This window comes from Calliphora vicina, chromosome 1 (assembly GCF_958450345.1).
Source record: "Calliphora vicina chromosome 1, idCalVici1.1, whole genome shotgun sequence".
Taxonomy (NCBI): domain Eukaryota; kingdom Metazoa; phylum Arthropoda; class Insecta; order Diptera; family Calliphoridae; genus Calliphora; species Calliphora vicina.
This window is the reverse complement of record NC_088780.1, coordinates 21,045,376-21,189,554: the sequence shown is the minus strand read 5'-3', so window position 1 is coordinate 21,189,554 and position 144,179 is coordinate 21,045,376. Positions and strand designations below refer to the sequence as shown.

The 144,179-nt window shown below is 29.9% G+C and overlaps 1 protein-coding gene across 1 annotated transcript; it reads left to right on the top strand.

Moving 5' to 3' along the window:
* Positions 1-33,320: 33,320 nt before the first annotated feature.
* 5-HT2A (5-hydroxytryptamine receptor 2A) lies at positions 33,321-121,016 on the top strand. The gene is made up of 7 exons (XM_065516231.1): positions 33,321-35,267; positions 88,484-88,708; positions 89,060-89,258; positions 93,529-94,173; positions 115,645-116,112; positions 119,571-119,867; positions 120,415-121,016. The coding sequence occupies exons 1-7, from the start codon at positions 33,500-33,502 to the stop codon at positions 120,617-120,619; spliced, it is 3,807 nt and encodes a 1,268-aa protein (XP_065372303.1). The 5' UTR covers positions 33,321-33,499; the 3' UTR covers positions 120,620-121,016.
* The last annotated feature ends 23,163 nt before the right edge of the window (positions 121,017-144,179 follow it).

Genomic DNA, 144,179 nt, shown 5'->3' with positions numbered 1-144,179 from the left:
TAGTGGCTTAGACGCTTTTCGAATAAACATCAACTGAGTGCTGTGTTTTTCAAGTGAATTCGTGTACATTATAAAGTGTGTCTGTATTTCTTCGAATTTATAAAACATTGAGTGACTATTTAATTCTCTTGTTGTACATTTTAAATAAATAAAGAGTTGTTACAATTTTTAAACTACTAAACGGCTTTTATTTGCAATCAAAAGTATCCGGTTTATTTAAAGGAAATAAACCAACGTTTTGAAAAGGTTAAAACGTAACAATATCATAGGCCGAGAGTAACATAATATGGTAAGTCCTTCAACATAAAAATGGTTGTCACAAACATATACTTGTTTAGTTCTCTAGAGGACAACTTCCCCTCCTAAGTGAAAACGTTATGTGCTTACTTTTGATTTTATTTACTTATATTCTTCAATTTCCTATCCACGTCTCTACATGCCTGAGATAATTATCTAGGTTTCTAGATGCTACATTTAAGTCCACATGAGAACTAAAAATTACAGTGTCCTCTGCAAAGGTGGAAATGGTTAATTCTTCGGACTCTGGCAAATCACTGTACAATAGGTACAAGCGATCCGATAGGTAAGACTCTAGTATTTTGTGTGTAATAGAAGGCAGCAGGCATTTAATCTAATACCAAACCTTGTCAAAACCTGGGAAACATCTAGAAATATTGCCGAGAATATCTCCCGTTAGGCGGTGAACTTACTCAATTGCTCCCTGATGCTCACGGAATCCGAATTGGATCGTTATAGATAGCGAACTCGATATAGCCATGTCCGTCTGTATGTTGAAATCAACTTTTCGTAGCCCCCAAATAACATTACATACATGATTCATACATCAATATATCTGGAATTCTTCCGGCTCGGTTGCTATTTAAAATGGACAAAATCGGCAGAGATATAATCGGGATGACTTCGATCTTTGGCCTATTTTTGATCTATATCTAGATTACTAAGTCATTAATATAGACAATATGGATATAAGGATTTTAAAATGGATAAAATCGGCAGAGATATAAGGAAAAAACCGGGATAACTTCGATCTTTGGCCTATTTTTGATCTATATCTAGATTACTGAGTCATTAATATAGACAATATGGATATCCAATGATAGATATTTCAAAGTCCATTACAACAATTTATATAAAAAAAAAATTTTTCATAAATTTTTTTTTTTCAATAAATTAAAAAAAATTGTAATTAAAAAAAAAATTGGAAAAAACTTTTTTAAATAAATTAAAAAAACAATTTCGAAAATAAAATAAAATTTTAAAAACAATTTTGTAAAAAAAAAAAAATTAAATTTTTAAATATTTAAAAACTTTATTTTAAAGTATAATTTGGTGAAGGGTATATAAGATTCGGCACAGCCAAATATAGCTCTCTTACTTGTTTTAGTTTGAGATTGTCTTTTATGATTTTCCGAACATCTAACAGGTACCAACAGATTTTCTTATAGGACTTTGATCCTCTACCGGTGGCTTAATATTCTTAGCTGCCTAACAAAGGGAGAAGTTTGATCCTCTTCCGAATGAAGGACTCTTTTTAGTTTCAGTTATCAGTCTCTACTTAGAAGCAGTAGATCTATTGTATTGCCAATCTCTTCTACATCTCCTCTTTTCGAGGAGATGTAGAAGAGATTTCCAAAAAATTTCAAAACAAAAAGCTTATTTTATAATAATAAAACAACATTGTAAATTATATTTGAAATTTGTTTTATGGTACGAAATTTAAAATAATAGTCAACTTTATGGACTTAAAATCCACTTTAAGGCTTATGTGGTTAGGCTGAAAGTAATTTGTTTAATTCCAATTTAATATGAAGGGTATTTAATATTCATCACAACCGAATACTGGTTACTTGTACACTTGCACAAATTCAAAATTATGCCCCCTCATGCCCTTATTCACCTCACAAAACATCAACTTAATCTCATAACTAAAAGTAACAACCAAATAGACAATAAACATTTGTTTTCCTTCCTCCATTTATTCATTTACTTATTTATTAATGCACATTAATACCGTTGAAGATTTTGTAATAATTAAATCAGTCATGTGTAATAGAATTTGTGGTTTTGTCAGTCATTGTTATTATTGTTGTTTATTAATGTTGCATAATTATTAAGTTACAATTTATTAAATTACAATTGCAATTGATTACAAAAGCTACCATTATTGGCAAAAGTCTACAAAGATAAATTGATTATAATCTATTTTTCTAGCAAATGTAACGGAATTATGATGATAAATAAACTGGAAGAGAATTGACAGGACAGGAAAATTGCTTATTATAAATTTGTTATAATAATTTATTATTGCAAGTTAAAAAGTTAATAATTTCAACACATATTTGTGGTGGCTAACAACTGGCGCTATGTTGGCTCATAGACATGTTCATGTATTTATCATTTCTAATCAATAAATCTCTGGACATTTGACTTTAAATTATATTGTGCAACACAATTAAGAATCACAATTAGAGTTTGGGGTTCGGGAATTCCCGTCCGAGAATTCCCGGGATTTCCCGGGAAATATTTATCGGGAATTCCCGGGAAATTTTTTAACGATTCCCGGGAAAAACGGGAATTTTTTAATTAACGTATATTTGTTCACTCTTTTGAAAAAAACAGCTTTTTTAATTTTTTTACGATTTAAAACAGAATAATATTAAAACGTTGCGATTTCATAATTTGTCAGCGATTTTAGCCATTGGAAGAATTGGCAATACTGTTTTCACGTAACTTTTTACGAATGTCATCAAAACAAACAATGAAATAAATCAGTTGATGGCGCCTTGTTTTTTATTTTGTAAATAATATAAATTAATGTAAATTTTGGAACAAAATAAATTCAAGTGCACGTAAGTACATACTTACATATACAATAAAATTATTTAATTAATTAATTTAATATTAAATCTATTATTAAAAAGAATGTCGGGAGTATGGAAACATTTCTCAAAAGTCGACCAAGGTGCACAGTGCAATATTTGTCCCAAGAAACTAAAAATTAATGGAGGCAGCACAAGTGGGCTTATCCGACACCTGTCGATGGTTCACAAGTTAAAAATTGACAGCCAAATAACTGCTGAAGATAACATAACACCAAAATCAAGTCAAATTACTTTACCACACCGTGAACCATTGAAAATGACAAATTTCTTTGAAACTCAAACACTGCCGGCACTGGTTTCAAAATTGGCAGCCTTAGATGGTCTATCTATACGTGCGATAACTAGAAGCTCATTCATCCGAGATAGTTTTTCTAGACTAAACATGCCATTACCGAAAAATGAAACTGATGTCAAAAATCTAATTTTAAAATATTATAAAAAAGTGGCAGACAACAGCACAAAAGAAATTTCAATTGAAATTTCAAAAAATGAAAGATTTTCACTTGTATTAGACGAATGGACAAACGTATCGCAGCGAAGATATCTAAATATATGTTTACATGGTAAAAGATCATTTTATAATTTGGGATTAGTGCATATAATAGGAAGCTGTACCGCTAATGATATAAGAGTAATGGTGGAAAAACGCTTAGAAGATTTCAATTTGTGTTTTGAAAATCACATTGTAGCAACCATATCGGACGGACCCAACGTTATGAAACGGTTCGTGGCAGATAGTCCAGTTGAAGGCATTTTTTGCTGGAATCATGCCATTCATTTAGCCGTATTAGAAGTTCTTTACATGAAATCAAAATGTCTCTTTTCTGAAAGTGAATCCGATTTTAGTGATGATGAGGTCGAAATGGAAATTTATGATATTATTGGTAAGTTTATTTTTTTAACATATTTAGTTTCATAAATAAGAATTGAAGTAGTTCATAATATTAATAAAGGTCCATAAATAAGTCAATAGACTAATAACTCGATTATATTGTAAACTAATCTATAATGTAGTCTGTATGTAGATAAATGAGTCTTTCTTTTTTAATTTTTTTTTTTAATTCATGAATAATTCAAATTTAGATGATTTAAATTCTAACAGCCATATGTATAAACAATTTTTAAATTTATCAAAGGTTTATAAATCAAATTTTGTATGGAAATTTTGTTTTATAAACCTTTGATAAATTTAAAAATTGTTTATGCATATGGGGGTAAATTTATATGTATGTATAAGAAATTAAAAATAATTTAGAAATAAATTAAAAATGAAAGAATAATTATTTTAATAAATTGAATTTTACTCTTCTTTCAGAGAATTATAAAAAACCTATTGACAATATAAGGAAAATAGTTAAAATGTTTAAAAAAAGCCCTTTAAAAAATGCGACTCTTCAAAACTATGTAAAGGAAGAATTCAATAAAGAGTATCACCTAATCTTAGATGTGCGAACTAGGTGGAACAGCATGGTTGATATGATACAATCATTTCTAAAAATTAAAAAGGCAATAAAAAAAACTTTAATAGATTTAAATTTATCATCATTGTTTGTTGAAGATTATGTTCCAATCTTGGAAACATTAGTGTATGTTTTAAATCCCATAAAAGATGCAGTGGAAGCATTAGGGCAACGTGAAACCAATTTGATAATAGGTGATGCTATTATGAATACACTTTATGAACAGTTATTATCTATTGATTCCACACTTTCGGAAAAAATGGTTCATACAATAAAAAGTAAAATAAATGAACGACATAATGACAAATTGATATTATTAATAAAGTATCTAAAAACATCACAACACAATCATAATAACATAACAAAAGTAATGTTAAAAGCCTATGCGGAGCAAATTTATAAACGCCTATTTCAAAGTACTGAAATAACATCGGTAGAAAGTGATAACGATGTTTCTGTTATACCCGTGGATCAATGTTTTAAAGAAAAATTACAAAACGCCATTAATGGAGCAAAAGAAAAAGCAAGAAATCCGAAATTAAAAACCGGCAATTTATTTAAAAAAGAATTAGCTTTATTTGAAGCAACTACAAACAGAACCAAAAATTTAGACATCCTTTTTAATGCATTGTTAACGGTAAAACCTACATCTGTGGAAAGCGAACGGGTTTTCTCGGTAGCTGGAAAATTTTCCACAAAATTACGGAATAGAATGTCCGATGAGTTATTAAATGCACTAGTTATTTTAAAAACACATTTTTTAAAAACATAACTTTCTCTTACATTTAATGTATTATTAATTAATTCTAAGTATGAACTGATCTCAATATGTATAGTTTGTTTTTTGTTAATACAGTATGAATTTTCATGTATTGTTTTCTTTTCTGTTAATAAAATAAAATTTTTATATAAATCCTAAGCATTTTACTTGTATTGTAATTCTTTAAAAGATTTCCCGGGATTCCCGGTATTCCCGGGAAATCGAATTTTTTATTCCCGTTTCCCGGGAAATAAAATAATCCGGGAAATCCCAAACTCTAATCACAATGTTCAAAATGTAAATGTACAAATTTAATATCATATCTAAAAACAGTTCATTTTATTGAGCTACCCACCTAACGAATTTACGCTTAAGTTGTTTTTTACAAAAAAAAAGCTAAGAAATCTAAATATTATGGTTATCATGGATATGAGCTCAGCCAAACCCACACAACATCATCCTGTGTCTTATCAACAATCAATAAAATTTGCCATGTCATTATTTCCATCATCAGCATCATCGACATTATTAGCAAAAAATTTTCAATTGGTTTTGCTGCCGTTGTCTGTGTTATATTGTTGCTGTTGTTGTCGTTCTTTTCACCATTCATTTTCTGTCAAATGTTGCTGCTGTCTTCACGTTCATCTCACATTTCAGGTGACTTGCTGGCTTTGTGTTGATGCCACTGCCAAGCAAATAGTTTTGGTATAGGTTGAGAGCAGTATAAAGTGATTTTTTCTTTCATAATGGTTTCATACAATAAAAAAGGCTCTCGAAAGGAGTTACTATTGGACCAGCTGTAAGTCCTCTCCTCAATCATACACTCCTCCATCATATTTTGAAGATCATTAGCCAATGAAAACCTATTCCAATTATCGTATGATATTGAAATTTGACTAATATACTAATTATTATTTTGGCCGCTCCAATGAATATTCTTCTATAAATCGCTTTAGTTTCTTGATAGACTTTATGCCCTAGTAATGCTTGATATTAGGTATCGCAATCACAGCAAGGCTTCCCACAAGAGAAACACTTTTCTCTAAAAGAGTATCTTTGGAAGACACTTCTCTCTACAATAGTGTCTTTGGAAGATACTTTTATCTACAATAGTAGATAAAATTAGTTGACACCTTTCTGTAAAATATTTTCTTCAGGAGACACCTTTCTATAGAATAATGTCTTCCGGAGACTCTTCTCTATAGAATAGTGGCTTTAGGAGACACTTTTCTGTAGAATAGTGACTTTGGAAGATCGATTTAGTTTCTTGATAGACTTTACGCCTATATTGGGTATCACAATCACGGCTGCCCACAAGAGAGACACTTTTATCTAAAAGAGTATCTTTGGAAGACACTTCTCTCTACAATAGTGTCTTTGGAAGACTATTTTATCTACAATAATAGATAAAATTAGTTGACATCTTTCTGTAGAATACTGTCTTTAGGAGACACCTTTCTATAGAATAATGTCTTCTGGAGACTCTTCTCTAAAGAACAGTGTCTTTCGGAGACACTTTTCTATATAGAATAGTGTCTTTCGGAGACACTTTTCTATATAGAATAGTGTCTTTCGGAGACACTTTTCTATATAGAATAGTGTCTTTCGGAGACACTTTTCTATATAGAATAGTGTCTTTCGGAGACACTTTTCTATATAGAATAGTGTCTTTCGGAGACACTTTTCTATATAGAATAGTGTCTTTCGGAGACACTTTTCTATATAGAATAGTGTCTTTCGGAGACACTTTTCTATATAGAATAGTGTCTTTCGGAGACACTTTTCTATATAGAATAGTGTCTTTCGGAGACACTTTTCTATATAGAATAGTGTCTTTCGGAGACACTTTTCTATATAGAATAGTGTCTTTCGGAGACACTTTTCTATATAGAAATATATCATGGTATACAGATTGGGTTCCGGATTAGATCGCATAGCAATAACAGCAAGACAAGCTAGTCTCTGGGAACTTGTTCATGATTGAGGGAAGTGTCTTTGTATCCACAGACCCTCTGTTCTCTCAAAAGCTTTTTTATGTATTTAAGAGATACACAATATCTTGGAGATACTTGGATCATTTCATTTATTTGATAGCTTTCAGATACTATCCAAGTGTGGTGCTCTGAATTCCAGTTCCTTAAGACTTCTGGTTAAAAGTACCAGTTCATTATCCAGAGGGAACATATTCTTTTGAACTAATTCTCTCATTAACTGAATAGAAAAAGCTGCTGATTTATTCCTTTGAACCAATTCTCTCATCAGCTGTCCTGCAATAGCAAAAGCTTCTTTCATAACAACTTTTGTCCAAGAATCCAAATCGAAAGGCTTTACTGATTGCTCTCTTTTAAACAGTTATTCTTTTTTGTTTTGCTGGGATGTCTTTGTATTTGTTGAAGTCTTTTTGTATGTTTTGTTTTTTTCTTTAACAAGACATTTGAGCTTGAAGTATACTACACATTCATTAGACTTATTTGACGATACATCTTTGCTATCTGAGTTTAAAAAATATTGAAAATGAAAAGTGAAAGAAAGGAACTAAGGGAAATAGGTTGAAGAGATTAATAGACAGTGGAACGATAAGGTAATAAATGGAGAATGAAATTACTAAATGGAAAAATTCTTCATTGGTGATTTTAAATTTTTCCAAAAATACAACAATTTCAACAGCACTTACTAAATCACTTACTAAATCAGACTAAATCAGAACATTACTAACTGACAAATCAAATCTTACAATCTTAATTCAATGTGTTTTGAGACAGCCTGAAATGTTGTTAAAATTTGTATCAAATTTATTTTAATTTCTGTCTACTACTCAATAAATAACCAAGTTTAACCCACTGTTGCGTGATGTGTTTTGCAATGAAAACAATTATTTAATATTTTTTCCAACTCCCTGACAAAGTGAAACATTATAACACAGAAACCATGTTAAGTAATGTGATAATGGCAACTATTTGCTGTGAGTTTTCTTTTTAACATCAACTATTTATATATCCTCCAGGCAATAGGTGAATAAGGGTAAATATAAATTGTTCATTCAATGTAAAGCACTTAGAAATATTAATATCAGAGCCACCAAAGACCATGAGTCTTTGGTGGTCTATAGTCTAACGTCTTTAAATAAATAGTGACTTTGCACTTTTCTTTACATTAATCTCTTTGGAAGACCCTTTTTTTCCACAATGGTGGCTTTGGAAGATAGTGGATTTGGAAGGGTAAATATAAATTGTTCATTCCATGTAAAGCACCTAGATATATTTATATCAGAGTCACCAAAGACCATGAGTCGTTGATTGTCTATAGACTAGCGTCTTTAAAAGATAGTGTCTTTACAATAGTCTCTTTGGAAGACACTTTTTTCCACAATAGTGGCTTTGGAAGATATTTTCCTCAATAATTGTTTCTTTGAATGATATTCTTCTCTACAATAATGGCTTTGGAAGACTTCTTCTATACAGAAAATTTACTCTTTCTACAATAGTGTCTTTAGAAGACAACTTTCTCCACAATAGTGTTTTTGGAAGATATTTTGCTCTAGAATAGTGTCTTTGGAAGACATTGTTCTCTAGAATACATAGTTTCTTTCGTATATTCTTTTCTCTATAACAGTCCCTTAGGAAGACACTTTTGTCTACAATAGTATCTTCGAAAGACACTTTCCTCTGCAATAGTTTCATTGGAAAATCTTTTCTCTACAATAGTGTCTTTGGAAGATATTCTTATTTAGACTCGTTTCTTTGAAAGACTCTTTTCCCTACAATATTCACTTTAGATGACTATTTTCTATACAACATTTTCTTTGGAAGACAGTTTTCTCTACAATAGTGTCTTTGGAAGACACTTTTCCCTAAATAGTGTCTTTGGAGGAAACTTTTCTCTACAAAAGTGTCTTTGGAAGATATTTGTCTCTAGAATAGAGTCTTTGGAAGATGTTTTTCTCAAAAATAGTTTCTTTGGTAGACTCTTCTCTCTACAATAGTGTCGTAAGGAGACACTTTTCTCTACAATAGTGTCGTAAGGAGACACTTTTCTATAGAATAGTGTCTTTAGGATTTACGTTTCTATATAATAGTGTCTTCAGGATTCATTTTTCAATAGAATAGTGTCTTTAGGATTCACTTTTCTATGGAATAGTGTCTTAGGATTCACTTTTCTATAGAATATTGTCTTAGGATTCACTTTTCTATGGAATATTGTCTTTAGGAGACTCTTTTCTAAACAATAGTGGGTCTTTCGGAGACACTTTTCTATAGAATAGTGCCTTTAGGAAACACTTTTCTATAGATTACTATCTTTGGAAGACACTTTTCTATAGAATACTGTCTTTGTAAGACACAACAATGTCTTCAGGATTCACTTTTCAATAGAATACTGTTTTTGGAAGACACTTTTCTCTACAACAGTGTCTTTAGAATTCACTTTTCTATAGAATAGAGTTTTTAGCAGACCTAGCGGCTACAAAATAAATTTTTTAAAATTGTATATGGAGGGTATTTACGATTCGACACAGAAAGACTAATGCTTCTAAAAAAAATTGTCTCTTTGATGTAACTATTATCCATGATTATAACACTGAATTTTTCTAGGAAAAACTTAAACTTTTTCAAACAGAAACGCCAGCAAAAAGTGAAGTAAAAAGTTTTTTTATAGTTAATTTAATGTAAGCACAATTTTTTATATGTTGCAGTTTACCTCTGTCCATGTTTTATGGTTGTAGCAGCAGTAAATTATTTATAAAATCTGTTCTTTCCAATTATATGGGGGAAAACCACTAAAACTATAAGAGTTTTCCCCCCTAAGTTTAGACATAATGAATGATATATTTATTATGATGTTTGTGCTATCAACCCCTTCCAGAGTATTCTATCAAGAATCATATAAAAATCAGAAAACGTATGTAAGTGTCAAACCGATTTCTAACTAGTTATTTTTGTAAAACTTGGCTATTATCAGTAAAATAGCTACGTTCTTTAATTTATTATGATCGCTCCTATAAAATCTAAGAAAATTTACTTTTCTTGCTAGTCATTTAGTTCATTTCAATAACTACTCATTAAAAATTCCTGTTTGTTCATGCACCCCAGTCAAACTAACGATCGATTTATTGATTTCAACACCAATTTATTGAAGTGTTTTTATCAGTTTATGTATCAATTTGCTATTATTTTTGTAATTCTCGTTCTTTGTTTTATTTAAACTTAAATTGATTTATCAGACGCTAACGTAACTGCTGGCAGGCATACAAAAATTGTTTGTCTTGTGATTAAATCTTTAGTTGTTATAATAATATGAATTTTTTACACACTTAGGTATATTAGGTTGTTGTGGAATTAATTTATGTAGAATTAATTTATATAATTAACTAACTAACTCACTAACTGACTAAATTTTTTTTCGAAAGATTGTAGAAATAACTATCTAAACTATTTGGGACAAATTTTGCTAAGAACAATTCGTAGGTTTTTGGCCAATATGTCAAATTTAGACCCTCTCTAACTCAGCGTGTTAGACAAATTGTGTCTGAATTACGATCCAATACATTGGTGCAAATTTCATCCCGATCGAAAGATGATTCACTTGACATTTATTCCCCTACATATATCCCATTTTTTGCATTTAGATGGATTAAGATAATTGAATAAAATTTTTACTATCACCGAAAAAACGACTTTTTTCGAAATCAGAAATCTGAAACTGTAACTCTAACTAGTTCCTAGAAACTGTAAAGAAGTTTTTATTGTTTCTTAAGATCAATTATAATATTAGCTTGAGAAGACTTCTATTAACCGAAAACACTTGAAAATATTCAATTACTGCATGGGACATTTCAGGTTCGTTTACCCTCTTGTTTTGTTCATCAGAATTGTTTGGGTTACCATTTGCCCGATGTCCTGTACCATACTTAACTTCATCCTATGAACTTTTTATTGCAATCGAAAAATAGTAAGAAAAATACTATATTTTCTATTTCATAGAAATCTTGAGTAATTTTAGAGACACTCTTTATGTATTATTTTTTTATCTTAAGTGAAGGGTACAGAAAACCAATGTGATGACGCATAGTCAAACTAAACTTATAATAGCTGCAAGTAGTAGTAATAATTTTTCGTTTACTGTTCAGCTTTTTATTAAGAATAAAACTATTTATATTCAATACAATAGGGTGGAAACAAATAAAATTTTTTTCAATAAAATCTTACTAGATTTATGCCCGTAATTTCAGCAAATATCAGTGCTTAGTTATTTATGGAATAAAAATATTTGACAATTTTTCCCCATACACAGAAAAAACTATTTCTTAAACCGTTTCAATTCAAATATTTGTCACATATTGAACTGGTTTCAATTATTTCATAATTAAATCAAGTATTCATTTGCTCAAAAACAAAATTTCTTGATATTTTCTATTGAATTTTGAGTTTTGAATTTGATTATTTTGACAATTGAATATACTATTTTCGTTATTGGTTGAATTTCAAATACAAAAATTATTGAATAGATAATTTTCGTAATTGAAAACATATTTTTGTTATTTTTTGTGTTTCAATTACGAAAATTATCTATTCAATAATTTTTGTATTTGATATTCAACCAATAACGAAAATTTTATATTCAATTATCAAAATAATCAAATTCAAAACTCAAAATTCAATAGAAAATATCAAGAAATTTTGTTTTTGAGCAAATGAATACTTGATTTAATTATGAAATAATTGAAACCAGTTCAATATGGGATAAATGTTTGAAATGAAATATAATTTTTTGTGTGTAGATACTGATTTTAAATTAAGATCAAGCTAAATTTTGGTAAATTATTCCCCTATTGGTAAATTATTCCCCTATTTGTTAAAACTAAGAACATTAAAGATTCCATTTTTCAAAATATTTGGCTTAACCGAAATTTATCGATTTTTTTCTGATTTGTCTCAAGCATATTTGCTGCATTGCATGATTTTGTTAACATGTAAAAGATCGTACCGAACAGTAGCTAAGGCTACAACCCTACTAAACTAACATCTACTACAACCATGCATAAACATTTTAATTTCGTCCTGAGGCTTTTATGATGAAAAGACTGCAGCAATAACTGCAAAAACACTGTCACCATGTTGTTAGGTTCCTCGTTTTTTTTAACATATATCCATTTTGTAATAAAAGTGAAAAATCATAATAACCGTGTACTAAATACAGAAAAAACAGACACCTACACTCCAATAAAAACACATTAAAAGGATATATATACTTACATACACAATAGGGTGGCCCTTATTTGGGATCTTTTAGATTTTCAATGCTCCCAAAAGTCTACAATTGCTATTCATCAGTCAAAAACCAAATGCTGAAAATTTTAGCAATATCGCATAACGTTTAAAGGTTGCTTATTTTATTTAAAGTGTCAAGTTTTGGGTTAAAGTTAGGGTATTCGAATTATTCGATTTTTCTCTTGTTCGAATAAAACGAATAATTCGAATAAGAGATTTTAACTTGTTCGAATAATTCGATCACACATTTAAAATTAATCGAATTATTCGAATAATTTAAATTTTTTATAAAAGTAAAGAATGAAGTTTTGACGTAGGTTTTTTAATATGTTATTGTTAAAGAAAAACAAAAATAACGTTAAGTTAACAACTCAAGTACTGATAATGTTAAAAAACATTCGAAAACACATTATTCCTTTATCCATTATTAAATTTTCAACATAAATATTCTGATCAGATTAACTCCCGAACAATCTACAAAACAATTGACTAGCAAACCCTTTAGTTTCCGTTTTGGAGCTATGCTTTGCAAAATTTGAGATAGTCGGACATGATCCTGAATTCAAATACAATATAAACGTATTAAGAACTTTTTTATGTCGTTCATTAATTCGGGTTTTAAATTGAGTAACCAATTCTTTAGAAAATTAATTATTCACTATTTGTAAATTATTTATAACAAATTGTATTATACATCCAGCTCTATCAACGTTGCCGAATCTTTGCTTAATAAAGTGGTCTTGGGGAATTTCACAATAAAGGGAATCTGTCCAAAGTTTGATATCATTGTCAGTGAACGTGGCTAATTTGAAGTCAGGCAGTGCATGATTGACGCATTTACAAATACGCAAAAAGTTTATTACCATGTTAGACAAAAATCTTCAACGATGTTCAAAATCATGTATAAGACGAACTCCATGCTTTTCTTGCAACAAAACGTTAGTTTACAATATTTGTGTTTATCATTCGATTTATTAAATATTTTGCAACACTTACGTACGCGGTTAATCACTTACATATATGCATATATTTTAAGATCATAGCCTTTATCTATTTCAATGTAATCATTATAAATGTCATCCTCAATATCACTTTCGACGACCGTTTCAAAATCACATTCTCCATCACATTCAACTCCACTTTAATCTAAGTTAAAATTTTGATTATTAATTGCGATTTTTCTAATATTTCGCCAGCTGAATAACAAATATTTTATTCCGTACCTTTTTTTTTCATTGGTTCAAGTCCTAAGTTAAAAATTTTGAAAGATTTGTTTTTAGAATTGTAACTTCTTGCAGTAATATTTATATATTTATAAAAGGAGCTATTGGAAAACTCATCTACAATGATCGAAAGTCCCTTTGTCTTTAGTTATTTGTTAAATTTCAGAAACAATACAATTTCTGTGAGTCATTATTACTTAGTTCAATTTGGAATTATGAAAAATTTTAAGCAATTTAATAAATTTAAATATACATATATGAACATTTATTCGATTATTCTACACAAAATTGTTCGAATTATTCGTTATTCGAAAATGGCCATTTTTAAATTGTTCGAATAATTATTCGAAAGAAATTATTCGATTAATCGAACGATCATTAGTCGAATGAATAACCTAGTTAAAGTAGCAATATGTCCGTCCGTCCGTTTATCTGTCTATTGAAAATACGATAGGGCCCAAACAAAAGGAGATAGCTGTTAAAAATTTTCCACAAATATTCTCTGTTGATAAGGTTTGTTTGGTATTGATGGGAAAATTCGATACTGGTACATGATTTCACCTAGCCCTCATAAAAATGTCCTTCCGGAATACTGTTTGATCAGTCTAACTTTGTTGATTAGACTGATACAATCCCGATACAATTTTGCACAATTTATTTCTAAGTACTCGGTAATTTTACTGTAAAGTATGGCGAAAATCGGGCAACATTTGTCACTAGTCCCCATACAAGGTCCCCCTTACGTTAACTGATTTTGCTCAAATGTTGGCATTTGGTTTTTAATTGTTAGGGCTACCTTAATACACATATACATAAACTGGTATAGAGTATATAAGTATTTATAGCAGAAGGCTAAACAAGAACAGTTAGATACCCAGCAGTTCTCGGAGTCTGTCCAGAACTAGTGATTTCACCTATCACTTAGGATGATAACTAGTTACATAACTAGCTACGTGACTTGTTATTTTAACATGTGTATGTCCCAAGCAGTGGGTCAATTTAACCATATTGGATTAAAATGAGTCTGTCTGATATAGCTGGTCCAAAGTAGACAATACATTGAACTTACTAGCTACCTAACTGGTTACTTGATGAGCTACGTAACTAGTTATTTTAATAACCAATTGCTTTTAAACAAACCTTTCTCCGACAACTCTATAATAGATTACTTCTGGTGGGTAAAATAACCACTTTAACTGCAGTACAAAATAAATATTTAAAGTGACTACACTATTGGTTATTTAGAGACACTTAAGTGACAGTTTACTTCACGTTGGTTACATGGGATGTCAGTATAATTAAGCAAAAATAAAAACAAACTGTATGAGAATTAAATCAATACAATTTGTACAAGTTGGCGCAAAAGTAATCCTCCTATCAGAAAATGCTATAAATTTTGCGATTGGCCCCTAATGTCAGTTCTGTTTTGACATTTGTGTAGTAAACACATGCGAAATACACGTTAATAAACAATGTTACGCTACACTGCTCCAGAACGCGGAATATTGCCATCCTTAATCACCACCAAGAGGAAGATGATTTTTCATCAAAAATAATCATGAGTGATGAGGCCCATTTTCATCTTAGCGGGTACGTAAATAAGCTAAATTTACGCTTCTGGGGCACTGAAAATCCGCGTGTAACCCACGAAGAGCCATTACACCCGCTTAAAGTCACTGTATGGTGTGCTGTTTTCGCTGGAGGAGTCATCGGACCTTTTTTCTGTGAATGGTGAGCGCTACTGAGCATGACGAACGAATTCTTTTTGCCGCAACTTGATGAATTGGGATAGGAAAACATGTGGTTCCAACAGAATGGTGCAACGGCACACACTGCATGTGCCACAACAGATATGCTGAAGGATGCATTTCCCTGGCGCCTAATCTCCCGTTTTGGCCATTTGCACTGGCCAGCAAGATCGCCTGATTTGACCGCTCCAGACTTCTTTATGTGGGGCTTTTTGAAGTCGCGGGTTTATGTCAACAAGCCTTAGACTCTTGCAGCTCTTAAAGTCAATATCCGTCAAGAATGTGAGAACCTATCGCCGGAAGTTTTGGCCAAAGTGATGGGCTCAATTGACAATCAACTGTGGTGATGGCCATTTACATGACATCATATTCTCGACTTAAAGTAAAAAAACTTAAAAGACCAAATAAAAATAATCCACAAGAAGAATCAACGTTTTTCATTTTTTTTTTTTAATTACAGCCAAAAAACATCGGAAGTGTACTTTTGCGCCACCTTGTATAAAACCAATTTGTTTACTTAGAGACACTTTTAGATTACTTAGATACACTTAAGTGACAATTGTCTTCATGATAGATTACCTGGGATGTATAAAGTAACCAATTGACTTTTCACTGCTCTACAAAGAGCATATAAGTGTCAAATGTCCCAAAATATATAAATTGGAGTCAGCCAAGTGGTCACACATTAGTGACAATTACTGTCGATAAGAGATACATTGACTACTTGCTCAACTGCTGGGTACTCTTACACTAGATAATAAAAACACCAAACCAATACCTTTAAAGCTTGAAAGTTTTTATAGACTAAAGTGTATAATGAGGATTTTTTGCGAATGAAAACAAAAAAAAAATATTTTTTACAAAATAAAAAGCAACATGCGGGCTTAAATAAACTTAAGCACACTCATGCACGCACATTCATGTATTTAACGAAACCCTCATCAGCAGCGTCAACAAAATAATAGGAGATGTGGTTATATGTGTCTAGTAAACATTAGGTGGGCACCGTTTGTTTAAAGCCAAAGAAATATTGTTATCAAAAGTTATTTTTGGAAATACAAAATTTATGTTTTAGTAAGATATAGTTTTTCTGTGCCCAGTTTTGCCCAAAATTTATGCACTTTTTTATGGGTCCCCAAAGATTTGGGGCCTTGGTATAATTTTTGCAAAAAAGCGATAATTTTCTGAATCTCATATCTTGCAAACAGTTCAGAATTTTGATTTACTCTCAGAGAGTATAAAATTAAAAACTCAAAAACTTTAAAAAATTCGAAATAAATTTTTTAAAGCTGCCTAAAACTATGCTTTAGTTTATAATAATTTAATAGTTTATGGCCCAAAACACTGATCACTTTTTTGGAAAAATGACACAGAGGCCGCGAATCTTTGGGGTCCCATAAAAAAAGGTGCATGAATTAGGTCAAAACTGGGAGACACGGGTCTTTTTTCTTTTGTCTTTTATCACGTTCTGGTGTCCGTATATGGTTATATTTCCATGACTTACTATTTCTGCTGAAAATTTCGAGAAATGTTATTTCAAAATACAGCAAACTTTGATTTTCGTTAGTAACTTTTTTGGCACCACCTTAGTTTACATAAATATACACTATATCTTTGTTCCTACAACCCACACTTTTGTTTAACCAAACAAAATAATTAACCTCTACCTTAAACAAAAAACCTTAAAAAATACACATTTTCTATACATTTTGGTTTTGGTTTCTTGTAGTTGTTTTAAGGCATCATGTATAGAAACAAAAATGCTGCGAGACATAAAACATTTTTGGAGACAAATAATAAGCTTTTAGTTTTTTGCTATGATTTAAAATTTTGTCATTTTTATAGTAATTACACTAATCAACAAGATTTTTTGGCAGGAATTTGAATTCTAAACCAAACAAAAATGTATATGAAATAGTTATTAAGGGAAATATTCCACATTCTAGCAAGTCTAAAAATGTTACTTAAAAGAAAGAAATAATTAGAAAATAAATGAGGTTTTAGTTAAACAAATATGTAACAGTTTTTTTAATATATTACCTCAATTATTTTTTCATTACGTACTTGTATATAACATATCGAAACTTTACACATAAAATATACTAATAGGGATTTAAAAGTCTTTGGGCTTACAAACAGATGAAAACACTATTACTACAACAAAAATCCCAGTCTTGCCAATATTTTACACCACTACAATACTGTAACTACACAATTTCTATATATCAATTCCATGTCATCGTACGTGACATTTGTACGCCTATAAACTGGAATATATTTTGCACAAATAAAAGTATCTGAAATATAATTTGATCCTTATGTTCCATTCAGAAGGTCCTACAATTTAAAAAAATAATAAGTTCTTTCGATACATTGTTGTCCGAAATATCGAGTGAAATAAGGGTACATCGTACGTGACATAAAACGGAAGTAATTTTGAAATACATGTAGAAATGTGCGAAAATTTGCGAATCGTGAAAGTAGAGTATCCAAAACCGAAACCGAAAACCGTCAACCGGTTTTTTCATCTTTGTAAACTCCACCGGTTTTTGTATGACGGTTAACCGGTTTTAATGAAATATATTTTCTAAAGCTCATTCAAACATATTTATGAAAATCTTTGACACAATTTTTAAAAATATTGATTTATTTTATAGAAAATTGTAGCATTTGACAACATTTCGTAAAAGATATAAAATAATTGCATAAAGAATTCAAAAATGCTAAATTTCCATTACATAAAAATTTAATATAAACCCATTAACCGGTTTTTTTTGAAGACAAAAACCGAAACCGGATTTTACAAAAACACACTTTTTCTGTTAAACCGGTTTTTTGGACACTCTACATGAGAGGCGTTACCAAATATTTTTCCTTTACAATCCGTGATATTTAAATAAAAACAATCTTTGGATGATTTTATAATAAATAAAGAAAATATATATTCGGTTTTAATAAACAAGTTGATAATAGCAATCAAGCAATCAGAGACAAATTCATGTCATACTACTTTCAATTGGAAGCTTAGTTTTTGCCACAATTTTAGCCTAAAACATACCAATTAAATTGAAAAATTAATTGTTTGACCTTAAAATGTTGTAATAAGCTAAAATAAATACTTTCACATAGTAACATTTTAATGTTTTCTCCTATTCAAATCATCTTGAAAAAAGTTTCAAGGGTTTTTGTTTTTTCAGTCGTGGTTGTCATTCTCGTGGATTTGCCATAGGGATTTTCTTCGGTACCATTGTGCGCAGCTGGGCTCAAAAAATGAGCATAAACAAATGGGCGTGGCACCGCCCATACAAAGTAAATAGTTATTGTCGAATATCTGCAGAACTATAATCATGACAATCTTCAAGCTTCATACAAATCAATCCCTTACGACTGCATGAAATTTAATTAAAAACTGGTAGGATCGGAACAGGGAGTGTTGCACCTCCCATACAAAGTAAATATTTATTTATAAATCGCTTGAGAACTGTAACTGTGGAGTTCTTTAAATTTTGTCCGAACAGAACGCTTTTCATTTTACATAGTTTTGACTAAAACTGGGCGGGATTGTATTAGTGGGTGTGGTACCGACCTTACAAAGTAAATAGTTATTTCTAAATATATTGAGAATTGTAATTGCAAGATTCTTCAAACTTGGTCAGAATTGATCTCTTATAATTTTACAGAGTTTGGCTGAAATTTGTCGGTATTGGCTTAGTGGGCGTGGCACCTCTCATAGAAAGTAATTTTCGAATGTCTCGAGAACTATTGTATAATTGTAAAGTTCTCCAAGCCAATTTCGCATACTGTGCTCTGAAGTGAAGTGTATCCCAAAGAGCAACGTGTGGACTATAAGGCGGTTGAGCCAAAACTTCCCAACCACTTCTTTTTATATAGTTTTCAACAGGTATTGCATTAAGTATTTTTCGGCCAATGCTCGCTTCAAACGAATCAGTTTCCTGTGATGGTCTGGCAAGATTTTAGCAGCTTTCAATAATTAGGACCCTATTGCTCCCACCAAATACAGAAAATTAAATTAGCGCCATGGATATTTGGTTTTGGTGTCGATTCGTTTGGTGTCGATTCGGGCTTCACATACGATCTCTTACACTTCGGGTTATCGCAATGGATCTATTTTTTTATCGCAAGTAATGATTCGATGCAAAAATAATTTTATTTTATAGCGTTAAAACAGATATGTTGGACATGCGAAATTTTCTTTCGAGGTCTCTCGGCTTTAATTCATATGGTACCAAATTTCTCCGCTTTTGGATCAATCCTGCTACTCTCAAACATTTTGAAATTGCTGCTTAAGCAATTTGTTGAGTTTCACAACAATCTTCATGGACAATCCAATCCTTGGTCTTCAAACTTTGATGGCTGGCCTGGGCGATAATTGTCTTCCATGTAAAAATTACCATGGATCACATTCATCATAAGTTTCGGGGAGCAATCGGTGTGTTTCAACGGCACTTTAAAGAAGTAAAGCGAAACTTCCCGGATATGACGATTTTTTGGCACAAAATATCGACATTTTCTAAGCAAAAAAAACGTTGTTGTTTACACCATGATACAATAATTGTAGAAGGTAGAATCACTAGGGAGAGTTTCCAATATTTACTCCTATAACGTCAAACTTAGATCTATATATTTTTCCTATCTTCTTTTATTTGACGTAACAAGTATTGTATAATTGAGAATTTATTTTCTATTGAGTGTACCTTATATTGTTGTGTCATGGTTTACACTATAATGTTTAATAACTAAGTGAGAATAAATCACAGATATGTAGCCTTCAAAATAAAGTATATAAAATAACGTTGTATCACTTATAAATTCTTAAATTTTGCATATGTTAGTTCCAAGTGCCCAGATATCATACTACAAAGTATGAAGAAAATCGGTCCATATTTGAACCTAGTCCACATATAGGTCCCTTTCTAAAAATAGTTTTATCGTTCAAAACTCACATACAAATAATAGTATCGTGATGAAATTCGACATAAACAATATTTATATAAACCCAAATCTATCTGTTAAGTTTCATAAGGATAGGAGCATAATTGCTCCTATCCCCCATATAAAAAGTAAAAGTAATAGCCTAAAAGTATGCAAAACCTTTTTTGGTAAATATGCATTGCAATTTACTGTAAATATTCATAAAAAATATGTGAGTTTTATCACAAAATTTATAAGTTTGTTCAGCGATCGCAAAAAGTGGCAGAATTTTTTTACATAAAATGAAAGAAAATAATCCAAACTTTCATTTAGTAGTAGTATTAACACGGAAGTAGACCGAGTTCAACTATTTTTTTTCTAATGAAAACTACAAATACTAAATTTTTTGGAGCCATTTTGATTTGCTCAGATCTGTTAAACTATATATGTAATTTAAATATTTTTTCTTTCCTATTAAATTCAAAATACTATATTTTAATAAAAATGCTCTAAAACTATTGGTAGTTGAACCATATTTATTGTATAAACAACTGAAATGTAGTAAAATTTTCATCAGTTTTCGTTGTATAATATTTAGATAATTTTACCACACTCTTTTTTATACATAATTTTATTTTTTTCGAAAAAAAATCATGGTTTTCTACTAATGAAACATTTCTCTACAGAATTGCATCATTAGATTTCTAAAAAAAATAACTGTAAAAAATAGACTTTTTTAGTACAAAAAAAAATACAACTGTGCGCCGCTCCTGAGGTGTCTGTAGAGTCTGCCGTCAAAACTTAAACTCGTAAGGTTTACTGTCTTAAATTTTCTTTTAAACAGTCTTTAAATAAAATATTCTTATTTCCAATTTAGCTGTATTTCAAAATCAAATTAATATAGATTTTGTCGTATTTAGTTTTTTTCTTTATAAAATTAATCAAAATATATATGATTGCACATTATTATACGCCTGAAAAGAAGTTCCCACATGTTTTGTATCCTTAGAGTTTGAAACTTTTTATTTCAATATTCACACAAAGCATAAGTTTTCATGTGTATGTAAGTTATTTTTATTATGATTACTCAGTACAATAAAAAAATTGTGTTTTGTCGTTTTGTGAATAAAAGTTTTCACATTCTTTCTTTCTTTCGATTCTATTTTTGTTGGTCTCGATTAAATACAACATACAAACAACATATTTCACAATTGTTTGACATAGAAATACAAGAGAGATTACATGTCATTTATATCAATTTGTATGCGTATTATGAATTTGATAAATTTCTATTTATTTTTTTTTCAATATTTTCTTACTATTCAACATACTATATGTTTTTTTATTTTGGGAATATAAAAATATTTAACAATATTTTGTAAACTCAGGAGTTTTGTAATACTTATGTATTGTAAATAAAATTAAATTTATTGTCAGCTTTAATATAAAATTTACAAAATATTGTTTAAATTTTATATTTGCTAAATTGCCAATCCCAGCAATAAATTTTTATTAAATCTGTTGTTTTGGTTTATGTTAGGCTTTGATCCTTTAACCCTTTTACTAATACACTACCACTTTAAACAAATAGCCTTAAAGTATGCTTTTTTATTTTATTATATTTTTTACTTGATTTTTAAAAACTAAGCTCAGCATCTTTGGCTCTTTAAGAATTTCTTTGATTTTTAGCTAATTTGCTATTTTTTTCTATTTCCTATAAATTGTTTAAATATTTATTTCTCTTTATGAATTTGTTTCAATTTTCTTGAATGACACTTAATACTGTCATGGTGCCTTATCTATGAGCACTATTGAGTATTTTCTTTTGCCATTTTTTTTCTATTTTCTATTATTTTTTTTTTTTTTTTCTTCACTTAGTTTTACATGCTCGATTTATTTTTCCACTCAAGAAAATAGAGACAACAGCAGCATCAGCCAAAGCGTTTTACTTAGAAAAAACATCCAGCAAATATCAACACAACAAAAGGTATCATGTTGTGTGTATTTCTATTTGACTACAAGTATGTGGAAAATTGTTTAGAAAATAAATGAAAATTGTATTAAATTTCACATAAAACTTAGTTGTACATTAGAGTGCTCCAAAAAAATAAAATTGCGAATTTTGACCGTCCCCCCCTCTAGAATTGTTCTATGTATTGTAGAAACACATTGTGTAAAATATTAGGATGATAGGATAACGTTAACTGGTGGCGCAACGACGCTGAAGTTTTGAGGTGCATTTACAAGGCGAAAATATGCAATTTTTTCAATTTTTGTACTGTTATTTGTGAATACTAGACTTCATTTTATATTTTTCTTAAGTTTCATCAAAATCGGCCCAAAAATATATAAAATTTCGCTATCTTTCCATGAGAAATTCCAAATATTGAAAAAATTGACCTTTGACCTTCACGATTTAAGGGTTAAAGTTTTCCGATTTTAGTAAAACTTTCAGACTATATTTAAAATTACCTGGACTATATTATTCTGAATAGCTTTTACTTAACAATCATTACAGTAAGGAAATTCTGGTCATTCCCCAAAATATGGCCAAAAAATTAGTTTTTCTCGAAAATCGCAAAATTTATATCGCAGGTACGGAAAAACTATAGGAGGTATTGACATACTTTTTTCACATTTTTATTCCCTATTATATTGTCAACAAATCCCCATGTGATGATCAAAAAATTCTGAAATTTGTTTAACAAAATTTTTAAAAATTTGAAACTGGAGTTTTGAAACTGCCGTTAAAAAAATTTAATTTTTTTGGTCATACCTGGGAATAGGTTAACGGTATCCTACGAGGACAAAAACTCATATACAAGTAAATATGGATATATTTTAAGTAAAAATAAGCTTTTATTTTAATATTTCTCAAAATATGTTAATTTTGTTCATAAATTTCTTGTTCTAGTGGCCTGAGAAACGTTAATGGCCTGGCGATTTTTTAATAACTTTAACATTTTTTCACCAATTTTTGTCTTTTATATCTTATTATAACGACAATTACGTACACATTTCGATTCTTTTAAATTAAATTGTAAAAGTCATTACTTAATGGCAAAATGTTTACAAAAACTGAAAAAATTGCATATTTACCCCTTGTAAATGCACCTCAAAACTTCAGCGTCGTTGCGCCACCAGTTAACGTTATCCTATCATCCTAATATTTTACACAACGTGTTTCTACAATACATAGAACAATTCTAGAGGGGGGGACGGCCTGTACCTAGAAAGTTTTTTTCGTCCATACAATCTTGGAGCACTCTATTGTACATACTATTTTTAGCATCAGTACTAGCACTTTAATGACAGTTCTTATGAAAAACAATTAAAACTTAAACAAGTAGGAAAACAAACAAATAAAATAAAATGAAATCAAAGCAAAGCTATTAAATGAGTTTTAATCATCTTAGCCGAATTTTATATACGCTTTATCAGGGATATATTTTTATAATGTTAAACAAATCGAAATTTTAAACAAGTAAGAAAGTATGGTCGGCCCAACCTGACTATACAATACCCTACACTGAGTAAATGAGCAAAAACATTTATTTTTTAATTTAATAATTTATTTAAAGAATTATTTCAAATCAGTACTGAGTCTAAAGTTATGTGGATTTAAATTATAAATTTTTTAATTCTGAAAAATTTTATATATTTTTGAAAAGAAGAAACAATTTCCTGTAGTCTGATATATAATACATACAGTGGGGAGCTCAAATGAGTACATGTTTCTATTTTGTGCACTTCTTATGGACTAAAAATAAAACTAATAAAGCAAATCCAAAAATTTTTTCTTTCATGTATTTTATGTCTAATATGTAACAAAATTAATTACAATTCAAAACAAAAAACATCCAGTTCTAAATAAAAAAACAGACAAAACTAAAATAACTCGCATGTACTCAATTTTGCACCCCACAATAATTTTAGGGAAGAATTGCATTTTTTAAAAAAATTTTCAAAATCCTTTATTACGTAAATAAAATTTTACTCGCATTGGCATATTTTCTATAAATTTTTCATTAACTTTTTTTGGAATACTCTCTCTCTCGTGCTCAATCCGCTGTTAAAGCTCGCACAAATTGGTAGGAGTTAATAGGTATTGTTTCAACCGCCAATTCACGATTTACTAAAAATTTTCAATAGGATTGAACTCAAGACATTAAGCTGATAACTGCATTAATAAGAAATTTTTCTAGGAACACCATTCTTTACGATTTTTGACGTGTGTATTGGGTCACCATCCTATTGAAAAATTACTTCTTCTGCAGGATTTCCTCTTTTATATACAAAAACGTGATGATGAGACTACAAAATCGGTATGGTGAGTCTGCAAAATACGCAGATGGTTTTCTTTTCCCATTATTTCATTGATTCTTTGCATTGGTGCAAGGTGGCACCATATAAAGCAACCCCATATCATTACCGTGTTTTACTGTTTCCTTACTGTGTCACCAATTTTGAAAAAATCGGCGAAATAATGAGTTAAGAAGACTATCTGCGTATATTGAAGACTAATCATACCGAATTTATAGACTTGCCATTCCGATTTTGTAGATAAGAGCGCCAATCATGTCAAAGAAGTTATTTTACAGCAGGACGGCGAATTAAATCACTCATCAAAAACTTTGAAAAATGGTTTAGTGAGCAAAATTTCTACCGAAATAGTGTCCAGTTCGATATACCGACCTCAATACGTAATCATCTTTGTCTTTTTCACATTCGTCTTTTGACTTTGTAGATTATAACGCTTATCCCGCAGAAGAAGTAATTTTTCAATAGGATGGTGACCCAATACACAAGTCAAAAATCGTAAAGAATGGTGTTCCTAGAAAAATTTCTTATTAATGCAGTTATCAGCTCAATGTCTTGAGTTCAATCCTATTGAGAATTTTTAGTGAATCGTGAATTGGCGGTTGAAACAATACCGATTAACTCCTACCAATTTGTACGAGCTTTAACAGCGGATTGAGCACAATAGAGAGAGTATTCCAAAAAAAGTTAATGAACAATTTATAGAAAATATGCCAATGCGTGTAAAATTTTATTTAAGTAATAAAGGATTTTGAAAATTTTTTTTAAAAAATGCAATTCTTCCCTAAGGTTATTGTGGGGTGCAAAATTGAGTACATGCGAGTTATTTTAGTTTTGTCTGTTTTTTTATTTAGAACTGGATGTTTTTTGTTTGAAATGTAATTCATTCTGTTACAAATTAAACATAAAATAAATGACAGAAACAATTTTTGGATTTGCTTTATTAGTTTTATTTTTATTCCATAAGAAACATATACAATAGAAACATGTACTCATTTGAGCTCCCCACTGTATATCTTATAATTTTCTCTAGTCTCATTATAGGCTTCAAAATACATAACACGCAGTAATTAGTATACCACGATGTCTGGTAATGCAGTAGTCGGCAATGCAGTCAATAAAAATATATTACAAAACAGCAAGATTATATAAATTTTCATTTTGTTGTCGACTTTGAATTCATAAATTTGGTTAGTGGAAAAGATTAGCTATAAATATTATATATCAGCGTATAGGAAATTGTTTCCTCTGTTCAACAATGTATACAATTTTTAATAATTAAAAAATGTTTAGAAGAATTTTAGCAAAAATTTGGGAATAAAAACTGTTAACAGATTTTTTTTGGAAAATTTAAGTGTTTAAAATGCAATAAAATTGCACTGGTAGCGCACTTTTCTTGTTAACAGATATCTAATAAATGAACCAGTTTTAGAACGGTCATTAATTTTTTCTTAAAACCAATTCCTACAAATTTATTTGAGCTGTGTTGTTAGCTATCGATCAACATATATTTTATCTTATTTTGAGACCAAAACTTTTTTTTGATTTTTGTCTATGAGACAAAGCACCGTGCGGCGCCTTTGCAGCAGGTGGATATGTCGAGAAAAATCTTTAAATTAAGAACTGGTTCCAAACAAAATGGGTTAGCGCCTCAAGTTAGTTAATTAATAAAATAAGTGGTTCTTGTATTAGAGACCTGTTAACATAAAAAGTATTGTAACAGTGCAATTTTAGAAAACAAAACTTCATTTATGCATTTTAAATTAATTAGTTAGTTAGTTTTTGAAGTATTAAAATTGAAGTACTAAATGACCTACGAATGCAGCTAAAATTGAAGCACCAAAAGACCTACGTTTACAGCTAAAATTGAGGTACTAAAAGATCTACAATCGCAGCTAAAATTGAAGTACTAAAAGACCTACGATTGCATCTAAAATTGAAGTACCAAAAGACCTACGTTTACAGCTAAAATTGAAGTACTAAAAGACCTACGTTTACAGCTAAAATTGAGGTACTAAAAGACCTACGATTGTAGCTAAAATTGAAGTACCAAAAGACCTACGTTTACAGCTAAAATTGAAGTACTAAAAGACCTACGATTGCAGCTAAAATTGAAGTACCAAAAGACCTACGTTTACAGCTAAAATTGAAGTACCAAAAGACCTACGTTTACAGCTAAAATTGAGGTACTAAAAGACCTACGATTGCAGCTGAAATTCAAGAACTAAAAGACCAACGATAGCAGCTAAAATTGAAGTACTAAAATACCTACGATTGCAGCTAAAATTGAAGTACTAACAGACCTACGATTGCAGCTAAAATTGAAGTACTAAAAGACGTACGATTGCAGCTAAAATTGAAGTACAAAAATACCTACGATTGCAGCTAAAATTTAAGTACTAAAAGACCTACGATTGTAGCTACAATTGAAGTACAAGAAGTAAGAGAGCTGTATTCGGCAGTGCCGCATCTTATATACCCTTCACCAAATTATACTTCAAAATACCAATTTTATTTAGGTAAACAAATTTATTTTTTTTTAATGTTGTTTTTTTAATTTTTTGGAAATTTTTTTTTTCGAATTGTTATTTTAAGTTTTAAAATTTTTTTTTTAAATTTTAAAAAAATTATTTTGTTTTTTAAATTAATTTTTTTGGTGAAAAAAAAATCGAATTAAAAAATATTTTTTTTCCGATTTTTTTTGGTCTTATATACGTCGTTGCAAAGGTCTTTGAAATATCTATCATTAGATATCCATATTGTCTATATTAATGACTTAGTAATCCAGATATACAGTGGTGGCCAGTAGGGTGTCCCAACAAAAAAATTTTTGTTGGGGCTCAAGCTTAATTTGGAAGCTTATAGGGTAAAGTATTTTTGAGATTTTTCGGAAAAGATTCAGAGGTCGCTCATGTCGAGTTTTTGCCAAAAATCGGGTTTGTCGGCCTTTTTTGAGTTTTCTTCATAATTTTGTCAAGACCCACGATTTTTATTACTTTTGAGGACACAGTTTGTGTGCAAAAGAAAAATGTCCATGCTTTATTTTTGTATGCAAACATTTTTAGTTTTTGCAATGATTTGGCTCATTAAGGTGCCCTACATTTTTTCGAAATTTTTACATAAATTTTGTACATAAGGCTTTATAACTTTTAAAATTTTTATGAATATGAATAAAACTAACATTCCAGTTTGAAAGATCAATTAATTCTTAATAATTTAGGGACAACAATTTTCTTTTACCAGTTTTCTTTTAAAATGTACCAACATTTTTAAGAGATTTGTGCTCGTTAAAGTGATTTTCGGAAGTGGACCTTATATGGGAGCTATGACTAATTATGGACCGAACGTCACAAAATTTGGTAGGCGTCAGTTTAGCTTATATAAAACTTATTTGTGCTCAATTTGGTTTGGATATCTTTATAACTAAGACATTTATAAGAGCTTATCTATTTTAAGATAGGGCAATCGTATGGGGGCTAGTAGAAATAATGGACCGATTCCAACCAAATTCAATATGCTTCTTCCATGTGGCAATAGAAAAGCTAGTACCAAATTTTATCTTTGAAATTTCGACTTGTAGTTTGATTACACTATGGTGTTTTAGGGTATAAAAATTATTTTGTATATATAAAAGCTTTCGTTTGCTTTATATAACTCAGGAACGGTAAAAGCAAATTCAAAAATTGTTAACTCTAAATTATTAAGAATTAATTGATCTTTCAAACTGCATTTTTATTTTTTTTCATTTTCATAAAAATTTTAAAAGTTATAAAGCCTTATTTACAAAATATATGGAAAAATTTCGAAAATTTGTAATGTAGGGCACCTTAATGAGCCAAATCATTGCAAAAACTAAAAATGTTTGCACACAAAAATAAACCATGGACATTTTTCTTTTGCACACAAACTGTGTCCTCAAAAGTAATAAAAATTGTGGGTCTTGACAAAGTTATGAATAAAACTCAAAAAAAGACCGACAAACCCGATTTTTGGCAAAAACTCGACTTAAGCGACCTCTAAACCACTTCCGAAAAATCTGAAAAAAATCTCAAAAATACTCTAGCCTATAAACTTTCAAATTATGCTTGATCACCTATGAAAATAAGAAAAAAAATGTTTGGTACACACTAGTGGGCAGCTATTTAAGACAAATACTTCAATTTTTTTTCATCAACTGAATTTTAAGTGTGATAGAGCCAGAACAAAAGCACCTAAGGGTATGAAATTTATTATTACTATTTCTAGTTTCTCAAAAATGTTTTTGAAGAATCGGTACAACATATATGGACAAAGATATGTGGAAATACGTTGACCCACCCAAACTAATGGAACTAAAAACACGAAATTTGGTCCGAATATTTTATAATAATAAAAATATAATGATATAAATGTTAAAAAATATGTTTATTTAAAAAAAAAATTGTTGGTCAAGTTGTAGAAAAATCTTATGTGTTCGTGGTGAATATGTATGAATTGACAGAATTGAATAAAACACACTGGTGTGTTAAAACAGTCCTCGTGCATACATATTTATGGAAATATTTGAAAAAATAATTGACAATTACATGGAATTTAGCAAACAATTTTTTTCTTAATTGTAATATGCAAAAAATCGATGGTGTCCCTATTTTTTCCTTATATCTCAACCATTTGTGGGCCGATTTTCTCGATTTTAAATAGGAAACTTCTCGAAAGCATGTCTGACAGAATTATTGAAGATTTGGATACTGTAGATATCTGGGGTCTTCAGAAAATTTATTTCAACAGAAAGACGGACAGACGGACATGGCTTAATCGACTCCGCTATCTATAAGGATCCATAATATATATACTTTATGGGGCCGGAAAATTATATTGTGGAAATTACAAACTTATTAGTTAGTTAGTTAGTTAGTTAGTTAGTTAGCTAGTTAGTTAGTTAGTTAGTTAGTTAGTTAGTTAGTTAGTTAGTTAGTTAGTTAGTTAGTTAGTTAGTTAGTTAGTTTAAAATTACTTCAATTTTCTATACACTTTATTCATTTAATCTGTTTCTTTGCTTTAATAAGTAGTTCATTATACATACATAAAACTTTTTCAAGACCTAAATTTCTATAACAATACAATACTTGCTTCTAAAAATTCTCACGTCTCTTACCACTTCGAATTTAAGTATCATTGATTAATTGCAATATTCAACCATCCCCTATCCTCTTGAAAAACATAGACCAAAAAGAAAAAAAATATCTTGAGCCCCTCCAAAAAACAAAAAAAAACTAATTAATTTTCACAAAATTAATGCTGTTGAAGAAACGCGGTGGAGAAAAATTTACATAAATCATGTTAAGAACGAACAACAACAAAAAACTGTATGTAAAACAAAAAACCAAACTAAAATGGTCAAATGGAATGAAGAATGTATAAGGCAGCTGTTTAAATACGGTCGAATCAAAAACAATATAAATTACAACAACACTTTTGTTTTATATTTTTACACACGCACAAATTAATCACCAGCAAATGTTGAAATGATTTATTGAATAAAATTAATTTTAATTGAAAAAACAACACACAATTTACAATTAGCCTCCACCCAGCGAATAGGCGATATTGTAACAAATTATCGACAATGAAAATTGTAGGGAAAAAAAACAACTTGCCTATTATTTAAACAAATATTTGTAAATGAAACTATTTTCGTATTTAAATTTTAAAATGTTTATTTGGGAAAATTCATTAAAAAAAATGACATAAACATGAATAATTTAGCAATTAATTTCATTTACAATACCTCTATATCCAATAAGAACTTTCTTTACAAAATAATACGTTAAAATGCTAACGCAATTACTCTCTACTGATTATAAATTGTCATATGAAATCATTCTATTAACCAGATGAAAATAGCGAAGGTAACTACTTACCATAATCGCTAACTAAAATAACTAGTTCCATGTAAGGACATAAATTACTCACTTTTGGAAGCCTCTGTCAGTAAAATCAGAATCTTTACTTTTATTAATTAATACAATATTAAACATTTTCTACATACTTCAAAATTTAATATCAATCCCAAACCATTTGTCACTTAATTTTTTTTATTTTGTAATAATTATTATTTTTCTAACAAGTTTTCAAATTAAAACCACAAACATTTACATATTTTAATTGTGTGCATAATTCGTAAATTTTCCTATTAATTTATTCAAATGCAGCAAAAACTACTATAAACCAAAAATTAAATTCAATTTTATTAAAATGTCGAAATAATTTTAATTTAGACATAGTGGTGTATTTACAAAATGTACACAGTATTTAGAATATTAAATGTCTGATGTGTCATGTAAAATAAATTTCAAGTCATTAACAACGAAAACAAACACACACAAAAAGCACTAAAACCAAATAAAATTAAAATAAATCGTATGAATTGCAATCATTTTAGCCTTACAGGTCAAATTGGCACGTTTTCGATGACATTTAAATGCAATTGTTGTGTCAATCATGTTATGGCTGTGAATTCATAGAAAATTTGTGGTTTACTTACATACTTTAACTGCTATTTGTTAAAATTAAAATTTATTTTGAATTTTATGTAAATTTGCCAAATTTGGAATTTAATTTTTTTTGTTTGATCATTAATACGAATAAATAGTTTTGTATTTGTAAACTTAATGGTCGTTTTTCAGTGTATTTTATTTGTAATTTTTCATTTTCATAAAAAATATGCATTATTTTTCATTTTTAATTATTATGTTTTAGTTTTTTTTTCTAATATCAAACTAAACCTTTCAATGTCAGTTATTGTTATTATTTTATTGTGGTTTTTAGTTAAGTGTATGTGCATTGTATATATACTATTCCTACTATACAGTGTGTTATAAATTTGAAATAAAAATGTTTTGTTTCAAACCATCTAGCTAAATATTTATGTATGTCACGTATCAATTTGAATACAATACTGTAGGTTTGTATTACTTTATGAGTTTAGCACTATTGAAAGGTATAAACTTCAGAAAATAGGATCATTGCAACAACCTGCTAAACTAACTAACTAACTTAGTATTTTAGTACTTAAATTTTAGTTGCAATCGTAGGTCTTTAGTACTTCAATTTTAGCTACAATCAGTTAATACTTAATACTTCAATTTAAGCTCCAATCAGAGGTCTTTTAGAACTTGAATTTTAGCTGCAATCATAGGTCTTTGAGTACTTCAATTTTAACTGCAATCGTTGGTCTTTTAGTACTTGAATTTTAGATGCAATCAAAGGTCTTTCAGTTCTTCAATTTTAGTTGCAATCGTAAGTCTTTTAGTACTTCAATTTTAGCCCCAATCGTAGGTATTTTAGTACCTCAATTTTAGATGCCATCGTAGGACTTTTAGTACCTCAGTTTTAGCTGCAATCGTAGGTCTTTTAGTACTTCAATTTTAGATGCCATCGTAGGACTTTTAGTACCTCAGTTTTAGCTGCAATCGTAGGTCTTTTATTACTTCAATTTTAGCTGTAATCGATGGTCTTTTAGTACTTCAATTTTAGCTGCAATCGTAGGTCTTTTAGTACTTGAATTTTAGCTGCAATCATAGGTCTTTTAGTACTTCAATTTTAGCTCCAATTGATGTTATTTTAGTACTTCAATTTTAGCTGCAATCGTAGTTATTTTAGTACTTCAATTTTAGCTGCAATCGTAGGTCTTTTAGTACTTGAATTTTAGCTGCAATCATAGGTCTTTAAGTACTTCAATTTTAACTGCAATCGTAGGTCTTTTAGTACTTGAATTTTAGCTGCAATCATAGGTCTTTGAGTACTTCAATTTTAGCTGCAATCGTAGGCCTTTTAGTACTTGACTTTTAGCTGCAATCATAGGTCTTTTAGTACTTCAATTTTAGCTGCAATCGTAAATCTTTTAGTACTTCAATTTTAGCTGCAATCTAAGGTCTTTTAGTACTTGAATTTTAGCTGTAATCGATGGTCTTTTAGTACTTCAATTTTAGCTGTAATCTAAGGTCTTTTATTACTTAAATTTTAGCTGCAATCGTAGGTCTTTTAGTACTTCAATTTAAGCTCTAATTGTAGTTATTTTAGTACTTCAATTTTAGCTGCAATCGTAGTTATTTTAGTACTTCAATTTTAGCTGCAATCGTAGGTCTTTTAGTACTTGAATTTTAGCTGCAATCATAGGTCTTTTAGTTCTTCAATTTTAGCTGCAATCATAAATCTTTTACTACTTTTAGTACTTGAATTTTAGCAGCAATCTAAGGTCTTTTAGTACTTCAATTTTAGCTGCAATCTAAGGTCTTTTAGTACTTCAATTTTAGCTGCAATCGTAGATCTTTTAGTACTTAAAATTTAGCTGCTATCATAGGTCTTTTAGTACTTAAATTTTAGCTGCAATCGTAGTTCATTTAGTACTTCAATTTCTACTTTTTATATTTCTGAGACGACAGACATTTAACTGTAGCCTTTTAAAAGCTTTATAACGATCTTGGGCTGGTGGTATGGCGAGGACTCTGATTGAGTAGCATACAGGTCTAAGTATGGTCTGAATTGTGATTGTTAAAATTAAATTTTCAAGTCTATTATTTACTATGTAAATTTAAGATGACCTGCATCAACTAATATAAAATATTTACCTGTTGTATAAACACATTTATATAAATACCTATATATTTTTTACAACAACATCAACATTTTTCTAATTACTTTCCTTTTACCATTTCATTATTGTTACAGATTTTGTCATTTTGGCAGCTAAAAACAATTAAACTCAATTGCTATTGTTACAATTAAAATATACTGATTTATTCTGGCTGTTTAAACAAGCAAAAAAAAACAATTGATTACAAAGATTTAAACCATAAAGGAGAGAAAAGAAATTCAATTCACAGCTTGTCAAACAGCTTTAGAATGAAATGGATTTGCAACAAAGACTTGGTCCTAGACCAACAACAACAACAACTAGAGAAGCATCAGAAACAGCGACAGCATCAAGGACAACAACAGCATCACTACTATATGACACAAAGGCAGCAACAAAACATACATCAGCATTTCAAACGTTACACAAACTGTCAACGACATCCCATTCATTTGCAACAACTGCAACTACAACAACAACAAATGCCCCTAACAGCGCCAGCAATAATAAAAACAATGAAGAATTTTACGATACTGTCTGTTGGCAAGAGACTAAAACCGACATGGATGTCAACGATAATAATGACAACGCGGAAAATGAAGTACTTGCTAGAGAACAGGAACACGAACAAAAAGAATCACTTTTTAAAATATGGTGTGAACAGGCAGCTGGCACATCACCTATGGAAAATGATGAAACTGAAAGACCGGAAATCACCCGCCATTATGCTGATGATAAAGATAAGCCGGGCGTTGAGGAGGGGGCAACAAAAAGTTTGGCACAAACATTCCGTTGTATACTTGAAACATTCGAAACTACAGCAGCAAAGACTACGACGAACAATACTACAATACAATATAGTTGTTATAATACTGATATGCCTGATTATTTATACTATCCCTCCAATTCCACCTCCAACACCAACAACTTGTCATCCTTCACTCATCAACATGAACATCAGCAATTACAATTTGTTAATGAAACTGAAAGGAATGTTAACAGCAGCATCAGTAGTAGTATTAGCAATAGCATCAGCATCAGCAATAACACAATCCTGCCATCATTTAATAGTCATGAACAGCAGCAAACTTCCACTACGAATACATTTTTGCAAAACTGTAGGACTCATATAAAATTAATAGTGGAAGATGTAGCAGAACCCATTAAAGAATTCCAAATATCATTGAAATCAAAACCTCACCAAGAGCGTCTACATCCTCCTCTGCAACAACATTTATATGCGGCAACGGAAGCAACACAAAGTTGGCAAACTGATCATTATTCAGCAGCCACCAGCAATAGTAGTAGTAGTAGTTTCTTAACACCGAGTGATACATTTATAAATCCTAACCAACCAAATCTTAGTGATAGTCAAATAATTTTACAAAACTCTTCTTTCGAGTCCCTAATACCTGCAGCTTTTAACAGCCCCTCATCATCTCTAGCTAATCGCTGTCAACCTGTAGTACAAAATCTCTCCATATATTGTCAACAACCTTCAGCCATCTTCTCATCCCTACCCACGCCCACCAACATTCTGCCGCATAAAGTCAAGTGCTTTCTTACGAATACCCTGGCTGAGTTAACCACAAATGCTTCCTATTCAGCTCAACTACAGGATTATTTACCCACATTGGGTCTGGCCTCAGTCGCAAATGCTGAGGATCATATGAATCAATCATTGTATTCTAGCAGCAATTGGTTGGAAGATCCATGGCCTTGGAGTATGGCCGTCATGAACTCAACTCTTGTCAATTCATCATCTACATTGTCTGCCTTAAGTTCTGCTGATACAAATATGACAAATTTAACCACCTTGGATGGAGATCTCACAGTGCCAATCAAAGGTTTTGATTGGAGTTTTCTATTTGTAATATTTTTTATATTTGCGGGCGGACTGGGTAATATTTTGGTGTGTCTGGCTGTGGCTTTAGATCGACGTTTGCAAAATGTCACCAATTATTTCTTATTCTCACTGGCCATAGCTGATCTGTTGGTGAGTTTGTTTGTGATGCCGCTGGGAGCGATACCGGCTTTTTTGGGTGAGTAAGAGAAACTTAGTTAATAAAGCTCTTTAAGTATGCTATGGAAAATTGTTAATCATATGTAAAAAAAAAACTTAAATAAAAACTTATTTAATAAAGCCCTTTAAGTATGCTATGGAAATTTATTACTCCTATAGTAATGTGTAACAAAAAGCTTAAGTATGCTGTGGAAATTGGTTAGTTGTAATTAAAGGTTCGAAAGAATTAATTTTTAATTCAATTTTCAAAATCAAATTAACAATTCCATTCAAGCATTCCACACGAATTAACTCGATAATTTAATTCTTTGAGTAATTGAATTTTTAACTTTTTCTGAATCGAAAACTTCTCCCAAGTTACAAAATATGAGAAATATATAAACACATTATTATTTACTTATTATTAAAAAACCCCCCACTGACTATTACATTACTATGTAATGCAGTAGTTAATTTGTTTGCTGTTATGCTTTTTCTACTTATATAAGCTCTGATTTTTAGTGCATAAAAATCACAATTTATTAGCTTTATTTACTGCATTAGTGGCCCTTTAATACGTAATTAAATTTTTTCCTCCCAAAATCTATAAAATTATGCAAATTATTATTATATTTCATTTTATAATAATTTACATAATAAAAAAAATTTAAGTACGCCTAAAAGTATGCAATAAATTTGTGTGTGTTATACGCAAAAACGTTTACTGCATTTATTACACAAAAAAAGCTCTTAATAATCCTAAAATCCACCATAAATTAAACAGTTTTCAAACAAAAAATAAATTTGAGACAGCTTTATTAATTTTCATTAACTTTATATATATGTATTCATAATTTAGTTATAGGAGGGCGGTAAAATAAGACCAGGAATTTTTGAATTTCCCGCTTCTTAACTGAAACAACACTGCACCTACCAACTGGCATATGTCAGTTGACTCCTGTCAAAATTTAAACAAGCTGCGGCTTTTAGTTTGTTGTGAAGAAATTGAAAAACAGTAAATTTCGCGTGCTTAATTAGGTTAGTTTTTGCGGAAAAAATCTTCACTAGAAGGCTAAGCTCAACGCCATCAATTTCAATGGTAAAAAGTGCTTTATTTACTGAATTTCGTTGTTGACGTACAATCACAAAAGATACCGCACATTCTGGACGCCCAGTTGAGGTCTCCACACCCGAAACAATTGAAAAAATTCAGGATAAGATGTTGGCCTATCGGAGATTGAAAGTGCGAGAAATTGTGGAAGCCATAGGCATCTCTCATGGCTTAGTGGTTTAAATTTTGAATGATCACTAGGGTATGAGAAAGCTTTCCTCAATATGTGTGCTGCGTGTGTTCACATTCGACCACAAGGTTGTTCAACCGCAAATTGTGGATCCACCACAACACACCAGATACCAAACAGCAGTGAAAACAGTGGGTTTCTCGGTGTGTTTCTGCGCCAAAGAAGGTCAAGGCTTGCCAGCGAATAAATTCATGCCACCATTTTATGGGATGCACATTAACTACCATCAAAATAGTAGAAGGCGAATATTATACCAACTTATTGGTTGGGTTTAATTAGAATTTGAAAAAAACCAGTCCTTTTTTCACCAGGACAATACCAGGATGCACTCATGAGCTTTTTCCATGACAAAAATCCATGAATTAAACTACGAATTGCTACCTCATCCGCACTATTCTCCGGATTTAGCCGCGAGTTACTATTTCTTGTTTCCAAACCTACATAAATGGCTCGGTAGAAGAGCGAGTTTAAACTCCACCGATGAAATCATCTCTCAAATAAATAATGATTTTAATGACCTCGACAAATCTTATTTTTTGGAAGGAATTGCAGAAACTTAGAGCTCAAAGGAGACTATGTTGAAAAATAAAACAATTTTGTTGTACAAAAACCTATAATTCATTCAAAAACTCACAGACTTATGGACCCGACCTCGTATTAAATAAATTTGTTTTGCCGCCAATGAGGAGTTTTGTAGTAAAAAAAACTAAATTCCAATAAAATAGCTCATAAAACCAGACAAATTTCAGTTGAAAATAATTAAAAAAATACCGCAATAAAAAATGTGTAAAAAAAAAGAAAAATAATGGATAGAATTATAAATCAGTGTAATAAACATATAAAATTAATATTTACCCACAAGTATGCTTTAATAAAACCCCTAAAAACTTTTATTTTTTCAGCGAAAAATTTATTTTCTTTTTTTCTATTATCTAGTGCAGACATTAATATATATTTTAGAGGTATTTTATGCTATATATTTTTTTTACCTTCAAAAATACAACTCACCAAACCCAAATACACTTAAAACCATTAACACTTTCTTTTAATATATAAAAATGATATTAAAAACACAACATATTTATGAACAAATAAACAAAAAAAAAGAACTTTTGCCAGCTTAAAACATTTTTAATGTTAAGCCTAATAGTATGCAACATAACCAACGTATATAAAGCCATTCTAAAAGCCTTTCAGTAAAAAAAAAACACATGAGCTCATTTTTTCTATTACCGAAACCAAAAAAAATAAGAAAACCATACAAAATAAATTTCGTAAATGTATAAATGGTTATAAAGCTTTTGGTTGTATAATTTTGCACAAAAATTTTGTCTAACGCCAACTTAGCAACAAAAAGTAGGCAACACATATTAAAAATTATTTTAAGTTTTAGAATTTAAACCCCCAAAAAAGAACTAAATGCCAAAAGTGAATTAATTTTTAAATATAGGAAAACTTTTTTTCAAAATTATATGTTACATTATTTCCACTATTTTCTAGTCTATTAGAAACTATGACATTTAAGTCCTTACAGCTGGAAATGGAAAAGAAAATAAAATCACCAAAAAAATGTCTATGATTTGGTCATGAACTATAAAGCATATGAAGTGTGTTTAAAAAGTTTTCGTTAACAAAATTTTTTAAATAAATAGTAATTTTGTTAACCCATTACTTATGGTTGGACAAGTTTAGTAGTTAACATTATAAGGAATATTATTTTGGGAAGCAACTTGACCATTAACTTGAGTATACATAAATAAAATTAAGCCTGAAAGCTAGACTACTATTTATATTAACAACTAAAATTAGGGCATGATTATTAACTTAGGACATGTTTAGATACATAAGGAGTGAGATCGAAAAATTCTTAACATACATATATGTTTATAAAAAAGAAACCACTAAACTTACAGCTTTAATTTTTTTTTTATTTGATTGAAATTATTATTACAATTTACAAAAAAAATTATTTTTATAGTTTTAATCACTAGTGATGAAATTTTGAACCTTTTTCGGAAACCCTTCCATTAACGTTTTTATAGTGCTTTCTGTCACTTTGCTCGAACATGTAGTCCATCTCCGTTTAAAATCTACCACACTTTTGGACACCTTTTTTGTACTCTTCAATTCTCTTTTAACAAGAGCCCAATATCTCTCCACTGGCCTTAGCTCCGGGCAGTTTGGAGGATTTGCCTCTCTTGGTACAAATACCACATTATTGTTCTTGTACCACTCAAGGGCTTGTTTGCCATAGTGACAGGATGCCAAGTCAGGCCAAAAATAAGTGGACACATTATGAAGTCTTATGAATGGAAGCAGCCTTTTTTGTAAACATTCCTTGATGTAAATTTCGGTATTTATAGAGCCCGTTGTAACAAATGAGTGGCTTCTTTTGCCGCAACTGCATATTGCTTGCCATACCAAGAACTTTCTGGGAAATTTTGTCTGCTTTTGGGTCCTAAACTTTTCTTCAACATTCCCTCGAGCATCAGCAACATAAAATTTTTGACCTGGAAGTGGCGAAAAATCTGCCAGAACATACGTTTCGTCATCCATTATGCAGCAAGAATATTTTTTTATAAAACTTGACTTCAATTTCCGTGCTCTGTTTTTGGCCTCTAAATTTTTAGTAGCGTTCCTGTCAGGAACTTTTTGAGCCTTGTATGTTTTTAAACCTGCATTAGCTTTAACTTTTCGTACCAAATAGTCCGACCACTGAGCTAACCGGGCTGCTTTCCTACCGGATGTGTTGGGAGCTCTTTTGAAAATGCGTTCTATTTTTTTGGCTTTAGAAACATCATGTGGACCATTCCTTCTACCTGAACCAGGTTTTCTATCAACTGACAAGTTCTCCCGGTACTGTTTAATAACATTGGAAACAGTTTGACGGCAGACCTTTGTATGCTTGGCCAACTTTTTGTAAGACCAAGTTGGGTTTTGTTGAAAATATTTAATAATTTCAGTACGCACTTTTTTCTGGTCACTCATTTTAATCAGATTAACAAAAAAATTAATATAATTGACATTACACATAATAACTGACATGTTTTTCAAAGGTAACTTGATCAAAAAAAAATTCAAATAATACTTGGGTTAAAAAATGTAATGAAAAACGTGTGTTAAGAATTTTTCGATCTCACTCCTTATTAGAACTATCCATAGGGTTAACTGTCAAACGAACGGTCATACCGTGCTCACTTTTTGACATTTTTGAACAGTATACTCTGGCAAATCATCATGAATAAAAGACGTTTGAAAAATGCAACAAAATTATCCAAATCGAATAGCGAAAATTATAAACGCCTGTTTTATCGCAAAATTGTGTTCAGCGATTAGGTTAATTTATCGGGTTTTTTAATAAACTAAATTTCCACATATGATCCTACAAACTCCACTAAATCCAGCAAAATGCGGTTTACAGGTATGAACAGTGATATAGAAAAACAAGTAATAGAGCTATATATATTCGGCTGTGCCGAATCTTATATACCCTTCACCAAATTATACTTCAAAATACAAATTTTAAATATTTTTAGGTAAACAAATTTTATTTTTTTTTTCCAAAGTTGTTTTTTTAATTTTTTGGAAAAATTTTTTTTTTTTGAATTGTTAAAATCGATAACACTTTATCTTTGCACATGAGAAATTTCATTCAATCTGGATTAACAGTTTAGAAGTTACTGATTTATTTCTCTCTCTTTTTTATATACCACTGTGCAGCGCCTATGATAAACTATACACAGCGCCATCTTCTGGAAGTCTCTTGAATACTCTAACGGCAATAACTAGAATGTTGTATTTCCACAATGATCATCTAGAGCTTTTAGCAGCTTAATGTTAATGTTAGCAGCTTTAACAGTTGATGTTGTTATACATGTAAACAATGTTAATAACAGCGTGTTATCAACATTGTAGAAAAGTAGACGTTTCTACTGATGAAAAAGTGTATAAATATGATGCATGTTGCAAGCAGCCATTAGAGACCGTTAAATTAAAATTGACAATGCAATTTCATAAAAATATTAAACACAATTTTTGATGAAGAATAATCTCGAAATAGTAACAAATATTTCCATGAATTATACAGTTTAAAATATCAAACAAAAGCTAATATATAAATATATTTTTTAAGGACTTTTCCCACAATGTTTACCCCCTTTATAATTAACCAAAAAGGTCAATTAAAATAAGTAACAGGCCTTAAATATTTCCCTTTGTGATGTGAAAATGTTCACCTAAAAAGTGCCAAATATTCCACCCAGCTTCATTAATTATCTACAGATGTTTTTCAAAGGCATGCATGACAGATTACAGTTTGAAATGTAAACAAGTGTAAAATCAAACCTTTTGGCCATAGCCTTTTATGAAAATTCTGATATTTTTTTTCTATTAAAATTCTAGGTTGATTTTTTTGCACTTTGGTGTATTTTTTAAGGAAATTAAAATGGAACTTGGCCAAAAACAAATCAGCATAAATTTGAATTTTGTTACTGCTGTTGCTGCTGCTGTAAGCCTACCCAAGTTAAAGTTAAAGCATATTGTTAGGCTTAACAAACGGCGCTAAAATATTAGCATACTTTTGTGTTTTTTTGGAAAGTTTTCAATATAAAATAATGTTGGTTGGTGTCTTTAAAAATAAAATTTGTATTAAAGTGTGACAAAAAACAACGAAAACAAACATTAAGTTAAAAGTATTTATTATATTGTTGTCAAATAAATTTAACGCCTTTTGTTTACGAAAAATGTTAAAATGACCTTAAAAATGTTGGAAAAACCGTGTTTAACCCTTGATAGCAAACTTTTGAGAACTCTGTACATTTAGCCAATAAAATTTGTATGCTTCAAAGGAATTTCGATATTTTGTTTTGTTTGGTGTTTTCCTTAAGACTTAAAAAAAAATTAATTTAAAAGTTTAAGCTTATTATAATATTTAAGAGTTATTTTAGAGGCTAAATAACAAAATCTAGACACATTAGAAAATTTTTTAAAAACAAATTTAAGCCACATATTTAAAAAACAAAAATAAAATTTAGATTTTTTGTTTTTATTTTCTTTTTTCAGATTTAAACAATTTTAAGCAATATAATAGATAGATCTTTATATGAAAAGTAAGGGTTAGGTATTTGATATTTTCTGTCAACTTTAATCATTTAAATTTTGCCCTTTTTACCCCATTTTGATGATAGTTCTTTAATATTGGAGTTGTGTTGCACACACCTAAGTTTCTCCCTTACATACTCTTTTATTTAGAAGTTCTATACATTCATTTGGCTTTTCCCTTTTATGTATATATCTCTGTACATTAGTTTCCATTTTGTCATCCCCTTTTTAAAAATCTGTAAAAATTCTTTTAGATTAGTTTTAAATGGATTACTATAATTGGCCCAAATAGTTTGTCCAGCAGACAATATTTTCTTGCAAAAAGAAAAAAAAAGAATCATGTTTATTGCCTCATATGTCCTGTTTCAATTGAAGCATACTTTTATCAAGACAAAATCCAAGTGATTTGTCTAAATTTTAGAAATTGTTTCAAAGGGAAGATTGCTAAGGGTTGGCCATATTAACTGTTTTATAAGGGAATTCAAAGGATTTAAGTATAAAGCGGGATAAAATATGTTAATCATAATATTAATAGGCAAGTCGATTTCTTTAGACCCCTTTTACGCTCACATTATACATTCAATTTAGGAAAGGAATATACCATTTTAAAGGGATTTATTCACAGAAGTGCAGAATATATATTTTATTGAAATCGTTTCAGTTTTTTAGGAGTTATAAGCGTTTTAAGATGTTACTAACACATATGCAAAAACGTGTACATGTGAACCTTAAGCTAAAAAGTAAACAAAGCATGCATGTTGTTGTTGTAAATAAATAAGAGAAACAATTAAACAGTATTGATTTCGCTCTGTTTTAAGTGAGAGTTGTTATAGAAAACAATGAAGAAGACGATTTTATTATGTAATTTAAAGTCGCTTGAAAGAAATATTTTGAAGTTTTTTTTTATTTTCTCAATATGTAATTGTGAGTAAATAGTTATTTTATAATATCTGCAGAACTATAATTGCGAAGGGCTTTAAACTTTATACGAATCAATTTATTATCACTGCATGAAGTTTAACCAAAAATGAGATGGATCGGAACAGGTGGCGAGTCACCTCCCATACAAAGTAAATATTTATTTTTAAATATTTTGTGAACTATAATTTCAAGATTTTTCAAACTTTGTCTATATAGCTCTTTTATCATTTTGCATAGTTTCGCTGAAAATTTTCGGGATTGGAATAGTGGGCGTGGCACACCCTATACAAAGTAAATATTTAATTTCGAATATCTGGAGAACTATTACAATTATAAAAGTGTTTAAGCTTTTTACGAATTAATTTGTTATTACTGTGCGGAGTTAGCTGAAAATAGGCAAAATTAGATTAGAGGACGTAGCACCTCCCAAAGTAAATATTAATTTCGAATGTCTGGGGAACCAAAATGGGAGGGTCGAAAAAGGATGTGAGTCACCTCCCATACAAAGTTATAATTACATGATTCTTCAAACTTTGTCCGCATAGCTCTATTACCATTTTACAGAGATTGGCTGAAAGTGGTCGGGATTGCATTAGTGAGTGGTGGACCTCTCATTCAAAGTAAATAATTAATTTCGAATATCTGGAGAACTATAATTCTAAAAGTATTTAAAATGTATATCAATCAATTTATTACCATATTAAAAACGAATTTATTCTTGATCATTTTACAAAGTTTAGCTAAACATGATCGGCTTAGTTGGAATGACGCCTCCCATATAAAGTAAAGTTAAAGTGAATATGAGTTATTTTTTTACATAAAATACATAAAAATGGGTGGGATCAGAACAGTGATGTAGTGTCTCCCATACCAAATTAGTTAATGTTTGAATATCAAATAAACAGTAATTGAGAGATTCTCAATATTTTGCATGTGTTATTACCATACCATTGTACATAGTTTAATTTTACTAGGATAGGGGTAGCGAAGTGCACCGGGATATACTAGTTTTAATAAATGCACACACTTTTGGTATACAAATATTCTTAGTTTTTCCCTTCGATTTAAGTCAATTCAAAATATAATCTTGATTAATGAGGCATATCAATCGAAATACATACATATGTGTAGTCAGTGTAATTTTTCTGAGGTTTAGATAAATATTGTTTAAAACCTTTGCCATAATTTGCATTACTGTGGTTACATTTCTGGGAAAAAGCAGCTGCCTAACTCAATATATAAAGAACTTTAATACCCAATTTAAATCAATTTATTTCAGTTTTGTTATTTATCAAAATTTCAAAATATTGACGTAATTCTAAAAATGTATTGTTACGAAATTGTACTTGAATTCAAATATAACGATTTTAAGGGCTGATTTAATGCTTTCAAATATCAGTGCTGTAATAGCAAACTGTAACATATCTGTGGGCATTATTAAATAAAAGCTTTCAGTTGATTTGATCGTAAGTTGGCAACGCTGTATTCGAATTCGAATATTCAGTTAAAGAACATTGTAGAAAGCACCGATGGCGTATGTATTAGTGAGATTTAGAATATTCGAATTTTGACAGTTAAAGAACAATCTAGAGTGCAGATGGCAGTGTTATAAATAGTGGCAGAGGTTGCAGTCGTGAGCTATTCAAATAAACATCAACTGAGTGCCTTAAAGTGTGCTGTGTTTTTTTTTTCAATTAAATTCGTGTACATTATAAAGTGTGTCTTTATTTCTGCGAATTTATAAACGTGTATAAAAAAACCACTGAGTGACTATTTAATTCTGTTGTTGTACATTTTAAATAAATAAAGAGTTGTTACAATTTTCAAACTACTAAACGGCTTTTATTTGCAATCAGAAGTATTCGGTTTATTTAAAGGAAATAAACCAAACGTTTTGAAAAGGTTAAAACGTAACAGTATTATTAGGTGTACATTGTTAACAATAATAATGTTTTAAAATGTTATTTGCAACGTGTAGCTCTGGTTCTACCTTCATTGTTCAATATTGGCTGACATAAGAAATTCATGTGCCCTTTTCGTAATCTTATATGTCTATTAGAGTGGCCCCAGTTTGATGAACATTGGTAAAAAAAATCATTGTGAAAAAATTCTAGGTAAATCGGATGGGGTTAAGACGTGTCGCATGAACACTGAAGTTTTGAGATGCATTTACAAGGGGAAAGAAAATGCAATTTTGCCATTAAAAAATTAGTTTTGTAATTTAATTTAAAAGAATAGAAATGTGTACTTATTTGTCTTTCTAATGAGATATAAAAACCAGAAATTGGTTAAAAAATTTTATAGTTATTAAAAATTTGCCAGGCTACTAGAACAAGATATTAACAAAATTAACATAATTTGAGAAATATTACCATAAAAACTAATTTTTACTTAAAATATATCCATATTTACTTGTATATGAGTTTAGTAGGCTACCGCTAACCTATTCGCAGGTATGACCAAAAAAAATAAATTATTTTTAGCGGAAGTTACAAAACTACATTTTCAAATTTTTAAAAATTTTGTTAAACAAATTTCAGAATTTTTAGATCATCTCATTGGAATTTTTTAAGAATATAATAGGGAATAAAAATATGAAAAAATTATGAAAATATTTCCTATAGTTTTTCCGTACCTGCTATTTAAATTTTGAAATTTTCGAGAAAAACTAATTTTTGGGCCACATTTTGGCGAATGAGCTCAATTTTCTTACTGTTATGAATTTTAAGTAAAACATATTCAGAATATTATAGTCCAGATAATTCTAAATACACTCTAAAAGTTTTACTAAAATTGGGAAAACGTTAAACCTTAAATCGTGAAGGTCAGAGGTAAAATTTTTCAATATTTGGAATTTCTAAAGGAAAGGTAGCGAAATGTTATATATTTTTGGGCCGATTTTGATAGAACTTAAGAAAAATATAACATAAAGTCTAGTATTTATAATAACAGCACAAAAATGGAAATTAACCCTTAATGGCACTTGGGGTTAAAATGACCCCAAACTTTTATAAACAAAATAAACAAAAAATCTTAATTTTATATACTGTTAAAATTTTACCCAGAAAGTCAATATTTGGTCCGGAACTGGTAAAATAATAATATGAATGATTTGGAATACATCATAGTACCTAAAACCGTTGAACGTTACAAAATACCAGCTTTGAAATTTCAGAACACTTAGACTGCATTCTCAAACTACAAACACAAAATCCCAATTGTATGGATATTTTTTTAAATTTTGTCCATAAAGTGGCATTTGAAGCTGGGCACACAAGCAATTCATATAACTAATTGAGGGCTGATTTTGCAAGAACTACAAAAAGTTCGAGTGCATTTTAAAATTTTGCAAAAAATAATCCAGAATACAGATTTGCATATTGAGGCAGAATCAACATATTTTTGAAATAACTGTGCCATTTCTAATTGGCTGATCCGATTGACATGAAATTTCACAAATATGTAGCAGGGGAGTGTATAAGTTTCAACCACGGATTTCACATACACGTCAGGATTCTTTTTCCATAATTTGTATCAATTAACTATTTAGAATTACATAGCATTCATTGTGATATCTTCAATAACAAATATCATATTATATTGGGTGTACAACTTCAAAATGCGGAATTTTTCTAATGTTTAACTCTTAATTTGAAACATTTGTACATTAAAAAATTATTAAAAGTATTGGCCATTGTTAGCTATGACCTTTTCCCATCTATCTGGCAATATATGGATTCCGAGCCAAACAAAATTTCTCATCTTTTGAGGCCAAGAACGAATAAAGTCAATATCGGATACTCTGTTCCAAAGTGAACTGTATTCCAGAGACTGCGTTCTGCATCGATCAAAGCAAATAGTATTCGGACCAAAAAACCGGCAAATTTAAAAAACCGGTTTCCGGTTTAACCGAAAAGTGTGTTTTTGAACCGGTTTTGATTATTGGCTTTGAAAAAAATCGGTTAAACGGTTTCGGCTTTCGTCTTCAAAAAAACCGGTTAACCGGTTTATATTAAACTTTTATTTAATATGAAAAAGGTCTCCTTAAATTTATTATACCCTACACCACCATAGTGGGAAGGGTATTATGCGTTTGTGCAGATGTGTGTAAAGCCCAAAAATATTAGTCTAACACACACCTTAAAGTATACCGATCAACTTAGAATCACTTTCTGAGTCGAGTAAACGATGTCCGTCCGTCCGTCCGCCCGTGCGTCTGGCTGGCTGGTCTGTCCATGTAAACTTTGTGCGCAGAGTACAGGTCGCAATTTTGAAGATATTTCGATCAAATTTGGTACATATTATTTTTTCGGCCCACGGACGAAGCCTATTGAAACTGGCTGAAATCTGTCCATTATTTCACCTAGCTCCCATACAAATGTCCTTCCGAAATTGGACTTTATCGGTCATAAATGTTTAATTGATATATGTATCTCCACAAATTCCGCTCCAAATAAGTTTTATATATACAAAATTCATGTCACCAAATTTTGTTATGATCGGTCCATAATTAGTCATAGCTCCCATATAGACCCGCTTCCGAAAATCACTTTAACGTGCATAAATCAATTAAAAATGTTGGTATATACACAAAATTCAACATAGTTAACTTTAATATAGACATAAATCACACGACCTAATTTCATGGTGATCGGTCCATAATTGGTCATAGCTCCCATATAAGGCCCACTTCCGAAAATCACACAAAAATATAAATTATTGAAATTTTAAAAGAAAAATGTTTTTGCTCTTTTACTTAGTGTAGGGTATTATATGGTCGGGCTTGACCGACCATACTTTCTTATTTGTTTTTATTTGTGGACGCTAATGGAAAATAAGTCAAGAATTGAGTACTAAATCTTCGGAAATTTTGCATTTTTGAATTCTTAAGGTTCTATATTTATGAAATTATTTTATATACATATTTTACGAAATATTATCAAATGTCTATAAAATAAATAATTTTTTTTAAAAATGGTATCAAAGTTTTTCATAAATATGTTTGAATGAGTTTTAGAAAATATATTTCATTAAAACCGGTTTGTTAAAAAACCGAAAAGTTAAAAAACCGAAACCGCTGGAGATTACAAAAATGATAAAACCGGTTGACCGGATTTCGGTTTTGGACACTCTAAATCGGACGGGACACGGACACGGACTATAAAGCGAGTAAATACTTCTTAACAGGTATTGCAACATTTCGCCGAGCGTTATAATGATGGAATATTACGGTTTCATGTCCGGCCACATATTCTTGGAGCTTTTCGGCCAATACTCGCTTCAAAAATCAGTTGTATTCGGTACAGGTTCCCTGTGATGGTCTGGTTAGATTAAAGCAGCTCGTAATAGATAGGAACCTTTCGCTCCCACCAAATACAAAGCATTACCTTAGCGCCATGGATATTTGGCTTTGATATCGATTCGGCTGGTTGGTGGGGCTTCACAAACGATCTCTTATGCTTCGGATTATCGTCAAGTAATGATTCGGTGTAAAAATGATTTTCATACAAAATCGAATTTCAAGGTCTCTTGTCTGACCTGAAAGATCCTTGTGTTCCGTGTCAAAATCACCACTTTAAAAAAAAACAAGTAAGAAAGTATGGTCGGTCAAGCCCGACCATATAATACCCTACACTAAGTAAAAGAGCAAAAACATTTTTCTTTTAAAATTTCAATAATTTATATTTTTGAGTGATTTTCGGAAGTGGGCCTTATATGGGGGCTATAACCAATTATGGACCGATCACCATGAAATTATGTCTATGTTGAACTTTGTGAGTATACCAACATTTTTAAGCGATTTATGCACGTTAAAGTGATTTTCGGAAGCGGGTGTATATGGGAGCTATGACTAATTATTGACCGATCGTAACAAAATTTGGTGACATGAATTTTGTATATATAAAACTTATTTGGAACTGAATTTGTGGAAATACATTTATAAATTAAACATTTATGACCGATAAAGTCCAATTTCGGAAGGACATTTGTATGGGGGCTAGGTGAAATAATGGACCGAATTCAGCCAGTTTCAATGGGCTTGGTCCTTGGGCCGAAAAAATAACATGTACCAAATTTGATCGAAATATCTTCAAAATTGCGAACTGTACACTGCGCACAAGATTTACATGGCCAGCCAGCCAGCCAACTATACGGACGGACCGACACACAGTGGTATGAGAATAAAAAAAGAGGGAAATAAATCTGTAACTTCTAACCCTTACTCCGATTTGAATGAAATTTCACATGCGCAAAGAGGAAGCGTAGTCGAGTTTAAGTTTTGAATTCGAACCTCATGAAATCGGAACACAAACGAAGAAATAGGATCATTTTAAAAATTGAACATACCCGAGGTGTCCTACTTTGGGAACCCCTGGTCCCGCTTCTGGTGGGGTCATGAGCTCCAAATTCAAAACTTAAACTCGACTACACTTCCTCTTTGCGCATGTGAAATTTCATTCAAATCGGAGTAAGGGTTAGAAGTTACAGATTTATTTCCCTCTATTTTTATTCTCATACCACTGTGCGACATCGTTTAATCGACTCAGAAAGTGATTCTAAGTCGATCGGTATACTTTAAGGTGGGTGTTAGACTAATATTTTTGGTCATTACAAACATCTGCACCAACGCATTATACCCTCCCCACTATGGTGGTGTAGGGTATAAAAATAAAGACAAACTGCGAAGCGTTTGCTTGTCTGCAGATACACCCAGAGTATCTGACGGGAATCGAACCCGCAACCCTCAGATTAATAGACCAGCAGACTACCGACTGGTCTATTGGGTCACATCTGAACCCCACAAACCATTTCTCGCACATTGAAACCGGTGAAACAAATTCACCATAAGCTTTGTTAAGCAATTGCTGTGATTCAGCGACACTTTTTTCAAATTAAAGAAGTAAAGCTAAACTTCTCGCATATGACGCTTCCATGATACAAAATTCGACATTTTTGAAGCAAAAAAAAACTTTGTTGTTTACTAAATGTACCCTTCAAAATGACATATAAGTTATAAAACATAAAAATAGCGTTCAAAATAAAAGTAAATCTCCCAGTTATACACCCAATATAAACTACATTTTTAAAGTTTCTCCACAAACTTAGCAAATTCAACTATTTGCTATATACCAATTATCTGTGTACCTTATAAATATTAATTCCACATTTTAAAAATTCTTATTAAATAAATTACATTTGAATTATTCTCTTACTTCCGTTCCGCATATTTTAACAAATAAATGTTATTACATGCATTGTTTGGTAATTCAATATTAAATGGTTGGTTAGCCTTCCCTTAAGGTATTATATTTCCATTATCTTACGTACTTAGTGTTTGCTTTTTTCAAAATTACTAACATATTATAGAAATATATTACATGTGTGATTGTTGCTATAGTTTATTTTATACTACACTAGCATGCAACCCGCTACTTCGTTAGCGAAAAAATGTGGAAATAACAAAACAACTACGTAAATTATTTTAAAATGTTTATTATAGAAATTTTAATTATTGCGTAAAGTAAATACACCTTACAATTGTTTGTAGTCCATGATATTTTGAAGTATTAAAGCATCTCAAAACTGCTTGCGTAATTGAAAATTCATAATAATAATTGCAAATATTAATAGTAGATAGATAAAGATATACTAATTTAATAATGTGTGTGAAGTTAAATTTCGAAATTTATAACCCTAGACACAAACCAGTTGAGTTAACAGAGTTATGTTTAAAAGTTTACATGACACCGTTAAACATTGTAAATCAAGGAAAGTGTATTCAAAATGGAATAATAACCACACGGTTGAACCTAATGTACCACTAATGATTGAAACGGGAACTAATCTCCCGTTTTTTCCAAAAACTAAGTCAAATCATAAATGTCAAACATAGTTTTATACTTTTGCGGAATTTTTAAAATTTAATTATTATGGATGGACGAAACTAAATTCATGGAAAACGGGAGAAGATGGGCAGATGGAACTTGCTGGAATTTATAGCCAAGGTGTTTTTCTATCATAACCCATGGTCATAACCCTTAACAGTGCGAGTTTTGATAGAGAAATTAAAATTTTTCGGAAATTTAAATTTCTTGGGAGGATGATCTAAATTTCTTGGAAATGGGAGAAGATGGGCGGAGGAATCTTGCTGGAATATTTAGGTAGGGTGTTGGTCTATCATGGTCCGTGGTCATAACCTTTAACAGTGCGAGTTCTGCTAGAGAAATTTAAATTTTTCGAAAATTTAAATTTTTTTGAGGATGATTCTAAATTCTTTTATAACGGGAGAAGATGGGCAGAAGGAACTTGCTTGAATTTATAGCCAAGGTGTTTTTCTATCATAACCCATGGTCATAACCCTTAACAGTGCAAGTTTTGGGAGGAAGAATTTAAATTTTTTGGAAATGGTAGAAGATGGGCGGATGAATCTTGCTGGAATATTTAGGTAGGGTGTTGGTTTATCATGGTCAGTGGCATAACCGTTAACAGTGCGAGTTCTGATAAAGAAATTTAAATTTTTCGAAAATTTAAATTTTGTTTGAGGATGAATCTAAATTTCTTGGAAATGGGAGAAGATGGTCTATCATGGTCCGTGGTCATAACCTTTAACAGTGCGAGTTCTGATAGAGAAATTTAAATGTTTCGAAAATTTAAATTTTTTGGAGGATGAATCTAAAATCCTTTATAACGGGAGAAGATGGGAAAATTAAATTTTTCGAAAATTAAAATGTTTTTGGAGGATGAATCTAAATTTGTTGGAAATGGGAGAAGATAGGTGGAATGAACTTGCTGGTATTTATAGATAAACTGTCCCACTATGATAATCTGTGGTCATAATATTTAACAGAGCGAGTTTTGATAATAATTTTTTAATTTTGACCAAAATCAAAATTTAATATACTTGGGAGGCTGAATCCGAATTCTAGGAAAACGGGAAAAGATGGGCGGATGGAACATGATGGAATTTATAGATAGGCTGTTAGTCTACCATCGTCCATGGTCATAACCTTTAACAGTGCGAGTTCAGAGAAATTAAATTTTTACGAAAATTTAATTTGGAGAATGAATCTAAATTTCTTGGAAATGGGAGAAGATTGGCAGATGAATCTTGTGTGATTCTGCATTTATTCTATAATTCAAAAATATATTTGAAAAAGCACAAAATATTTTTCTGATCTTCTTAGGAAAATTAATTTCAACTAACAGTCGTACATACACTCAGATGGACAAATAAGTGTTCACCAATTACCAATAAATATTCTTACTTTAATCATATATGTATATTTACAACTGTCTCAATTTACATCCATTGTTTAAGCCAAAATAAAAATTACAGCCAGAAGATAGATAATAAATAGTAGTAGTAATTGGTTTTTAAGTCTCATAGAAACTCACATTCTAACTTTTAGAATTTTCTATGTTTATGAAAATCAAAAATACTATTAAATAACTGTTAGTTCAAACGTCATTTCGGAAATGCTAAATCGCTTTTCAAGGTATCTCGTCTTCGATTCGTATGGTACCCAATTTGCCTTTTTTTTTTGACAAATCCTGCTGCTTGCAAACGTTTTGCTTCTTGAGTATCTCCCTATGATATTGCAAGCTCATGTTGAGTTTGACAACAACATTCACGGATTAATGCCTCCAAATCTTGGTCTTCAAATTGTTTGGTTGTCCTGGGCCTTCCGTTTCAAAATCATCACTTCTGAACATGCACCATCTCTTGCACGTTGAAACCGATGGAACACGTTCACCATAAGCTTTGGTGATCTATGTGTACTTCTGCGGCACGTTTTTCAAATGAAAGAAGTAAAGCAAAACTTTCCACATATGACGCTTTGTTGGCACAAAATTCGACAAAAAAAACTTTGTTGTTTACACATAATGTTCAATAACTAAGCGAGGATGAATGACAGATATATACCCTTTAGAGTGATATAAAAGTTATTAAAATAGTTGAAATCAAATTTCAGTAAAAATATTTTTTTAAACACACTTTCAACATATTTGGGGTATTCAAACGGTCTGATTGTCCTAATATATTATGATAGTTTAAACAAATTGTTGTTGTGCTTCAAAAAAAGTGTTATTTTATGACAAAACAATGAACATAGTTCAAAAAGTCTTATTAGTTTAGAACATTATTGTTTGAAACACAACAAAAATTGTTTAAACTATCATAATATATTAGGACATTATGACAATAAGGACATTAGGACATTAAAAATTGTGGTGTGAATGTATGTACATATACATTTTATTTACACGATAAAAACGTAATAAAACTTAATGAAGATTAATATATATATATGGAATATGAAATTAAAAAACTTACATTTCTAAGTAACGTAGAATTTTTTCTTTTAATTGAATTTATAAAATTTGAGCACTTATTATTACACAACTATTTTTTTTCAAATGAGTTGACGGTTATATGTAAATAGTGTTGTCTATTCATCGAAATAAAAATATTTAAATAAATGTTTGTGTAAACGATTTTATTTAAGCGAAAATTTATTTGTTATTATCTAAAAAAATGTTTTTTTTTATAAAGCGTGCAATTTGTATGAAGAATACTGGTAATAAGGTTTTAAACTTGAATTTTTTTCATACAAAATTTGTTCAACGTTTGGAAGCGTAAGCAATTTGTATGAAGAATACTGGGAAAAAAGTTTAAAACTTATTTCCATAGAATTTTATTTTAACGTTTGTCGTTGCGTTTTATAAAATGAGGCCCTAAATTTGTTTTATAATCTTTTGATAAATTGAATATGAATAAGGTTTTAATCATAGAGACACATATTGCGTAAATTCTGTTTTTTAAATTTATAAAAAGTTTCTAATACTACATTTGAGTGAGATATAAGTTGATTTTATAAACTTGATAAATAGAGTATAAATAATGATTTACTCATAGATACACATAGTGCTTTACATTTTAATTTTTTTAGGGTCTAATTTTATAAAACGAAACGACAAACGTTAAAATAAAATTCTATGGAAATAAGTTTTAAACTTTTTTCCCAGTATTCTTCATACAAATTGCTTACGCTTCCAAACGTTTTGTTTTATAAAATGAGGACCTTAATTTACTGAAATTGTTATTAAATTTTGCGAGAACAAAATTCTTATTTTAGCGAATAGGAATAAACATTTGATTTTTTTTGAGAAATGCTTTAATGAATATATTTTTATGAATATTTTTTGTTTTGTTTCACATTTCAACAAAATAATTTGTTTTGTAGTTTTTTATCAAATAAAACTATAACATTTCAAATAGCATTAAACCAACTATATTTACAACACTGTTATTAATATTTTCCCTCATAAATTCCCATATACATTTCATATAACTGTATGTTGAATAAATTTTAAATTTATTGAATAAGGTGAAAATAATAATTTTTACAAAAAAGGTTAAGGTTTGTGTCTGTACTATTGGAATTTTCAACACCATTAGAATTCAACTAATGGTGAATAGGGTGAAAAACTATATATTTTAAAATAAAATTAGTATTCTAAACATGAAAATAAACATTCTGGTGTAGGCTAAGGGTTTAGACTACTGAACTGTAGCCGAACTACATCGGTTCGAATCTCAGTGGTGGCAAAACAATTTTATTGAAAAAAAAAAATAAAACTACTTGAATAGAATAGTAGAAATGAATTTCAAAAAAGTACCAATATAAGTGTACTGAAATTTGGCCCTTTTTACCCATTTGTATTTGACTTCCGAATAGCATGTTGTGGATTCTTTTTTGTGTGGTTGGAAGAATATTTTATCTTTTTTTATTTTTAAATTGAATAAATAATATCAAATCTCCGTTTTTATCCCGTTTTTTGTCCCCCGTGAAGAAATAATTTTCAAAAAAGTACCTAGTAATACGTACTATTTGAAAATAATAGTTCATGGAATTGTTAGTGAGAAAATACATTTTGATAAAAAAGTACCAAAAAAGAAAACAATTTTGAGGCCTTAGGAATTCGAATTTCAAAAAAGTACCAAAAAGATTTCTAGTTTTTATTGATCTGAGCCAGATACATTCAATATAATATTTCTATGTTTATTTATGTAGGAGATATACATGTTAACAGAGGGTTCTACGGGGACTATTTTTACCCCATATGGCCACTTGAATTTTGAATTTCAAAAAAGTACCAAACACCTGTCGGCTCTTTTTTTGATTACAGGCGGACGCATTTAAAATATTATTTCTAAGTTTATTTGTTTTGGAGATATAGAGGTACAGGTTTTACCCGTTTTTGCCCCATTTGTCCCCCTTAACGACCGAATTTCCAAAAATCCCTTCTTAGTGGATCTACATATTGTAAAAGGAACCCATTACCCGAATTTCAAGTTTCTAGCTTTAGCGGTTTGGGCTGTGCGATGATGAATGAATCAGTCAGTCAGTCAGTCACGTTACTCTTTTATATATATAGATATAGTACAGACAAAAAAAAGAAAAATCTTTAACGTTTACAGACATTTTTGGCAAAAGAAATCGGTTTTATTTTTGGTTACTAAACTGTAACTAATATATAAGAGTAAAAAGATTAAATAAAAAATGTATGATATACATAGACCTCACCGTGTTGTAACAACATTATTTTAACATCTAAGTGCAAGAAATATGGCAAAATTAAAGTGTTAAATTGGTAACAGTGTTAGAGAAAATATTAATTAAAAAATATTTGTTTTATATTTTATATATACAAACCGACAGTTTTAACTTAATCGTTTTATAATTCTTTGAGAGCCTAGTATATAAATGATTCCCTGGGAATTGTATGAATATATGAACTAAGCTGTAAACATTCCTCTCAAATTTATAATATAAAATATTTGATTACAGGTTGTCTCACATTTTGGTCCATAACTATTATTCTCTTACAACAATTTTACTGAATTTCAATACCCAACTACTGACAATGATACAAATTTTGGTTCAATTATTTTAGTTCCGGTTAAGTATTTTTATCATGAGCATGTTTTGTATACACATACAGATGACCTTAGCTTAAGCTGCCCACACACGATTGATTTGTGAGTGTGATTTGTTCGTGTTCGACTTGTTAATGGGGCTGCCCGCGCACAAAATCACAAGTAATGGAAAATTTTCAATCACAAATCAGACGAACAAATCATTCCGTGTGTGGCCAGCTTAAAGCTTCTTAGAATTTCATAAGCACCTTTTCTCTCACATTTAAAACATTTCAATTCTTAATATTTATTTTCTTAAAACATATTCCAAGTTATCTGGTTGTCTTGGCAATTTCTAACTTCTCTTGCCACTGTCCAATGCAACTATCTTTTCACAAAATGAATAGAATTGCAACAAAAAAAAAACCTAAGGATGCTTAGCAAATTAATTTGTTAGACAACTTTTAAGATAGATATATGCATTTTCATTTATTTTGTAGAGCCAACCAAGGAAAAAAACAACAAGTCATTTAATGGAAAAAACCTCTGATGACGGCCAATAGAAAGAATAACGGTAAAAACTAACATTTACTCAATGTAGAACATCACAAATACAGTGTCAATTACTTGAATAAGGTAAAAGAATTGTTTGAAATTTCCAGAATATTCTGGATTCTTATAGGTAGTGAAGTTGTATTAAGAGATAACGTTGTTTAGTCCTTTTTTTGTTTAATTAACCTTTTAGAAGCTTCCAAAGCACTCGTTACTCACAGCATCTACGATTAAGGCTCAACATAGACTTCAAAATACCTACGATAGAAGCTTACTTAGAACTGCAATTAAGGCTCAACTTAGACTTCACAAAGACCTACGATTCAGGCTCAATTTAGACCTATAATTAAGGTTCAACTTAGACTTCACAAAGACCCACGATTGAAGCTCAACTTAGACCTCCAAGAGAGGTTCAACATAGACTTCATAAAGACCTACAATTGAGGCTGAACATAGCCTTCAGAAAGACCTACGATTAAGGCTCAGCTTAGACTTCTTAAAGACCTACGATTGAAGCTCAACAGATAACTACAATTGATGCTCAACTTAGCCTTCAGAAAGACCTACGATTAAGTCCCAGACTTCATAAAGACCTACGATTGAAGCTCAACTAAGACCTACAATTGAGACACAACTTAGACTTCATAAAGACCTATGATTAAGGCTCAACTTAGACTTCATAATAACCTACGATTGAAGCTCAATTTAGACTTCATAAAGACCTACGATTAAGGCTCAACTTAGACTTCATAAATACCTATGATTTAAGCTTATCTCAGACTTCATAAAGACCAACGATTAAGGTTCAGCTTAGACTTCATAAAAACCTTCGATTAAGGCTCAACTCAGACTTCAAAAAAAAGCATACATGCAATTGAGGCTCATCTTATATTTCACAAAGACCTATGATTAAGGCTCAACATAGACTTCATAAAGATCTACGATTAAGGCTCAACTTAAACTGTATAAAGATATACGATTGAAACTCAACTTAGACCAGCAATTGAAGCTCATCTTAGACTTCATAAAAACCTACGATTAAGGCAGAACTCAGACTCCATAAATACATACGATTGAAGCTCAACTTAGTACTGCAATTGAGGCTCATCTTAGACTTCATAAAGACCTACGATTAAGGCTCAACTTAGACTTCATAAAAACCTACGATTGGATATCAACATAGACCTACGATTAAGGTTCAAATTAGACTTCGTAAAGATCTCCGACTGAGGCTAAACTTAGACTTCTTAAAGAACTACGATTGAAGTTCAACTTGGACGTACTATTGTGGCTCAACTTAGACTTCATAAAGACCTACGATTAAAGCTCAACACAGACTTCATAAAGACCTACAATTGAAGCTCAACTGAGACCTACAATTGAGGCTCAACTTAGACTTCATAAAAACCTACGATTAAGGTTCAGCTTAGACTTCATAAAAACCTTCGATTAAGGCTCAACTTGGACTATATAAATACCTACGATTAAGGTCAACTGAGACCTAAAATTCAGGCTCAACTTAGACTTCATAAAAACCTACGATTAAGGTTCAGCTTAGACTTCATAAAAACCTTCGATTAAGGCTCAACTTGGACTATATAAATACCTACGCTTAAAGCTCAACTGAGACCTAAAATTCAGGCTCAACTTAGACTTCAAAAAAACCTACGATTGAAGCTTAACTTAGACCTACAATTGTTTCTACAATTTAGGCTCAACTTAGACTTCATAAAGACCTTCGATTGAAGCTCAACTTAAGCCTTAACTTAGATTTTATAAAGACATACGGTTAAGGCTCAACTTAGACTTCATTAAGACCTATAATTAAGCCTCAACTTAGACTTCATGAAGCTCAACTTAGGCCTGCAATTGACTTCATAAAGACCAACGATTGAAGCTCAACTTATACACACAATTGACGCTCAACTTAGACTTCAAAACGACCTACGATTAAGGATCACCTTAGACCTACAATTGAGGCCCAACTTAGACTTCATAAAGACCTACGATTAAGGCTCAGCTTAGACTTCATAAAGACCTGCGATTAAAGCTCACTTTAGACTTCATAAAGACCTACAATTGAAGCTCAACTTTGACCCATAATTGAGGTTCAACTTAGACTTCAAAAAGACCTACGATTGAAGCCCAACTTGAGGCTCAACTTAGACCTCATAAAGATCTACGATTAAGGCTCAATATAGCCTACATTAAGACATACAATTGAGGTACAACTTGGACTTCAACTAAGACCTACGATTGAGGCTCAACTTCAACTATATAAAATCTACGATTGAAGTTCAACTTGGACCTGCTATTGTGGCTCAACTTAGACTTCCTAAAGACCTACGATTGAAGCTCAACTAAGAACTACAATTGAGGCTCACCTTGGACTTCATAAAGAACTACGATTGAAGTTCAAGTTGGATCTGCTATTGTGGCTCAACTTATACATCATAAAGACATACGATTGAAGCCTACAATCGAGACAGAACTTAGACTACATAATGACCTAAATACGGAGGCTATATAATAACCTAAAGTAGAGCTAAGAGATTTAATCCGAACTTAGACCATATTAAGATCTACTTATATTAGGCTCAATTTACCTTATTGAAAGCAGTTGTTACACTAGCAGTTTGTTTTAATCACGATTTTTCACCTTGTTCAAGTATTGTTTACACTATCAATGTCCATGACCAAGTATCTCTGTAAGAGTATGAGTAGGTCTATGTGAACCAAAATAATGTCAAAGTTTGTGTTGGTAGAATATGTTTTTTTTTGTTTTAATATGAATACATATGGTTGGTTATAAATATTTATTAATATTGCTCATCTACCAACATTCAACTAGCATAAATTTACACATATACAACTATATACAACCTTATAAAGCAGTTTATTATTATAGTTTTTGATGTGTTTGCAAAACATCTACTTACACTCTTTAGGCAACAATAAGCAAGGACATGAAAAAGCTGGCAGACAGACAGACAGACAGACAGACAGAAAGACGGACAGACAGGCAGACACGCAAGACTACAAGATCATTGGTTATTAAGGTATTGTGTAGTTATTGAAAAAGTTTTCAACTTCATAGAAGAGTGTCTTCTACTGAAGGTATTTATTTTCAGTTTGTGACTATAAAACTATATATACAACATTATTATCTAGAGATTTTCGTATTATAAAAAAAAGTCAGAAAATGTTGTGTAAGGAAAGAGTAAATATTATTAAGGATAATGATTTATTTATATAAAGCTAGTAGGTATGTAGGTACAATATGTATATTTTACTTAGCCAGAGATTTCTTGTCAGAGTTTTATTAGCAGCTTAATCCATAAAGTATGCTTTAATTATTTTGATAGCACAAAACAACAGAAAGTATGCTACATAGTGAACACATATACATATATAGAAACTTTATAAATGAAAAGTAAAACAACAAACTTTTGTGCTCTTAATAAATGTATAAAATATTTTGCATTTCAAGAAAAATATTTAAAAGTTTTTTTTTATTTTTAACATAGAAACATTAAAACACAAACAGAAAATTAAAAATATTAGTCTTTGAAATAATTATTTAAAATGTAAAAAATATTTCAAAACTTTTTATATTAAAAATATGTATATTCTAAAATAAAAACAATTCTTCTCCTACTTTAAAACATTACATTTTTAATAACACTTTAATTTGTAATTTATAACAAACTATACTTTTCTCTCTATTGCAAACATTTTCTATTTCATAACATACTTTCAGGCATCTTCTCCCATATCAGCTGGTTAGAAATAATTTAGCCAGAGTATTAGTTCAAGAGCATGTTTTAGTACAAGTAACATTCTTAACATTTGACTTTGATTTGAAACTGTCATTAAAACAATGACATTGTAAGTAAATCAAAATCAAAATAATAATAGCACTAGAAAAACTTTTAGCCACAGTTTGGCTATACAAAACGAACAGAAATAAATGTTAATTTAAATTGCATTTTTACATGGGACTAAGCAGACAAGACACTCAAAGTAGAATCTCCCTGGGGTATTGGCAATGTCACAAAAAATGGGCGAAAGAAATCAGCAGTCATGGAAAAAAAAACATAAAAAAAATTGCAATTTTAAATTTTGTTGACATATTTTGGTAATGATATGTGGTGAGAGTAAAAACTTATTACGAAATTGTGCAAAATTATTTATTTACGAGCCTATAAAATATAAATCTTGTAGATCCTTTAAGGTGGGGATGTCGATTTAATGATTAACCGTTGAAGACTAATTTCAGACGCCACTTGACGCCTTTTATCCGTTGAAATCGATAGCTTAACTTAAAACAAGAATCGATGCATAATTAATTTCTAAAATTATCGTAAGAATTATACATAATGGTAAACGAACTGTCTTCTATAACCGTGCAAAGTTTCAAGGTGGATGTATGTTTAGTTTAAAAGTTATAGACAAAAATAAATAACAAAGCAAGTTTTTCCTAAAAATTTATATCGAAAACACTAGCGTATACTTAATATTGAATTCTAATAATAATAAATATCACTCATACGCTTATTAAAGTGAAAAACATTAATGCAACATAATAAAACAAAATAATTAAGCTTCAATAACATTCTGGTACAAAATGACACTTTTTGTCAGAACTTGAAAAGCCACCTAATGGAGGTTATAGGCCTAGGTGAGGACATACTAAAACCGTTTTCATAGATTTTGAAACACCCTAAAAATTTTGAGTTATTTTGAAAAACGATTTTAGGGTAGGTCGTAGTACTTAAGTACCACTAACTCATATATTTTTCGACCGATTTAAAAATTTTAAACAATTATAGTTAGGTAAAGAATTAAGCTTTCATAAAATGTATGCATAAAATCTATATTCCAAGAAATTGTGTAAGTTTTTATAAATAGTTTCGCTTGCTTTTTTTATTTTTTTTTCGTAATTTTTCATATTCAACAATATTTATTTTATTTTTTTTCTATGAAACCATATTCTTTTTTGCACAGTATTTTAAAGACAATTTTATGTAGACAAAAACAAGACTTTACTTGTTAAAATCGGTTTATGCTTGCAAAAGTTATTAAACTTTTTCGAAAAAAGTTCCACAAAATTTACCTTGTAAATTATAAATTTTGTTTTTATTCATATGGGCTGGAGAAGAAACTACTAAAAAAGGTGTTAATGAAAAGTTGAATAACTTTTACAATTTTCATCCGATTTGAATAATTAAAACGATGGTTTGTTAAGAACTAAATTTCCTTTTCACATCGGTATAAATTTTTATAGCTCCCATATCAAAACAAGTAATGAAAAGCGACTAAAATCAAAAAAGTTGATAAATTTTGTTTTTCTTTTAGATATACTTCACAAAAACAATACTTATAACTAATGAGTGTATCAAAAAATGCACGTCATTTTAAAGCGAAATCAGTTCTGTTTCCAACACCGTTTAAAAATTTAAAGTCGTACAAAGACTGACTGAGTTATAGATCGATAAGTTGACGAATATCACTGAAAACGGTTTTTTTCAGAATAACTTCTGAATTTGAGGGTATTCCTGAAATTATTTGACATAATTTCTAATGTACTCAGCAAGCCCTATAACCCATGTTAGGTCGTTTTCCAAGTTTTTTTAAATCGTAGCACCGTGTAATTAAGCTTCAATAATAAATTTTCTTTGATTTAATTTGTATACCCACCTCAAAATAGATGGGGGTTATATTGATTTTTTCATTCCGTTTGTAACATATCGAAATATTGTTGGTGGAACCACTTGGGTCTTCATAAGCTTCTAGGACGATCTAGTCCGCCTGTCTGTCTCTCTGTTGAAAACTCGATAGCGCCCAAACGAAAGGAGCTAACTGGTTCCGCAAATACTCTCTGTTGATAAGATTTGTTTGGCATTGAAAATGGGCAATATCGGTCCATGATTTCACCTAGCCCTCATACAAATGTCCCCCCGGAATACTGTTGGAGCAGTCATAAATATGTTGATTAAATGAAAATCCTGATGAAAATTCATAAATGAGGAGCCGCAGAACAAAAGGTACTTTTTCGAATTTTTTTACATTTTTTTTTTTTTTTGACTTCTTCTAGAAAAAATCTATTCCCTAAAATTTTCAAAAAAGTACCTTTGTTCGGAGTCTCCTCAATTGTTTTCTAATAACATTTTCCAACAGCATTTTTGGAACTGAATAACAACCTTATAATTCTGAACGGACATGTTGAGTAGATCAGTTCTGTAGAACAAACTTATAGTCCATCTGGTCTGATTTATTTTTTTTGTAAGTGGTACAAAGTTTTAATTTTTTGATCGAAGGGAGCATGATACTAAATGAAAAAACTGTTGTAAGTTAATGTCTGAGAGAATTCTTATTATCAGAGTTATATTGTGGAATTTTATGGGGATAATTTTTGTGGAAGATCTTAGTCCTCTAGCTCCTCTCTTTAGGGGTCAATTTGACCCTTTTGTCAAGAAAATCCAAAAAAAAATTTTAAGGACACCAAAGTTGCAAGTAAATAAAGTTGGAATTAAACGCCACCTTGGTTCTCACATTTTTTAAAAAACTGTAAAAATTTATTAATGATCCCAAGGTATTTAACCCTCCGTTAGTCGCAATCATTTTCAATCAAGACTAGTCGCAATGTAGCAAATTGATATCAATAAAAAAAGGCGCGTTTCGGATAGAATCTCTTCACTTTTTATTTCGAAAACATAAAAACATTACACAGTACAATATTTTTCAGTTCATTGCTTTGGGACTCAATTTTGACAATTGCACGTGAAAGTAGCCCCAAAAATAAGAACTTCTGCATCATTAGTTTTGTCAAGTTGGCTGCCATAATAATTTAATGGCCATACGAATTTTTTTTCTTCAAGGTGGATTTTTATCACTTTTTCTATATTTTAGCACGATTATATCTCGTATACCGTACGGAATATCTCTTTTGTGGCTGAAGCAAAGTTGTAGATATTGAATAGTAGAAAAAAAGTACGGAACATACCTACCCGAAAAAGGTGCATCCAGTGCCTTAAAAATCGCAAAAATGTAAATTTTTTTAAAACATTTTACCAATTTTTAACCTTTTTTGCTCAATAACTGGTTTACAAATCCAATTATGGACCGATCTCCATGAAATTAGGCCGTGTGATTTATGTCTATACGAAAGTTATTTATCATGAATTTTGAATGTATACCATCATTTCTAACAGATTTATTCACTTTAAAGTTATTTTCTGCAGCGGGTCTTATAATAAAATTAATAATAAAATGTTTTGACATGAATTTTGTATATATAAAACTTATTTGGAGCGAAATTTGTGGAGATACATATATAAATTAAACATTTATGACCGATAAAGTCCAATTTCGGGAGGATATTTGTATGGGGGCTAGGTGAAATAATGAACCGATTTCAGCCAATTTCAACAGGCTTCGTCCTTGGGCCGAACAAATTATATGTACCAATTTTTTATGATCGGTCTATAATTAGTCATAGCTCCCATATAAGACCCGCTTCAGAAAATCACTTTAAAGTGAATAAATCTGTTAAAAATGATGGTATACATACAAAATTCATGATAAATAACTTTCATATAGACACAAATCACACGACCTAATTTCATGGTGATCGGTCCATAATTAGATTTGTAATCCAGTTATTGAGCAAAAAAGGTGAAAAATTGGTAAAATGTTTTAAAAAAATTTACATTTTTGCGATTTTTAAGGCACTGGATGCACCTTTTTCGGGTAGGTATGTTCCGTACTTTTTTTCTACTATTCAATATCTACAACTTTGCTTCAGCCACAAAAGAGATATTCCGTACGGTATACGAGATATAATCGTGCTAAAATATAGAAAAAGTGATAAAAATCCACCTTGAAGAAAAAAAAATTCGTATGGCCATTAAATTATTACGGCAGCCAACTTGACAAAACTAATGATGCAGAAGTTCTTATTTTTGGAGCTACGTTCACGTGCAATTGTCAGAATTGAGTCCCAAAATCATGTGTTGTACTGTGTTATTAAATGCAATGTATTTAAAAGAGTAATACAAAAAAAAATTGCAGTAAAAATATTATTTTAACAAAAAATAACATTTAGGGTGTTTAAAAAAATTTACAAAAAAAAAGAAATGTTTGCCTGTATCAACCAAATCAGTTGCGACTAACAGAAGGTTAAAACATAAATAGTCCTTGAGAAAATCTACAAAAAATATACAAACATGTGTAGGTTATCGCTTTTAGGTCAAGAGTTATTTAGGTTTATTTATTTAAAATTTTTTAATTTTGCTAGATCTTTTTTAGTTTTTTTAAGAAATGTTTTAAAGTTGTTGGTAATATTACAATAACAACGTTGGTTAAAAAGCTACCATCCTACTATTCATTAGGTAAAAATGCCCGATTTAAAAAATATTCGTATACTTAATATTTAATTCATATATAAATAAATATTACTCATACGCCTGTTAAAGAAAAAATAATGTGTTATTTGTAAAACAAAGGATTTGATCCACAATTTATAAAAAAATATAAATAAGCTTCCATAAATAATTTCCTTTGATTATAATTTGTAATCTAAATATCTATAAATTACAGTGAACCCAAAACAGAGTTGCAAATGTTTCCAACTAAAATAAAAGTTTAATTAATTCTAAGATGCCGTTTCACAAAATGTTTGTCCTGACGCCAGTATTTGGAAAGCTGGATCCAAGTATCCTTTTTAATCATATTTCTCGTAAAGAAATTTTATGAAATATTGGTATAATTTGGAAGGTGTTTGAGAGGAAATACAATAAACTTTCATTTTAGTAGCGAACCCTATTGTATATACATGAACAAATATAACCTTTGTTTTAAATTTTATTAAAAATGTTAAATTTATTTCCCTCATAAATTTCATTTATATCTTTAAACGTGTACTCCCACAACCCAAAAATAAAACAGCTTTTTCAAGTTTATTATAGTTTCAAAGAAAAAATATTTTTTTAACCCTCTACAAAAGCTCCTACAAAAAGAAATACACAAAAAACACTTAAAAATTAAACGCAGAGCAAAAAAAAAACTAACAGCCAACATTCAAACACTTTGAATTAAAGCCTTAAATCATTTTGGTTTTTTCTAGAGGGGGACTTTTTAAAGCCAACAACCTTGAAAGTAGTTTTATATTTGTTTTTAAGTTAAAACAATAAACAAACTATGCCGTTTTTCTCAAGACATTTTAGTAATGAAAATATATATATTTTATTAATATATATTTTATTAAAGTTATTGTTTCAAGCTAAAAACATTTTAAAATTCACAGAAATGTAATACATGAACTACATAAAGCGACTTAATTGTAGTAGTTAAAAAAACACAGGAAACTCATTTTAACCGGAAACAGTTATGACTATAATTTTTACTCTGTTTTTTTAATAAATTACTGCAAATTCTTTGTAGTTTTTCATTATGAGGGTTTAATTTGTTATGTCTACTGTAAAATTCGTAGAATAATAAAAAGTAATTTATTACATTGAAAAATATATTTTTAAACTCTTTAGGTACTATAAAAAAGGATATGGATACATAGGTTTAACAAATTATTTGTAACACCAAAATAATATTGTAGTCATAGTCTAGTCATAGTCTAGTCATAGTCTAGTCATAGTCTAGTCATAGTCTAGTCATAGTCTAGTCATAGTCTAGTCATAGTCTAGTCATAGTCTAGTCATAGTCTAGTCATAGTCTAGTCATAGTCTAGTCATAGTCTAGTCATAGTCTAGTCATAGTCTAGTCATAGTCTAGTCATAGTCTAGTCATAGTCTAGTCATAGTCTAGTCATAGTCTAGTCATAGTCTAGTCATAGTCTAGTCATAGTCTAGTCATAGTCTAGTCATAGTCTAGTCATAGTCTAGTCATAGTCTAGTCATAGTCTAGTCATAGTCTAGTCATAGTCTAGTCATAGTCTAGTCATAGTCTAGTCATAGTCTAGTCATAGTCTAGTCATAGTCTAGTCATAGTCTAGTCATAGTCTAGTCATAGTCTAGTCATAGTCTAGTCATAGTCTAGTCATAGTCTAGTCATAGTCTAGTCATAGTCTAGTCATAGTCTAGTCATAGTCTAGTCATAGTCTAGTCATAGTCTAGTCATAGTCTAGTCATAGTCTAGTCATAGTCTAGTCATAGTCTAGTCATAGTCTAGTCATAGTCTAGTCATAGTCTAGTCATAGTCTAGTCATAGTCTAGTCATAGTCTAGTCATAGTCTAGTCATAGTCTAGTCATAGTCTAGTCATAGTCTAGTCATAGTCTAGTCATAGTCTAGTCATAGTCTAGTCATAGTCTAGTCATAGTCTAGTCATAGTCTAGTCATAGTCTAGTCATAGTCTAGTCATAGTCTAGTCATAGTCTAGTCATAGTCTAGTCATAGTCTAGTCATAGTCTAGTCATAGTCTAGTCATAGTCTAGTCATAGTCTAGTCATAGTCTAGTCATAGTCTAGTCATAGTCTAGTCATAGTCTAGTCATAGTCTAGTCATAGTCTAGTCATAGTCTAGTCATAGTCTAGTCATAGTCTAGTCATAGTCTAGTCATAGTCTAGTCATAGTCTAGTCATAGTCTAGTCATAGTCTAGTCATAGTCTAGTCATAGTCTAGTCATAGTCTAGTCATAGTCTAGTCATAGTCTAGTCATAGTCTAGTCATAGTCTAGTCATAGTCTAGTCATAGTCTAGTCATAGTCTAGTCATAGTCTAGTCATAGTCTAGTCATAGTCTAGTCATAGTCTAGTCATAGTCTAGTCATAGTCTAGTCATAGTCTAGTCATAGTCTAGTCATAGTCTAGTCATAGTCTAGTCATAGTCTAGTCATAGTCTAGTCATAGTCTAGTCATAGTCTAGTCATAGTCTAGTCATAGTCTAGTCATAGTCTAGTCATAGTCTAGTCATAGTCTAGTCATAGTCTAGTCATAGTCTAGTCATAGTCTAGTCATAGTCTAGTCATAGTCTAGTCATAGTCTAGTCATAGTCTAGTCATAGTCTAGTCATAGTCTAGTCATAGTCTAGTCATAGTCTAGTCATAGTCTAGTCATAGTCTAGTCATAGTCTAGTCATAGTCTAGTCATAGTCTAGTCATAGTCTAGTCATAGTCTAGTCATAGTCTAGTCATAGTCTAGTCATAGTCTAGTCATAGTCTAGTCATAGTCTAGTCATAGTCTAGTCATAGTCTAGTCATAGTCTAGTCATAGTCTAGTCATAGTCTAGTCATAGTCTAGTCATAGTCTAGTCATAGTCTAGTCATAGTCTAGTCATAGTCTAGTCATAGTCTAGTCATAGTCTAGTCATAGTCTAGTCATAGTCTAGTCATAGTCTAGTCATAGTCTAGTCATAGTCTAGTCATAGTCTAGTCATAGTCTAGTCATAGTCTAGTCATAGTCTAGTCATAGTCTAGTCATAGTCTAGTCATAGTCTAGTCATAGTCTAGTCATAGTCTAGTCATAGTCTAGTCATAGTCTAGTCATAGTCTAGTCATAGTCTAGTCATAGTCTAGTCATAGTCTAGTCATAGTCTAGTCATAGTCTAGTCATAGTCTAGTCATAGTCTAGTCATAGTCTAGTCATAGTCTAGTCATAGTCTAGTCATAGTCTAGTCATAGTCTAGTCATAGTCTAGTCATAGTCTAGTCATAGTCTAGTCATAGTCTAGTCATAGTCTAGTCATAGTCTAGTCATAGTCTAGTCATAGTCTAGTCATAGTCTAGTCATAGTCTAGTCATAGTCTAGTCATAGTCTAGTCATAGTCTAGTCATAGTCTAGTCATAGTCTAGTCATAGTCTAGTCATAGTCTAGTCATAGTCTAGTCATAGTCTAGTCATAGTCTAGTCATAGTCTAGTCATAGTCTAGTCATAGTCTAGTCATAGTCTAGTCATAGTCTAGTCATAGTCTAGTCATAGTCTAGTCATAGTCTAGTCATAGTCTAGTCATAGTCTAGTCATAGTCTAGTCATAGTCTAGTCATAGTCTAGTCATAGTCTAGTCATAGTCTAGTCATAGTCTAGTCATAGTCTAGTCATAGTCTAGTCATAGTCTAGTCATAGTCTAGTCATAGTCTAGTCATAGTCTAGTCATAGTCTAGTCATAGTCTAGTCATAGTCTAGTCATAGTCTAGTCATAGTCTAGTCATAGTCTAGTCATAGTCTAGTCATAGTCTAGTCATAGTCTAGTCATAGTCTAGTCATAGTCTAGTCATAGTCTAGTCATAGTCTAGTCATAGTCTAGTCATAGTCTAGTCATAGTCTAGTCATAGTCTAGTCATAGTCTAGTCATAGTCTAGTCATAGTCTAGTCATAGTCTAGTCATAGTCTAGTCATAGTCTAGTCATAGTCTAGTCATAGTCTAGTCATAGTCTAGTCATAGTCTAGTCATAGTCTAGTCATAGTCTAGTCATAGTCTAGTCATAGTCTAGTCATAGTCTAGTCATAGTCTAGTCATAGTCTAGTCATAGTCTAGTCATAGTCTAGTCATAGTCTAGTCATAGTCTAGTCATAGTCTAGTCATAGTCTAGTCATAGTCTAGTCATAGTCTAGTCATAGTCTAGTCATAGTCTAGTCATAGTCTAGTCATAGTCTAGTCATAGTCTAGTCATAGTCTAGTCATAGTCTAGTCATAGTCTAGTCATAGTCTAGTCATAGTCTAGTCATAGTCTAGTCATAGTCTAGTCATAGTCTAGTCATAGTCTAGTCATAGTCTAGTCATAGTCTAGTCATAGTCTAGTCATAGTCTAGTCATAGTCTAGTCATAGTCTAGTCATAGTCTAGTCATAGTCTAGTCATAGTCTAGTCATAGTCTAGTCATAGTCTAGTCATAGTCTAGTCATAGTCTAGTCATAGTCTAGTCATAGTCTAGTCATAGTCTAGTCATAGTCTAGTCATAGTCTAGTCATAGTCTAGTCATAGTCTAGTCATAGTCTAGTCATAGTCTAGTCATAGTCTAGTCATAGTCTAGTCATAGTCTAGTCATAGTCTAGTCATAGTCTAGTCATAGTCTAGTCATAGTCTAGTCATAGTCTAGTCATAGTCTAGTCATAGTCTAGTCATAGTCTAGTCATAGTCTAGTCATAGTCTAGTCATAGTCTAGTCATAGTCTAGTCATAGTCTAGTCATAGTCTAGTCATAGTCTAGTCATAGTCTAGTCATAGTCTAGTCATAGTCTAGTCATAGTCTAGTCATAGTCTAGTCATAGTCTAGTCATAGTCTAGTCATAGTCTAGTCATAGTCTAGTCATAGTCTAGTCATAGTCTAGTCATAGTCTAGTCATAGTCTAGTCATAGTCTAGTCATAGTCTAGTCATAGTCTAGTCATAGTCTAGTCATAGTCTAGTCATAGTCTAGTCATAGTCTAGTCATAGTCTAGTCATAGTCTAGTCATAGTCTAGTCATAGTCTAGTCATAGTCTAGTCATAGTCTAGTCATAGTCTAGTCATAGTCTAGTCATAGTCTAGTCATAGTCTAGTCATAGTCTAGTCATAGTCTAGTCATAGTCTAGTCATAGTCTAGTCATAGTCTAGTCATAGTCTAGTCATAGTCTAGTCATAGTCTAGTCATAGTCTAGTCATAGTCTAGTCATAGTCTAGTCATAGTCTAGTCATAGTCTAGTCATAGTCTAGTCATAGTCTAGTCATAGTCTAGTCATAGTCTAGTCATAGTCTAGTCATAGTCTAGTCATAGTCTAGTCATAGTCTAGTCATAGTCTAGTCATAGTCTAGTCATAGTCTAGTCATAGTCTAGTCATAGTCTAGTCATAGTCTAGTCATAGTCTAGTCATAGTCTAGTCATAGTCTAGTCATAGTCTAGTCATAGTCTAGTCATAGTCTAGTCATAGTCTAGTCATAGTCTAGTCATAGTCTAGTCATAGTCTAGTCATAGTCTAGTCATAGTCTAGTCATAGTCTAGTCATAGTCTAGTCATAGTCTAGTCATAGTCTAGTCATAGTCTAGTCATAGTCTAGTCATAGTCTAGTCATAGTCTAGTCATAGTCTAGTCATAGTCTAGTCATAGTCTAGTCATAGTCTAGTCATAGTCTAGTCATAGTCTAGTCATAGTCTAGTCATAGTCTAGTCATAGTCTAGTCATAGTCTAGTCATAGTCTAGTCATAGTCTAGTCATAGTCTAGTCATAGTCTAGTCATAGTCTAGTCATAGTCTAGTCATAGTCTAGTCATAGTCTAGTCATAGTCTAGTCATAGTCTAGTCATAGTCTAGTCATAGTCTAGTCATAGTCTAGTCATAGTCTAGTCATAGTCTAGTCATAGTCTAGTCATAGTCTAGTCATAGTCTAGTCATAGTCTAGTCATAGTCTAGTCATAGTCTAGTCATAGTCTAGTCATAGTCTAGTCATAGTCTAGTCATAGTCTAGTCATAGTCTAGTCATAGTCTAGTCATAGTCTAGTCATAGTCTAGTCATAGTCTAGTCATAGTCTAGTCATAGTCTAGTCATAGTCTAGTCATAGTCTAGTCATAGTCTAGTCATAGTCTAGTCATAGTCTAGTCATAGTCTAGTCATAGTCTAGTCATAGTCTAGTCATAGTCTAGTCATAGTCTAGTCATAGTCTAGTCATAGTCTAGTCATAGTCTAGTCATAGTCTAGTCATAGTCTAGTCATAGTCTAGTCATAGTCTAGTCATAGTCTAGTCATAGTCTAGTCATAGTCTAGTCATAGTCTAGTCATAGTCTAGTCATAGTCTAGTCATAGTCTAGTCATAGTCTAGTCATAGTCTAGTCATAGTCTAGTCATAGTCTAGTCATAGTCTAGTCATAGACAAGTCTTATTTAAATATCGTGTACATTATATTGGCCATCATCTTTACACTCCCCTTAAAAGTTAAGATTAATTGCAGATAAATACTAACAATATAACACGAATATAATGCAACAGCTGTTTGTGACAGTTTTAATTTTATGAATAGTACTATTTAACAAAACTTAATGGATTTTGTTCGCAATTTTGTGTTACATTTTATTAAATTATATAGCGAAAACATTTGTTTGTTCATCCTAAATATATGCAGTACTTTTATTTGTACAAATTAAATAAATTTGCGTTCAATATGTTGTGCTATTAAATTCGAATTTCCACTAAAGAAATTTCAAATTCTGCATACATTTCCATTAAAATAAGAGCAACAGCAATAAATATAATATAGAAACAATATATGGAATCAACATTACTCTGACAGACATAGAAATAAAATTTCAAATAACATTGTATTATTTTCATTGTTTTATTTTTTTTTTTTGGGGGGGGGGGAAATAAAAATAAAAATAAAGAACTAGAAATTAGAATTGAACTGGATGAGTGAATGACTAAAATAACTGACTCAATAAATTGAAATGTTTGCAGTGAAACAAACGCTTTTACTCACAAATACAAAAGCAAACAAATGTTTTTTAAGGATTCTTCACAACGAAAATTTGTTCGATTTTTTTTTGGTATTTTTTTGGCTAAAAGCCAATACAAGTAAATTGAGCCTTTTGTTTTTCTGCTCTTTTTCTTTTTCGTTATCAACAAAACGTGTGTAGGTATAGCAATTTATTGTAGAACAAACGAAAAAATTGTATACAATTTGTTCTTTTGCACAAAAAACTAACCAAAATCCCTATTGGAAAAAAAGTATATAAAAAAAAACTTAACAAATCTGACATGTGCTAAGGGATTAAATAAAAAGATTTGCTTTGAGTTACTATTATATTATTTTGAGAATGAACTTTCATTAAAATGTCAAAAATGTTTTATAAATAATTATGTCGAAACTCAATAAAATAAATAAGAATAATATTATCGTTTTTAACTAAAAGGTCTTTCAATAGAGATTTCCTAACTTTGACAGTTGATAGCGGCCATAATGTTGAAGCTACATCTGCCGTATAGGCTGTAATTTATTATGTTTGTTTAGCCAAATTATCATTGACTTATATAGCGTTCACTAGGTGTGAACTGGCCACTGGTATAGTAAGATTTGAAATTGTTAGACTTTTTCGCGAAGGGTTTTCTTAGTTTCGGGAATTCGGGAATTTTTTAAAATAAAACCACTTTTTTCACAAATCACAAGATGACTGAATATTTTATTGTTAAATTAAATGAGTAGACTATGTAGATTTGTGAGTTTGCTTTCCAATTAAATATTAAATGCACTCCTCATTACTTTTCTGCAGTTTTACTTGTTTATAACCACACTAATTAACTCCCTCCATAAATACTTTATATGTGTAATAATTTGTAAATGTTTTATGCACATAGGTAATTAAATTTCAAAGTAAATTAAATTATAATGAAATTGTCCAAGTATAACTTTTTCAAACGTTTAACAGTTTTTTTCAGCATAATTAGCTTACTATAAATTCCCATTAGCATTATTTTTTTAACATTTCCATATTTTAAATCCAATTAATAATTTCTGAGAAAGTAAAAATGGTGCCAAAACCATACATACTTGCAAAAGGATTAAAACGAAAGGGATAGGGAAAGATTAATATTAAAATAAATTGAACGTTTTTGATATTCAGGATATAATTGCTAATAAACTAGTGATATTGAGAGCCAAATATTGGTATAAGCTTTTAGTTAAATTAGAAGAATTTTTAAAAATATTGGATTTTAAAAATAAGCTTGAAGTTAGAGAGATTTTGGATTTAAGAATAATACTTATTTACACAGTTTTTATTCACGATGTGAAACATTCGGGCATAATATTGAAAACCAGTAAGAGTGTTTCTTATATTCGGGTATGCCGAATCTTGCATCAATATGTGACAATAAAATATTTTTCTGATATCGGAGTTTTATCGAGGGTATGGCCAATTGGTTGGTATAACAATTTAGGTTCATATAAAACTTGTTCATGTTCAATTTCATCACGATATTAATTATTAAAAGACAATTATGAATGTTCATGTCATTTTCTGGGGGGGCCTTGTGTGGGGACTATCGACAAACGATTCCCGATTTTCGCGGTTTAATTTCAGAGTACTTAGAGCTAATTTGTGCAACATTTTATCCAGATTGCGGATTAATCAACATATTTATGACCGATCAAACAATATGCTAGTGGGACATTTGAATGGGGGCTATGTGAACCCTCCTTCAATACCAATGGAACCTTATAAACAGAAAATATTAGTGGAAAATTTCGGACGGCTAGCTTCTTTCGTTTGGGCCCTATCATGTTTTTAAAAGACAGATAGACGGAACGACATAGCTAGATCGTTTTACAATCTTATAAGGACCCTGAATATATATACATTAGAGCATTGGTCTCCAGCAGTATGCACGCGGGCACCGTCTATGTGTGAGTTTCTTATATATGTGAAACCGACATTAAAAAACGAACATGAGTTATTTTACAAGTGTTGCCAGTGAAGGATATTTTCAAAAGAAATTTGGTTCAGTGTGCACACATCGTAACACTAGAATACGAAGTAAATCTATTGTTGTGAGAGTTTGGTTAACAATGCATTAGAGTGTCCCTTAGAATTAAATTTTTTGAAATGTTGAAACGGTACCCGCTGAAAACTTTCGTAATGACCTAAAATACAACCAAAAATTTTTTAAACACCACCAAAATATGAAAAAATTATGTCAATACCTCTTATAGTTTTTCCGTACCTGCGATATACATTTTGCGATTTTCGAGAAAAACTAATTTTTTGGCCATATTTTGAATGAGCCCAATTTCCTTACTGTTATTAATTTAACTAAAATGTGTTCAGAATATTATAGTCCAGGTAATTTTAAATATAGTCTGAAAGTTTTCCTAAAATCGGAAAACGTTAACCCTTAAATCGTGAAGGTCAAAGGTCAAATTTTTCAAGAAAGATAGCGAAATCTTATATATTTTTGGGCCGATTTTGATGAAAGTTAAGAAAAATATAACATAAAGTCTAGTATTTACAATAACAGTACAAAAATGGAAATTAACCCTTAAGAGCACTTGGCGTCAAAATTACTGTGTTTTTCGAGATTTTAAAAGTTCAGGGTCATTTGGACCCCAAGTGCTATTAAGGGTTAATTTCCATTTTCCATCAAAATCGGCTACATTAAAAATTCCAAATATTGAAAAATTTTACCTTTGACCCTCAAGATTTAAGGCTTAGCGTTTTCCGATTTTAGTAAAACACTCAGACTATATTTAAATTGACCTGTACTATAATATTCTGAATTGGTTTGGTTACATAAAAATCATAACAGTAAGGAAATTCGGCTCATTCCCCAAAATATGGCCAAAAATTAGCTTTTCTCGAAAATCGCAAAATTTATATCGCAGGTACGGAAAAATTATAGGAGGTATTGACACATATTTTTCACATTTTTATTCCCTATTATGTTGTCAATAAATCCCCATGTTATAATCAAAAAATTCTGACATTTTTTTAACAAAATGTTTAAAAATTTGAAATGGGAATTTTGAAACTGCCGTTAAAAAAATATTTTTTTTGGTTATACCTGCGAATAGGTTAACTGTATCCTATAAAGATAAAAACTCATATACAAGTAAATATGGATATACATATTTTAAGTACGAATAAACTTTTTTTAATATTTCTCAAAATGTGTTAATTTTGTTCCTACATTTCTTGTTCTAGTGTCCTGAGACACGTTAATGGCCTGGCGATTTTTTAATAACTTTAACATTTTTTAACCAATTTTTACCTTTTATATCTCCTTACAACGACAATTACGGACACATTTCGATTCTTCTAAATTAAATTGCAAAAGTAATTACTTAATAGCAAAATTTTTAATAAAAACTGAAAAAAATTAATTTTTTCCCTCAAAACTAAATCGAAAGTCGGCACGGGTTGCCCTTCTTAGAACAAGCTAAACATTTATTGGTGGTATTTTAGGTCATTACGAAAGTTTTCAGGGGGTACCGTCTCAACATTTCCAAAAATTTAATTCTATGTATGCGTGTATTTTGATTTTTGTTTTGAATAATTTGTATGTCATTTTGAAGGTTACATATGGAAAATTCCACGAGAATGATAACCACAACTGAAAAAAAAAACCTTAAAACTTTTTTTCAAGATGATTTGAATAGGAAAAAACATTAAAATGTTACTATGTGAAAGTATTTAGAGTTTACTACAACATTTTAAGGGCAAAAATACTGACTATATTTCATTTTTTAATTTAATTGGTATATTTTTGGCTAAGATTGCGGCGAAACCTAACCTCCCAAACACGATTTTTGGCCTATTTTTGATCTTTATCTGGATTACTAAGTCATTTATATAGACAATATGGGTATCTAATGATACATATTTCAAAGACCTTTGCAACGAAGTATGTAGGACCATAGTAAGTTGGACATACAATCGCGAAACAAATAATTTTTAACCCGTTTTTTTTCAGTAATAAATTTTAAAAAAATTTCAAAAAACAATTTTGACATATTTTGTAACCCGATATTTTTTTTCATTAATAAATTAAAAAAATAAAATTTTAAAAAAAAATTCAAAAAAACAATTTTGTAAAAAAAATATAATTTTGTTATAAAAATATTTAAAATTTTTATTTTGAAGTATAATTCGGCATAGCCGAATATTGCTCTATTACTAGTTTTCACTAATAAATTTCCCAAAAAATGTTGTTTTCAAGAATTAAAAAAAAAAATTTGAAATAAACAATTCAAAACTGAATTTTTATAATTAATTGTTTGCTATAAAATTTCTTCCGGTACCGTGAAATAGCTCCCAAATTAAATAACTCCCAATGAAATAAATACCAATGAAATAACTCCCATCAAAAATGAAATAATTCCCAAACTTGAAAAATGAAATAACTACCAAAGGGTAAAATGAAATTACTCCCAATAATCGGCGGTTTCATAATTTCAAAAATATTAGTCCCAAAAGAAGGGAAATAACTCCCAATGAAATAAATCCCAATAGAAATGAAATAATTCCCAATCCGAAGCAATTTATTTATGTAATCTAACTCCCCTTCTCTGGGGTGTATCAAAACCTGGCTTCGCTCAGAAAATTTGTTTTGCATTGCAGGCCTTCTGCCGGGCGCTAAGGTTTTCTCCTCTGGGGTGTATCAAAAACTGGCTTCGCTCAGAAAAGTTTTTTGCATTGACGGCCTTCGGACGGATGCTAAGGTTTTCTCATCTGGGGTGTATCAAGATCTGGCTTCGCTCAGAAAAATTTCTTTCATTGCAGAAAGGTTTTAGAATATTTCAGAAAGCCGATTTTCGTTTCGCACTTTATTAAGAAATCATTGCAACCTAACAAAGACCGACAATGTAAAAGTAATCTTTTCTGAGCGAAACCGGTTTTTGATACACCCAAGAGGAGAAAACCTTTGGCATTGCAAAAAACTTTTCTGAGCCAGTTTTTGATACACCCCAGAGGAAAACACCTTAGCGCCCAGACGAAGGACTGCAATGAAAAACAAATTTTCTTTGCAAAGAAGAACCCAACATAAATGAAATAACTCCCAATACAGAAATAAAACCCAACAAAAATTGCATTGGGAGTTTTTTCATTGGGAGTTATTGCATTATGTAATAACTCCCAACAAAAAATTATGAAATAACTCCCTATGCGTTAGGAGTTGTTTCATAATGAAATAAGTCCCAAGTTGTATGAAAAATTTGTTGGGTGTTATTTCATTGGGAGTTATTTCACGGTACCTTTCTTCCCTAATAAATTAGAAAAAAAATTTGAAATTTTTTTTTTTTAATTTTGTCACCTAAAAATTTCTAGAATTTGTAGTTTAAAGTATAATTTGGTGAAGGGTATATAAGATTCGGCACAGCCGAATATAGCTCTCTCAGTTTTTGTTTTAAAACTTGATTACATACTTGATTAAATTTTATTTAAACTTTAACATTTTCCCCTCTTTGATATGACTTTGTTTGTATTTTAATTTTTAATTAAATGTAGCATACTTTTAGGTAACAACTTCCTTAAAACTTTGCTTTGATGTTTGATTGTCACAAAGAAAGTTCCCTATTTGCCAAACAAACAGTCAAATAAATAATAAAAAGAATAAAATTAATTATTTTATTTATTTTAATAAACATTAATTAACATACATACGTTTGCTTGAAATGTGTGCGTTGCACAGCCTCCTCACCAGTTAATTTTACTCTTTTGAAAATGATTGCTCAAACTTACTGAAAACATTGCCTATGTGTCCATGTTCATGTGAAAACGTAAAAACATATTCACAAATTAATTCCGTATAATACGTACGATATTAAAATAATTGTCACAAATTAGCGCAAATAAGAGAAATTTATGGGTGACTGTATGTTTTTCGCATTTAATTATGTATCATGAGGCTGATGATAATGATGACGATGACAATAATGTTGATGCTGATAAATATTGTTTTTAACATGTTTTAGCTTTTGCAGTTCATGACATTAAGTCTACCTTTATAAATTCAGATGTATGTGCTGTTTGGCTAATTAACTCATTTATAACATTTATGCGTTGTATGTTGAAAAATACATCTGTTTTAGCACCAACAGGAATAATACTAAGCTGCAGCCCACTGTCATGTTGTATAGACTTATTTGGGATAATTATCTAACGGACTGACTATGCACCCACATTCATATGTGGGTCTAAGTTAAAATGCAGAGGGGGCTAAAAATGGACTATGATTAAAATACAAATATTAGGTTTTTAGTTGACATTTTGAGTTGGCAAGTGAATTTTTGAAATAAACACTAAACGAATTACATTATTACAACTAAATATATTAAATAAGTAGCAAGGGAGAATGAGTGAACATTATTTGCATAATTAATAAACAGTAACAAGTACATAACATACATATCGTTAGTTTAGTGTGCAAACCTGCTAAGTCCACGTTTTATGAAAATTGAGATTTTAATACAAAACGCTGGAATATTAAATAAGTTAAAAATTATTTCGTTTTTTCTCGTTGTTATACTGTGGTGTGACGTTTTGTAGTATGCAAACGTGCTAAGTCCATTTTATTTTTCCAAAATTGCAAAATTATTATCACAGCCTCCATGTGTGTGCTGGTCTTCCAATTCAACGGCTATCCTGAGGATTCTAATCGATGGCGTTTCTGGTGATATTGTTAGCTAGTCTACGTAGAATGTGGCAACTTATGTGTCAGACCTCTAGTTTTTGAGATACTGTATGTGAAAGTTGATCAAATTACCTAAAAACGGTCTGTTTTTGAACACTGATAATACAGGTAAAAGCAAAAAAGGCTTGACTAACTAATATATAGATTTGATGCATCATGGCTACCTAAGTACAAAAATGGTAAACATTTTCAATTCTATGGATAGATTTAAAAAAAAAATAAGTAAAATTATAAATTTTGTTAGACATTTCTCCATATAATTAATGATAACTCTAAAGTTTTAGTCCGATCAAGTTTATTGCTTTAACACAAAGCCATATATAATATCAAAAAAAAGGAGTTATCGATTATAAAAATCGATTTATTCTTTTCGAATTTATTCACAATTAAGTGAATTCGCTCATTTTCACAAAATTTCAGGAAGAATATTTTTTAACCCGAATTTTATTTTTCACCAAAAACAATTTTGTATACAATTTTTTCACTAATAAATTAAAAAAAAAATTAGAAAAAATTTGTCGTTTTCAAAATAAATTAAAAAAAAACAAGTAAGGAAGCATGGTCCGTCAAGCCCGACCATATAATACCCTACACTAAGTAAAAGAGCAAAAACATTTTTCATTTAAAATTTCAATAATTTGTATTTTTGAGTGATTTTCGGAAGTGGGCCTTATATGGGGGCTATGACCAATTATGAACCGATTACCATGAAATTAGGTCGTGTGATTTATGTCTATATTAAAGTAACTTTGTTGAATTCTGTGTGTATACCAACATTTTGAAGCGATTTATGCACGTTAAAGTGATTTTCGGAAGCGGGTCTATATGGGAGCTATGACTAATTATGGACCGATCGTAACAAAATTTTGTGACATGAATTTTGTGTACATAAAACTTATTTGGAGCGGAATTTGTGGAGATACATATATAAATTATACATTTATGACCGATAAAGTCCAATTTCGGGAGGACATTTGTATGGGGGCTAGGTGAAATAATGGACCGATTCCAGCCAGTTTCAATAGTTTCGGTCCTTGGGCCGAAAAAATAATATTTACCAAATTTGATAGAAATATCTTCAAAATTGCGACCTGTACTCTGCGCACAAGGTTTACATGGACAGCCAGCCAGCCAGCCGACCAGACGGTCGGACGGACATCGTTTAATCGACTCAGAAAATGATTCTAAGTCGATAGGTATACTTTAAGGTGGGTGTTAGACTAATATTTTTGGGCGTTACAAACATCTGCACAAACGCATTATACCCTCCCCACTATGGTGGTGTAGGGTATAATAAATAAATTTGATTTACCTAAAAATATTTAAAATAAACTATTTATGATTGTAACAAATTCGTAAAATTTATAAAAACTTACAAAATCATAAAACCATTTTCATTCGTTTATTTACAAACGAATAAATTTAATCATTATACAAAAACAGGCTTCATATTATTTCCACTTTAGCCGGCCGCGGCGTATGAGTGATAATTATTTATATTTGAATTAAATATTAAGTATACGATAACATGAATTTGTATCAAAACTGTATAGTTTTGTTCATAACTTTTAAGCTAAACAAGTGTCCAACTTGAAACTATAGGATTATAGAAGCGAGTTTGGCTGTCATTATGCATTATTTTTAGACTAATTTAAATACTGATCCTGGTTTTAAGTTGAACTGTTTGTAAACTTGGAAAATATGATTTCTACATATAAACGAAATTTCTTAAATTTTCAATGGATATTCAAACGGAAATTTTATTTTTTGCAAAACTTAAAATGCCTGTTGGTTTGTAATGAATAGCAAGTTTTGAACGATTGTAACTTTTTAACCAATTTTTTAGTTAGTTCAATTTTTCAGAAATACATTGAAAATTACATGTAATATTACTTGAAATTTTAAAACATTTCTTGCGATTAACGAATTCGTGTAAAAACCCAGCAAAAATTTTGTAAATTTTTGAAATGACAACTAGTTATTTCATGCATTATTTTGTAATGAGTGGTGGTTACCCAGCACATTATTTTATTTACTAGAATAAGTACTTATTTTTATACAGGTTGGTAATGATCTTTTGCATTTAGCACAGCTATCTAGTGTGTTTGACTGGAAAACGGGAGGTTAGTGGTTCGCCACCTGTCAAAGCCATTAATTTTTTTGTTCATATCATATTCATTTATATGTTGATGTTAATACTATTGTTAACTTACAATAAAATAACTCGTACATGGAGCAGTGAGTTAGCAGCTTGACTATCAAACACAAGCAAATGTGACTGTTCGATTGCCACACAAGGCAATATTTTTTGTGTTTTTTTTACTACATATTCTTCTTGTACTTATTTCTTAACTTATTGTAAGTACATTTGTAAGCTTGACCCATGAATTTTTTAAAAATTTCGAACAAAGGTAAGTAATGTTTCAGTCAAATAATAAGTAGTTATGCCTTGGCTCCAATATTACTTGGTGGTTTACTAAGTAAGTAGAGTTTTTGCTGGGAAATAAAATTAAACATTATACGCTCATAGCTTTTGGTATCATTTTAATTTTTTTTAAGCAACATCTATATTTTATTAGCGTATACTGTTTTAGTTGGATTAATACAACAAAAAAAATGGTATTCATAACAAACAAAATTTAAAATGTTTTCAGTCAAATTCCAAAAAATTTTTTATTTTTCTCAAATACGTATATTTTTTGAAAAATCCGTGACCCCAAACAAAAATCTTTTAAATTTTAAATAATTTTTATTCACTAGGCAAAGTAATAAAATTCTTCTGAAGTTTCTTTGGTTTGTAGAGAAGCAAATATTTAAGGCTTGCTCAACCCCACGTCTCTGCTGTCACATATAAATTCAACAAATATAAACTCTTAGAGAAATAAAATGTCATGAAAATCTGGAAAAACAACACTAGAAAATGCTACTTAACGAGAATCACACATACTTTATGTGCCTCTAGTAGCTGTATATTAGGGTGGTACTTATTTTATACTTTTTAGGATTTTCCAAAATTTTCAAATAATTTTTAAAATTTTTTGGACCCAAAACTTTAAAATTCAAATAAAATAATTAACCTCTAAACATTATCGGATTTTGCTTAAATTTCCAGCATTTGGTTTTTAGATTATGGAGAATAATTTTAGACATTGGAAGCATTGAAAATTCATAAAGTGCAAAATAAGTGACCCCCTAATGTGTATACGTGTGTGTGTTCGTGCGTATTTACAGCAATAATAACAACATCAACATTATAACAAACACTCTACAGTGAGGCAGAATTTTTTGGAAATAAATCTTTCATTTCTAAACTGCTGGTCCGATCGGGATAAAATTTGTCGAGAGCGTAGAAAAGGAATATTCGAGTTTATGTTATTAAACTGGACCCTACAAATGCGCCAATGGTATTTTTTTTTTTTGGCAAAAAGTCTATTTTTTAGAAATCTAATTATGCAATTCTGTGGAGAAATGTTTCATTAGTAGAAAACCATGATTTATTTTCGAAAAAAATAAAATTTTGTATAAAAAAGAGTGGTAAAGTTATCTAAATATTATACAACGAAAACTGATGAAAATTTGACTACATTTCAGTTGTTTATACAATAAATATGGTTCAACTACCAATAGTTTTAGAGCATTTTTATTAAAATATAGTATTTTGAATTTAATACGAAAGAAAAAATATTTAAATTACATATATCTATCTCCGTGTTAGTACTACTACTAAATAAAAGTTTGGAATATTTTCTTTCATTTTATGTAAAAAAATTCTGCGACTTTTTGCGATCGCTGAACAAATTTATAAATTTTTGTGATAAAACTCACGTATTTTTTATGAATATTTACAATAAATTGCAGTGCATATTTATAAAAAGGTTGTGCATACTTTTAGGCTTTTACTTTTTATATGGAGGATAGGAGCAATTATGCTCCTTTGTATGTCGAATTTCATCACGATACTATTATTTTTTTGTGAGTTTTGAACGAAAAAACTATTTTCAGAAATAGGACTAGTTTCAAATATGGACCGATTTTCTTCATACTTTGTAGTATGATATCTAGGCACTTGGAACTCACATATGCTAAATTTAAATAAGATCGCTGCATTATTTAAGAATTTATGATTGATACAACGTTATTTTGGAAGGACCCTTGTATGGTAGGTACCCCTAGGGACTATCCGATATGAACCATTTTTAATATTTAGCGTTTCAATATGAAACTAGCCAAGTGTTATTTATTAATTTTATTACCATAGGAGCACTCCTTCTACTTTTTGCAAACAAAATTTATGAACTCATACCACTGTGCGGCGCTATGGATACCTTCGACATGTAAAATTTTTAAACATGTGCAATTTTTTTGTTTTCCCATCCGATTTCAAAGATTTTTATGTTTTGTCTATCCCGATCGAAGCAGCCGTTTAGAAATGCCAGATTTATTTTCAAAATAATTTGATTCTGGCCAACTGTGCACACGCACATTCACACAAATACTATCGTAAAACAAAAGGTGACAGGTTAATGTAGGTATGTATACTAAACATATGTACGTATGTATTGTATATATTGTGTCAACACATCCCAAATACACGCACGTATTACAAACAAACAAACAAAACTGTTCAACTGTTTCTGACACCTACATACATACATTAACACAAATGTGGAAAAATAGGATTAAGTAGTCTCTCTGTGTGAGCTTGTGTGTGTTTGTGGAAATAAAAATACTTTAGTTTACAAAAGGATTCAATTGACAGTTTTGTTTGTGAATTCGTTGATGTGTATCTTTGTAATGCTTTCACTCTATTTTTAAGTATTTAACTTTTGAAATACTTTAATGAGTTAAATTAAATATAGTAAAAAGTACTTAATAGCCCTTCAGCCAAAATACAAAAAATAAATGATTTTTTAAATCCTTTAATACAACAATCAGTTTTTGATTTTGACTTTAATCCAAAAGGATTTATTAAAACATACATGAGTACTGTAGTATATTGAAGAGTATTCTAGAGTGATGTCGAGTATTATTAAGTACTGGACTGGAGTGTTGCAAAATTAAAATATTTTTGTAATAAATCTGAAACATCTGACAGGCTCAACCGATTGTCATGAAATTTCAAATAATCATAGTTTAGATTTTGAAGACGAGTGCTGTAGGGCCCTCAAAGTAGGGCACCTTAGACATGCAAAATTTTCAAACGCTTGCTTAATATTTTGTTAAGTTTTAACCTTTTAAAAATGGTGGTTTCTTTACTTTAAATAAACCGTTTTCTTTTAATTGCAAATAAATGCAATCAGTAGTTTAAAATTTTTTAACAACAGTGCAACAGCTTTAAAAAATAGTAAAAAACGAAATTTTTCAAGGTACATTGCGATTTTTGTGAGCTATTTAGAGTGTTTAGACACGTTTAGAATGCATTGATATGTTCACATGAGTTGTTCAGCTTTATTGTAGTTACAACTTTGCTAAATACAAGGATTACCTGGAAGATATTGTTACGAAATTGTACTTGAATTCAAATATAACGATTTTAAGGGCTGATTTAAAAGTAGCATAATGCTTTCAAATAACAGTGCTGTAATAGCAAACTGTAACATATCTGTGGGCATTATTAAATAAAAGCTTTCAGTTGACCGTTGATCGAAAGTTGGCAACGCTGTTTGAATTCGAATATTCAGTTAAAGAACATTGTAGACAGTACACCACAGATGGCGTATGATCTAGAATATTCGAACTTTGACAGTTAAAGAGCAATCTAGAGTACAGATGGCAGTGTTATAAATAGTGGCAGAGGTTCCAGTCGTGAGTGAGTTTTATCAGAGACGCTTTTCGAATAAACATCAACTGAGTGCCTTAAAGTGTGTTGTGTTTTTCAAGTAAATTCGTGTACATTATAAATTGTGTCTGTATTTCTGAGAATTTATAAACGTGTAAAAAAAACATTGAGTGACTATTTAATTCTGCTGTTGTACATTTTAAATAAATAAAGAGTTGTTACAATTTTCAAACTACTAAACGGCTTTTATTTGCAATCAAAAGTATCCGGTTTATTTAAAGGAAATAAACCAAGCGTTTTGAAAATGTTAAAACGTAACAATATTCTAAAAAAAGTGAAAAAAAAATTTGTCTTCCTATATTTTTTCAAAAAAAGTGCACGAAAAGGCTATTTTTTGGGAAAAAATGCTAACAAAATTAGTTTGGCGGACTATTAGCTATATTATTGCCATATAAAGCTAAGCGGTATTACCAAGTCTGAATTAGCTGTTGGCCGAAAACCGATGACACCATTTTTTGAGGGCCCACTAATTTTCAGAATCTTTGGGGGCCCATAAAAGAAAAATTGGTCACCAAAATGGACAAACTGAGTACAGGAGTTTACTACCCTTTGGTAGTAGAGTCGAACCTATACTATCATGATCATGTGTTTTTCCAAAAGTCTTCATTTGTTGTTGTTATGAGTGTCTCCACTCATAACTCTCTGTTACTATTTATATATACAACGCTATCATCTAGAAGTCTCATGAATAATATAACGATCTTTTACGCTTTCAACAATCTTCATGGCCTCCAATTGTTGGTCTTCAAAATCCGTGTCAAAATCACCACTTCTAAACCGCAAAAACCTTCTCTCGCACGTTGAAACCGATGCAACGGTACATTTTTCAAATTAAATAAGAAAAGCAAAACTTCCCGCATATGAAAAAATTTGTTGTTTACACTATAGAGTTCAATAAATAAGTGAGAATTAATTACAGATATGTACCCTTCAAAATTTCATATATGTAATTGAAAAGAAAAACGTTTTGTTGAAATTACTTGAATTAAACCTTATTAGCAGCGTGAGGCGAAAATATGTCACGTGCTAAATCATAAATCATAATGTAAAAAAAAGAATGGAAATATTTCAGCATGACAACTATTAACATAAATATACATTATTCTACTTTAGTTTAAAAGCCATAATTTTTAAAAATGATGTTCGGAAATTTGCAGATTTTTTTCATTTTTCTAGATTTTGTTAATAATGAGTTCTATTTTCGTCTGGAAACTACCCAATGCCGCAACCTAACTTTTATTATCGAAAAATGTTAGTAAATTAAAAATATTGTTAAGATTTCTTTATGGTTTACACTTCAATGTCACGTTCCTGACCATGGAAATGCCCATATCTCTTTTATGCGTAGTTTGTTGCAAATTTTATTAAGTACTTACATATATTTATATATCAAATGCAGGAGAGATATACATTTATAACCAAAATTTGTCATTTTATCCAAACCAAACATTAACAAACAGCGAAAATTTGGTTAATGTTTTAGCACTCACAAACACAAACACACACACTTTCCCATATTCACACATTAAATTTTATTGTTGACATCAAAAAATATTTGTAAAATGAACTTTTAAAAACTCATTTGTTTTGGTTGGCGACCATGTAACCAGAAAAACCATCTAAAAGTACAACAATTTTAAAAACCATAATAGGTTGTCTATGTATATGAGCAAAATATCTGAGTGTGTGTGTGTTACCATAAAAGTGTTTGTTGGCATGTATGTAATATTTGAGTGAGTGTTGAAAATGATAAAGTGAATTTTTCCAGCTACGGTTGGTTATTTTAAATCTTAATCATACGTGTTCATTAGGGTGGAGCTCAATTTCTACGTTATGGATTTTTGATGTTCACAAGATCTAAAATTGTTCTCCGTCATCTAGCAACCAAATGCTGAAAATATGAACAAAATCGTATAAAATTTAGAGGATGCACAATTTATTTAAAAATTCAAGTTTTGGGTTTAGATAGGAATATTTTTCAGCCAAACTATGTATGTAAAATGATAAGACAGCTATTCTGGCAAAGTTTGAATAATCTCGTAATTATAGTTATTGAAATATTTATATATTTACTAAAATTGCTATTTACTTTGTATGATAGGTGTTACGCCCACTAATACAATCCCGCCCATTTTCAGTCAAACTCCGTATAGTGATAAGAAATTAATTCGTACAAAGTTTAAATTCTTTTACGATTATAGTTCTTCTGATATTCAAAATTAAGGAATTACATTTAATGGGAGGTGCCACGCCCAATAATACAATACCACCCATTTTCAGCCAAACTATGAACAATAATAAGGGAGATATTCGGGAAAAATTTTAAAATATTCAAAAATAACAATTTGCTTTGTATGGGAGGGTCCACGCCCCATGTTCCGATCCGTCCCATTTTTGATGAAACTTCATCTACTGATAAGAATGAAGTTTGAAGACTGTCACAATTATAATTCTGCATATATTCGAAAATAACTATTTACTTTTTATGGGTGTTGCCACGCCCATTTTTCCAATTCCTTCCATTTTCAGCCAAGATGCTCACAATGGTACCGAAGTAAATTCTGCGAAATTTTGCAGCTTTCACAATTATAGTTCAACAGATTCAGCAGATATTCCATAATATCTATTTACTTTGTATGGGAAGTGCCACTCCCACTTGAAATGTCAAATTAAAAAGGTATCCTATTTTCCCTTCCAGATATAGAAGAACATACAGTCTAAATTTTAAGATGATCCGAACAGTGGTTTAAGCTCCTATACACAGAGAAAACAGATTCGTAGTAGCAACCGAAATTGTTGCCAATCGAATGATTCGGTTGCACACATACAATTTTTCGGTTCTATCAACAGAAAGACAGTTGATAAAAGGAATTTTAGTTAAAGCAACCCTTCCATAATTTTGTAGCTACAACTGTAAAATTCGGTTACTAAAGTAAAATCATTCGATTGGCCATTCGGACATGGGGACCGATTTTAAATTGGCGGATTATTTTTTAAAATTTTGATTAAAAAATTGAAAATGTAAAATTTGGGATTTGAGATACTATGAATGAAGTATAATGAGGGTATTCATTTCAAAAAAATGGAAAATTACACTCTGATTTTTTTTAGACTTTTACACAAAAAACACAAGAAAAAAATTTTTTTTTGTGGAATTTTGTTCATGTTTTTGTTGTGTATCAGAATGTAATTTTCCCTTTTTTTGAAATGAATAATTTTTTTTTTTTTTTTTGGTTTAAAAATTTTTACACATTTAATTTTGCCCATTCGATTTTGCTCAAATTTTCAGCATTTAGTTATAAGATGATGGAGAACAGTTTTAGATGCATTGAAAACCGCACGATTAAAAAACAAGTAAGAGAGCTATATTCGGCTATGCCGAATCTTATATACCCTTCACCAAATTATACTTTAAAATAAAAATTTTAAATATTTTTAGGTAAACAAAATTTAAATTTTTTTCCAGTTGTTTTTTCGAAATTGTTTTTTTAAATGGGTCAAAAATCGAGGTTGTCCTGGTTTTTTCTTTATATCTCAACCATTTGTGGACCGATTTTCTCGATTTTAAATAGCAACCGAGCCGGAAGAATTTCGGAGATATTGATGTATGAATCGTGTATGTAAGTTATTTTTGGGGGCTTCGGAAAGTTGATTTCAACACACAGACGGACAGAGGGACATGGCTATATCGAATCCGCTATCTATAACGATCCAGAATATATATACTTTGTGGGGTCGCAAATGATAAATGTAGAAATTACAAACGGAATGGCAAACATATATATACCCTTGCCACTCAATGTGAAGGGTATAATTATGGCCACCCTAATGTTCATACACGTATGAACAGGTTCATTCGTTCACACATACTTTGTTTCAAATGTATGAATTTTATAGTTTTATTTAACACTTTGTCTTCTGTATTAGACATAAGATTTATATTTTTTTAGAATTTTTGTCATATTCATACATTTATATTTTTGACAACAAAACCACAGCTTTATAAAAATGGGGGAGAATAAAATTTTATAGGGATTTGTTATGCTGTTAATTGGAACGTATACAAATTTTATAAAGAGATTAAGTTTAGTTTAAAAGGGTCAAATATTTTAGGTTAAATTTGAGGATTTAAAAGAATTCAAATAAATGACAAATACTTGGAATAATATAAGTTAGTTTCAAGGTTTTTGCTTTAAGCTACATGATATTTGACTAAATGTAAAATAATAATAACCTATTAAACTGCATTTAAAAATAAAACAAATATTTGTTTAACCTACCTAAAACCAAAAATACAAATATTTAAGCCAACTTATAGCATACTTTTCAATTTGCACTTTATAACATAAATTAAAGCATACTTAAAGGGGGATTATAAAATGTTGTAATTCTTTTTTTTTAATATCCCTTTATTTCACTTTTACAACTGTCTATATATATTGTTGTGTTTTACGTTGTTCATTTGACATGTTGTTTTACTCATTCACTCTATCTCTCTATTTATTTTCATGTTGTTTACAGGTTATTGGCCATTAGGTTTTACATGGTGCAATATATATGTGACCTGCGATGTTATGGCATGTTCATCCAGCATCCTGCATATGTGCTTCATCAGTTTGGGTCGTTATTTGGGTATACGAAATCCATTGGGTTCACGGCATCGTTCAACGAAACGTTTGGCTGGCATGAAAATTGCCATTGTCTGGTTAATGGCCATGATTGTATCCAGCTCGATAACAGTATTGGGTAAATATTTCATACATATTTTCTTTTTTAATTTTTCTTTTATTCATTTGTATTTTAAGCAAATGTTGTCATACTATAAATTTTGAGTCTGTATTAATGACATTTTACCATAATAGTAATGGATTCACCTTCATGATTGGTGTGTCCCCTTTGCCTTATACATATTATTTCACATGTGCAACATTTATTTTATTTCATTTCGTTTGTTGTTTATTAATTACTTGCTATTGATATTGAATAAATGTTTAACAAAGGATTTTATAAAGCCTTGGCTTACCGTGTAATTTATGGCCCCTTATTGTATGTTACAATTTTTGTTCTTCTTTTTTTTCTTCAAATTTTTTATTCAAGGTCTTGTGAATGAAAAGAATATCATGCCCCAGTCAAATGTTTGTGTCATTAACAATCGTGCATTTTTTGTTTTCGGTTCGTTGGTGGCATTTTATATACCCATGGTAATGATGGTAATCACGTACGCTCTGACAATACCATTGTTAAGGAAAAAGGCACGATTTGCAGCTGAACATCCGGAAAGCGAATTATTTCGTCGGTGAGTTTACTTTTTTTGTTTTGTTTTTTTTTTTTTAGTTTTTCGTGTTCATTTTCAGTTTTATGCAAGGAAAACAAACAAAAAAAAGAGCTTTGGAACATGTAGTTTTTCAAATCCTTTGATATGTAAATATCTATTGCATACTTTAGGATATTCGTAATATTGCATACTTTAAGGTAGAAAGGAAACTTTCAATTTCTTTAAAAATAAACTGCAATACAATTTAAATTATATAAGCAAAAGGAAAAATAAATTGAAACATTTTAAATCTAACCTTTAAAAATTATAAAAAAGTAGGAATAAAATAGATTGATATATTGTTGTTTTATTAGCACAAATTATTTCTCCGTTGAATATTTTTCTTTTTATTTTTTAGTAATTTTAGATTTGTCCAATAGAAATTTACATAAACATGTTTCTTGCATTTAATTGATTTTAAGGATTTAAAATGTTAATACATATTTGGCATTGCATACTTTAAGGTGTGTAATAAAAAAAATAAAGAATAATAGTTTTAAATAAAAATCCTAGATTTTTCATTAAAATTGTACCTATGAGAAAAATTAGTAAACTCCTGCGAATTTTGTGTGTTTCGTCCAAAATCAAATGATTCGTAAAGCCTTCAATTAGGCCTATAATAAACTGGATTGGATTGGGATTTTCACAATATTGAATTTTGTCAAAGGTTTGATTCCAAAACGTGCAGCAGTTTATGATACTATGATGTATTCCAAATCATTCGTATAATTCTTTTACCAGTTCCGCACCAAATGTTGACTTTATGGACAAAATACCAAAAAATTTTAAAATTGGAATTTTTTGGAATTGCGGGATTTGCATATTCCTAAATGGGAAATGTTAACGAACAAACCTGTTATTGAATATTAATTTTTTTATGAATTCTCGAATTTCACAATTTTTGTGTAAATATGCAGTATTTTTTAAATATCGAGGTAATTAAATGTTTAATTCCAATACATTATTCTGGCAATTATTTAGTTAACTTAAAATATCTTTTTTGGAGAAACTTTTAATATGTAAATGGTCTTCGTAGCTAGACTATGTAATTCAAAATAGATAATTGATAAAAATAAAAGCTTTTAAAAAAAAATGATCAAAATTACATAATAAATTGAAATTTTTAAAATCGTAGTAGACATACTACTTTCTTAAAAGTAAGAAAAATGGTAATTTTTTTTTAATTCTTTTAATTTTTTATTATTAAAAATAATATTTCATTATTAAATGAATTTTTGAAAATAGTAGAAGACAATACTTCTTTTAAAAATTAATAAAAACGTAAAATTTTATTAAATTCTGCTATTTCATGTTGGTTTCAAATTCTTTTAAAAAGAAAAAAAGAAAAAAAGAAAAATTATGTTTTAAATATGTTATCACACTTTGGCCTATGTTGGCTTTTAGATTACAATTAATAAATGAAATGAAAAAAAGAAAACAAAACAAAATTACATAATAAATTGAAATTTTTAAAATAGTAGTAGAAATACTACTTTCTTAAAAGTAAGAAAAATGGTAATTTTTCTTTAATTCTTTTAATTTTTTATTATTAAAAATAATTAAATTAAATAATTCAATTTTAAATTAATTTTTGAAAATAGTAGTAGACAATACTCCTTTTTAAAAATTAAGAAAAACGTAAAATTTTAATAAATTCTGCTATTTCATATTGGTTTCAAATTCTTGTAAAAAGAAAACAAAATTACTTTATAAATTGAAATTTTAAAAATAGTAGAAATACTACTTTCTTAAAAGTAAGTATTTTTTTTTTAATTCTTTTAATTTTTTATTATTAAAAATAATATTTCATATTTCAATGAATTTTTGAAAATAGTAGTAGACAATACTCCTTTTTAAAAATTAAGAAAAACGTAAAATTTTAATAAATTCTGCTATTTCATATTCATTTAAAATTCTTTTAATTGGTTTTCTTAGAACTATTTCAAATTTAAAGCAATTTTCAAAAATAGTAGTAGAAAAAAGTTTTTTTTAAAATTTAAGAAAAATTTAAAATTTTAATAAATTCTGGTATTTCAAAAAATAAAAATTAGGTTTTAAAAATAGTAGTAGAAATACTACTTTTTTAAAAATCTGAAAATTATACAAATTTTACAAATATTTTGGAATTTTCAAGAATATTTCCTTTAATTTTTATAGCAAATCTAAATGTCATTTATAATATAATTCTAATTTTGTTCTAAATATGTAGCATTTGTTCTAAAATGTAAATTAATTGGTTATTTATTATTTAATTCAATGTTTAATTACAATTCATTGCAAAACATTATCCCGGGATTTATTTGGTTGGTATTTATGAAAAAACTTCAAATATCTAAATATGTAGTCTACGTAGCTAGACAATGTAATTAAAAACAGATAATTGATAAAAATAAAAACTTTTGAAGAAAAAGAAAACAAAATTACATAATAATTTCAAATGTGTAAAATAGTAGTAGAAATAATACTATTCTTAAAATTAAGCAAATTCTTTTAGTTTTTTTATTATTAAAAATAATATTTCATATTTAAATGAATTTTTGAAAATAGTAGTAGAAATAATTTTTTTTAAATTTAAGAAAAATTTAAAATTTTAATAAATTCTGATGTGACAAGTAATATAACAGCTTTTAAATTAAGTTTTAAAAATAGTAGTAGAAATACTACTTATTTAAAAATCTAAAAAAAATAGAAAATTATCTAAAATTTTACAAATTTCTTGGGATTTTCAAGAAAATCCAAATCACATTTGTAATATTATTCTATTATTGTTATGAATAAGTAGCATTTGTTCTAAAAATATGACATTTTAAGTAATTAAATTAATTGCTTATTTATTTATTTATTTGAAACTCCAAGTAACCAATATTTCCACTAATTCCCAAAAAATTATACAAAAATACCAAAAATATGAATTTTACAATATTTGCCCTTTCAGAATAAATAAGATTTTACTTAGCATATTTTTTTATAAAAAATATTGCATACTTTTAGGTTTAAAATAAACCTTAAAGTATTGCATGCATTAAGGCTAAAAATATATAAACGCTAAACATTTTAGACCTTATTTATAAGCAATTTTTAAATTTATCAAAGATTTAAAAATTTATTATGAATTATAAATAAAAATTTATAAAAAAATCAATATTACATTATATTTTATATTCATTAATATACTTTTTATAGTGGGTGTTTCTCACACCTTTAAAAACCGTTGACTATTTAAGTCCTGTCTAATTAAATTTAAATTTCTATTAATATTTAGTTACTAAACCTTAAACTAATTAAAAATTTAAACATCGCCATTTGCCACATTCTTTGTATCTTGTAATTAAATTTAGCTAAGTCTACTTTATGGCTCGAATTTCAAAACCTCACAAAGACAACTGCTAATTTAAATTATATTTGCACATGTCTCAATGCCAATTTGTTACGCAAAGAGACAACAATATGTAACTGCAGTCGTAGTACAGTATAAAACAACAATAAAACAACTTCAACGTTATGCAAAAAAAAAAACAAAAACAAATTAAACACATACCACGTAATACTCGAAGCCATGTTAACAAGACATGTTAACACGCTGAAACAAAATTTAAGAAGCGTGAAAATAACAACATGTAAGAATGTTAAAATTTAAAAAAAAAACTTTTTTGTATACTTTTTACAGCAAGTATCAAACAAACTGTTGTCATTATAAAATTTATTTTAGAATTTTTTTTATGAAATTCATAAAAACCCCTAAAGTATGCTAAAAATAAGTTGGTTTACTTATATGTATTTTTAAAAAGTTTAAACAGTTTTTAAATTTATAATGAACAAAGTTTTTGTTAAATATAAGGTGTTTTAGTAAAGGATAAATGTATTTTAATAATATGCCTTAAAGTAGACTATACTTTTGAGCATCATTTTTGCCAACTTCTTTTAATTTCATTTTAAAGTCCTTGATTTATGCTTTCATTTGCCCAATTCTTTCTAAATATTTTCCAAATAAAATTTTAGCAAACCTCAAAACCACAAAAAAGTCCAATGCTAAGGAAATAAATTATTTTCTTTACCCAAACTCCACCACTTCATTTACAATACAAAATAAATCTAACTACAAAATGTTGCCATTTTGCTATTTGTTTGTTTTCCTTAAAATTGTGCTATTTTGTTTTGTTTTCTCAACAAAAAAAAGCAAGAAATAATTTATTTTTAAATTGATTTATGTATGTATTTACCTGCATTGTTGTTTATTTTTGTTTTCTCATAGCTTGGGTGGTCGTTTCACTATACGTCCTCAACATTCCCAACAGCAGCTGCAAATGCACAGTAGTTTTAGCAGCAACAGCAGCTACAACAAATATTGTTTGGGCGGTGGTGCCAGCGATTCCAATCGCAATTTCAACAATGACTATAACGATAAACAACATCAACAGCAGCAGTACCAGCATCATCGCTCTTCATCCTCGTCAAATTTCTCTAATGGCACTGCCACCAGCCGTCTCGGAGCAGGCAGTGGTCGCAATGGTCGTCAGGGCAATGGCAGTAATGGCGGTGGCATTGTTGGCAATGATGATGATGATGGACCAATGGCTGCTGCCGCCACAGCCAACACCTGTCGCAATGCTGCGAATTTTCGTAGCGGTATTTTACGCCATTCATCTTCATCATCTTTACGCAATAAACCCACTAGTTTTAAGGTTATAGTTGCATCGCCAACAAACGAACGTAACAATGATAAACGACGCATATCATCACACACCCACTCGCAGCAGCATTCGCACCAGCTTCAGCAACAGACCACCAATCTGTCCACCTCATCGTCAGCGTTGCTAACGGCCCACCACCACCACCATCAGGAAACAAATAACTATTGGCGTTCATCGCATGCTGGTAATGCGAATCTAATGGATAGGTAAGTTATAGATTTAGTTCTTTACGTCCTTTTTTTCTTCATTATTATTTACATTACATATATTCTATAAAGTTGCTAGAGAAAAGCAAAAAGTAGTGGTGTTGGCTATAAAAGTTTCAACATGATCAAGAATAATGACTGTTCAAAAGCTGGCGACATATGACGAGTGACGAGCGGGTTGTTCTTTTCTTTAATATATTTTTAATTATATGGTTTCTTTAAATGTCAAATTATCTAGAAAGTATAATAAATACACCTGATGGTTATAAATTTAATTGTAATTTAAAATACACAACAAAAAACTAGGCAGTATTAAAAGTGTGAATGACGTTCTAAATGAGTGATTTTTTTAAAAAAATAAAACGATGTTGATAATAATGAAAGCAATTAAACCTGTTATCACAAATTATACAGATATGAATCAGCTGTTTTCAATAGAAAAATGTCAAAATGGTTGTGGTTTGAAAAAAGGGACAAATATATTTCACACTCGTGCCTATTGAAAATTTGTAATTTTTCTTTCGCTCTGCAAATCACAACCATTGAAAACTTTTTTGACAACTGTCATTTGTTACATATCTGTAGTAATCTGTGCCTGTTATATTCGGGTATGGAGAATCATGTAAATATGTATATTAGGCGACAGTCGATTTTTTTTAGATTTCAAAGAGTGCGGGGTGGAATATTGTGAGACTACCTCTAAAAGTTAAGTGCTGAAATTTTAGCCAAATCGGTCAACGGTTTCGGGATGCGCATCGAGGTCAAAGGTCAGATATATGCAAAATTTTACTATTTATATGAAATAAATTTGTGAAACTCCTTAACATTCTTCATTACTTTACAAAAGTATGTAAATTTATTTATATTAATGAAAGTTACAGTAAAAAAAATCTTTAACTCCATTTTCTTAAACAAATTTCAGAATTTTTTGATCATCTCAGTGGAATTTATTGAGAATATAATAGGGAATAAAAATTATGAAAATACCTCCGATAGTTTTTTCGTGACTGCGATTTAAATTTTGCAATTTTCGAGAAAAACAAATTATTTGGCCATATTTTGGCGAATCAGCTCAATGTCCTTACTATTATAAATTTTAAGTAAAACCTAATAAGACTATTATAGTCCAGATAATTCTAAATATACTCTGAACATTTTACTAAAATTGGAAAACGATAACCTTAAATCGATATTTGGAATGTCTAATGGAAAGAGAGCGAAATTTTATATATTTCTTGGACGATTTTAATGAAACTTAGGAAAATATAACATAAAGTCTAGTATTTATAATAACAGCAAAAAAAAATTAAAATTAACCCTTAATGGCACTTGGGATTAAAATGTAACTAAATTTGTAAAATCATAAAAAAAAACTTTGGCAACTGAAAAAATATAATTTTTTTCCCTTCTCAAAACTTTAGAGGACTTTTTTTCAGGATGATTTTTTTTACCAAAATTCAAAAAATACTTATAAATATATATATTTTTTTTTTAATTGCTTTAAATTATTTTTTTTTTCAAATTGTTTTTAAATTTTTTTTAAAAAATAATTTACGACAAAAAAAATTTAATATGATGGTTTAAAAAATATTTTTCCCGATTTTGACCCATTGTAGGTCCAACTTACTATAGCCTTATATACATACATCGTTGCAATGGACTTTAAAATATCTATCATTAGAAATATATTAATGACTTAGTAATCCAGATATAGATAAAAAATAGGGCGAAAATCGAGGATGCAACGGTTTTTTCCTTATATCTCAGCCATTTGTGGGCCGATTTTCCTATATATGAATAATGCATGTAAGTTATTTGGGGGCTACGGAAGATACGACTTCGCTACATCCAGAACGATCCAGAACATATTGAGCCCTTAGCGCCAAATTATCGTAAGCGACAAAACACAAATTTTACAGGAGAAGGTTTTTTTTGTTGATTATTTTGAAATTTTTACATAGAATTAAAATGTTAATGATGCGATATAATATAATTTCGTTCAAGCTATTTGTCTATTTTTCGAAAATATTTATAACTTTTGACAATTAAAAATTCATGGAATACTTTACATAAAAATATGACAAAAAATGTTTTATATTGGATTTTTGCATAGATAAAAATTTTTCGAATTGAAATTAAATTTTTATTTATAAATAGTTTTTAATGAAATTTCACAGTTATGTAGATTTTTTTTTTTTTTTAAATGGAAAAATAGAAACGAATTTTGAAATTTATTATCAGCAATCCCACAATTCCCAAAAAAGTGTTGAAAAATTCCAAAAATGCTAATTTTTAGTTTTTTGGCTATAATATCCATACCAGGGTCGGTGTTATCGGGACCCTTTACAAAATAATTAGAAACATATTGAGCCACCTATAATCGGTTAATATATTTTGATATCGGATAAGCGATTTGAGAATTTTTGCCCTAAAGTTTTATTTTACATAATAAAATAGGTGTTTTTTGAAAGGACCTGGTCCCCTCGGTAACAACAACAATTCTGAAATTGGTTTTCCTTTAAAATATTTTATCAAAACTTAGCTTTCAGAAAGTGGAAATTCCTTATACATTCTCTTAGAATTTTTTTGCTATAACTTAAAAAGAAAAAAAGTACTTTTTTCCCAAAAAAAATAGCGAAAAATCGCCATTTTAAAATTTTTTTAAATTCAAATGCATATAACTTTGGACTCAGTCATTATTTTTAAACAGTTCTTTTTCCATTTGACACATACATGTGTTGGTAGTCCAACAAAGGAAAACTGGAAATATTTGGATACGCTGTTATCAAAAAACTGGAGTAGGTTGGGTAAAAATGTTGAACATTTAATTTTCAAATGCGAAGCTATAATAGATAATTGATAGCTACGACGAGGTTTTTTGTAGTGCTCGATGAGAAGATTTTACATGTATAATGTTTTTGAAATCGGAACTCAAACCAAGAAATAATATCGTTTTAAAAATGTAACATACCCGATGTGTCCTACTTTGAGGGCCCTTGGTCCCTGGTGGTCCCATGAAGAAGTTACAGATTTATTTCCCTCTTTTTTTCTATACCACTGTGTGTCGCTTACGATAAAATTTGTTTACTGTAAAATATAAACATTGACTTACGATAAAATCTTACCCCCTATATTTTTGATGCTATTAACAGTTTTGATATTCTGAGAACGCTAAACATCATAAAATTTTAATTTCTGCAATAAAACAAAAATTTTTAAAATGTCGCTTACGATAATGAGGGGTGGAGCACAAATGAAAAATGTAGAAATTACATACGGAATGACAAACATATACAAACCCATACAAATAGTTTAAATTCGGAAGGCCTCGGAAAATCCATATTATTTTAAAGTTTTCTTAAATACGAAAAACGAATACATTAAACATTTTCTCAATTTTAAAATCGATTATTTTTGAACTTTTAAAAGATATTGCTTTGAAACTTTTCATATGATTTGGTTTTTTATTACTTAGCTATTTGAATGATATCGGTTATAAGGCTTTAAGAATATATTAAAATCGTTGATATTGAAAAACCATATTAATTTCATAAGCGTTTAAAAATGTCACATGTCTGAGATGCCCTACTTGCCCACAGCTCCACTCCTCATGAGTCTGTGCGATCTTCATCAAAACATAAACTCGAGAAATACTCAGCTACGCTTGTGTAATTGTTTCATGTCAATCGGACAATTATTTAGAAATGTCAGATTTATTTTCAAAATATTTTGATTCTGCTTTACTGCGTACTGTACAGTAGTGTGTCCCAAAAAAAAGTTTTTTTTCTTATTTTCATGGGTGTTGTCTCTAAATTATTAAAAATTAATTGATCTTTCAAACTGCATTGTTAGGTTTTTCATTTTCATAAAGCCTTATTTACAAAATTTATGGAAAAATTACGAAAAATTGTAATGTAGGGCACCTTAGTAAGCCAATTCATTGGAAAAACTAAAAATGTTTGCACAGAGAAATAAATCATGGAATAAATATAATGAAAATGGTGGGTTTTGACAAAATTATGAAGAAAACTCAAAAAAGGGCCGACAAACTCGATTTTTGGCAAAAACTCGACTTGAGCGACCTCTAAACCTCTTCCGAAAAATCTAAAAAATCTCAAAAATACTTTAACCAATAAGCTTTCAAATTATGCTTGAGCCCCAACAAAATTTCTTTTTTTGGGACACGCTACTGTCAAGTACGATTATTATAGAGTGCGCTACTGTAAAATACTCTATAGTTTCCGATAGTATTGTCTAGTACTCCACAGTACTGTATAGTATTCAATGGTACTGTAAGATTTATTAAATACCGAATTCTTAAAATTAATAGCTGTGTAAATGAGTATGTAATTTTCCAAAAAAAAATATCTATAATTAATAACCAGGGCAACCAAAAATATGCAATATCATATTTTTTGCTGTGCGTAGTATAAACATATGAGTTAGTTATTTATCCGTTTCAGACAATTTTAAGAATTTTGGCATCGATTTGTTTGTGCATATTTTGCTCTTTACTGCATATTTTGCGTTTTGTAGCATATTTTTGCATATTTGACTCATAACTGCATATTTTTGTTGCATATTTTCTTTTTTTTTCATAAGTTTGTTTTCTTAATACAATTTTATTGTTTGTATTGTAATTTTTTATTTATATATTTTACTATTTTGTTAAGGTCCAATGATAATTGGCCTAGGCTACTTAAAGAAAAAATGAGAGTACCCATAATCGACTTATCTTAAATGAATTTTCGTTGACTTAAATGAGTATAGTTTCACACAATTATTAAAATTGAACAAATAGTAAAAATACGTAAAAAATTAAATGTAAATTTCTAAATTGTGTTATGGGTAACTTCTTAACAAAATTTTTGGATACATTTAAAAAAAGAAACTTAAGGTTGAGACAGTTATGGTTGGGCATTAACAGTTTACCACTAACATAAAATAAGAATATTAAGATCCATCGAAAGTCTTGCGTTCAAAGCACGTTGATAGATTTAGACAAATTGTAAAAAAGATATTAAGAAAAAAGAAAAGAATACATGGATATCGTTAGATGAAACAATGGATGAAAAAGGAAGAAAAATAGGAAATGTCATGGTATTTTGAGTCCCAATCATAAAACTCCAACAAAAAGATTTCTTTAATTGTCGCACTAGATGAAATCATTCCACTATTGTAAGGATTTTTTATAATTCTATTTAAATTTTGGAAGCCGAATTAAAAAAATATATTGCAATTTTTACCAACAACTTACACACGTTCTCACGTGAAACATAATTCAAATGATATAAAAGTGATTTTTAAAGCTTTATGTAGAATATAAATATTTCGAGAAATTTATCTGGAACATCCGGAACATGGGGCACATGGATTGAGCAAGAAAAATATTATACTACTACTTACAAAAACAAAGTTTGAAGTATAAGGCAGTTTAAAAGATGAGATAAATCAATTCTACGGAAATCTAAAACAATCATTTAGTTTAAAACTTAAGAAAACAGATAGTAATTTATTGCTAAATATAATAAAATGAATTGAATCAAACTATTTTTATGTATTGAAAAAGACAGTACAATCGAAAACGTTGAAATCAAACAGTAATAAAACTATTTTTAAGTGCATATTTTTTATATTTTAAGAGCATATTTTTCGTTTATAAGTGCATATTTTATGCGCATAAAACACTTTTTTTAGAGCATATTTTTGGTTGCCCTGTTAATAACCATTAGCATATGGCATTTAATGACAAATTTATGTTTTTTCTGCATACACTGAAATATTTAGTAATGAAACGTGTGCATAAATTGTCCTAGCAAATGAAAAATATGAAAACTTTAAAAAGAAATGTACATATTTGCCATAAATTTATTTTTGATGTTTGAAGCGTGACTATAGAAACAAGCATATTTTTTGTTTGGAAATGTATTTTGTAAATATAGTTTTACACAAAATTTATTGTTGAATATGAGCAACAGCTATAATTTTAAATAACACAAATAGTACAAGTAAGAGTGTTGTATTAGGCTGTGACGAATCTTGTATACCCACCATCAATAGGTGAAATATTAAGAAAATATTTTTCTGATATAGGGTCCCCCAATATGAAACGATCCTCAGAAAAGTTGGTAGAAGGATTTAGATTCATATAAAACTTGTTTATGTCAAATTGCATTACAATAGTAATTATTATAAGGCCATTATGAATGTTCAAGCAATTTTCTACAGGGGACCTCATATGGGGACTAGGGACAAATTTTGTCCGATTTTCGCCATACTTTACACTATAATTTCACAGTACTTAGAACTAATTTGTGCAAAATTTTATCAGGATTGCCGCATAATCAACATATTTATGACAGCTCAAACAGACATTTCGAGCCCATAGCGCCAAATTATCGTAAGCGACAAAAAACAAATTTTACAGGAGAAGGTTTTTTCGATTATTTTGAATTTTATACTTAAAATTAAAAATGTTATGATGCGATATAATATAATTTCGTTCAAGCTATTTGTCTATTTCTCAAAAATATTTATAACTTTTGACAATTAAAAATTCATGGAAAAATATGACAAAAAATGTTTTTTATTGAATTTTTCGAATTGAAATAAAATTGTTATTTATGAATAGTTTTTAATGAAATTTCACAGTTATGTAAAATTTTCTATTTAAAATAGAAAAATAAAAACGAATTATGAAATTTATTATCAGCAATCCCGCAATTCCCCAAAAAGTGTTGAAAAATCCCAAAAATGGAAATTTTTAGTTTTTTGGCTATAATATCTATACCAAGGTCGGAGTTATCGGAACCCTTTACAAAATAATTAAAAGCATATTGGGCCATCTAAAATCGGTTACTATATTTTGATATCGAATATGCGATTTGAGAATGTTTGTCCTAAAAAATAGGTGTTTTTTGAAAGGACCTGGTCCCCTCTGTAAAAACAATTTTGAAATTGGTTTTCCTTTAAAATATTTTATCAAAACTTAGCTTTCAGAAAGTGGAAAATCCTTATACATCCTCTTAGAAATTTTTTGCGATTACTTAAAAAGAAAAAAAGTTTTTTTTCCCAAAAAATTAGCGAAAAATCGCCTTTTTAAAATTTTTTAAATTCAAAAGGATATAACTTTGGACTTAGTCATTATTTTTAAACAGATATTTCTTCATTTAACACATACATGTGTTGTTAGTCAAATAAAGGAAAACTGGAGAAAATCGGGAAATATTTGGATACGCTGTTATCAAAAAACTGGAGTAGGGTGGGTAAAAATGTTGAAAATTTAATTTTCAAATGCGAATATCTCCTAAGCTATAATAGATATTTGATAGCTACGATGAGGTTTTTTGTAGTGCTCGATGAGAAGATTTAATGTTTTTGAAATCGGAACTCAAACCAAGAAATAATATCGTTTTAAAAATGTAACATACCCGAGGTGTCCTACTTTGAGGACCCTTGGTCGCGCCCCTGATGTGCCCATGAGATCCAGAAATTAAACTCGAGAACACTTCTTCTTTGCGCATGTTAAATTTCATTCAAACCAATTTAAGTATTTTTTTATACCCTACACCACCATAGTGGGGAGGGTATTATGCGTTTGTGCAGATGTTTGTAACGCCCAAAAATATTAGTCTAACACCCACCTTAAAGTAATACCAAAATCACTTTCTGAGTCGATTAAGCGATGTCCGTCCGTCCGTCTGGTCGGCTGGCTGGCTGTCCATGTAAACCTTGTGCGCAGATTACAGGTCACAATTTTGAAGATATTTCGATCAAATTTGGTACATATTATTCTTTCGGCCCAATGACCAAGCTTATTGAAACTAGCTGAAATCGGGCCATTATTTCACCTAGCCCCCATACAAAGTCCTTCCGAAATTGGACTTTATCAGTCATAAATGTTTAATTTATATATGTATGTATCTCCACAAATTTCGCTCCAAATAAGTTTTATATATACAAAATTCATGTCACCAAATTTTGTTACGATCGGTCCATAATTAGTCATAGCTCCCATATAGACCCGCTTCCGAAAATCAATTTAACGTGCATAAGTCGCTTAAAAATTTTGGTATACACACAAAATTCAACATAGTTACCTTTAATATAGATATAAATCACACGACCTAATTTCATGGTGATCGGTCCATAATTGGTCATAGCTCCCATATTAGGCCCACTTCCGAAAATCACTCAAAAATATAAATTATTGAAATTTTAAAAGAAAAATGTTTTTGCTTTTACTTAGTGTAGGGTATTATATGGTCGGGCTTTACCGACCATACTTTCTTACTTGTTTTTCTATACCACTATGTGTCGCTTACGATAAAATTCGTTTACTGTAAAATGTAATTATTGACTTACGATAAAATCTTACCCCCTATAATTTTGAAGTTATTAACAATTTTGATATTCTGAGAACGCTAAAACATCAGTCGGTCCATAAAATTTTAATTTTTGTAATAAAAAAAAATAGAAAATGTCGCATACGATAATTTGGCGCTAAGGGGGGCCCTATAGTGTTTTCAACAGTAGCTAGATCATCTTTGAATCGTATGAGGACCCAAGATATATTATACTAATATGGGTTTGAGACAAATATTTAGATGTATTACAAATGGAAGGTAAAAATCAATATACCTCCGCATCTTTTTTGAGGGTGGGTATAAAAACAGTATTAGGCTGTATCAATTCGTTTACAAACAAATAATTGGATTGCATCATTTTAGCATTTACAGAAGGAAAAATTAAATTTAATTTTTTTTGTTATCAAAAATTATATGATGCCTCTTTTGTTAATTTTTATAAAATTCTGAATTACTGTTCACTAATGGCAATTTGTGCGTTATTGTTTGAACAGCTTTAAATTAACAAATTTACTTTGCAACAGAATTTCATAATTGCGCCTCAAGTCATGTTAAATGCATATGCAGCCGCTTGTAACAATTGTTGTTATATGTTTGTCTCGTTTGGTAATTTTTTTGGAAAATTTTTGGAAAAACTTGCAAAAAATTCTAACTACAATAACGATGCGAATAAATGATGAAAATATGTAACCATAGCCATGTAATATTCATTTCTTTTTTCTCTCCTTTTTTCATTCAAAAAATTTTGTCTCCCTCTTAGTTTTTTTTTTGTAGTTGTTAAACTAAAATGCATCCATTACAATTTATGAAATTTAACCCATTCATGCATGCATGAATGCTTAAAAACTTTGGCAGCAGAGAAAAAAAAGCAAAAACAATAAACCAAACTGTATATGAATATAGCATATTGAGAACAATGATAAATCCAGAAGTACCACAATTTTTAAAAAATCCCCTCCCCCAAAAAAAAGTATTAAGTAAATGTCAAAATATGGAAATCACTAATTCCATACTTTTTTGCAAATCTTCTTATAGTTTCAGCAAATTGCTTGTCAGTCAATTTATATGTAATTGAATTTCCAATATTGACTTTTAATCAACTAAAATATTTTTGAAATTTTCTATATATGTGAGGGTGAATAACAATTGCAAGGATTTGTTTTGTATAAGCAAATTATTTAGGTATTAAGTGAAAATCTCTTTTTAAAAGTGCTTGAATTTAAATATTCCCCTATTTAATTACTATTAATTGAAATCATGACTATTTAGAAAATATGTACGTATTATTTCCCCTCCCACCACATGGGTTAAAACTGTTTCCTCACTATCACAAAAATAAAATAAAAATTTATATAAAAAAAAATGAATTTCAAGTGTTTAAATAAACACGTATGAAAATATTTGTATGCAAACATGAGCATAAAATGCTGTTATATTTTACGTATAAATATTCCCTTAAAATGTGCATATACATATGCTTCAAAATTGTACAGTGTGTAACAAGTTAGAAATAACCCTTTGTTCTAGGATATAACTCGTTTCACGAAATGTGACCTTTGACATTAGTGGTTAAATGTCAATTAACTGATTTTGTTGAAATTTTGAAGAACAAAATATGCTAATCAGTAACCAAACTGGCCCATAAATTATGCCGTTTTAAAAAACAAAAATTTCGAAATTTGTATAAAAATTATTTTCTTTTTTTAACAAAAAAAAATTATTTCTAAAACAACAGCACAGATTAAAAAAACTTTGAGTCTTACTTAAAAATAATTTTATTGCGGAATTTCGTTTTTTTTAGTTTAATCAATAAGATAAACTGTTTTTGAGTTACGCGAATATATGTTGTGCAACGTCCTTAATTTTCGAAATAACGGTATATCTCGAAAACAAGAGTTAACCTAAAAAAAACGGATTCAGCGTACCCGAATTAGGTTAACTCGATTGACAACAAAAAAAGTGTCAAATACGTTCTTCTTCTTTGACTTTTCTGGACCAGTGTTGCCAATTCATGGTGAACAAAAAAGTGCTAAAAAGGGCTAACATTTTTAATTGAAAAAATACATACATTTGACACAAAAAACAACTTTGAATGTTACATTTGGCTATGCCGAATAGACAAACAAAAATGTATGAATATTACACACGTTCAAATGCAAGAAAATAAGAATATTTATTCCTGTATGTTGATCCTTAACTTTAAAATATGGGACCACACGTATATCATATGCCGATGTTTTTAAAGCCTTATTTATCATCTGGCCTGCAAAATGCTCCTATGCAAATTTTTTTTGTGATAACTTCGATGGAGAATATTTTGATAAGTGAATATATGGCAAATATGCCTCTCATGTAATACAGAAAAAAAAATATTCTAAAAATTATACACGTCGCCGGACACAATTTGTTTTCATTGGCAAAAACATAAATTTTGTCATTAGTTCGTAAACATATCAAAACTAAGGTAGCCAAAATATGTAAACATAAATATTTAATTTAAATTTGGAAAAATGTTAATTTTTTATATTTGATCAGATAAAAAAGATCGTAGCTAAATTATTACCGATAATGAACTGAATTTTTCTTTCTAAATTGGTTGGATTGTAGTCTTTTAAAGTACTATATTTACGTCAATACATCGCCCAGATAAAATTAAAAGTATTCTCTTTAACCTTATATATGATTTTATATACGCCCGGACCCGCGCGTGAAACATTAACATATTTATTAACAATTTTTATTCAAGTAACGTCCATTTGCTATATATTAGTTATGACATTTTTTTAATGTATGGAAGGTTCCAACAATTTGTATGTGCTTAAGTTTTTTACTGGTTCAACATTTTTAGTTAATTTTTGTCATAATATCCCTGCCTTTTTTTTTGAACTGATTTTGCTAATTTTCAACAGCAAAAATTTCAGATCATTGGAGTAAATATATAATTTTTGATTTAGTCATAAAAATGGCTAAATGAAAATAAAAAAGGCTAAAAAATGGCTAAAGCTACGTTTCCACACCGTAATCGGCACCGAAAACGAAATTCCATACACCGAAAAAAAGTTCGTTTCAGAAATCGACAACGAAAATTGGGAACGAAACTGCACCGATCAGTAACGAAATTTTATTATTTTTGACAAAATCTATTATTTCCTCTTCCAATAAAGAAAATTATTTTTTTTTATTCATTTTGATTTTCTTTTAATTTGAAATAAAAAAATAATTTCGTTCCTACAGCACCGAAAACAACCTACTTGCAGTTGTTTTCTTTCCGGCTTAAAGCTACTTTTCCTCATACACCGTAATCGGTACCGAAAACGAAATTCTATACATTTGCACCAAAAAAAAGTTCGTTTCAGAAATCGGCAACGAAAATTGATAACGAAACGACACCAATCAGTAACGAAAAACCTGTCATTTGGGGCCAGAACGAAAACAACTTCACGTAGGAACGAAATTATTTTAATTATTTTTTTATTTCAAATTTAAAGAAAATCAAAATGAATAAAAAAAATATTTTCTTTATTGGAAGAGGAAAAAATAATAGATTTTGTCTAAAATGATGAAATTCTATTTAATGTGCGACATCCAAAATTAAAAAAATAATTTCGTTTCTGTTTTATGCCGCAACGCACCCAACTGAAACGAAAACAATTCAGAAATGAGACGGTGACGAACACCAACGTTTTTCAGTTTCAGTTTTCGTTATCGGCTCCGATTACGGTGTATGCGGAAACCCAGCTTAAGAGGGTGAAACTTCCGAATCACTTATTTCTAAATAGATTTTAACAGGTATTGCAACTTGTGTCCTAGCGTTGGCATGATAGAATATTACGGTTTCATGTATGGCCGCATATTCTGGGCGTGTTTGGGCCAATGGTCGCTTCAAAGTCTCTCGGCTTCAATTCGTATGATAGCCAATTTCCCTGTATTTGGAAGAATCGTGATGCTTGCAAACGTTTTGAAATTGTTGGTTGAGTAGTTAGCAATGATATCTCGCACGTAGAAACCTATGGTACACATTCACCATAAGATTTAGTATACTGTATCATGTTCAATAACTAATTGAGAATAAATGACAGATATGTACCCTTCAAAATGACATAAGTTATAAACCCAAACCCATGACAGCTGAGATTATAACCTATTCTGTTCATTCGATTTCATGAAATCCTTACATTAAATTTGCTTCTTGGACACATGATATAGGGACAAGATGTTGAGACCCACATACGATGATGAGGACGGTAGAAGATTTTATCTTAACATTGTATGCACAATAAGCTCTATAATTATTTAATTATAAGATTTCTTATGTTTAATTGCTATACAAAATTCATTTTATGATGCTAGATTTCGTTACCCATAGTAGTTCATGGTCCGCTAGTCTCCAACTCTTTATTTATGTTGCATTTCAGCAATCTAATTTTTACTTTTCAGTGCATTCCGATATTTAACAATAATAATTTTTAGTATTTTGAGACCTCTGCTGTCAATAATACTCTTCTACGAATTTCAGAGACAATCGTAATCACTGCTCAAAGATTGTAATGTGATCTGGAAGACGAAGGCGCTTAAACTGTATAGTCCCATACGATCACCTAATTCCGATCTGTTGATAGGAAGATTCGTATCTGGGTTTTTGTCTTTCAACAATTTAATTTCCTGTGTGATTACAACAATATTAGCTGAAAGACTATATTGTGATCAGGAAGACGAAGCTAATTGACTTGTAAAATCCCATAGGATCACTTAATTGTCAAATTGCCGACTGATAGATCAGTATGTGACGTATTAATTACATCGATTTCTCTATCCCATGTTTTCCTCTTATAAATTCTGGTGATTTAGTTTATATTCGTACAATTTACTAGAATGTATTCGCTAACAACCAGCTATTCAGAACCAATGGATTATATTTCGCCTCATTACGCCTGATATGTCAATTAGTGGGAATTTCAGCCTTGCTTTCAATATTGTCGCTCCTTGCTGTTTTACTCCGTCTTATACCAAAGCCAACGGCTTATAAGTACCAAAGACAACGTCTTATACCAAAGGCAACGTCCTATACCAAAGACAAAGTCTTATACACGCAGAGAAAAAATATAGTTGGGCATGGTTACTGTAACCATTTCAATATTGTTACAAGTTTTTTAACTATATTATAGTCACAGTAACCATTTACATGATTGTGGTAACCATAATATGGTTAACTTACGATTCACATGATTGTCTCAACCATATATATGGTTACAGTAAACATATATATGTTTGTGACAACCATTTATATGATGAAGGACTTATCATATAATGGTGCTCTCGGCTTAAGGCTTATCATAATCTGAGAACAACATATTATGATAAAATGGTTACAGTAACCATGCCCAATTATATTTTTTCTCTGCGTGTACCAAAGACTACGTCGTATACCAAAGACTACCAAAGACTACGTCTTATACCAAAGACTACAGCTTATATAAAAGACTACGTCCGAAACTAAAGACTATTTCGTATACTATAGATTATGTATTACACCAAATATTTTCAGAATTTGAAGATACTAGATGTTATGAATATTTCGACAACACAATTGTTTAGGAGATCTACACTTTCTGAATGAAAAGATTAAAAATTCTATTCGAATCTGCAGATTGCACCATATTCATGGTTACATATTAATCCTCATCATCCACTATATTTCCCGCTAGAAAATGTATAGATTTTCGTAAACTACTCTAATTTTGATAGTATTATATTTTGATATTTTAGAAAATTTTTTTGTAATAAATAGATAATTTAAATTTAGTCTTTTCATATGCACAAATCATAATTTGAATAACTGTGTTAAATTTCAAATATTAAACAAAACTATTTCCCTCAAGCCCTTAACTTTTTTTTGTTCGTATTTTTTTATCTAGCACACTGTAAGTGAATTTTCCCCCTATAAAATATGTTCTACATTTTTGCACTCATAATTCTCTGCTGTCTGTTTTTTATGTTCAAAGGAATGCATGTTCCATCATGTTGCTGCCCCTACAATTTCCCAAAGTTTTACATAATAGTTTGGTACTCATGGCAAACAGAGTATTAAATTCAAATGATGATAAGTACTCGTACTGGTTGTAATAATAAAAATATTGTGTTGTATAACAATAAAATAACCATTACTATTAGGAAGAGTTATAAAAAGCCACAGCAGCACCACCTCATCCTTTATGCTCGAGAATAGTGTGTCATTATTATCACATTTAAACACATAAAAATGCTATTTGTTTCATAATCATACGCTGGGTTTTTTTCTGAATGATACTGGGCTATATAAAATGAGTTTTACAACTTTTAAGTAGATACAGTTACCACTCGGGGTATTAACTCGTAGTATTTTAATTTCATTTGCTGAACAAAAAAAAACAGAAAGAAAAGAAAATAATCATAATGCTAAATGGGATTTTTATGAATGTAAAGATATAGTAGTTGGAAATCTATTTTTAAAGGTATGTAAGTACTAACATACATATACAGATTGAATTCTGTATGTGCTCAGTGGATGTGATAAGAGGAAGTGATTAAAAACATTAAAATTTTATTAAAAAAATTACTGAAATAAAGTCCAGTAGAATTTGAGTTGCACGTTAACTAATTTGTCACAAACAAAATAAAAGGCAGACAATTACATTATTATTATTATAGATATGAAATAAATTAGAGCCTACGTCTATATTAAAAACTATGTCTTATACTAAAGACTACGTCTTATACTAAAGATTACGTCTTATACTAAAGACTACGTCTTATACTAAAGACTACGTCTTATACCAAATACTACGTCTTATAGTAAATACTATGCCTTATACCATACACTATATCTTAAACCAAAGAATATGTCTTATACCAAAGACTACGTCTTATACCAAAGACTACGTCTTATAGTAAATACTATGTCTTATACCATACACTATATCTTAAACCAAAGAATATGTCTTATACCAAAGAATACGACTTATACCAAAAACCACGTCTTATACCAAAAACCACGTCTTATACCAAAGACTACGTCTTCTACTAAAGACTACGTCTTCTACTGAAGACTACGTCTTCTACTAAAGACTACGTCTTCTACTGAAGACTACGTCTTATACTAAAGACTACGTCTTATACTAAAGACTACGTCTCATACTAAAGACTACGTCTTATACTAAAGACTACGTCTTATACTAAAGACTACGTCTTATACTAAAGACTACGTCTTATACTAAAGACTACGTCTTATACTAAAGACTACGTCTTATACTAAAGACTACGTCTTATACTAAAGACTACGTCTTATACTAAAGACTACGTCTTATACTAAAGACTACGTCTTATACCAAATACTACGTCTTATACTAAACACTAAGTCTTAAACTAAAGACTACGACTTATACCAAAGAATACGTCTTATGCTAAATATTGTGACTTGTTTTACCTCTCAAAAATTCATACGACTACCACACATTTTGATTTTATATTTTTTCTCGGCTTATAAAGCGAGTTATAAAGCGCCATTAACAAATTTTATTAACAAAAATATATTTCATTGAAATAGTACAACTCATGTTAACAATTACTTACTCATATACGAAAACATCTACACTCTTATATTTAGAATGTGTATGAATAGTTTATTATATCATTTCAACTGAAATTTATTTGAAAAAAATTGTTTATTTTTATGGCTTTTTGTTGTTTATGTGATATACGAGTATCTATGTGATGCTTCTGTATGTTTTCAACTAAAATAAAAACAAATTTTAGTATTATTTTTTTGTTAAAATGCTATTTGCGGTTTTTTCAATTGACGCTTATTTCATACAGCATTTCTGTGTATAAATATGTGTAAAATAACATCCCAGCTAATGTTTTCATTACCAAGAAATGGAATGAAATTCTACTATAAGAATTCTTCACTAGCCACAGATTGTTATCGTGGGTAAGTGGGGACTTACTGAATTTCTTATCAACAAAAAAAAAAAAAAACACTCATTACTAAACTACTTCTAAGTAATGGAACTGACAGTTGTAGTTATCACAAAACTATCATAAATCAAAAATGACAAGTCCAAGTTTTTGTTGGGACATTGGTGTAAATATGTATTTCATGCAAACTTTTTGCAATATTTTTGGTAACCCGTTTAACAAAAAAATATATTTCAAATTTTAAAAGTTTTGATGGATTTTTATCATGAATAAACTAAAGTAAATAAAAAAAATATTTTATTACGGTTAAATAAACTAATTTTTAATTCATAACACTACAATAAACAAAACGAAAGTAAGGTGGGGCCATACAAAAATTTTGTATTTTTCTCAATTAAATAAAAAGACTATTATACGACGGAGTCTTCAGAATAAGAATGTATTCTTTAGCACAAAAATTAATATATACAATACGACATAGACTTTGGTCAAATACGTAGTCTTTAGAATAAGACGTAGTCTTTAGAATAAAACGTAGTCTATAGAATAAGAAGTAGTCTTTAGAATGAGACGTTGTCTTTAGAATAAGACGTAGTCTTTAGAATAAGACGTAGTCTTTAGAATAAGACGTAGTCTTTAGAATAAGACGTAGTCTTTAGAATAAGACGTAGTCTTTAGAATAAGACGTAGTCTTTAGAATAAGACGTAGTCTTTAGAATAAGACGTAGTCTTTAGAATAAGACGTAGTCTATAGAATAAGACGTAGTCTTAAAATAAGACGTAGTCTTTAGAATAAGACGTAGTCTTCACAAAAAGACGTAGTCTTTAGAATAAGACATAGTCTTTAGAATAAGACGTTTAAATAAAGAATATTGAATAAAGATATATCTCACATGAATTTCGGTTTCGATCTGTATTATTGATTAGATATTATTAATAGTTATTCCAGGATGGTCTCCAATCGAGTTCTACTGCTTATCTTTAATCGATTTTATTGTCATATTTTGAAATGCAGGTAATTCATATTTCTGAATTTATTGTCTTTGTTAGTGCAGATACAAATTCACATTCAAAATACACAATTTCATATTTATACCATATCTTTCAAATGTTCCTGTCTTTCACTTAGTTACATTCCTTTTCTAAAACCATAACAAATGCATGAGGTTGTACCATAATTTTATTTTTTCAATTTGGCACTTAAAACTTTTTTAATAAAGTCCTTTTATAAAACTACTCTTTTTTCCATCTCATAAAGTTGTCATTTTATGTTTAATTTAAATATATAATTTTGTCCAAATACCACAGATTTAAAACAAAATTTCCAGAATTTTTGTAAAACTTTTAATTAATATTAAAAAATGCTGTAAAAATGTAATATTTTAATCTCAGCAATTTTGTTTTTCTCATAAACATTTCAGGGCTCATTACATTTAACAAAAATTGTTAAACAACAGAAAATTGACAATGTCAAACAACATTAACTAACCGCAAAAAGTAATGAATACAATCATGTTTTTTTTGTGTGTTTTTCTTGTTTTAATTTTCTAACCAACAAAACCAAAAACTATGGCAACAAATATTGTTCATACACACAAATTGGTCATATTGAAGGAACACGTTTGTAAAAAGAAGACAAAATCTAATTAGAATGCTATATTAGGTAGTAGAAAATCATAGACATCAATTAACTGAAGTTAGAATTATACAAATTGCATTTGATTCAACAATGATGTGCGACACACACACTCCACTGTGTATGTTGTTGTTACTTTTACAACAAAAAAACATTATTAGCAACGATAACAAAGACAACTGTTGTATAAGACGTAGTATAAGACGTAATCTTTAGTATAAGACGTAGTCTTTAGTATAAGACGTAGTCTTTAGTATAAGACGTAGTCTTTAGTATAAGACGTAGTCTTTAGTATAAGACGTAGTCTTTAGTATAAGACGTAGTCTTTAGTATAAGACGTAGTCTTTAGTATAAGACGTAGTCTTTAGTATAAGACGTAGTCTTTAGTATAAGACGTAGTCTTTAGTATAAGACGTAGTCTTTAGTATAAGACGTAGTCTTTAGTATAAGACGTAGTCTTTAGTATAAGACGTAGTCTTTAGTATAAGACGTAGTCTTTAGTATAAGACGTAGTCTTTAGTATAAGACGTATTCTTTAGTATAAGACGTAGTCTTTAGTATAAGACGTAGTCTTTAGTATAAGACGTAGTCTTTAGTATAAGACGTAGTCTTTAGTATAAGACGTAGTCTTTAGTATAAGACGTAGTCTTTAGTATAAGACGTAGTCTTTAGTATAAGACGTAGTCTTTAGTATAAGACGTAGTCTTTAGTATAAGACGTAGTCTTTAGTATAAGACGTAGTCTTTAGTATAAGACGTAGTCTTTAGTATAAGACGTAGTCTTTAGTATAAGACGTAGTCTTTAGTATAAGACGTAGTCTTTAGTATAAGACGTAGTCTTTAGTATAAGACGTAGTCTTTAGTATAAGACGTAGTCTTTAGTATAAGACGTAGTCTTTAGTATAAGACGTAGTCTTTAGTATAAGACGTAGTCTTTAGTATAAGACGTAGTCTTTAGTATAAGACGTAGTCTTTAGTATAAGACGTAGTCTTTAGTATAAGACGTAGTCTTTAGTATAAGACGTAGTCTTTAGTATAAGACGTAGTCTTTAGTATAAGACGTAGTCTTTTGTATAAGACGTAGTCTTTAGTATAAGACGTAGTCTTTTGTATAAGACGTAGTCATTGGTATAAGACGTGGAATATAATACGTGGTCTTTGATATAAGACGTAGTCATTGGTATAAGACGTGGAATATAATACGTGGTCTTTGATATAAGACGTAGTCATTGGTATAAGACCCAGTATTTGTTTTAAGTGGCTGTTAGTTTACTTCATTAAATATTAAAATCGATGAACAAACTGTTAGGAATAACCTTGACTATAAACAACATAACAACTATTTCTATGTTTAGCACACAAAACAAATATGTCCTCAATTAAATGTAGTTTGTTGTTAATTTGACCACAATTCTAATAAAACGAAGCAAACAAAAAAACAGCCTTTAACAAAATGATTTGTTTCAAAGTTGTTCAGGAACAAAAAGCTTAGACAAGTATGAAATAGGAAAAACCCACAACAAGAAATAAAATTGTTAAAATAATAGCAAATATTTTGGCATTCAACTTAAGTTATTTATTAAATTAAAATATTGTTTATATTATTTTTTTTCTTTCAATTTGAAAAAATCGTTTCCCTATGATTGTTATTTTGGTTTCTCCCTTTCTTTTATTATTTTCCAAAAGACAACAAAATTTAGTTCAATTGTCTGTGCTGTGTATGTGACCATTTATTTCTTAAATTGTTTGTGTTTTAACTAACAAAAACACACAAAACAAAAATCATTTCAATTGTCCAAACAATTTTAAAAGCATTTTTTTTTTTTGTTTTTCTTTCTATTTTCCCTGGCCAGTTTTACGAAAAGATGAGTTAGTTGTTTGGTTATAATAGAGAAAAGAAAACTTTATAACAAAATATAAACTTTACTTTAGACTTTCAGTTTTGAAGGCCTTTTCATATTTATGAGTGTGCGAGTGGGTGATTTTTCCCACAACATTTTCATATAGTTTTAGTTTTATTTAGACCAACATTTAGTATGACCATTAAGTTATATAAATTGTCTAAAGTTGCTTCCGTTTTTTTATTTTTTTTTTCTATCCTCAACATTTTCATTTCAAACTAAAGCTATTTCCATAACAAAACAAAAGAAAAACTTTATAAGAGCTGGGGAAATATAAAGTTTGGTAAATTTTTAAGTGTTTTTGAGGTTTTACTAAGAGAAAAACAAATAAAGTATGAGAACTACTTAATGGAGATGCGTATGAGTGAGATTAATTTGTTGCAAAGAGTATTACTCATACGCTTAAGTGGTGATTGGTGGTAAATGTGAAGTTTATTGAGGCTAATTGGAAAATAATTGACCAAAACTACATTTTGATAGTGGGTATACAAGATTCGGCATTGCCGTATATAGTGCTCAAACTTGTGTTTTTTCACGAATCTTAAAAATCTGATGTTTCATGGTATATTGTAAAAAAAATTTCTTTAGAAATTCAAATGTGAATATGTTTCCCAAAAGCATATTCACATTCGGCAATAAATAAATAAATTTCCGTAAATTTCACCATAATTACATCACAATGTGTATGATTAATATTTTATTACACATACGCACCATGGTATCTTTATATAAATAAAAAGTTTGAGCAATATGTAGTGGGAAACCACATGACGTATGAGTGATATTTTATTACTCATACTTAGGAAAATATAAATAAATAAAAATTAAATGCAAATTTCATAATTTTGTAAATAAAAATAGTTTTTAGAAAAATGTATATGGCACCTTTAGTTTTCTAGAATAATCACTAAGCTAACATTAGCATATTTGTATAATTTTCTAATTTCTTCGACAATTTGAACTTTTTACGCCTTCGAAATGATTGAGAAATGTTTGTCATTGATATTGATGCACTTTAAGCTTTTTTTATATACTTTTTTTAATAGCTGTGCATATAAAATTGTTTAACTAACATAAAATTAAAAAAAAAAATCATTAAAAACATTATGACAGCATTAATGCAACAATATGTATATTGATATATTTATAAAGTCAAAGTTAAACTCACAACAAAAACAAGCTATCACCAGAACAACCTACAGACTATTATATGTTAATAGTTCCTTCCTTTTTATAATTACAAAAAGTTTACCAACGTAAATACTTGTTTAGCAAACAAGAAGAAAGCACCACCAGTTGACAACTATTTTCACATTTACAACGAGATAAAATTTCAAAATTTTCATAGTCTTTTGCCACCAGTGTCCATTAGTTAGTCTTTCTTAACTAGTTTTTTATTATTATGTCTTACGTAAAAACTATTTAGAATTCATACGCCCTCTTGCTCAACTGTAAACAAACAACCAACGTTTTCTCTTTTTTTTCTATTTAATAAAATTAGATTAAATCACTAAAATAAAAACAGGAAACTAAGGAAATAACCATAAAAAGAATTATATAAACACAAATAACAAAAATAAAAATTTATTCTATTCCATTCCATTCCCTATTTACAGCCATCCAAATAGAAGTTCCTCGGTGCGTATTAACCGAAGCAACAATCTAACACAATTAGGTTTTGCTAGCAGCAGCACCCCCAACAACAAAAACAAAAACAACAACGTAAATAGCAACAGCAATAACAACAACAACAAACGTAACAAAACCTCATTGTCTATGCAGCCATTGCGTTTTTCGTTACGCCGCAATAGTCCAGATGAAAGAGGTGGAGGACGTGTGGGCGCTGATGTTGGCATAGCCACTCTCACTGGCAACAGCAATATGGGCAATTGTTCGCCGTCTGTTATGGCTGATGGTCATCATACGAGCTTTCAGCATCATCATCATCATCTGCACTATAGCACGACCTGTGAACAAAGCACTCAAACGCCAAATTCGATTAGTCGTGAAACGCGTAGAAACCGCAAATTAAAAGTATTAAGATTTAATTTTAATAAAGTGGCAACACCAACATTGAATTTGCGGTAAGTTAAACAACAAATACATGAATGAATGAATGAATGAATGTTGCAATATTATTTAAGTTGCAAAATGTTAAGGCTGCTAGGAATCTGTGATGAAATCTATGCCATTTAAGCGAAAGTAAATGAAAAAGTTATAAGACAGTATGAAGAAGAAATGAATACAGCTTTTTAATTTTCTTAATTTTAAGATATATAAATCTTTTTTAAAAAAGGCTTGTCCCAAATTTTATTTAAGTTTTGAACTAAACACCGTTCTTTTCTCTAGATTGTTATTTTTTTATTGAATCATAAAGTACAGAGAAAAGGGCTAATGTCTTTCCTGGTAATCAACGTACTCTTTTCTTGAAATTTTTCATGACTATTTTTCATAAATTGGCTGAATGCATGGGTTCATGTCAAATTTACCTTAAACGACCCCAACCGATAGAGTACACGACCAGGAAATGTATCATACAGTAATTTAATTGTTTCAGAACCTGCATGACATGTAGTACAGTTTTGTGGGTTCAATTTTAGCTTCAATCGAAGGTCTTTATACAGTCCCATTTTAGCTAAAATTATATGGTTTGTACAGTCCCCCTTTAGCTTCCATCTTAGGTCCTATTGTAGTTTCACTTGTAGGGTTTGTATAGCCCCATTTTAGCTTTAATCATAGGTCTTTATACAGGCAAATGTTACCTTCAATCGTAGGTCTCTATACAGTCCCATTTTACCTTCAATCCTAGGGTTTATACAGTCCCATTTTAGCTTTAATCGTAGGTCCAATCATAGTTTCAATCCTTGAGTTTGTACAGTCCCCTTTTAGCTTCAATCGTAGGTCTTTATACAGTCCCATTTTAGCTTCAATCGTAGGTCCAATTATCGCTCCAATCATATGGTTTGTACAGTCCCATTTTAGCTGCAATCGTACGTCTTTATACAGTCCCATTTTAGCTTCAGTCGAAGATTCAATTATAGCTCCAATCTTATGGTTTGTACAGTCCCATTTTAGCATCAATCGTAGATCCAATTTTAGCTTCAATCGTAGGTCTTTATACAGTCATATTTTAGCTTCAGTCGTAGGTCCAATTATAACTCCAATCTTATAGTTTGTACAGTCTTATTTTATCATCAATCGTAAGTCCAATTTTAGCTTCAATCGTATGTCTTTATACAGTCCCATTTTAACTTCAGTCGAAGATCCAATTATAGCTCCAATCTTATGGTTTGTACAGTCCCATTTTATCATCAATCGAAGATCCAATTTTAGCTTCAATCGTAGGTCTTTATACAGTCATATTTTAGCTTCAGTCGTAGGTCTAATTATAGCTCCAATCTTATGGTTTGTACAGTCCCATTTTACCATTAATCGTAAGTCCAATTTGAGCTTCAATCTTATGTCTTTATACAGTCCCATTTTAGCTTCAATCATAGGTCCTATTATAGTTTGAAATTTGGGTTTCTACAGTCCCATTTTAGCTTCAATCGTAGGTCTTTATACAGTCACATTTTAGCTTCCAATGTAGGATTTGTACAGTCTCATTTCAGCTTCAATCGTAGATCCTATTATAGTTTCCAATGTAGGGTTTCTACAGTCCCATTTGAGCTTCAATCGTAGGTCCAATTATAGTTTTCATTATAGGGTTTGTACAGTCCCATTTTAGCTTCAATAGTAGGTCCAATTAAAGTTTTCACCATAAGGTTTATGCAGTCCCATTTTAGCTGCAATCGTATGTATTTATACAGTCCCATTTTAGCTTCAGTCGAAGGTCCAATTATAGCTCCAATCATATGGTTTGTACAGTCCCATTTTAGCATCAATCGTAGGTCCAATTTTATCATCAATCGTAAGTCCAATTTTAGCTGCAATCGTATGTCTTTATACAGTCCCATTTTAGCTTCAATCATAGGTCCTATTATAGTTTCAAATGTAGAATTTGTACAGTCCCGTTTTAGCTGCAATATAAGGTCTTTATACAGTCCCATTTTAGCTTCCAATGTACGGTTTGTACAGTCCCATTTTAGCTTCAATCGTTTGTATATATAAAGTCCCATTTTAGCTTCAATCGTAGTTCCAATTATAGTCTCAATCATGAGGTTTGTACAGTCCCATTATAGCTTCAATCGTAGGTCCAATTTTAGCTTCAAATGTAGGGTTGTACAGTCTCATTTTAGCTTCAATCGTAGGTCTTTATACAGTCCCATTTTAGCTTCAATCGTAGGTCCAATAATAGTTTTAATCATGGGGTTTGTACGGACCCAGATTTAATTGTTGGTATTTATACAGTCCCATTTTAATTTTAATCGTAGGTCCTATTATAGTTTTCATTGTAGGGTTTTTACAGTTGCATTTTAGCTTCAAGCGTAGGTCTTTATACAGTCCCATTTTAGCTTCAATCATAGTCCTATTATAGTTTCAATCATAAAGTTTTTATAGTCCCATTACAGATTCAATCGTAGGTCCAAATTAAGCTTCAATCTTAGATCTTCATACAGTTATATTTTAGCTTCAATCGAGGGTCTTATCACTGCCCCATTTAAGCATCAATCGTAGGTCTTTATATAGTCCCATTTTGCTTCAATCGTAGGTCTAACTTTAGTTTCAATAGTAGGTTTTATTACTGTCTCATTTTTGCTTCAATCGCAAGTCCGTTATAGATTCAATCATGGATCTTTATACAGTTCCATTTTTGATTCAATCATAGCTCTCATTTTAACTTCAATCTTTATCTTCGATCGTAGGTCCATTTTAGCTTCAATCGTATGTCTTTATATGGTCCCATTTTAGCTTCATTCGTAGGGGTTATATATAGTCCCATTTTTTCATTAATTGAAGGTCCATTTTAGTTTTATATAGTCGTATTTTAGCTTCATTCGTAGGCCATTTTTGATTTAATTGAAGGTCCATTTTAGCTCATATATAGTCTCATTTAAACACATTCTTACATTTCACAATCTTACGACTTTATAGCTCTATCCTCTGTTCAACATAAATTAAAATTTCTTATTGTGTTTCTAATGCACCATCTGCAATTTGTTTCGCATTTGATAATTTTAATGAGTTTAGCCTCATTGGTATTTGTTGATGACATTCTGGCGCGGATAGCAATGACTGTAAGCCCCTGCTTTATTTATAACTGAACTAAAATTAAATTTCTGGGCAATTTTTAATATCAATTTCCAATTTAATACTTCATACTGCAGCATACTTTATGGCACCACATAACCAAAAATAAATATTATTTTTATACAACACTTTAAGGCATTTTTCACGTAACTCTTCATAAGTTTACACAGAAAAAATTGTTTGTCATTGATTTCATGCAATATACTGCTACTACATTTTTATTAACATTTAATTACAGCTTAAATATTGATGATGATTTTTTTTTATTATCTTGTTATACTCCTTTGCTTTATTGCTTATATTCAATGTTTTTATTCTGTTTTTTTTTTCTTCCATTTAATGTCTTCAACAGCTTCCTGAATAATCGCAATAAACGCAATAACCTTTCCGCCAACGCGGTTGCCACCGAACAAAAGGCAACCAAAGTGCTGGGTTTAGTCTTCTTTACATTCGTTTTGTGCTGGTCACCGTTTTTTATACTCAACATTATATTTGCCGCCTGTCCGGAGTGCGAAGTACCCGAGCATGTTGTTAATACTTGCCTGTGGTTGGGTTATGTTTCCTCCACCATAAATCCAATCATTTATACAATATTCAATCGAACATTTCGTGCTGCATTTATACGTTTGCTCAAGTGTAATTGTGAAAGGTAAGTAGGTGAAGAAGGGCGGTTATGGAGGAGGAGGAGGAGGAGGAGGAGGGAAAGATGAATGGATGGATGGTTGGTTGGTTAGATGAATAAATAAATGATGAAGTTTGAAAAACAAGGGCAAAGTAAAAATAAATGAGCAGAAATAAAGATTAAAGATACAATTTTGTAACTAAGTTAAGGGAAATTAAAAAAGGGTAAATGCAATGTTGATGTCTTAATTAAGGTTGGGGTTTGTATGGTTTTTTTTATATAGACATACTTTAAAAAGGGAAAGAAAATTGTTGGGAAATAAAGTTAATAGGTTTTTAAAAATATATTTAATATTTTTAAATAACTTGATTAATTGTGCCACATAAAGTGTGGCAAATCAATTGTATTTCAAATGAGAGCAACAGCAAATGAAAGTAATCTTTTAAATTGTCCAAGGCTAGTAAAAAGAAGCTTCTTGTGGACTTCAATTTTCTGTTAGTATCATTTGCTATTTAAGTTTTTGTTACCCACTGTAGTTTAATAAAGGCTAATATCAAAATTGTATCTCTTGCAGATCCGGTCGACCTACCCGCTATCGTTCAGTAACCGAGGGACGCAGTGCTTTAAGTCTATGTGCCCCCTCAGCTTTACCCCTGGCCATTTCATTTCAGGGTGCCCCCTTAATGGCCGGCACAACAAATTCATCATCGAATAACAACATGAATACACCATTAAGTGATTTTCGTGGCAGTTATACAATTACGGATGATGAATGTTGATACTAACAATAAATTATAGTGGAGGAGGAGGAGGAGTAGTTGACAGGAAGCACCCTCCAGCTAACAACTAACATATTCTCACATGCTCACCACACACACCCATCATTAACACTTTATTGTATATACTTGCCTAGTTATATATTTATTTATAAGTTTATTATCATTTTATTTACTATCATTAAGAGTATATTTTTATGTAAATGATGACAATGATAATGTTTATTGCGAATTATAATATTTAATAGCCAGACACTGAGGCGTTCATATATGAATGTGTCCTTCATGGCAAGAGATGAAGGTTTTAAGGGTGACCCTTAAATATTTTGAAGAAAAACACTTTTTTGAGAAGCAACATTATTTATGGTGAATGAACAATTTACCACCATTTTAAAGAAAGTCTTGAGCACGCATTTTCTGTAACGAACATTTTTTAAACATTCCGTTTGATTCCGTCTAGTACTAATAACTGTTCAGAGTTTAAAAAACTTGATTAAAGCAAATCTATTTTTAATCCTATTATAATAGGATGATCGAAAGACAACATGGAACTTGGATTACATGAAAGCAGACCAGCTACTAATTGTGATTTTTGCGTCGTTTTTTATAATATCAGCCCTGTAGTCAATAAGGAAATTGCGATATTGAAGATAATTAAACTTTATCACTCCAGCTGTCCTTTATAGATAGCAATTTTCACTACTGACTAATCACTTATATACAAGTTTCCGTCGCACAGTGGCACCTGTAGAACAATTTCACGTGCCCCTAAAAAATATTGAATAATCCTATTTTACAGGAAATTGTTCAACGATTTGAAATATGCTACTCTTGTTACAATCAGATTTTAGGTTTAGAAGATATAGCCCTTCAAAGTTGACTGATTTTCAGTGTTCAAAAAAACCGAACATTTTTACGTAATTTGCTCCGCTATCACATACAGTATCTCGAAAGCATCGTTATTTTTGATTCTATTGATAGATATATTTATTAAGAAAAGATTAAAAGAAAATTGTAATGTTGGCCTTGTGTTATTTCTCAAATTTGATGGAAAATAAAAAGAACTATAAATTTCTATATTTGCCATATCGAGCCCTTAGCGCCAACTTATCGTAAGCGACAAAACACAAATTTTATAGGAGAAGGTTTTTTTTGATTATTTTGAAATTTATACATAAAATTAAAAATGTTATGATGCGATATAATATAATTTCGTTCAAGCTATTTGTCTATTTTTCAAAAATATTTATAACTTTTGACAATTAAAAATTCATGGAATACTTTATAGAAAAATATGACAAAAAATGTTTTTTATTGGATTTTTCGAATTGAAATTAAATTTTTATTTATTAATAGTTTTTAATGAAATTTCACAGTTATGTAGATTTTTCTATTTAAAATGGAAAAATAAAAACGAATTTTGAAATTTATTATCAGCAATCCCGCAATTCCCAAAAAAGTGTTGAAAAACTCCAAAAATGCTAATTTTTAGTTTTTTGGCTATAATATCCGTACCAGGGTTGGGGTTATCGGGACCCTTTACAAAATAATTAGAAACATATTGAGCCACCTATAATCGGTTACTATATTTTGTTATCGGATACGCGATTTGAGAATTTTTGCCCTAAAGTTTTATTTTACATAAAAAATAGGTGTTTTTTGAAAGGACCTGGTCCCCTCGGTAACAAAAATTTTGAAATCGGTTTTCCTTTATTTTATATTTTATCAAAACTTAGCTTTAAGAAAGTAGAAATTCCTTATACATCCTCTTAGAATTTTTTTGCGACAACTTAAAAAGAAAAAAAGTTATTTTTTCCCAAAAAAATAGCGAAAAATCGCTTTTTAAAATTTTTTTAAATTCAAATGCATATAACTTTGAACTTAGTCATTATTTTTAAACAGTTCTTTTTCCATTTGACACATACATGTGTTGTTAGTCTAATAAAGGACTATCGGGAAATATTTCGATACGCTGTTATCAAAAAACTGGAGTAGGGTGGGTAAAAATGTTGAAAATTTAATTTTCAAATGCGAATATCTCCTAAGCTATAATAGATAATTGATAGCTACGGCGAGGTTTTTTGTAGTGCTCGATGAGAAGATTCTACATGTATAATGTTTTTGAAATCGGAACTCAAACCAAGAAATAATATCCTTTTAAAAATGTAACATACCCGAGGTGTCCTACTTTGAGGGCCCTTGGTCGCGCTCCTGGTGGGCCCATGAGGTCCACGTTCAAAACATAAACTCGACAACACTTCTTCTTTGCGCATGTGAAATTTCATTCAAACCAATCTAACCATTTAGAAGTTACAGATTTATTTCCCTCCTTTTTTCTATACCACTGTGTGTGGCTTACGATAAAATTAGTTTACTGTAAAATATAAACATTGACTTAAGATAAAATCTTACCCCCTATATTTTTGATGTTATTAACAATTTTGATATTCTGAGAACGCTTAAACCATAAAATTTTAATTTCTGCAATAAAACAAACATTTTAAAAATGTCGCTTACGATAATTTGGCGCTAAGGGCTCGATATTTTTAAAGTAAGTTCTTTGATTATTCCTTTGCCTAATGCAAAAATTTCCAGCTGGTAAAATTTTGAAAAATGACATGGTTCCAAAAATGTGTTGCATGTATTTTTGGGTAAATTATGACATATAACCGTAAAAACCTATTACTTTCATTACCTTATTTTACGGATTATGAGCAATATTTAACATAAAAATTTAAAAATAAATAAAAAAATTTTTTTTAATTTTTTATGGAATATTTTGAAAAAAAATTTAAATTCTAAAAACCTTTAAAAAGAAACATAAAAAATCTAAAATTTTAAAAAGATTTTATTCTTCTTCCCATAATATTGATTTTTCCACAAATTTATACTTTGCTAATCCATAAGTAGGCACCTAAAAGGCGTAGAACCCTTTTCAATGATGCAACAAAAAAATACAAATGGCGTCATTGAGCGTTCAATGAGCATAGGGCCTCAATAAAATGTTTGAACATCTCTCTATTTTGTGCTAACGCCTTCACTTCTCCCCAACTCTTGCCACTGATATTTACTTCGGCCTCAATCTTTCTTATCCATGTAATAGCTGTGCTTCCCCTTCTTCTGTTTCCTTGCGGTTTCCAGTCTATGGCAGTTGTATGCCATGAATTTTACAATGTTTGATGTCACACCGTGTTATATGTTGTTAAGATTGAAAAATAATAGCTACTTTATAAGACTCTTCGTCCAACACTCCCATGGTGCCACGTTTACAGCTCGTAACAATTTTTTTTCTAAACCAACCAATATCTCTATGATACTCCCAGTTTGGTATAATTATCTGATCTTGTCCTTATAGAATGGATTTCAATAATGAAATTCGTTTGCCTGTTTTATTTGTTTTTTCCTTAAATCAAGTTTTGAGAGTAAGGGTTCTGTTCAGAAACAATTTCGCGATTGTGTCAATTAAGTGAAAAAAATACTCCCAAAAAAATACATTTTCTACAAAAAAAAATAAATTTTTCACTTAAAACACAAAAATTTCACTTAAAATTGAAAATTCTACAAAAAATTAAAATTGAACCAAAAAAAAAATTCGCAAAAAAATTTACTAAAAATTCATATTTTCATAAAAAATTCATTTTTTGCAAAATCTTACTTGCAATTTTATGGGTTCTGTTCAGAAACAATTTCGTGAATGTGTCCTAAAACAAAAAAACATATTCTTATTTTCATAAAAAATTTATTTTTCCAAAAATTCAAATTTTCATTAAAATCAATTAAAATTTTTTAAAAAAAAAATCAAATTAAAAATTTTCACTAAAAATTAAATTTGTCCAATAAAAATTTAAATTTTTTAAAAAAATTTCATCAAAAATTTAAATTTTTCACTAAAAATTTTAAATTTACTATAATTAAATTTTTCACTAAAAAATCTAACTTAATTTTCAAAAAAAAAAAAAACATTAGAAAATAAAATTTTTACTAAAAATTAAATTGATTACTAATAATTGAAATTTAAAATAAAATCAAAATTTCTGTAAATAAACAAGTTTACCTAAAAATTTCAAAAATAATTGAGATTTTGACTAAAGCTACGTTTCCGCATACACCGTAATCGGTTTCCAAAACGAAATTCCATACATTTGCACCGAAAAAAAGTTCGTTTCAGAAATCGACAATGAAATTTGGGAACGAAACGGCACCGATTAGTAAAGAAAAACCTATCATTTGGGACCGGAACGAAAACAACATCAAGTTGGTTGTTTTCGGTACTGTAGGAACGAAATTATTTTAATTATTTTTTTATTTAAAATTTAAAGAAAATCAAAATGAACAAAAAAAATACATTTTCTTTATTGGAAGAGGAAACAATAATAGATTTTGTCAAAAATAATGAAATTCTATTTAATATCAAAATGACAACTTATTAATAATTTCGTTTCTGTTTTATGCCGCAACGCACCCAACTGTAACGAAAACAATTCAGAAACGAGACGGTGAAGAAAACCAACGTTTTTCAGTTTTCGTTATCGGCGCCGATTACGGTGTATGCGGAAAAAGAGCTTAAAAATTCAAATTGTACAGAATGCTCTCGAAAGCAAATGGTTGTCCGCTTCTTCGTAAAACTTGGCGCTTCGCTCTTAAAGCAATTTATAAAGGTAAATTTTGAGTTCAATCAATTTTGAGACCAGACTTAATTATTGATGTATTTAAATCTTAAACTTAAGAAATAAATTGTTCGAAGTACTTCGAAAACAGGTCTAAAAGTTTATAAATTTGTTTTATAGTTTTTAATAGTGAACATTACAATGAAGTACTCTTATCTTAAACAATTCCGTTTGTTTAATATTAAAAGTTTTTTTTTAGATTTTTTTTTGTTGCTGTAAGAATTAAGTAAATAAATGCAAAAACAATTTATTAAAGTAAAAAATAAAAACATTTTAGGGTTTCCCCTAAAAAAAATCTATTAAATAAATTTTATTAAATCTAAATTATGTTTAATTCATTTATTTTCTAAAAGGACAGCACACAAAATTCAAACAGATTTATAAATTTTATCTATAAAATATTCCTAAGGGTCACCCTAAGACACTTGTTCATAATAACAATAATCTACATATAACAACCAAATAGAAAAAAACACAACATTATTTTAGGTTTATTTGTCTATTTTTTTAACATTCTTTTGCAGACTATTTTGCCATTTTCGTTCGTTCCATTAACAATAGAACTCATTCGTATAATCAAAATTAATATTGTGTAAAAATCTGTCTATATATTTAGTCTGTATGTATGTAAGTTAGTAATTGTATAAGTATTATATTTGTCTAACACTCTTAACACTAATATCTATTTATGTAAGTAGTAGTTTTATTCTTATTTTTTTATATATATATTTTTCATTTTATTTCTTCAGTTCTAACAATTTCGCTTTATATATAATCAGAAATAAGAGAATATTAAAGAGTTGTTAAATAAAATTTTACTGCATACACATAATATTTTTCAAATGTTTTTTTTATGCTTAAGTATTTTAATAATAATAAGAAAATTTAAGTAATTTTGCCAAGAAAAAGTATTGCATTATCATTAAAAGTAGTATCTAACATACAGGGTGTATAATTTAAACTTAAATTTTAATTTCAATGAAAAAATATACTTTAGTGTTAAGCTTAAAAAAAACAATAAATTATTAATAAAGTAAGTAAATAAATGAAGAAAATATATAAATGTTAATTTCAAATTACAAACGTTTTATTATAAAGGTTATACTTTGCAATAAATTGTAAATAAAAGGTAAGTTATAAAGAAATAAATAACAGCCTTAAATTATGCAATAGTTTTTCAACACCTAATTAAAATACAAAAAGCTTACACAAAGAAAATTACTTTTTCTTAAAACAACAAAAAATTACAACGAAAATTATAAAAATAACAATTCTACAAAATTTTATATGAAATTCAATAAGTATAATTATTTACTGATTATAGCTTTTCAGAAAAAGACAAAATTTCCAAGAACTTTGGAAATATCAAACCTTGTTGACAACATCTGATTTTAATTTTTTAATGGCATACTTTAGGGAGTTATAAAGAACAATAATATATATTAAAGCCATAGTAGTATTTTAAATTCAAAATTCAATACTTTATCACGTATTTATATTTACTTTATATGTATTATTTTTCTTATATGTGATTAAATAAAAGGAATAACTTTAAAGTAATAAACAAAATGCTAGCGATGGAATGCAACAGCAATAATAATAAACTTTATAACATGCAAAGAGTTTAGTAAAATATATTATTTATTCAATGGCAAACAAATATAAAAAAGAGAAATAAAATAATGTATTCTTATATGCTGCATAAACTTGGCAGTTTTAAAATAATAATAATCTCAATAAGATATTCTAAAAACCATATTTATGATCTTAAGTCATATTCTATACAATAATATAACTTAAAAATGCGGAATTCACAACAGATAGCTATCATTTGAACGTGGGTATCAGGGTCTTCAGTAACTTATATGTCAATTTGAAGGGTAAATATCTGTCATTATAGTCTTCACCATGAGTTGTCATTCCGCTTGTAATTTCAACATTAATCATTTGCGATCCCACAAAGTATATATTTTCGGGATCGTTATATATATGGGGGATTTCATGTCAAGTGAACCAACTTTTGAAATCAATGTCTTCCGATTTGCACCCAGGTTAGTTCTATTGGATAGTAATTCAGACACAATTCCTTAACAAGATCGGTCGAGAACTCCCTGAGTTAGAGGAATCCCACATATATATCTTATAGATAGCGAAGACGATGTTGAAATCAATATATACATGACTCATATAACAATATATCGGGAATTCTTCCGATTCGGTTGCTATTTAAAATCGAGACAATTGGCACACAAATGGCTAAGAAATAAGGAAAAAAAACGGGACAAACTCGATTTTTGGCCTATTTTTGATCTATATCTGGATTACTAAGTCATAGTAAATAGACAATATGGATATCTAATGATAGATATTTCAAAGTCCATTGCAACGATGTATATAAGACTATAGTAAGTTGGACCTACAATGGGTCAAATTCGCGAAAAATATTGTTTAAGCCGAATTTTTTGTCAAAAATTCTTTTTACCAAAAAAAAAATTAATTAAAAAATTTTAATAAAAATTTAGAAAAAAAAAATTTAGAAAAATATTTTAATAGTAATAGAATCGGCACAGTCTCTTACTTGTTTGACCTATTTTTTTTTATATCTGGATTACTATGTCATTAATATAGACAATATGGATATCCAATAATAGATATTTCAAAGACCTTTGCAACGGCATATATAAGCCATAGTAAGTCGGACCTACAATTGGTCAAAATTGGGAAACATATTTTTTACCTCGAATTTTTTTTTTCACCAAAAAAAATATTTTTGTTATAAAATTTTTTCACAAATAAATTTATAAAAATTTTCTTTTAAAAAACTGAAAAAAATGTGTCCCATAATTTTTTTTAATACAATTTTTAAGATTCGGCGCAGCCGGAAGTTTTGCTTTACTCCTTTAATTTGAAAAAAGTGCCGCTGAAGCACAGCGATAGCTCACCAAAGCTTATGATGAATGTGTTCCATCAGTTTCAACGTGCGAGAGATGGTTAGTTCGGTTCAGAAGAATTGGAAGCATTACTCCTGAAGATTGTTGTAAAACTCAACAAGAGCTTGCTAAATCATTGGGAGCTACTCAAGCAGCAATTTCGAAACATTTACGAGCTTCAGGATTCATACAAAAGCAGGGAAATTGGGTAGCATATGAATTAAAGCCGAGAGACCTTGAAAGACGATTTTGTATGTCTGAAATTCTGCTTGAATCATTTTTGCACCGAATCATTACTTGATATGAAAAATGGATTCATTCCGATAAACCGAAGCGTAAGTGATCGTACGTGAAGCCCGGCCAAACAGCAAATATCCATTTGTATTTGGTGGGACCAAAAGGGTTCTATTATGAGCTGCTGAAATCTGTCCAGACCATCACAGGAAACCTGTACAGAACACAACTGATTCGTTTGAAGCAAGCACCGGTAAAAAATGCTCAGAATATGAGGCCATACATGAAAACGTAATATTCCATCATGATCAAATTGTTCCTAATATTTGCAGTCCTATTAAAATTTTGATATAAATTTTAGTTTTGGAAACTCAATGAATATGTAATATATAATAAAATCTTTATTATTAGCGAAACTCAATGAAATTTTCAGCGTTTTTTAAGTGTATCATTCTAAATAACTAGGTGTATAAAAACTTGTCAAAAGGTCAAATGAAATCCCAAAAATTTTATTTTTTACAATTTTGCCTATAGGGTCAACATTTCCTTCGGGGCTGGGAAAATACTTTAGGGATAAATAGGGAACACATGAGGGTTTCCAAAGCAGCTTTCCGTTTTCTGATCCCAGCCTTGGGATTTTAGAACATGTGGCCCAAAGTTGAAATTTTGATAAAAAAAAATAGGTCAATTTCCAAAGGGCGTAGGGCCGACATGTTCGAAAAATATGACATGTTTTTTATACCAAAATGTTCTCCGCAAAGAAGCTTTATAGAAAAACATAAAACTGTTATATGGTCTTAAAGAAAGTAGTTCTTTGATAAAAAAGAGTTAAGCCACCGTTTTGTCCAAAAAATAGCAAAAATATACTATTTTTTGAATTTTTAAATTGAAAATCGGTTATTTTTGGATTCGATATTGCTCTGAAATCTTTTGTATGTTATTGGTAATTTAGTTGTCTAACTAAAAAAAATTCGAGTCCATTCGGTCCAAAAGTGCGACCTATATTTTTAAAAAAGCGGACCAAAGAATGGCAAAATTTTAAAATTTCAATTTTGAAATGCCTATAACTAGAAAATTATGAGAGATAAATAGCACGCCGACGCTTTCCAAAAATATAAAATTCTTTGAAATCGGATGGGAAACAAAAAAAATGGCACGTGTTTAAAAATTTTACATGTCGAAGGATTATTAGTAGGGCCCATTTTAATAACTTAAACTCGAATACTCCTTGGCTACGCCCAATTCAAATTGTATCCCGATCGGACCATCCGTTTAGAAATGCCAGATTTATTTCCAAAAAATTTCGATTCTGCCCCACTGTGCTCCGCCACATGTTGCAATACCTGTTAAAAACTATTTAGAAATAAGTGATTGGGAAGTTTTGCCTACCCCCGCCTTATAGTCCAGACTTTGGGATACGCTTTCTGAAGAGATACGTATCAGAGTATCCGAAATTAGCTTGACTCGTTCTTGTTCTTAAAAGATGGGCTGTTCTTTTTGGCGCAGAATCCATATGCTGCCAGAAAGATGCGAAATGTTCATAGCTAACAACGGCCAATACTTTGAATAAATTTATATTGTACAAATGTTTTAAAATAAAAGCTAAAAATTTAAAAAAAAAATCCAGCATTTTTAAGTTATACACCCAATAATTTCAGTCTCAATCTCATGAATTTATGAAATTTAAGAAATATTTCAAATTTAAATTAAACTAATACCATCTATTCCATTTTATGAATTCATTCCTTCCACTTGTCTGTAATAAATGACAAACAAATTTCAAAGAAAGTATGTAATTCAATAACGAAAAAACCTTATGCTGTTTTTTTGCAAATGTCATGACACCCACATCTAAACAAAGAATCATATTCAGAATATAAATCCAGCTCTAAAAATCTTCATATGCAGTATATCGTATCGTATGTATAAATAAACAACTATCATAAGTATTCTACTTATTTACTTCTTTATTAAGAATTACTTAAGGAAGATTGAAAAATATTCATTTACATGACTACATTTTAAATGGAAAGAATTTGCACAATAAGTTTAACTTTATTTGCACTTTATAATTTGTCAATTGTGCTCAAAGAATAATGTGAATAAATATGACAAGAGTTACTTAGAAAAACAAGTAAATGAATTGCACTACAGTGGAACGAACCCGTTTAAATATCACAAATCATTACATGTCTCTATTAAGGGCTATGGAGATTAAAACTATGTAGACGTTTTCTTTTCTGACACAAAATTTTGTACATTTTTATGCAATTTTCATTTATGTAGAAAAGCTGTTTAAAAACTTGTTGTGCCTTTCTAACCCTTTGATAAAATTGAGGGTGAAACATGTAGCATATTTTCGGGGTTTTAGGGCAACATTATTTGATAAGAGCATAATTTATGACAGAAAATAAATCGCTATATGACTATGCTTCTCTGCCACTGTAATCATCATTCTTTTAAAATGAAAATTGATATACTATCTACTAAGATGCTTTTTATCTCTTCACTATTTTCTTTAAAAGTGCCACTATAAAGAGAAAATTGTGGAAAGCCATCACATTTGACAATGTGTTGACAAACTATTTTTTTTACTGGTATATAAACGTACAAACGATGAAATAAATGAAATGTGTTTCTGAATGTGTTGCATTGTTTAACTAGTATAATAGATTAAGATGTAACAAAAAACATACATGTAATCTATCTATATTTCTGTATATGTAAAAGAGTAACGTTACTGAGTGAGTGACTGAATGATTCAACATCGCCTAGTCCAAACGTGTAAAAGACATGAAATTTGGACCTCTCTATGTAGATCCATTAAGAAGGGATTTTTGGAAATTCAATGGGGGTAGAAACGTATAAATTCTTCTTAACTAATAATGATACCAAAAACATTTAAAATGCATTTTCATCTACTTACAAAATTAGCAGACAGGAGTTTGGTACTTTTTAAAATTCGAACACATTAGGAGATAACACGGGTACAAACTATGTTTTGGTACTTTTTTGGCACCCATGTATCTTTTAAATCAAAAAAGTATTAATACAACACCAAAAAAAATTACGAGGTTTGACCAATAAATTTTGATAGAGGAGACAAAAAAAAAGACACGTGTATCGGCGTTTTGAAAGTTTACAGCTGAATTTCATTTGAGGGGGGGTTAAATTTTCCCAATTCTGGCACATTCTTATTGTCAATTGTCATAAGAAACCATGTGATCCTTATATTTTAGGTATAAAATGTGTTCAGCAAAGTTAGTCCTCAAGGCATGGGTCTTTTTTGTCCTTCTTTTAAAAAAAGGCAACAAACACCATTAACACAGGTATTTAAGGGGTTAAAATGTTCCGCAAAAATATTATCCGTGAAATTTTACTATAAGTCCCTAAATACACCAAAACGAAAAATTCAAGCAGAAAGTCAGAAATAAGACACAGCAAAATTTGAATAAACTGCGTAATTTAGTTTGTGGTTGTCAAACTACCTCGTGACTTGAGGAGAAATTGGAAAAAACTGAATTTCGTCTGCTCATTCAGCATTATTTTTTCGGAAAAAATATCACTCAAATAAATACTATGGGAACTCTGCACCATCAATTTAAATGGTAAACATATGGTTGGTGTTGGCCGATCAGAAATTGAAAGTGTTAGAGTTTCCATGGCAAAAATCCATTAGTTAGGCTACGAAATGCTCGCTATTCCGTCGTTTTCTAAACCTGAAGAAATGACACAGCGGAAAGATTTTTGACTCCAACGCACTGTGGTTCCAAATCAAAATCTAGGTTTACAAAATTACTTGGCGCTCTTTTTATAGAGAATTTGTATCTCCGATTCCAAAAAAAATGTTTAAAAGATCAATGTAAACTTTTTTTCAAGTTACAGTAAGTACACAGAAAAAAAAAATTCATAATTGGAATGAATTTTGTAATAAATATTATTAATCGAACTTGACTTTTTTTCCCAAACTTATTTCATTCAAAATAAGAACATGTTCATAAATATTATAAAATTTTACATGACGGACATTTTTCCTTTTTTTACTTAATTTTTTTAATAAATTGCATTATAATTGTATTATATAATTAATTAGTGCAAGAATATTTGCATAATAGCCATATATTGGCCAATATTTTAAGATAAAAAGGAGAATATCTGAAACTTAAAAATTATCATTAAACATTATAAAACATTCATAAATATAAAAGCATTTCATCCTCTTAAATCAATTTAATCATTTTCGCGCTTTTTATATCATTTTGTAGCTGAAAATCATAAAAAACTAAAAAATTTCCATGAAAAATTTCAAACATTTTTGAACAACATAAAAATAAAATTGAAATTATATTTTTCAAGCCTTCTAGATTTTATTTCAAAACATAAAATATTAAAAAAATCATACTATTTAAGAAATTATTTATAAATGTTATGAATTGAAATCAATGAATTCGAATCATAATATTTATGTTGAAACTTTTTTCTGTGTAGTTTAGATATATAAAAATCAATAATAAAAAAAAAATATTTCTAAAAATTCCATTCCGTAAAAATAAAAAAAAGTATTTCGGCAGGTGCTGGTGACTACAATTTTTTTACAAAGACAGTCCCCAGAAGTTTCTTTAAATGATGTATATATGATGTCTTTTTTGGCAAGCTATATAATATTCTTAGAAAAAAAAATATCAGTATATTTGAGACCCAAGTTTAAAGGTCTATAACAGGAAAATTAAGAGGCCCATAAAAATAAGATATACACTTAATAAAAGCCAATATCAATTTTTATCTATGTTTTGAAGTATGAATTTCTATACGGTAAAACAATTGAGATATATGTAATTAAGTAAAGCAGTAAAATATTAAAAAAAAATTAACGAAAATATGATTCAAAATTTTTTGAACTTCCGGAGCTTCTGTCGAGAAAACGAAAAGTCCAATTGAAAACCCCATTTGTATTGGAGGAGAGCAGATTGTCAGCTTCCAAAAAAACTTAATTTATCCAAATTCTGAAGATACCGATTTTTATAATTTTGTCAACCTAGATATTGATTTGGAACCGCAGTGCAACGGTGAAATTATCTCACAAAAAATACCTATTTTGATGACCTCGACAATTCTCATTTTTGTTAAGGAATAAAAAAAAAATTGGAGAAACGTAGGACAAAGTGCATATAGCTCCAAGGAGACTATGTTGAAAAATTAAATCCAGTAACATGTGTTTCATTCAAAAAGGCACGGATTTTTTGACCCAACTTTGATAAAATTGTAAACATTGGTTCCTACAGTCATACAAAAATTAACTAATGTTTTGTTATTTTGAACACGAGTACAAAGTGTTTTTATATCCTTCGCCATGAGTGGCACGATAGCGAAGTCGATATAGACATGTCCGTCTGTATGTTGAAATTAACTTTTCGTAGACCCCAAATAACTAACATACATGATTCATACATCAATATATCGGGAATTCTTCCGGCTCGGTCACTATTCAAAATCGACAAAATCGGCCCACAAATGGCTGAGATATAAGGAAAAAACCGGGACAACCTCGATTTTTGCCTATTTTGTATCTATATCTGGATTACTAAGTCATTAATATAGACAATATGGATATCTAATGATAGATATTTCAAAGTCCATTGCAACGATGTATATACGGCTAGTAAGTTGGAACTACAATGGTTCAAATCGGGAAAAATATCTTTTAACACGAATTTTTTTTCATCAACATTTTTTTTGTCATAAATTCTTTTTCGAAGAAAAAAAATTTAAAAATAAAAATTGGAAAAAAAAATTTGGAAAAATCTTTTTTTTTAAAAAAAATTTATAACAAAAAAAAATTTTTTAAAATAATTAAAAAAAAAAATTATTTTGTTTAAATAAAAATATTAAAAAACTAGTAAGAAAGTATGGTCGGTCAAGCCCGACCATATAATACCCTACACTAAGTAAAAGAGCAAAAACATTTTTCTTTTATAATTTCAATAATTTATATTTTTGAGTGATTTTCGGATGTATGGGGGCTATGACCAATTATGGACAGATCACCATGAAATTAGGTCGTGTGATTTATGTCTATATGACAGTTAACTATGTTGAATTTTGTGAGTATACCAACATTTTTAAGCGATTTGTGCACGTTAAAGTGATTTTCGAAAGCGGGTCTATATGGGAGCTATGACTAATTATGGACCGATCGTAACAAAATTTGGTGACATGAATTTTGTATATATAAAACTTATTTGGAGCTCAATTTGTGGTGATACATTTATAAATTAAACATTTATGACCGATAAAGTTCAATTTCGGAAGGACATTTGTATGGGGGCTAGGTGAAATAATGGACCGATTTCAGCAAGTTTCAATAAGCTTGGTCCTTCGGCCGAAAAAATAATATGTACCAAATTTGATCGAAATATCTTCAAAATTGCAATCTGTACTCTGCGCACAAGGTTTACTTGGACAGTCAGCAAGCCAGACGGACGGACGGACATCGTTTAATCGACTCTGAAAATGATTCTAAGTCGATCGGTATACTTTAAGACCAATATTTTTGGGCGTTACAAACATCTGCACAAGCTCATAATACCCTCCCCACTATGGTGGTGTAGGGTATAAAAATATTTTTAAGTATAATTTGGTGAAGGATATATAATATTCGGCACAGCCGAATATAGCTCTCTTACTTGTTTTAAAACATATGTTTTTTCATGAGAAAATTAATACAGACTTCAATCGTTTGAGACATATCATAAAAAATTTACCAAAATGGAGCATTTTAATATTTCAGTTTAGTACTTTTTGTCCTAATGGTACTTTTTTACGGATTATTAATTATTTAACACGTCGACATAAAAGTTAGCTGATATGCTTCTGAGTGAAGTAAGAATTAAGGATACATATAGTGCTCAAAGTTATTAAGGTACCATAAAGTGAGAACAAATAGTACTTTTTCGTTCTCTAATGGTACTTTTTGGATTTTCTGTAAAAAATAAAAGAAACCATAGGGGACCTTTATGTTACTTTTTCTGTATTCTTATGGTACCTTTTGAATTTTCTTTACTAATGCTTCTAGGAACACAAACACAAAGTGAGAACGCAAAAATGTGAACTAAATGTTGCTTTTAACTGCGAGAAAATTTAAATTAAATTCTAAGTAAAGCGGAAACATTTTCATATTCTTAAAAACACTTTTAGAATTTTCTATATTTAAGAATGTAGAAACGTGAAATTAGCAACTGATGGGTAAAATTGGAAAAGGAAATTAGTGTTTTTGGGCGGCGAAGCACAACGGGTTAGCTAGTTTCTATATAAAGTTTTGTAAATAAATGTACATGAGCGTGTTGTATGACACTACTTACTACTAAAAATATCCAAAGGCGTTAAATGCACTTCCCAGCAACAATTCTGTTTATGTACTTGTCTTATATTATTCCTTGCGCTCACTAAGTGTCGACCAAGTAGGAAAGTGAGTCAGTCGGTACGAGTTTATATTCTTTGGAAGTGTGTAAGAAGATTTTTAAGTAAACGAGCTGTGTTGCATGTTTAAGTTCTAATAAAATATGTACTTTCGTTTTCGAATAAAGTGAGAAAAAAATATAGTGAATATACAAAGTAGCTTTTATTCATGAATATGTAGGTTTGCGTTTACAAGTCTCCATATAGTATTATTAAAGTACATTAACTATTTTCCTTGTATGTACTACTTAGACATAAATTATAACTTATTGTAATAGTACAATGTATGTGGTATTAGTGTAACTTACATACATTAGTGAATGAGACAGGAATTTTTAATACGAGTATAAAGTTTTGTATTAATAAAAATGTGTGGATGTTGAAAAAACTATAGATAGTTAAGCAGAATATTCTAGATGATAAAAACTTTCAAAAGTTTTAATCAAGATTGGCAACTGATATCAAGAGTAGTTTTGTAGTATACGATTAACTATTGGGTGTATAACTTAAAAATGTGGGATTTACTATAGGTAGCGTATATTTTGAACGCGGTTTTTGTTTTTAACAAGTTATATGTCATTTTGAAGGGTACATATCTCTCATATCGAGCCCTTAGCGCCAAATTATCGTAAGCGACATTTTTAAAATTTTTGTTTTATTGCAGAAATTAAAATTTTATAGACCGACTGATGTTTTAGCGTTCTCAGAATATCAAAATTGTTAATAACATCAAAAATATAGGGGGTAAGATTTTATCATAAGTCAATGTTTATATTTCACAGTAAACTAATTTTATCGTAAGCGACACACAGTGGTATAGAAAAAAAGAGGGAAATAAATCTGTAACTTCTAAATGTTTAGATTAGTTTGAATGAAATTTCACATGCGCAAAGAAGAAGTGTTGTCGAGTTTAAGTTTTGAACGTGGAGCTCGTTGGCCCACCAGGGACGCGACCAAGGGCCCTCAAAGTAGGACACCACGGGTATGTTACATTTTTAAAACGATATTATTTCTTGGTTTGAGTTCCGATAGGTATCTATTATCTATTATAGCTTAGAGGATATTCGCATTTGAAAATTAAATTTTCAACATTTTTACCCACCCTACTCCAGTTTTTTGATAACAGCGTATCTAAATATTTCCCGATTTTCTCCAGTTTTCCTTTATTGGACTAAGAACACATGTATGTGTCAAATGGAAAAAGAATTGTTTAAAAGTAATGACTAAGTTTAAAAAATTTTAAAAAGGCGATTTTTCACTAATTTTTTCTTTTTGAGTTATAGCAAAAAATTTCTAAGAGAATGTATAAGGAATTTATACTTTCTGAAAGTTAAGTTCTCATAAAATATTTTAAAGGAAAACTAATTTCAAAATTGTTGTTACCGAGGGGACCAGGTCCTTTCAAAAAACACCTATTTTTTATGTAAAATAAAGTTTTAGGGCAAAAATTCTCAAATCGCGTATCCGATATCAAAATATAATAACCGCTTATAGGTGGCTCAATATGTTTCTAATTATTTTGTAAAGGGTCCCGTTAACCCCGACCCTGGTATGGATATTATAGCCAAAAAACTAAAAATTTAAATTTTTTGAATTTTTCGACACTTTTTTGGGAATTGCGGGATTGCTGATAATAAATTTCAAAATTCGTTTTTATTTTTACATTTTAAATAGAAAAATCTACATAACTGTGAAATTTCATTAAAAACATTTATAAATAAAAATTTAATTTCAATTCGAAAAATTTGTATCTATGCAAAAATTCAATAAAAAAAACATTTTTTGTCATATTTTTCTATAAAGTATTTTTTATTGTCAAAAGTTATAAATGTTTTTGAAAAATAGATAAATAGCTTGAACGAAATTATATTATATCGCATCATAACATTTTTAATTCTATGTATAAATTTCAAAATAATCAAAAAAAACCTTCTCCTGTAAAATTTGTGTTTTGTCGCTTACGATAATTTGGCGCTAAGGGCTCGATATACTCTCACTAAGTATCGAAAATGTCGAATTTTATGCCCACAAAGCGTCATATGCTTGAAGTTTTGCTTTACTTCTTTAATTTGCCAAAAAAAAGTGGCACTGAAGCACTCCTATTGCTCACCAAAGCTTATGGTGGATGTGTTCCATCGATTTCAATATTCTAGAGACAGTTTCTGCGGTTCAGAAGTGATGACTTTGACACGGAAGACAGAGATAGCCCAGGCCAGGCAAAAAAAAAATTGAAGACCAAGAATTGGAAGCATTATTCCATTAAAATTGTTGTACAACTCAAAAGGAGTTCGAAAATCATCAGGTGCTATTCAGGCAGCAATTTCAAAACGTTTTTGAGCAGCAGTATTCATCCAAAAGCTGGGAAATTTGGTACCATATGAATTAAAGACGAAAGACAATTTTGCATGTCCGAAATTAGGCTTGAACGCTATAAAAAGAAATCATTTTTGCACCGGCCTACCAGCCAAATCGACACTAAAGCTAAATATCCATGGCGCAAAAGTCATGATCTGTGTTTGATGGGACCAAAAGTGTCTTATCTATTATGAGCTGCTGAAATCTGACCAGACCATCACAGGGAACCTGTACCGAATGCAACTGATTCGTTTAAAGCGAGATTTTGCCTCACCAGCTTTATAGTCCAGACCTTGCCCCGTCCGACTACTATTTAGTTCGATGCAGAACGATATCTCTGGTATATACTTCACTTTAGAACAGAGTATCCGATATTAGCCTGATTCGTTCGCTCAAAATATAAACAGTTCTTTTGGATCGGAATCCATATGTTGGCAGAAAGGTGGGAAAATGGCATAGATAACAATGGCCAATGTTTCAAAATAAAAGCTCAAAATTTGAATACACCCATTACCTGGAAGAAAACTTTTTTTGGCTGGGATACGATTCGAAACCAGGCCAACATCAGCAATTTTTGCTTCTTAATCTAGCGACTTGATCACTACACCACGATCTAATTATCCATGTCGGTCTATCTTTTAAAATCAACTCTTTGAAGGCCCCAAATAACTCAAATAAATGATTGATACATAGTCCTCTATAGTCCAACCTTGATTGCAATTTAAAATCGAGAAACTCGGCCCATAAATGGCTGAGATATAAAAAATCACGACTACCTCGTGTTTAGTGTTTTTTTTCACCAACATTTTTTCCCAGCTCAAAAGTAAACACATCACATTTATTCTCAGAGGGGGTGACTGTCCACCTATCACACTAAATAACATAAACATTTAACAGACAGATACTGTTACATACCTTACTTGGCGTCATTATATAGAAGCCAAGAGACTTCACATAAAGTTAAGAGCCTCTACCCTTCACTGGTTAATCAATGACTAATCAAAATTAAGCCTTGACTATAAAGTCATCATCTGTATAAATGTGTATTAAAACCAATCTGGACAAATGAAATCCAATTGTAGGGAACGGCCAGTAATTCCAGTATTGAGCTTATACAGAGGGCCCAATCGAAAATTCTTAGGACAATGACAAGTGCACCTTGGTACATAAAAAAATTATAACATCCATAGAGACCTACAAGTACTGTTAGTTAAAGATGAATTCAAGAATGTCCGTGAGAAATATATCATGAAATTACGGAACCACCCGAACCCGCTTGCAAGATATCTCACACAGACCCAAAGAAGATCAAGGCCTCGTAGAGCCGATCTAACACCCCGCTAAGATGTGGCCCATATGTCCATCAACGCTCCCGTCAGAAAGCATTTATGGTGTTTTCTTTTCTGGCATAAATGATGCATTTATTCTGCCTTTTACCCTGCTTTGTGTTCTTTTCTGAAAAATGTTTTCTAATAATGTTACCCTAAAACCATGAATATATGTTCTATTGTGATCGTTAAAAATCCAACACATTATGAGGGTATGGGTAGCATTTAATAAATGGTACACAATATATAGGCAACATTTTGTTCCAGAAAAGAAAACACCATTAGTTTTATTTTTAGTTATAAGATTTTATTACTTATTGTCAGACCTAAGTAAGGCAAATTCGATAGATAGATAAATAAATAACGTTATAAAAAAAAATTCCCAGCAATTTTTTTCAACAAAAACTTTTGTTTCGCAATTTTTTTTTCATTCAATTTCTTTTTCTTCAACATATTTTTTTTAATTTTTTTACCAACTTTTTTTTACAAAAAACTGTATATAAAACATTCCGTTTGTAATTTCTACATTGTGACCCAACAAAGTATATATATTCTGGATCGTTATAGAAAGCGGAGTCGATATAGCAATATCCGTCTTTCCGCCTGTATGTTGAAATCATCTTTCCGTAGCCCACAACTAACTTACATACATGATTTATACATCAATATATCCACTATAGACTCGGTTCGGCCCACAAATGCCAGAGATATAAGAAAAAAACCAGGACAACCTCGATTTTTGATATATTTTTTATCTATATCTGAATTACTAAGTCATTAATATAGCTAATATGGATATCTAATGATAGATATTTCAAAGGCCTTTGCAACGACGTCTACAACGGGAAAAATATTTTTTAACCCGAATTTTGTTTTAAGATTCGGTACAGCAGAATATGACTGATTTTCACACACAAATAAAACTCAACATAAGTTACATTTATTTAAATAATATTGCAATTAAATTAAATGTAATTAAATATATAATTAAAAATAATTGCAATTAATAAAAAATTCTGCCCCAGCAATGAGTTGAACTCCCAAAGTGCATTAAAATTTGAGAAGTGAAGTTTTTGCTGGTTACTTACGTTATAAATCTATATTACATATTTGAAAATTCATTTACATATAGAGGCAAATCCCGGTATAACGAATCTCACTTTAACGAAAATCCGATTTAACGCACGGTCAAATTCTTTACATTGACTACCTTATATAACGAACGTTTCAAAAATGGTATGCTCGATATAACGAATGGCGAGAAAAAAACAAACAAAATCAAACAAACGACCAAATTTTTAACATTGACAACCTTATATAGCGAACATTTCGAAATTTGTACGCTCAATATAACGAACAGAAAGTATAAAAAACAAAAGTAGTAAATAATGTAAAAATAAGAATATAAGTCGTTATAGTACCGCTGTTAATGGTTCAATGGTTAATCTCCTTCTATAGTGGTTTTAATTGCTTGTTTCACAGCGAAAGAAAACTGATTCGATCACGTAAACATATAGTTAAGGAATCCAAAATCAACTTAGAATGCGAACGAAATCTTTCATTCGATTTTGTGAAGCAGGCTATAATTGTACACGTGTTCACGTGAATTAAATATGGAAAACCGTTGAAGAATTTCGTTGAAAGATAAAGTAAAACATTTAGATGAATGAATGAAATATGGAATAACAAAATTCTCAACATGTATTTTGAAGAAAATAAAAACAAACATTTTATTTATTTATTCCTGTAAATTATCTTCACACAAATTAAGTGGAATCTGAAATCTTCAAAATCTGTTTTTTAAATGTTTGTCCCTGAGTTTAATTTTCTACAGGTTGAATCATTTTCAGAAATCCCTTACAATGACGGCTTTATTATTCGTGGATAATGCACCAAGCCACCCTCCAGATGAACAATTAGTTAAAACTACTAAAGATATAAAAATTTGGACGATATGCATGCCTCCTAATGTCACACTGCTCATCCAACCTAGGGACTAGTTAAATTCCAAAATAGAAAAAGTAGTCCAAAATTAAAAAAAAAACATCTCGATATAAAGAATTTTTCAATTTTACGAATGGGCCTGACAACATATCGTTCGTTATAGCGGGATTTGCCTGTAAATAGAAAAATATATTGCATATTTTTTTTGCCCAAACTTTATAATTACCTTAACTTTAAAATCTATGTATGTATATTTTTCACAACCAGAATATGTTCAACTCCTCTAATGTAGCCTAAACAATATTTGTTTTTTCACTTTGCTTATACTACATATATACATTTTATTATTAATTATAGTTTTCACAACTTAATTAAGAACATCGTGCTCTCAATTTTTTACATAAGGATTTTTTACCTACGTTACTCCTAGATTAGACAAAATTTTGTGTATGTGCCATAGTTTCATAATGTAGGTAGTCTAGGTAGTCTTTTTATTTAACATGAAGCACGCTAGTTTTGCTACGCTACTAGCAGCAGACAGGTGGGGAAATTGGAGATATTAAATTATTTTCTAAAAATGCATATGTAAGTGGTTAAGTATTTGTAAGTTCTGTTTGTGTGAACAAACATAATTTATAACTTTAACCAAATATTACAATATATACAGAAATATGCAAAACAGAAGGCTTATTTTACTTAGAGACTACGAGTTAGATGTACGAGCAACATGTTTACTTGTAATGAAGTTTTTAGGTAAAGTATGTATATATTATCAGCAGATAAATTGATGTACTTTAAGAAATAATTTTCATAAGAATATTAAATATCAAATACCGAAATTCCCAAAACGCGGAAAATGTGTTCCATAAAATTTGTGTTTTTAGAAAAGTACCCACTGTAAAGTTATTTACCGTGTGATAGTAAAAAACCCTTGAATGTATTTAAATATAAGGATATATATAAATCTAGAGCTTTTTCGAGGATTGTTGCTTTGCGTTTTTAAAATTTTTTACTAAATTTTTTTTACGCTTAAATTAGCTAGATTTTATTTTACAGTCTTATGCAATAAGTTCTCTTTCCTGATCATATGTAAATTATATATAGTCGCGAAAAAATATTTGTCTATAAAAGAACAATATCGCGACTTTTTGGAAAAAATATGGGTCTTTTTACATATTTCAAATTTGGATGCGTGAAACTTTTTATAGAGACGAGCTGTTATCAATTTTGTTTTATAAAAAAATATAAAGCAAATTTAAAAACCAAGTAAGAGACCTATGTATATTCGGCTGTGCCGAATCTTATATAACATTCACCAAATCATACTTTAAAATACAAATTTTAAATATTGTTACGTTTTAACCTTTTCAAAACGTTTGGTTTATTTCCTTTAAATAAACCGGATTCTTTTGCTTGCAAATAAAAGCCGTTTAGTAGTTTGAAAACTGTAACAACTCTTTATTTATTTAAAATGTACAACAGCAGAATTAAATAGTCACTCAGTGTTTTTTTTATACACGTTTATAAATTTGCAGAAATAAAGACCCACTTTATAATGTACACGAATTTACTTGAAAAACACAACACACTTTAAGGCACTCAGTTGATGTTTATTCGAAAAGCGTCTCTGATAAACTGACTCACGACTGCAACCTCTGCCACTATTTATAACACTGCCATCTGCACTCTAGATTGTTCTTTAACTGTCAAAATTCGAATATTCTAGATCTTACTAATACATACGCCATCTGTGGTGTACTTTCTACAATGTTCTTTAACTGAATATTCGAATTCGAATATAGCCTTGCCAACTTACGATCAAATCCACTGAAAGCTTTTATTTAATAATGCCCACAGATATGTTACAGTTTGCTATTACAGCACTGTTATTTGAAAGCAATATGCTACTTTTAAATCAGCCCTTAAAATCGTTATATTTGAATAAGTACAAATAAAGTACAATTTCGTAACAATATTTTTAGGTAAATAAAATAAAATTTTTTTTTTAATTTTAAAAAATATTTTTTTTTCATTTTTAAATGTTTTTTAAATTTATTAGTGAAAAAAACTTTTTGACAAAAAATTTTTTGGTAAAAAAAATCGGGCTAAAAAATATTTATCCCGATTTTGACCGATTGTAGGTCCAACTTACTATAGTAATATATAAATCGTTGCAATGGACTTTGAAATTTGTATCATTAGATATCCATATTGTCTATATTAATGACTTAGTAATCCAGATATACATAGATAAAAAATATGCAAAAAATCGAGGTTGTCCCATTTGTGGGCCGATTTTCTCGATTTTAAATAGCAACCGAGCCGGAATGTATCAATCATTTTTGTAAGTTATTTAAGAGCTACGGAACGTTGAATTCAATATACAGACGGATAGACGGACATGACTATATCGACTTCTCTATCTATAACGATCCACAATATACTATATACTTTTTGGGGTGGCAAAAATGTAGAAATTACAAACGGAATGACAAACTTATATATACTCTTGCCACTCAAATACTATTGATATTTAAAATTTCAGTTCATTCGGCTCAAAAATGTATTGTTACGAAATTGTACTTGAATTCAAATATAAAGATTTTTACGGCTGATTTAAAGTTGCATAGTGCTTTTAAAGTAGCATTGC

What these genes read in the sequence shown, in the direction of transcription:
- 5-HT2A (XM_065516231.1), top strand. Translation starts at nt 33,500, where the DNA reads ATGGATTTGCAACAAAGACTTGGTCCTAGACCAACAACAACAACAACT. An exon ending in AGCGATACCGGCTTTTTTGG is followed by an intron (nt 35,268 to 88,483) that starts GTGAGTAAGAGA and finishes TGTTGTTTACAG; the next exon opens with GTTATTGGCCATTAGGTTTT. An exon ending in CTCAAGTGTAATTGTGAAAG is followed by an intron (nt 119,868 to 120,414) that starts GTAAGTAGGTGA and finishes TATCTCTTGCAG; the next exon opens with ATCCGGTCGACCTACCCGCT.